This window comes from Tachysurus vachellii, chromosome 4 (assembly GCF_030014155.1).
Source record: "Tachysurus vachellii isolate PV-2020 chromosome 4, HZAU_Pvac_v1, whole genome shotgun sequence".
In the NCBI taxonomy this organism is placed as follows: domain Eukaryota; kingdom Metazoa; phylum Chordata; class Actinopteri; order Siluriformes; family Bagridae; genus Tachysurus; species Tachysurus vachellii.
In genome coordinates this window covers 26,643,856-26,788,034 of record NC_083463.1, presented here as the reverse complement: position 1 = coordinate 26,788,034, position 144,179 = coordinate 26,643,856, and the positions used below count along the sequence as shown (strand labels likewise).

Here is a 144,179-nt window from a genome sequence, read left to right as displayed (position 1 = left end):
AGCAGAGTATCTAGAGGAACTCCCAAGGAAGGGAGAGAGCATTCAAACACAGTGCAGAGGAAGGAATCAAACCCCCAGTGCAATAGGTGTTAATTGTCAAAATTATTGTGAAAACCTTCACCAAAACGTTATTCATATTACATTACATTATTCTTCTGGAGAGTCGTTCTTGCTTTGATAACTCCTCTTTGAAATAACTTTGATATTAGAAGTGCTGTTGATTACATTCTTTTATCACATCTCGTCACTGCTAAAGCAAGAGCCTGACATTAACCCGGTTGATGATTTAGACTATGCAATACTGCCATCTTTTGGATTAATACTGTTATTATATGAGGACTAAATTTTTCAAGGAGTGTTCAGGGAGTGTAAGAAATTGAAAATATCTCATTGCTAATGTTTGCTGAGTAAATTAGATGATGTAATTTTTTTGTGTGTGTACGATATTTGCATTAAACTGTGTTTTATTGGTATTGAAAAAAAAACTAAGGTATTGTTACAGATCAGGGAGGCATAGACTTTATTTTGTAACGTTTATGATAAGGTTTATAATCAACATTCAAAAAATTCAAGGCTTATTTTTTATAGAGCTGAAAGACAAATTTGCTGCTGTCGGTTATATACTTTGTGCCATTGTGTTGAATCACTGACTTTGACTTCACAAGAGATGTCCACTCCTTAGGCCAGTGGTCTCAAACATATCTTATGGAACTGTCCACGTTTGACTTAGTCCAATGTCAGGAGTCAATGTAAAAAAAAAAAAAAATTGAAAAAATTGAAAAACGAATAATGCATCACTCCCTAAATGTGTTTATTTTTTGGCATCTATGTGAAAAGTGAACATTCTGAAATAAAAGTATCTATAACTACAAAAAAAACAGACATGCATTATCAAGAAAATGGTTTAGCAAATTATTGTATGTCTTGCATAAGTATTCACCCCCTCTTGAAATTTTCCACATTTTGTAGTGTTGAAATGTGGAATTCTGGACTAAGCTGAGATTATATACGGCTAATGCCATGCTATTAATTGTGTAATAGAATTCATGTCGATTTCTTTTTCCTTTTAGAATTATTTTCTTTAATCCTGCTATAATTGCTATTATTTCATATAGTCCTACTTAGTGGGTTAACAGGGACTAGCTGTCCAGTTGTGAAGCCGTTCTCTCTCAGACTGTTAATGACCACTAGAGGGTGGAATTGGCTGTGTGAATTTTGGCCCTGCTCCTGCTTTGAGAACAGTTACATTGCCTCACACCTGGCCATGGACTAGCAGGTGAATTTATATTATATAAGGTCTTCGTGATATATCACAGTATTTTTTGACTCTACAACATGACTATATTTTCTTCTTTTATATTTCTTCTTCTTTTCTTCTGGTATATCTACCATAATTGTTTTACATGCAGATGCTAACATTGTTTTTTTAACCAGGTCTTTGTCTCTCAATCTCTACAAGTAGGCTTTTTTCTTTCTTTTTGCTTCCTTTCCGTTCCACAATGCCTGTGTCAATTCGGGCTCATAAATTAAAGTACATCAATGTAAATCAATGTACTTGGGTAAGGCCTAAATGTATGACATCATCCTGCATTTGGCCTGTATTGTACTATTTTTGCTGGTGTTGGATAAAAAATAAATAAATAAAAACTATAACCTGAAGCAAAAAATAGAAAACTGATACAGAAGGTCTAACCTATATGATGCCGCTGCGAAATAGGTAGACGCTACTTTTATCGCCCCTCCCGGATTGGTGGAATAATTGATCAATCATTGTGCATTGACCAGGGATTGGACGAGTGGGGAGGCTTATCCCGGCTTACGGGTCTTTGCCGTGTGTGTTTTTGCCCGGCTACACATCTCAGGTCCTGCCCATTCCTCGCGCTCGGTAAAGGCTGCGCGCGCAGCGGGATGCAGAAGGAGTGGCGGAGCGCGCGCACGGATGTTGCAGACTCACATATTTTATAGACACCGTAATCTCTTCGATTCAACAGCTGCCGTTATTTTACTTCTCACCCCTGTGCAATGGTCCGGTGAGTCGTAAATGGACGAGAATCTCTGACTCTGAAGTGTCACCTCCCCGGCGCAGTCTACGGGATATAAGGCGAGAGATATAGCATTCCAACAGGCCGGTGGGTGTTGGTCGTTAACCGCAACGATGGGCACGGTGCTCTCCATTTCCCCCACCTCCAGGAAAGGAGGGATTCTAGACGAAAAAACGGAGGCTGGACACGGTGCCAGTGGCAAGACGGAGAAAAGCCTAAAGCGTCATTCCGTTCTCATATCAGCACTGACGTGGAAGAGGTTAGTGGCCGCGTCGGCCAAGAAGAAGAGTGCCAAAAAAGTGAACCCCAATCCTCCAATTTCTCAAAACAGTAACCCTGTGGACCAGCTGAACACCGAAAATCTCAAGAAATCACAATCAGGCTCCGAGCGCAAAAAGCCTGGACCCCTAGCAGTGCCGGTTCCGACTGTTCCAGATAAAAGCCTTCGCAACAATCAAACCCAGAATGGCTCACAGAACGGAAAACAGCTTCTCCCGGTCCAGAGGCAAGCCAGCACACGCTCGATAATCTCCCCACGACGCGTGATTGTCCAAGCGTCTACTGGCGAACTCCTGCGATGCTTGAGCGAGTTCATGTGCCGCAGGTGCTACAAGCTGAAAGAGCTGAGCCCTAACGAGATCATACTGTGGTTTCGAAATGTAGACCGTTCGCTGCTTATTCAAGGCTGGCAGGACCAAGGTTTCATCACACCTGCCAACCTTGTGTTCGTCTACCTGCTGTGTCGGGAAGCCGTGACCGAGGACATCAGCAGCGAGTACGAGCTGCAGGCCACGTTCCTCACCTGCTTGTACCTGGCCTACTCCTACATGGGCAACGAGATATCGTATCCTCTCAAGCCTTTTCTGGTCGAGACCAACAAGGAGGTGTTCTGGGAGCGCTCGTTGCGCATAATTGACAAAATGAGTGCCAAAATGCTGCAGATCAACGCCGATCCGCATTTCTTCACTGAGGTTTTCCAGGACCTAAAGAACGAAGGAGGCTCGAAGGACACTAATGCTAAATGGACAAACACCTTGGATCGCTAGCTTTATTTTAACGCGTGAGAGAAGCTCTCTGTTAAGCTCCCCATACACCCCGTCCATAAAGGGTGAATTGAATGTAAGGCCCTGAACGGGAAAATGCGTGAAGTCTGTTTCACGCTATGTACTGCCGGTGAATTAAAAAAAGGCTGCGCCTCCAAGACAGGGGTTTCATGTTATTATATGTGTATAATAACCACCACACTGACCCCGTGAATGTCATCCGGGGGTTTCTGGGGTCTACTTCTAGTTTACTTATAATGCATGCTTAAAGTATTCTAAGTGTATTGTCGTTGTGGCTTTTAAAGAAAAAGAAAACAGAAAGGGGGGAAATGCTACCTGATGCCGGGCGACAGTAAGAGGTGTATAAAATGTTAGCTTGTGCGTCAGTGTTCAGATATTTTATTTCTCTATCAATTTGAAACTATTTTTGGCGCTAGAGGCTAGACGCGATGTTATCACCGATTCCGAGTGGTCCGTGGTGCTGGCCTTCGACACACACACACACACACACACACACACACACACACACACACACACACACACACACACACTGCTCACGTGTTCCCTGATGCTATCTATTTAAACGTTGAATGTACCTATTTTGCAACAAAACAATTCTCTACCGTCCAATGTGCCAATTGTTATAGTATAAAACGTATGTTTTATATTGTATATTTGGAAAATATATGAATAACAAATATGATCGGGGTCCTTTTTATTTCTTTAATATTTAAAATGGTAATTTGCCTTTTCTTAAAACATGAATTTTTTTCACTATTGACGTGTTTAACCAGACTGCAAAAAACTGGAAAAAAAGGAAGAGAGATTTGACTGGTGTACTTCACCATTTCGTTTGATTTTGTTGACACCACGCATAAACAAGTAACAGTTTAGTTACATATGCCTGTCATTCCTTGGCATGCAGAGGACGGCCTTGTCATGATCGAGAGATAATCATACGGATAAAGACTATTAAAGCACCCTGACACTAATCTTAAATATAATCCTTTGATGATATAACAGTATTTTGGTGGCTAGCTTATTTTTGCACATGTTGCACTAGCTAAATCTAATCAAGAGGATGGTATTATTTTCTAAACTATTTGTTTATTTATAAACCAGAGCAGGCCCCAGTTTTTGAACGGTTGTCTTGGCCGCTGACCGTGGTGCTGAAATAGTGAACCTTCACTCCATATAAAATTACCCTTGACACTTTTTCCGCGCTATATATATATGATTATTTGAAGCTAATCTGGTCCCATAACAGCTAATACTAGCTCTATGGTCTATTTAACTCAAAACAGAAGGGTTGGTTTTGCACTTGAGAGGTCACCTTTCCCAGACACGACACAATGTGGTCTGTGAGATTGTGGGTAGTTAGAAAATCAATAACCTGCATTGTTAACAACAGGATGAATAGCAGGTTGAATTTCTAAAGCATCCTGAATAGCAGGGCTTTTTAAAAGTAAGATCAATGCTTGCATGCATCCTAGAAGTAAAATGTATCATTACTGAAATTTCTGAAAGACATATTGCGGCCTCTTTGCTCCATCAGGTCTTTTGCAACAGATGTACCTAGGCAGTGTAAGACTGATGGTGGGGGTTCGCGTGACTCATTGCGAGAGTAAGATAAAGCAGTAAGGTTCTGAATCCCCCAGAATTTGTGAATAGAGCACGTGGGTCGGGAGCTCATCCCACTGATTGGTTAGAATTTGGTGCAGTCTGACAGAGGTGTCACTGTGACGAAGGAGCTGCGGAACCGGCCACAGGAATTCTGCATTCCCGCGCGTCACTATGGCAACGCGCGCGGATACCGGGCGAACCTTTTAGGGGTTATGCGCTGCAGAAAGCTAGCCACGATTTAAAGGATAAACCTAGTAAGTTCTGCAAACATTGTACCCCATGCATGACAAGACACAACACAACAACCTTCGTGCCATTTCACCTATAGGCACGTTCCCCTAAAGCGCTCCACAAAACTATAAAAAGGTTGCGTGCATTCATGTCTGGCTCATAATCCAAAGACGTGCCTCAGTATAGCACGGTGCCGGGGTGGATTTGCCCGTGCAGTGTTCTACTTTCTTATTAAGTGTGTCAGTTATATAAGTTTAGTGTGAAGTCATCCTAAGAGATACAGCCGAGGAAACGCGGCTTCCTTGGATATATATATATATATCAGCACGAATCATGTCATAGAACAGAAAACATAGAACATATATAGGCAACTAAATAATAAGATCCACTTAAGAAGTACTTGAAACCCCTCTCAGAATCGTTTAGAAACGATTAATCTCTAAACAATGTATTGATGTCAGTGCGATTATATTACTCAGCGCGTAATCATTGTTATCACAGGGCATCTTTTCAAAACATTGCAACTACGCAGTGATGATTTTCTGAAACGAATCTTTATGTCCCGAAATACACACGGTATCAATTTATATCATAGGATTGTGAAGGATTTTATTGACCTCTGTTTATATATATATATATATATATATATATATATATATATATATATATATATATATAAATTGGACTCGAATGTAAAGGACGTAAGTGTAATATTTTGTTATTTTATCTTATGAATGTTATTTACTAAATGTTTCCTTTTCAAAAACTTTTTTTCTGAATCAAAGTGATTCGTACACTAGTGCATAAATGTACACCTACAACAACAAACGATGAATAAAATTAGCACAAAACGCATAGAATTTGCATAAAAATAATGCATTTAATATTTAATGATTTACAATTTAACAGTTTATTATTATTATTATAATTATTATTAATAATAATAACAACAAAAACAAATAATAATTAATACAAGTTCTAATATTATTAATTAAGTAATTAATTAAGTATTATTATTAAATGTATTATTATAGTATTATTATAAAAACTATTATTATTAAATAGTAGTAATAATGAATGGCAGGTTTTTGTTTACATAATGTTGTGGAACATCCACAGGACTATTGGGTTTCTGTTAACCCTGATATTATAGCAGCTACAGTATTGCCTAATTAGAAATTACATCATTAGCCTCTCTTTCTTTGCTTCTTTGACATTATTAAGATTAAAAAGCACACAGCTGTGCCAGGTTACTTAGAAATTGAAATTCAATCAATTCAATTCAATTCAATTCAATTCAATTCAATTCAATTCAATTCAATTCAATTCAAGTTTATTTGTATATAACTTTTTACAATTGACATTGTCTCAAAGCGGCTTTACAGAACATAAACATAGAACAAAAGGTTAATATAAAGAATAATATAAAGATTAATAGAATACAAAATTCAAGATTAATATTAGATATATTTAGTTCACAGTGTTTATGTATTTATCCCCAATGAGCAAGTCTGAGGTGACTCAGGCAGCAGTGGCAAAGAAAAACTCCCCTAGATGGTAAAGGAAGAAACCTTGAGAGGAACCAGACTCAAAGGGGAACCCATCTTCATATGGGTGACACTGGATGGTGTGATTATAAATATACAGACTGACAAATCTTGTATTGATGCAAAAGATCACATGGAGTTCACATCTCCTCTATAGTATCCCAGAGTCCAACTGGGGCTGGTAGATCTCTAGATGCCTCAGGATTTTTAGAGTCGGCTTCATTTCAGAGGAGATCCAAATCTTCATTGCACAGAAGACGATCAGAGCTGGTACAATTTCTGGATGCCTTGGGATGGGTAGAAAGAGAGAAGCAGTGGAGAGGGATTATCGTATCTGCTGTTCATAATATTTGCCAGTCTGATGTAATAACGCACAATATTATGGGATGTATTATGTGTACGCCTGACTAAAGAGATGAGTTTTTAATCTACATTTAAAATGGGAAAGTGTGACTGAGCCCCGAACACTATCACAGAGACTATTCCAAAGGTTGGGAGCTAAATAAGAAAACGCTCTACCACCTTTAGTAGACTTAGATATTCTGGGAACTACCGGGAGTCCTGAGTTTTTGATCTCATAGTGCGTGAAGGATTGTAATGTGTTAGAAGACTAGTTAGATACATGGGAGCTAAACCATTAAGAGCCTTTACGTTTGTAGCAGTTTGTAATCAATTCTAAACTTAACAGGTAGCCAGTGTAGAGATGATAAAATTGGGGTTATATGATCATACTTTCTTGTCCTAGTGAGAACTCTGGCGGCTGCATTTTGGACTAACTGTAGCCTATTTATTAAAGATGCAGGACAACCACCTAGTAATGCATTACAATAGTCCAGTCTAGAGGTCATGAATGCATGAACTAGCTTCTCATCATCAGATACAGATACAGTAGGATGTTTTTCAGCTTGGCAATATTTCTAAGGTGGAAGAAGGCTGTTTTTGTAGTATGGGTGATATGATTTTCAAAAGACAGGTTGCAGTCTAATATAACACCCAGGTCTTTCACTGTTGAGCTACTAGTAACAGTACATCCTTCTAAATGGAAGTTTTGTTTGAACTGTGAGAGTTTCAGTGTACTGGTTTTTGGACCGATAAGTAGTATTTTTGTCTTATCAGAGTTTAACAACAGAAAATTACATCTCATCGTTTATATCTCTAACGCAGTTAGTTAATTTGGACAATTTAGCTATTTCATCTGGTTTTGATGAGATATATAACTGTGTATCATCAGTATAACAGTGGAAAGTAATCCCATGTCTTCTGATGATGTTCCCTAATGGAAGCATGTATATCAAGAAAAGCAGAGGTCCTAGGACTGATCCTTGAGGGACCCCATAATTAACTGACAATAAACTGGAGGATTCACCATTTAATTCTACAAAATTGTATCGCTCAGACAGGTAGGAGCTAAACCAACTTAAAGCCTGTCCATGAATACCTTTGTAATTTTGTAAGCGATCTAGGAGAATGTTGTGATCTATAGTGTCGAATGCAGCACTAAGGTCAAGTAATAGGGACATACAGTCTTGGTCCGAAGCTAGGAACAAGTCATTTGTAACTTTCACAAGTGCAGTTTCTGTGCTATGATGGTGCCTGAAACCTGACTGAAACTCTTCAAAGATATTGTTCTCCTGTAAGAAGGAGCTCAGAACAGAACAGACACAACATTTTCTAGTATTTTAGACATAAACGGAAGATGTGAAATAGGTCTGTAATTTGATAGTTCATTAGTTAATTAGAATTAAATCTATACCGTGTTCTCCGAGTAACAGTAAGGAAATCACTAAAGATAGTGGCAACATTGAAATAAATGTCTAAAAACATTACTGAAGTAGAAGTGTTTCTCTGTGTTACATTGTCTTTAGATGTGAATTTATATAGAGTTTTTCACATACAGTAGCTGCTTATGGTTAAAAAAGTGTCCTCCTTAGACTAGCACAAGGACAGTTTGGAAAAGGAATACCACAGAAAGTTTGCTCTTATTCTTATGTATCAGTTATCACGTTAGTTTGAAGACTGTGGTGGAGGATGTGCAATGTTAGCGTACACCAGTGAACACCAGCCATTTGGAAGATGCACTTTCAGGACCTACACACTGTGTTGACATGAATGTGGATGGTGTCAATGGTGTCAAACCCATCTCATCAATCTCACTGACCTAGGTGTCTGAAAGCTCTCCAATCAATCACAGAACATTATTCATGTAGCTTTTTATGTACCTGTTTTAATCCCTTTAAATTGCAGACCTTTCTTCAGCACGAAAGGAGCTATTCATCAGGAAGGATTGTAACACATTCTGATGGTGCATAGTGATAGCAAAGACATACATCACTGGTAAATAGTGCCAATACCAATACTGCGACTGTGAATCACTCAAACATTTAACACCTACTTCCTGCTTGCTTTCTCCTGAGAATGACAATTACTCAGTTATAAAAGTGTTGATACAGTTCATACAGTAGGCTTTTGAGTATGGCTATAAGTCAAATGCTGATATTTAAGAGAATAAAAAATACTGAAAATAAGCAACTCCTCAGACCAATAATGCATACAATTCAGTTTGTCTGTCTGTTATAATGATTACTAGTCTTAATCAAAAGTTGCTTAAAATCTCCATCATGGATTAGATAGAAAGTTTTTTAAATTGGCTGAACACGATGTCCAGATCCAGTGCTATCACTGTTATGCATGAAGGTGGGTGATATTTCAGGAGAATTCTGGTTTGGTGTATGGATGACACTTTAAATCTGGATCCGGTGCCCAAACAATGCTGCTAAATACACTTTTGGGTTGCATCCAGAAAGGCGCTTCCCCTCAACTCTGAAAAAACATAATTTAGAGTAATTTACAAAGGATTTTATGCCCAGTGTTTTACACATTCCTGCCTACAACTAGCATAAATATAGTTTGTCAAAGAAATTGGTCTCTGTTCTTCTGTGACTCTCTTTCTTCTGAGACAAGAGGTTTGTTTAAATGGGTAAAGGGCAGTAGAAGCAGGAGTGCCATTAAGCAATGCCATCATCAGAAGGTACCAGGATGGGGCTTTGAGCATGAGTTGCATAGTCCATCAGTGCTGTCATCCACAGAGTGACAGAGACAATGGGAAGGAATATCGCTGTACATTTTGTCATTCATACACCAATTCATCCTGTTTCTGCCCAAATGATACATAATCGTTGGGGCTTGCTGTTTGTACAATTATGTGTTTTGTTCATATTTTTTAGACAAAAAGTGACCATCACATGCCCCATGAGCCTGTGCACTATAGATTTATAGACAGTTACCATGTTTTACCAGGCTTTAACAAAGACATTTGTTTCAACCAAACATGCCTCCACATTTGTGCTATCAGCTTGTGTACATTTGCAACACCCATTTGTTACGCAATTTCTTTAAATAAATTGTGTATCTTTGTGGCCATTGCAACTTCTTTTGTGGCATTATTTCACTGACAGTCAGGAGAACATATGCCATGGTATTAGAGATATAAATTACACTCATCAATGTATCATATGTTTTGCAAACCAGGATGTAAGCTATTTTTATTTGAGCTGTACGTGGTGCACCTTTACAGGCAAGGATATAATTTGTATCTTAGTTCACAGTAACTATGGCTTTTATTGTCATTTCAATCATATATAGCTGCAAACAGTGCAAGACAAAAAGACAGTGCAAACAAACAATACAAGACATTACACAAAATACAATATACAAAAGCAGCAACGACCAGTGTACATACTGTATATTCTACAGTATAGTACACATGCAGAAATACAGGAATGAATAATTAATGTAATAGCAACAGTTATATAAGGTATTGTAATGAAATGTGCAAAACAGCATGTGTTTTCATTCCTAATATTGTATTTGCAGTTTTGATAACATGCAATTTACACCTTAGTGCTACTGCACCATTCTCTCTTTGATAACATTGTTTTGTATTAGGTGTATGGAAACTTTTGTCCTTAATTATACCACATACTATTGATTAATTAACACTTCTGTCCACTAAAGCCTGGTTCAAAAGCGTTTTATGACTAAGTACGTTTTCAATCGTTGTATGAAAATAGCCAGTGACTCAGCTATCCGGACCCCTAGGGGAAGTTCATTCTACCACCTTGGTGCCAGAACAGAAAAGAGTCTAGTAGTATACTTGCTGGTCTGTTTTTGGCTTTGTAGGCGAATCTGATGCGTGCAGCTACCGGAAGCTAGGAGGTATTTGAGAACGTAGGCAGGTTGAAAACAAGCCGTGCAGCTGCGTCTAGTACTCACAGATCCATGATCTCTCCATATCATGCTTGTCTTGTTGTGCTTTTTGGCTGTAGAAACATGAATGCTGAAGACACCTATCGCTGAGAGTCAATAATTTAAACCTCTGGAAGTGTTGACTGGAGGTATGACTGACACTCAAGGGAAGCTAATGAAATACCAACTTTGACTGTCATTCTGCAGAACCATCTTAATCTTGGTGACATATGGTGTTTGGGGTGACTACAGATGACTTGGTGTTGATCTTGGAGTCTGGTGATGGACTTGATGATCTCAGCATAGAGCAGGAGTTCCATTTTGATGTAATAATTTTCACCCCAGGTTTCCTCTTACTCCAATATTGTGTGTTTGTTTGTTTGGTTAGCAAGTTGGTCTAATTATTCAGATAAATTATTTTAAGCCGTATGTATCAGAAGCATGCAACTGAGAAGTGTTTAAGTAAATGCTTGATTCTCTTTATAGTGAGCTTGTTGAGTGTAGCAAAGAAGTGTGCATGTGGCAACGCAATTGCTTTTCTTTTTCAATTTGTTACACAATGAATATACAAGAAGCAATTAAGTGCAATGTTTATGTGGTCTTGTTATGTTTCTAATCTCATGAAAATCTTCAATCTCTTTCTCATGAAATGGTATGTGATACTGCAGTAACTAGCCCTGTGTATCTGAGTGTTTAATGAATGAACAATGATCCATGTCTGTTATGACGAATAATTATTTTAGCTTATTTGTTTTGTAATAGTAGACAACAATGCCAGCCACTGTTGCATCCTGAATTTGTGTTCTTTTCTTGGTGGACCAGGTGGACCAGTCAAAATAAACCTTATGGTAAGAAGAGTAGGAAACACTTCTGAACCAGTGTATAGAATTTAAGCATTGCCAAGGGCAAAACTATCTGTTCATTACATAAAAACGTTCCCCACCTGTAAAAGACCTTCTGCTTGAAGAAGACACTTGCAGAGCCAGAGACAATAGATTATGTGGCCAAAATTTGTCTTAATGTCAGTGAAGATGAGAACACTATTTTAATAGGATCTATATGAACCTCCAAACCCAGAGAATAATTAACAGACCAAAACTGTGGGCAAATGTCTTTCCGTCATTGCAGACCTGATATAAATACTCTGTTGATTCATCTGTTTAACTATTCACGATGTTTAAAAAAAGATTAATATAGTTGCATTATTCAGTCTGTTATATGATTCATTTAAATTCATTCAGTGTCTTATAGCTAATGAGCCATTGTTCCATCCCAGAAGGTGTGGCACTTATATTTTTGTTACAGTGAAACTAGCATGAAAAGGTCTGAATAAATTCATAATTTCTCTGTCCATTTCCTGGTCATTGTACATAAAGAAAGAACACAGCATTCAGGATTGTGCATGCTCCATGTTCCCTTAGCCCTAGGCTTGCAACCCACTCTCAAGGGTATATATTTTACACATTATTCTAGTACATAATTGAATTTTACAGAGCATTGCTGTACATTTGAGCAATGATTTGCATAACAGGATAACAGGGTAACAGGAGTGGTCATGGATTAGCAGAACCAGGTGTGTTGGAGAATTTGAGCTAATGATTGATGGATGATAGAAGTCACTGGTGCTTCATGTCCAGTGCCATATTTATGTTTTATTTTTGCTTCTCTGAGAATTTAAGTCAGTTTACACAATTAACTGAGTAAAGTAGGATGAGTGAAAAGCTAGCTGAAAAGCTGCACTTTGTTTAATGTTCTTGCCCAGTGTCCATGCCGAGGGGCCCAAGCATTAATAAATAAATGCTCATGCTCGTATGTGGTCTTGCCTTGGGTCTGCTGTGTTATATGAGTAGTGTGCTAGATAGATAGATAGATAGATAGATAGATAGATAGATAGATAGATAGATAGATAGATAGATAGATAGATAGATAGATAGATAGATCACAATATGTTCCTCTCTTTCAGGCAGTTCCTACATCACATGTATCATTCAATTCACTGGGCAGAGACTTGTCTCTGTAGATAAAGCTTTAAAATTCTGGTACCAGGAGAAAGCCTGACTAGAAAAGCAACAGAGAGGAGGCCGGTTTGGAACTAAGACCTCTCACACATTTCAGTCTTCCTTAAAACAAGAGAACAATAAAAGGACAAGATAGATTTCCTAGCCCTGTTCACAAGCGGTGCATATTGGCAAGAATTCCTGTTGGTGTGGAGTAGCTTTGCTATTCGTTTTATTAAGTAGTCCTAATTTAAAGACACAACAACCAGCACACAAACCAAGAGAAAAAACAAAATGCAAAAATGATAATCATTATATCTAATACCAGAGGACAATGACACATTACAATAAAATGACTGGTTAAAAAGCACAAATGAATCTAATACATATCAGCAGTCTGTGATTCAGGTGGTTAACAGCATATTTAAATTTAGTTATTGAATTTCAAATTACAAAACCAGAATTTCAGAATTTGCACACAATTCGCACTAATCAATTGAGTTTAACAAACACATCCCTGTTCGGTTAGATATTTAAGGGTCAAAAGTCTTTTTATTGTCATTTTAGCCATATATTAAGTAGCTGGTGTTGTACATAGTGAAATGAAACAATGTTCCTTCAGGACCCTGGTGCTATACAGAAAGAACTAAGAACTAAGTACATTAACATAATTTTAGATAAAATGCATTCATGCATTTCTAGAAAATCTTTTCCTAATTATAATGATGAAACCTTGTTCAGTTCTGCATTCAGCCATGCAATAAGCAGACTCATGCAGTAGTCATTAGCATTCATAGTAATAAATAAACATTTGAATATCACCATAATTCAAATACACTCACTCACTTTAATAGGAACACCTGGTCATTCATCAGCCAATCATATAAAAGCAATACATAAAATCATGTAGCTAAAAATAAAGTGAATGTTCAGTTAATGTTTTTATGCTGTTGTAGTACATAACATCAAGGTTTAGTGTGTTGTGCATTCTGATATGCTTTTTTTATTTATGCTACCCTTCCTACACCCTTCCTGTCTCTCATTAACAAAGCTTTTCCACCCACAGAGCTGCCACTCACTGAATGTCATTTTGTTTTCTGAGATCACATTTTTCCTCTTTTCTGATGTTGGGTCTGAATTTTAAATGAAGCTCTACATGATTTTATGCATTGCACTGCTGCCACATATTTGGTTAATTGCATAAATGTTTTTTTTTAAATATTTTTATTAAAGTGATTGATGAGTTTATTTTTAATTAGGATTCTCTAGCTTGTCAAAAAGGAGAAATATTTAATAATTATATTTAATAAATTAGTTATTGAAAAGCCAGATTCAGAGATTTTATACTGTTTTTTATATTGATTTTTATACTGTTAAGTCTAGTTCTAATTTTTGACATAACACCTAACTCCCAGTTCAGGAAGTATGACTGTGCTCTAAACAAAAACTGAATGAACTGAACAAAAACTTGAAACAAAGAATGATTGAATAAAAATCATTATCTCATTGCAGTCATCAAATCAAAGCCATACTACACATTGCATGTGATTTGTATTTAAAGTATTTGTATTTAAATTTTGTGGTTAAGATGCAATAATAATTGTTTCTCTAAGGAGCAATAGTTTCTGAAATTATTATTATTATGTGAAATATTATATTATATATATATATATATAATTTATTATTATGTGAAATATTATATTATATATATATATATAATTATATAATATAATAATAATATTGTTATAATAATATAACAATAATAATGTTATTATTTTTATATAATTATATATTATATAAAAGATTCACGCCAGTTTCCTTGGCACTCCTTCTATTTGCCGAAGTCAACAACATTGATTAAAGATGTAACGTGTAATAGATTTAAACCCTTTGCTTTGATTGTTAATAAAACATGGTTCATTGGCTACTGATACAATTTGACATGCCCAGATGTGCCCAGCTGCATCCCCTTCCTAGTAATCAGCACAAAATGGTCTGATTCAAAAGTCCTGTACATATAAGCATTTTTGACCTCATCATTAATGCTCTGAAACAATATAGAATAGCTTTGATTGTGTTTCTTTCCCCACATTCATAAATCTCAGCCACTGATTCGAGATCCATGCAGTATTCTGACAAAAACATCTCACCCACACACACTGGTTAGGTAACATGAGCGAGGGGGAGTCATGCTCTGAGTTCTGATAATCCTTGAATAACCCTGAAGACATTGAGCACGATTATAAAAAAGAAGAAGACAAGGAAGAAAACAATAGATGACTATGACCAGTCTCTGGAGTTCCTTTGCTCTTTAAAATGACTTAATAAAGCTGTTGAAACATACTAGCATGGATATCAGTAATTTACGTGTGCATTTTATTGATTTATTTTTTCAAGGTTTCCTTGGAACACATTGCACATTGAATTTCTGTCACTCTCCTGTGTGTATTTATTAAATGTCTTCTTCAGATCTGCCTGGTTCCAATGCGCAACACCCTTCATGCTTTCATGGAGACTGACTGAAAGAGGATGAGCATCTCAGTGAGAGATATTTTCATATACTGTAAGCCATGCTTTCAATCCCCTCTCAGCATCTGTATGAAAGAATACATCCAGAGCATGTCTGTGCTATTGTTCTGTTTGTTACTTAGTAACTAAGAGTCAATTTTATATCTCCCATTCAAGTTTATATTAACGTGCTGACTCCAATATGTTATTGTTACTATAGTAACAGCTTATTTAATGGGACTTAAAGCACACTATCTACAGAATTCAAGTTTATATTAACGTGCTGACTCCAATATGTTATTGTTACTATAGTAACAGCTTATTTAATGGGACTTAAAGCACACTATCTACAGAATACAGATATTCTGTTGATTGAACTGTTGATTGAACAAAGAGAAATAATAGTATAACCGTTATAAGTGGGCATTTATTTCATATTCCGGGATGGAGACTTCAGTGTCAGAGGTAAATCAGAAACATTCAATTATCCACCAGGACAATTATCCATTCAGAACAAAGGACTTTGTTAGCATGGCAGTCAAAAGAGTAAAAAATAAAAGAGGTTAGTTGGTTAATTCCAAGCTCATTTAACATAATGTTAACAGGAACTGACTTTCCACAGTGTTAAATGTAACTATAGGCTGTAAAAACTAATGCAACCATAAGTGTATTGTTCATTAATAATTATAGTACTATTTTAAATTGTAATCATTAGCATATCACTGAGGTATAAAAGGATATGTTCATGGTATTCTGTTAGTAGTCATTTCAAAGTGATTATATTCCTGTAACACTACATCTTGTTGTGTTTTACTCCTTGTTAGCTAAGGATTCCCTGTAAACCCAAAATACAGGAAACACACTGCCTCGAAGAAAGAACATGTGCTCCTTCAGGTTCAGACAAAACAGTAGTCGTCCCTTGGTGTTTAATTTTCCCTGTTTAGATTTTGATTCACATAATCACAGTGAAGAAAGATTCATACCATTGCCCCCTCCTTCCCTAGCCTTCTGGGGAATTGTTGGCAGAGCGTTGCCACGGCAGCAAGCAATGGCACAAGGAGCAGACTGAGAAAGAGGGTGAGATACACACTGGCAGTGGGAAGAGAGGAAGCAAGGATGTGATGAGGAGGGGGAGGAAAGGAAGGGGGGAGACGTCTGGCTCAGAACACAGACAAAAAAAGGAACAGAACAGAACATGGAGCTACTCTGAGACTCTGAATAAAAATACAGGAACAAACAGAAGGAATGAGAAAACATTAGACCTGAATTGTATGTGACGGTGGTCAATGAAGTGGCTGTCATTTTGTTTGCTCGCTTTTTTGTTTGTTTGTTTTGTTCTAGATAAAATTCTTCTATTAAACAGGATTGCACCATATTTTACATAATTAACTTATACGCCATGGACTTATCATTGTCCATTTTTTCTGTCTTTATCACACTGATAATCTGCTTATTGCATATCTAAAAATAATAAATAAACATATCACACACATATACCAGGCTACTCCAGAACTAAAATCACACAGTAATGCTCAGAATTATTGACACCCTCTGAGAACTTTAAAAAGAATATATATATATATATATATATATATATATATATATATATATATATATATATATAACAACACAATTTACCAGCCATTTAAATGTGCAAATACTATGAGATTAGAAAGAATAAAGAATATTAGCTTTTTAATGAATGAATGTGAGTGTGTGTGTATGTGTGTGTGTGTGTGTAATTAAGCACAGACTAAAAGCATTGCTATACTAAGCACTAATTGTGTTAACCTATATATATGCAGCATCCACGTATGTCTAAGCTCATAATATTACCCACTGACTCAAATCTATTGTGCTTTTTATAAAACTGAGTGTTTACCTCTCAGAAAGGCTTCTCAACAAAACCATATCCAGAGAGCTTCATGGAGAAGCAGTGAGGCCTCATTTTTACATGAAAGTGCAGGTTACACACCTTAGGCTTTGGCGACATCTTGTGGTCAAATTCACATGTACATGCTTCTTAGGTCAACTTTTTTACTCTTAAAGTTTATGATTAATAATATTACTAAACAACTAAAATTAAATATATTTTATTTGGTGGTAAACCATGAGGCGTAAATTCGGTTAGTCAGGTTGAAAATCTGAACTGTTGTTACTAATATTGTCCAGCAGAGTGCGCTGTAGAGCACGCGACGCTCCTTAAAACCTCAGCAACATGCTGTTTTTTCTTTACTTATTAACGTGGAGCGCATATAGTTAAAACAGTCCGGTGTGAATATAATTTTTGATCTTTTTTATTTGATCATTTAAATGTTCATGAGATTATATTGGTTATAAGCGCAGAAAAAGACATGAAAATTAGCTCAATTTAAGTATATTCTCAAGATACCTCCAGTAGAACCTTTTTTTTCTTATTTGTACAAAAATAAATTGCATTTTAATCTTAAGTGCTAAACTTCGCGAATATATATATATATATATATATATATATATATATATATATATATATATATATATATATATATATATATATAACAGAGCAAAACAGTGGAGCAAAACAGTGAAAAACAGCAAAACAGTGAAAAAACCCAGTATAATATATATATATATATTATACTGGGTTTTTTCACTGTTTTGCTGTTTTTCACTGTTTTGCTCCACTGTTTTGCTCTACTATATATATATTATACTGGGTTTTTTCACTGTTTTGCTCCGCACCCGTTTTCTGACACTCTAAGCTCCGCCCACGTTACCATGGCACCATGTAATTTATCCACGAGTATCCTCTTGTTTCTTGATATACAGTTTTAACTACTAAATTGTATACTGCTATTACTGCTGCTGCTACAAATATAATAATAATAATAATAATAATAATAATAATAATAATAAGAAGAAGAAGAAGAAGAAGAAGAAGAAGAAGAAGAAGAAGAAGAATTTTAAAAATCTGAATAATTATAATAATAAAAACAAAGAATAATAATAATAATAATAATAATAATAATAATAATAATAATAATAATAATAATGTGAGGGGGGCACGGTGGCTTAGTGGTTAGCACGTTTGCCTCACACCTCCAGGGTTGGGGGTTTGATTCCCGCCTTCGCCTTGTGTGTGTGGAGTTTTTCCTCCGGGTACTCCGGTTTCCTCCCCCAGTCCAAAGACATGCATGGTAGGTTGATTGGCATCTCTGGAAAATTGTCCGTAGTGTGTGATTGCGTGAATGAATGAGAGTGTGTGTGTGTGCCCTGCGATGGGTTGGCACTCCGTCCAGGGTGTATCCTGCCTTGATGCCCGATGACGCCTGAGATAGGCACAGGCTCCCCGTGACCCGAGGTAGTTCGGATAAGCGGTAGAAAATGAGTGAGCATCATTTTCTGATTTTGCCTTAGATAAATTGTTTGTTGCAGGATTCACATACATTTCATATGTAACATTTTGGAAATGCAAAATAGAACATTTACCTTTTTCTAAAGTTAGAAAAACGTTTTTCTATGAGTTAGAAAAATAAACTGTTACAATTCCAGGTTTTTGTCATGTTAAAAAAAAAAACTCAGTTCTTTTTCCACCTTAAATGTGAAATCACAACTGACCAAATTCAAGAAAGAAAATGAATATTTTTATGAGGAAAAACTCACAATAGCCAGTTGCTTGGATGTAGATGCTTGAAAAGTCAAGAAATTAAGAAGATTACTCTGCCACTTATACTACATATTCATCTGTACATCTCCCCAGTCCAATTCTGCATCCAAAATGTCGCTGCAGTATTGTGGGTTATGGGTCCAAAGTGTTCATGCATTTTGTCTCTGTACAACAAAAAAACAACTGCTGTTAATGCTCATATCAATTTAAAATGCATTTGTGTTTTCATACCAAAAAGAGCTACACAGAGAGAAAACTCCTGTGTACAGTTGAATATTAGTGGCATAATTTACATTTTAGACATTTAGCAAATGCCCTTATTCAGATTAATTTAGGGTTAAGGGCCTTGCTCATAAGCCTAGCAGCAGCAGCTCAGTGGTCACCTGAACTGTAGACCAACATCTAAACCACTGAGCCAACATCTCTGAAACAGATGATGATTTTACAAAGAAGAGTGTAAAAAGCATCTTTGATCAATCTTGTACAGTATGTGTTCCTTCATCATAACAGAACATGAAGCAACAGAGATGTTCTGAGATGTTATGCCTCTACTGACATCTAGTGGATACTGTGAAGGAGAAAATGTAATTGTTTTCAATTTGCTCACACCTTTACCAATCATATTCAGTTCATAGTGCTTTGCTTTATAAATGTATTGAAAAAGTGATAACATGATAGTAATACAATTGATGTATAAGATCTGGACAGCAGAAGGAACAGAAACCTGTGGGAATATGTATGAAATAAATGTGTCTAAGGGAAGCAGTAAGTATGTGTAAACGCAGTAACAGGGTTTTTTTGAAGTGGAGAGTGAAGTCTGTAACAAACAAGAGCTTTTGCTGAGCAAGAGGTTGAGCATGATGATCATCTTCCTGGATCACTTCAGTGCTCATTTTATAAGGAAATCAGTGCATTTACATAACACACACACACACACACACACACACACACACACACACACACACACACACACACTAACAAGATAAGCATTCAAAGTAGTCAAAGTGACATGCCAAGTAGAGGAGTTACTGATGTTTTTGTCTCTTTTTGAAGCTCTACCGTGTACATACAGAACATTCATATAAAATAGTATGACTTAATCTGCTTTTTTGTCATTCACTCAGATGCATCAGTGGCAAAGCTTAACTGTGCTAGAGAAGTCAACACCTTTACGCTTGTCTTTCTGTTCAATCCAGTATGCACGAACAGCTGCTTGATGAGGAAGACAGAGAAGAGAGAGCAGCTACTATTCATCACCTGTCCCCTACTGCTCAGGCCATTCAGAGCATACGCAAAGCAAACAGCTCTATTTACACATCTGCGCCCTCTCCTGCTGCCTTCTGCCTCTGTGCATGCATGAATGCATGTATGCATGTGGGTGTGTTGGGGTGGTATTTAAGGAACTCCATCTCCACCATGGTGACAGATCTCACTTTGGCAGCACATCATTGTCTGTCTATATGTTGGTCCAAAGACACACACACACACACACACACACACACACACACACACACACACACACACACACACACACACACACACACACACACACACACACACAAACACACACACTTTTTTGCTGTTTCTTTCTGGGAGCTCCATGTTGTCAGGAAGACTCCATAAAACACATCCATCTCTGTATGACGCACATCTAAAGTGCTGATCACCAATCTACTGTCCTTGGGTTTGAACATGTTGCTCTGAAACGGAGGGGAGGGTAAACACATCCACTCACCCCCACCCCCCAGCCCCAACTCACACAGAGACACACACACAAGCTGGCACACACACACACACACACACACACACACACACACATATACACACAAAAAACAGTTACACATATTTCACTGCCAAATTACCAATTTGCATATTTCTGACATTCATACTCCAAAAGTAAAAGGGTTGCCATGTAAAAGTAATCATAAAGCACATAATGCCCCCGGTATAGAAGTGTATGGTGTTGCTTTACACTTTATGTATTTAAATATATGTATTACTACAGAATTTCAAATTGTACAATATATCCTATGTATTTTTAATATTTGCATATCTCACTTCCATTGCATAGGATATTTTCTGCAATGTGAACTTTGATTATATTTGGAGATCTTCTCAATCAGCCATGTATCTCCATATCACTGCATGCACCACATTGTATTTAATATATCCTGAAAATACAGTGTAGGACAATAAAACTGACTGGACCTGAATAGCTAATATTATTTGCTAACTTTACTGATAGTACTGTTTACCTTAAATTCTGTACTCTTATTATATGTAATGTAATTGCACATCATATTTTTTGTATTACTCTTATTTCTTATTATTTATATTCATTCCTTTTTTAGTGAAAGTTTCTTAAATTTTGTTTATTTATATGTAAAAAGACTAGGCCAGGTTTCCATTTAACTGCAAGTTGCATACTGTATATAATTGTGTACATGGCAAATTAACACATTTTTTGTTAATAACTGATTCTCCTGATTCACAATCTCTCTTTTGCTGGTATTTTAAGCAAGAACTGTTGTTTTCTGGCTTTAAACATATCAAATGATCCCCAGATGTTGTAGGATTTTCAGCCTTGTCCATCATGGCCATCAGTTTGAATAGTGAGTGTACCTGCACCATATGTTCACCATTTCTATGGCAACTTATCCCAGACTGAGCATGTGCTCAAAAAAAGGACAGTTCACAAGCCAGGCAGACAGCATCTGTCTCAACAACACTCTGTATACTCGTGTGCTACTTAGGGCTTACATGGTTTCTTAAACTAAACATCCTATTTATTTACCCCCATAAACAGAACTGAACTGAATATCTCAACCATAGTCTGCCCTAATGATAACACACAGTTAATTGCTGCTGGGTGTGAGGTAGTTGAACACGGTTTGCATATTTTATTAGCTACATTGGAAAGGTCTTTGCTGAAACACATGGCCCCCAGAGCCACTTTAGTGATGGAGGAAAATCAATGGCCTAAAGCAAAAGGCGTCACTGAGAAAAAACAACCCTCTGATCTAATAAACAGCCATAAATTAAACATCTGCTTTGAACAGTGACATTTCTGCTTTGGGTTAAAACGAATTTTAGATTATTTATGAGGCTCTGTCTGTGTTCACAATAAATTGAGTTGTGTTGTTGCAAAAATGACTGACAAAGCTGCTTGTTGATGTTAACAATCATGTGAGTGTGTTATTCTGCTTTGTAACTGACATATAATATTTAAAGAACGGCAGAAGCATGAGCATGGCTAGATTGAGAAAGCGGACAGGTGTGTTTGTGTGTACTGTGCAATGAATGGTGATTTATTTGAATCAACATGACTTCTGAGATATGGACTCCATGACTACAGAGCACTTAATCCTGCACTGGGTCTGGTCTAAGTGCCCTGGGCAGATGGTCTGTCAGGTGGGAAAGTGGAGAGGCTGAGCTCCACTAGTTAATAGTTTACCTTCTATTAGTGCCGTTTACACATTACTCTCACTTTGCCAACAAATGCTGCTCTGACTCTCCAGTTCCCATGGAAACGCTAGGCCTTTGCACGTACTGACCCTGATGTGTGAAGTCAGCATGCAAACATCTGGAGATTAACAGTGATGATGCATTTCAATTATAATAATCATAAACTTTCCAGCAGGCTCTATTACATCTTATGTAGTTAAGCACAGGTGTCCAAGGGCTTTGATGTAAAGGCGAAGCAATGGAAATCGTCTGGTTTGACATTATCCTATTAATTCACAGCAAAAGTACTGAAACTTATCATTACCACACAAGGCTGAGCTCAGCTACTTATTAGAAATGGAAATACTGAACTGCAGGCTACAGATAACACTCGTTATAGACATACTAAGGTTTTTTTTTTTAATAAATCATACACGTTGTCATATTGGACATAACCATTAATGCGATTATAAATAGAAGATTAAATTATTATAAATTTTGTGCATGTCATTTTCCCCTAATGTAGGAAAACCACCACAATCCAAAGCAATTATCTGTGACAGAAACATTCAATGTGTTTTTTATCCGTCACGCCATGAAAACATGTTTTCCAACAGCATCCAATGTTTTTTTTCGGCTCTGACGTGAATCTGCACTTGCGTAACGCGAGCCGAACGAACAAAACTGAATGGTCACGTATTGTACGCGTGGCTCAACGTGAAGCAAGTACAGGTGAACGCGCTGGCACGTTTCCGACGTTTCCAGGTGTTGAGATGACGCAGTGCGCTCTTCAAGTGCACTTTCAAAGTGCGCCATTTAGCCGGACGCAAAGTGCGTGTTTTCTTCTTAAAGTGCACTTTTTCAGCACTGCTTTCCCCATCATGACCTACAATAAAAAAAAAAAAACACTTTTAAAATGGCAGTGAACAGTCTATGAGCAATATATTTTCATTACCTTAAAGTCCACTTAAAGTAGTAAAGCAAAGTAGGAAAAGTTGGTTAGTTGGTCTCAGATGTCGCGCCTGCTGGGATCCATCCATACCGGTGAAAAGTGAACCAAAGCGGCAAACACCGGATTTTTATAGACGGTCATCATCCCCCACCCACCTTCCCATACTTCCGTTAAGTGGGTGATGAAGACTGGGTACGTCCTAAATCACACGCAACTAAACTGTAGGCCTAATACTTAGTCACCTGTGCCATAATAGGTGGCAGTACTCTATGCCTGCTAGTGTTTGGACAGAGCTCTTTGGGACCACCTGGGGCGGAGCCAGTACCTGTATGGGTGGGGCTTTGGGGTCCTGTTTGGTGTTTAGATGCTGAGACTTCCGGTACTCACCTCACCGATCGATGCAAAGCAGTTTCCGTACAATGCGGCTTATCGACGTGATAACGCTAATAGTACTACTTGTAAGTGCTTGGGGATAAGTGAAAGGGCGTAAGATGGAATGACCTCATTTCTTTGCGTAGACATAATTTGCAGATGATTTGCATGAAGCTTGCAGGTGTTTCACTTACCTTCCCTGAGGGAGAGACAGAGAGACAGCGCCCGCGCTACTAAAGCGCCACCTTGTGATCACTAACTGCAAAGTACAATCTATATTACTGTGCGCTTCCAATTTATTCAGACCTCTGTTACTACACTGCCTCTTGCTATTCCTCCACAGCTTTCACTGCAAACCTACGTGTAGCTTATCATACATATGCTTATCTGTCAAAAACAATTAAAAAGATTATTCATTCATTCATTAATCCATTCATAAATGTAAACGTCAATTAAGGTTCTTCATGCCTTCATGTCTTCCTTTACTTCACATTACATTATTTCTTGCTAAGTAGTTAGTAGTTTTAATCCCATAATCCTCTCACATTACTTTCAAACACTAGGTGGTAGCAGTAGTCTAATAATTTCATCATGTATATAATAAACTCTACAAGGCATAATGTGTTTGTAACCACTTTCAAAAACTACACCTGCCTTGGACTTCTACACAATGACCATTGTATTTACTTTAATTTTGCTTTATATAGATACCATTGATTGGTCTACATTTTCACATTGTAGCCTATTTGAAGCTCTGCACATTCAAAGCCTCCCTCTAGTTTGTTTATACGTGGATAGTAACCACATACAAAAACCACGGTAGTTTGATTTTGCAGCATATTTCAGGTTCAGCATTTGTTGCTGTGGTTTTAATTAGCTACTGTGCATCCATATGGTGCATCAACAAGGTGGCAGTAAGGGTACACAGTGTTTAAAACCCTCAGCAACACTGCTGTGCCTGAAACAAACTGTTCCTACACTCACTACTGGGTCAGCATGACTGCCTTGCACCTGATACACTACACAAATAATATCTTGTCAGTGGTGGTCCATTGTCCGTCCCTTCCTACTGATGTACAAAGTGACAAATTGTGCTTGCCAACAGATGGACTATTCACACACCCTTTTTTCCAGGCCCAGCTTTCAGGTAGGTGTTTCATTGCACATGAGTAAAACACTGCTATATTAATACTTTACTATCAAAACTAACCAATATTCTTAGACATGTTTTAATGTAACTTAATCTAAAATGAGAATATTTTGTCATTGCCCTTTATTTTGTTACCATATTTAGTGTAAACAGTAGTTTTGGCATATCCATCACACTGAAAGTTTTTGTTCAGACAAGCCCATTTAACCTGTTAGTGGATCCACTGAACCACTTGGTCCATGAATGTTGAATGTTGGACATTCCCAAGTCTTACTACATTATGAAACAATAGCTCAAGAACAAACATTACAGGTGCTAACTTCATACCTACCAAAAATCAGGCAACCTATGTATGCTTCTTTTATCAGATGACTTCGCACTAACAATAAGATTTCTTTACCGTTTTGATCACAGTCTTTTCATTTTTTTGTTCATTCTCCTTCTGCATTTCTTACTGGGGTGGTAGGAGGTTGAGAAGTTCAGCCTAGGCATTTCTTGTGTGCCTAAACCTCCTCAAGTGACTGTTCACGGCTCTGAAATGCTCCCAGAATGCCAAGAACTCACCCGATCATGAACAGCCCAGCTACACTCCACAAGGCACCACTCCAGTCGTGGAAGTATGGTGCAATTCTTCAAATTAAAAACACACTCAACTGGAGTTGAGACAAAACACTGTTGAGGAAGTCCAATACCCACCTTAAACATCTTGGCTTAATGTCAATAATGCAACATGACAAGTGCAGAAGCATGATAGGTCTTTTCAAAATACACTAAACACATGGAGACTGGATTAACTGCTTACACGGCTTGGGAGGAATCTTCACTGTTCCTCTTGGATCCTAGGTTCAACCACTAGTGACTCCTCCCCAAGAACCTGATACACATGTCTCCTGGGATGCTAATAACTGTGATTCCCCTCATAATTGTAAAACACCCTTAATTACCCCCTTTAAAAAAAATAAGAAACCTCAGCTTGAAGAGGTAGGTCGTGGTAATCTTACTCGAATTTTGAGTACTATATCTTGCTTATTTTTATTAGGGTCTTGATCATCCCTGATTGTCAGAAGTCTTTCCTAAGGTCTTAATTCACTACCAAAGTTTTCATGCAACAGACAGACCTCTTCCTTTTCGTCATTCGCATTGACGATTATAATGTTTTATTGGCTGCCAAACTTTTCCAGTCCAGCCCGTTTAGCATAGACTATTTGGCAAACGTATTCATCTACTTGAAAAGCACGGTACTGTTCATCACACCGAATAACTTACAAAGTGACGTCAGACTACACGTCCTTCCTATATACTAGGTCATGACTGGCGAAGGTCGTTTCAACCATAGTGTAAGAGGTATAAACTTAGCAGATTCGAATCATTAGCAATGTAATACCAATGTCAGTATGTAATGTACTTCTGACTAATTTCCCTAGTCGATTACGTTAACACACAATCTGTCAGTAGTCTAGTGCCTGGCACTGCCCTACATCTCTCAGTGCCCCCCGTGCGTTTGAGTAAAATGGTACGTTCCAAACCAGCTACTGTAGGTAAAGAGCATAGTTATGTGTGCAGGGGACCACAGAAGTGAGAATATATTATTAGTCTTGAGGGTTATTTAACTAATAGAGCTCCCTTTTCAGACTATGAAGTCAGTTTAAGTGTGTAGAATGCACACTGTCTGTAAACCCGCAACTGCTCCGGTGCTGTAAATGCGCTGTCGACTGCTCCGGTGCTGTAAATGCGCTGTCGAGGTAACTGGAGCGGAGAGTGACAACAGTGGAGAAGGCGGATAGTGAGAAAGAAGTGATTAAGCCATTAATCTATTATATTATCGTTCATCGTCAGCTCTTACTGACATAACTGAGGAGTAGGATTGGAAAGGCGAGGCTCGTCAGAAATGATGCGGAATTTGCCGGTTGCGCAAAGCCGCAACGAAGAACACAGGCCGAGCGAAGGGAAGCGCAGGAGGATGTTTATTCCATACCAGGGTGAGTGATCAGCCTACATTATGTGTTTCACATTACTTCAAATGTACACTGTGTGCATGCTGACACCCATGTCTGAGAGTCTTCTCAGAATTTATTATATGAATGTGTATTATTAAATGCTGTTAAACCAGTGGCACTGGAGTGGTGATAACGATGTCGTTTAATAAATGTCCAAAAAGAACGATTTTCTTTAAAGCGTCAAGCTTCATATGTCAAGCGCATGTGGGAGAAGACTTCCGGTCAAAAGGTAGCGCGCATACCTGTGCTTAACAATTAGTCCTGACGTCCGTTTATGTGCCGGGACAAAGACCAATAGTGTTACTGTCTGAAAGAAAGTGACTATTTTTATACGTGCATTACATAGAATGTATACATCTAATACGGAATGCAGCTATGTGCATCCCAGCTACAATGAAAGTTACAGTTTAGCACCCTTTATGTGACAGAGCATTGTGTAGAAACTTGTAGAACAACCCTGTGTTTTTTGTGTTGTTTCCTAGACATGCAATTTTTTGTCATATATGATTAAAATGTTATTTTCTGAATTGCTGTAAATGCTTTATGCATTGACAGACCTCATGCATGCCATGAAGTTATTTGAAATATTTTTTTACAGTTAAAGGTAAAGTCTACCTTTATGAATCTCTCTGGGTTCTCTCTGGTAAGAGAAATTAATGTAGCTACATGAAACACAATTTTTGGCACCCCTAGAAATGTATTATCTTTTATGAACTTGGGGGAAATTAAAGAACTCAAAGATGAAATGAAATTGAAATATATCAGGCAATAGCTATAGAAATTGTGACAGAAAAAATACCTTTTTCATCCAGCCAAAAATGTAAGCACCTGGAGTCCTCACTCTTAAAAATGGTGGATGACCCGTGTAATGGGGCTGTTTCCTATAAAAAGACCATGGGGACCATTTTATGGTACATTGTGTCATGGACTTAATCATAAAAAGTAGATTTTAAATGAAAATCTGACTTCTTCTTCTGGGAGGATACATATAGGTCATGGTTGGATCTTATAACATACCTTAGTGAAAACATTGGAGCTAAAGTGGAAATGACTCTGTTTTCTTAGTAAAAGCACACAGGGGAGATTATGTACTGAGAAATAGTCTCAGATTCCATGATCTATATTCATCTTTCTCATCAAGCATTATTGGAGACTCAATGATGTCATGTTGCACTAAAGGTTGTACTAAATATACTAATTACTCAATGTAGGGCTGTTAATAATTGAGACATGTTTATGTTGAAAAATATTTTTAGAAGGTGTCTTAAAATAAATGTATTAATTAATGTTTTCACATGTTTTCAATGTGAGATTACACTAATTATCTGACAACTATAAAAAAAAAAAAAAAAAAAAAAAAACTTTTTACCCTAACCATTAAATTAGTAAAGTGCTGTTTGAAACATATCCTTAGGGATCCAGTCCTCCTCATCCTGACTAACTATCTCCTCATATACTGCTGCAGTTGCATGGCTTGTTCCCCTTCTTTGATGATTCCAAAACAATCTGAACGGCTTACGAAGGCTCCATGCTTAAGAAGGAGCCTGTTGAAACATGTAAATCGTGAGAAGCATGAAAAACTAAGCAAAACAAACAGAAATATTATGTCACCATCACAGCAGACAACTTCCTTTGATCTCTCTGATTCTCACATGTGATTTGATGTAGGTGTGAGATAAAGTAAGCACTCAGCACAACACATTTTATAAATAAAACAATTTGTTATACTCTTATTCAAAATTATTCAACACCTTCTGACCAATTGAAGTCGAGAATTCAACCACTATAATTTAAATCTAATTTATGGTATACATTTTATTTCTTTATTTCTTTATTTTTTCCTCCCCTGAGTCTGGTTAGGGAACAGCTAATACATCATAAGTGCTAATGAGTACTAGTTCTGTAGCACATTAAATGTAACTACGAAAAGGGTAAAATCCTGACTTGAACAATTAATAATAGTTGAAACTTGCAATAGTTGGAATAAATTATTCTATACTATATTCTATACTATATTTACTGTTTTTTGAAAATAATCTTCAGTGTGGTAACCACCTCACAGAGATGTATACCTTACATAATCTGCATGGGTATAGATATGTCTTCTTAGTGTTTTTTTTTGTTGTTTTTGGTCAGGAAGAGGGCAGCTGGTGAGCTGTCTGACTGGTTGCACACACTCACGCTGCACACTTTGGAGTTTGGCCAGACTCCATGCTCGTGATGAATGGCTGCTGTTAGTACATGGCACCCTTCGACCACATCAAGCCCAGTACTGATCATGTCCACAGGCAAAATTTAACAATCCTGCTCCAAATGTACATTCCAACACATGTCTCACCACCCTGCCGAAGTAGCCCAACATCTCTTTGATTGAAATCATGTCATGTCAACAAGATCCTTGGCTAGATAGATAGATCTGTCCTAGATAGATAGATTGATTTATAGATAGATAGATAGTGTTTTGTGTTTCTCATCAGTTTTGACGTGTGATCGGCTCCAATTGATTAATGTGCTCAGTTAATGGATTGAATTAAAGGGTCAAATCAGAGTACAGGGGGTCATTAAAACACTTGCTGATCAGAGCGTTAGAGGTCATTGAGTGAGATCGATCTACTTAAACTGAGAGAAAAATATAACACAGTTCTATAAATTTCAGTAAGCAGTCACACGTTGTGGGTTAAAACAAGATGAAATCAAGCTGCAAACTGTAATCAGAGTGCATTTGTGCAGTGTAATTAAAATGATTGTCTTATAAAAAGTGAGTTTTTGTGGACTGGCGAGCAAAGTAAACTAAATGCACACTTGTGAATGAAAGGAATAACTTACTCAAAAAAAGGGCTCATTTATTTGACTTAATTCATATGTGTTCATCAAGTTACACCGGATATAACTAAATAACGGGGGGGCACGGTGGCTTAGTGGTTAGCACGTTCGTCTCACACCTCCAGGGTCAGGGTTCGATTCCCGCCTCCACCTTGTGTGTGTGGAGTTTGCATGTTCTCCTCGTGCCTCGGGGGTTTCCTCCGGGTACTCCGGTTTCCTCCCCCGGTCCAAAGACATGCATGCTAGGTTGATTAGCATCTCTGGAAAAATTGTCCCTAGTGTGTGAGTGCGTGAGTGAATGAGAGTGTGTGTGTGCCCTGCGATGGGTTGGCACTCCGTCCAGGGTATATCCTGCCTTGATGCCCAATGACGCCTGAGAAAGGCACAGGCTCCCCGTGACCCGAGGTAGTTCGGATAAGCGGTAGAAAATGAATGAATGAATAACTAAATAACATTAACATAAATAGTTTTTGTAAATCTGTCCTGATTAGAGAGTGTATTTTCAAAGCCATGAATAAAATCAAGCAGTTCAAATATGAAATGAGATTCAAATCCATGACTCTGGTTGTTTACAATGCATGAACTAAGGCCTAAATGTAATACTATAGATCAAGTTTTCGTCAGTGCCATCATCCTCATGAGATTTCACAATGTAACTAGTTTACATTGATGCTACATTTTTCAGATAATTCCCAAGCCTGAAGTTAAAGCACAAAAAGCTCGTAATGTTCCAGATCCTCTATGACATCTCCTAAACAGATCTCTACGGACGTCTTTGCTAATTTTCGCTAATGATGGAGACTTTTTTTATTCCCCCACGCCCTTCACCCATGCCACAGTCCCAGCTGGCTTCACAGCTAACACAAAGGTAGATGATACACATACATAAAGCCTGGATCTCTTTAATCCCTCCAGGTGCCCACACAGTGCTCCAGAAACCGACTTATGCTTTTAGAAAAGGTCACAAACGTGTTGTGTAAAAGAACATCTAATCTTCATCTCTGTCACCTGCCATGAGGTTATCAAACAGACTGGTTCAGATTTGTTTAGGTTTGTGTGTGTCTGTCTATGTGTGTGTGTGTGAGAGAGAGAGAAAGAGAGAGAGAGACGTGGAGATGTGAAGATGTGGAGGTGTTGGGCGGAAAACTTTTTGCAATTTCAAACTTATGTAATAATAGCTGTGAGCTAAAGACTCACTAAAGCACTTAAAGCTAAACAGGGAAATGGGTCTGAAGAGATGAGGAAGAATTGATAAGTTCCACAAAGCCAGAGAAGTGCACGCAACATTTAGGGAGAGCTATAAAGTAAGCAAGAGAGCAAGTATATTTTGGTACTTTATTTTAAAAATACAAACATGCAACGTTCTTGAAACTACACTATATTAGCTCCAGTGCAGTGGAAAAACCTCAATATAGATAGGGTTACAAGTTAGTCTGAGCGTAAGTGGGTGAAAGACAGAGATAGATCATAATGCCATTAATCTACCCTTCTGCTGCCCACAGCGTAAGCCACAGATACTGCAGAATCTTGTTATCTGAACACACATATTCACTAGAGCTGAGACTGCAGTGCTGAAATCACGTGCTAACTTTAGCACTTGAAACCCTACTGTACGTTCAGGATGGGAGCAGCACTACAGTGCTTTCTGTTTCAGAATGCAGACAGTAAAAAAAAAAAACAATTGACCTGGATAATTAAGTTTTTTTTAAATGATTCATGCTGCCATTTTCTGAGGTTCATTTATCAGTGTCTTACAGAAACTCCTGGGTGTGTCTAAATGCACGCTGTATTGTTACCCACCATTTAGTCCTGAACCCGTATTGCAATATTTTATTAGAATTATATAAAATAAAATTTTGTGAAACAGCATACATACTTATATTTATCACCTGAAATCTTTTGTTTTAGTTATTTATTATACTTGAAGGGTAGTGGTGTCTTAAGGCTCGGGGTTGAATTGGTGTAAGTGGTTGAGGTAAAGCTCTGGGTTATTAAACAGTAGGCCAAGCTGTCACTGTTGGGCCCTTGTGCAAGGTCCTTAACCCTCTCTGCTCCTGGGGCACTGTGTCGTGGTTGATCCTATGCTTTGTCTCCAATTTCCTACCAAGTTGGCATCTGCCAAAAAAAGAATGGCTGTAGAGTCATACGTGCCATATAAAGGGGCTTCAGCTTCTTCTTCTTCATCTGCTCCAGACTCTTTACAAGTAATTCACCTTTGTCCTTGTAAATATGAATAAAAATGTACCTATTCGAAGCTGTTTGGAAACATAATTGTTAGGGAAAAGGTATTCTAACGTTATATTAAACATATTTCTGTAAAGGTTTTGTAAGGTAACTGGTTTTAAGTACAGCAACTAGTGACTTGTAGAGATAAAATCACTGAATGTGTGAGCACAGCATTAGAATACACTGTTTACACAAAGTACAAACATTGATACACAGCTTTATTAAAGAATTCCTAAATGAAGCTCATCATTAATACTAATATTATATGTAAAATATATAGACATAGTAAAATTAGGCCTAGTAGTCATTCATGTTATCCAACATAAAAATTATTACATGAACTAGTTAAAGTTGTTTATTGTTCCTCACTTATGTTATTAGTTTTCAGTGATCAGAGCAGATGATGTTGGTTTGTGGAAGCGAGTGTCTGTGATCAGCACCTGGTCTGAGCTCGGTCTTGTACAAAATCTCTTGTAATCTCAGTAAAGCCTCTTTGCCGTTCAAGTCATGTCAGGAGAAATTCCCAGCTGCCCTATCAGACACTCCATCTGCACCCTTTAATCATCTATTTATCATTTACTAGTCAATTCAACACATCTGTCACACTGAGATTCTAGTATTGTTTCTAATACTCAAGTAGTTTTTGGTGCTTTTTAAGTGGTACTCCCAGTGAAGAAAAGTAAAAAAGCAGGAAAGTATTCAACACGTCAACTTTTTTTTTTATTAAACACAGTTCAAATGCAGCAACAGCCAAAGAGAATGGCCTCCACCGCCATGGCCTATATGCATGCTCACCCCAGAAGGCTCCATTATCACAGTAATTCACAGGCTTTTTCAAATGTTGTGTAGCAAAATTTGGTCTGTCCAGCTCTCTCAACTCTGTACACTCTGCTCAAGCAAATAAGGTTCCGAAGTTATAATCTTTATGCTTACATATCACCATCATGCCGTCTCATAGGTCATTAAATATCCAAGTTTAGCCTCTGACCCATGTGGTTGTATTGCTTCCTTGGACTTTGTTCTTCATTCTGTTTGCTACCTCCACTACTTCTATGGTGAACTTTTCATTAACATGACACTGAGAAAAGAAGCTGTTTCTCTTTAGCTCTTAGATGCTAAAAGCAAAACCTGACTATTATGTCATTATTATGATGTAAGTGATTGTTGACTCCATTGTAACTGCATTAGCTGCTGACATCTCACAGAAGTAAGATACAGAATATGTCAATGGATCACAGTCCATCCATCCATCTATCCATCTATTTTCTTATTTTCTGTACCACTTTTTTGTACACAGGTTTGTGTGCAGCCCAGAGACAATCACACCAGATTTGGTGGACAAAATTGGGGACAGTCTGTTGCCAACCCAGCAAAGGGCACAACTGCACACACATTCACACACTGGCATCTCTAAATTTACCACAATCTGCCAACTAAGCATGTCTCTGGACTGGGGGAAGAAACCGGAGTACCCAGAGGAAACCCTCAAAACATGGGGAGAATATGTAACCTCTGTGCACACAGGGTACAGGAATCAATACCCCCAAACCACCCACCACATACAGTAGGTATGAGGCAAATGTACTAACCACTAAACCATTGTGCACCCCTGAATCACAAATCCAGTTTTTAAACATTTAAATATTATAACAAAATCTAAAATTATTAGTCAAATTTAAATACTTCACAAGCGACATGTTTATCTACTTTTTGAAATCTACAACATTTGTTCCCAAAGCAATCAGCTAAATATCAAACGCTGAGAAAAGTTGAGCAAGGATAGACTGCGATTGTAGAGCCAAGTTCTAAACATAATCGCAGTATCCTCAGTAGTGCAGAAGATTTAGAGCCATTAAAGGCAGTGAACAAACTGTTCCTAATGACTCAGTAAATCCCTGACGATGTGAAAGTGCATGTTTAAAATGTCATCTCTGTATAAGCCCTGTATGTTCTGATTAGCCCTGTTGGCAAATAGGAAAGAGACAGTCAGAGACATTTTATAGATGAGTAATGATGCATGCATATGAAGGAGTTGCGTAATCTAAAGCCCTCTGATTCTCTCCATCTAGTCATTAGCATTTAAAAAAATCCTTTTAGATTCAAGAAGTCATTTTATTTTCTCTTAGATATAATATTTTTCATTTTTGCTCGCTCTCTCTCTCTCTCTCTCTCTCTCTCTCTCTCTCTCTCTCTCTCTCTCTCTCTCTCTCTCTCACTTTCATTCATGTTCTTAGTCCATTTTTATCCCACACAGATTTTCCACCCACCTCTTCACCACCAGGGATTCTTCTGCTTGGCAGTGTTTCTAGTTTGCCCACACACACTTACACACAGAGTAGCAAATTCTGCTGTTCACAGTAGGACAGATGAAGAGACTAGCTTCATCACGCCACATTTGGCTATTTTAAGAGTGCTTGGAACGGAAAAGATGTTCTGATGTCATGAAAGGAAAATTTGCTAACCTTTACTGTTCTGAACCTGTTGAAATTGGCGTCCATTTTAAAAGATAAAATATATACAATAAAACAGTAAATAAAATTTACTGTACTCTTTAGTTTGCACTGGTTTGGTGGCTGAGATTATAGAGTGATGGTATAGTATCAGTTTAACTCAGGGTGAGAGAAATACCAAGAGAAAATCAGCACAAATAAATTTCTAAATAATAATAATTTGTTTAGATTTTTGGTGTGGATTTAAACTTTTATTGACTTTTTTTGTCAATCCTTTTTTTGGCTTGTTATAGACTTATAAGTCGCAAGTTGCTGTTCTATGAATTCCACATTCCTTTCTGGAGGGACAGGGTTTGTATATATGCATCATATCATATAAGATGAAGGAGAAGCTGTGTGTTCTCTGTCATGGTTTAAATGCGCTTTTCTGTTTTCACTTCCATTTGTTATCACTGCACCATATATATTTATATAAAGTTAAACTTTGTCGCTAAGATTTAAGAAATTTTATTATTATTATTATTATTATTATTATGCTGTAATCTTGTAATAGGAAATACTAGATACATTTGACTATATTCAATATTTTTAAACTTGCTAAGATGCTATTTTATGCTATGATTCATCTCCAGAGTATGACGATGCCAACACCATGTTTTACTGAAAAAATGGTGTTAATTGAGGTCTGTGATAGTTTGCACCACACATATTGCTTCGAAACTTGCCCAAATACAGTATCTCGCTGTTGGTGTCATCACACCAAAAAAAATCACATCTTCACTGGGTCACATTTGTGCTTTTATATGGCTTTTCTTAAGCAATAGTTTTTAAATATAGCCACCATCCCAGGATCCCACAATCCCAGTCCTCAAGCATGTAGAGCTCTTGAATGGTTCACCTGCCCCTGTACTCTGTAACTCCTTTAAAGTGTCTGTTGGGCTCAGTATGGCTTCCTTCTCCTGTCTATATCTTGTTTTGTTATCTAGGCAGTGCTTGGGTAGTTTGATGCAGCTTTTACTTCCTCACTATAGGTCTAGCAGTGCTTGGGTGTTTAGAAATAATTTAACAGCTTATTCCTTATTTATGAAGTCTATTAACTTGTCTTTAACTTCCACTGAATGCTTTATTTTCCTTTTCTTCACTGACATTTAAACTGGTTTTTGCTCAGAAAATCTGTGCTATTTTACTAAGTCAGGTCCATTTTTCAGTTGTGGATTTTCTTTGAAATATTTGGACCTTGACCTTTTTTCCCTTAGGAGTATATGTAAAAATACACATAAATCATTAGATAAACTCTTTGATATTGGACTGAGGTAATGCCATAGGCCGGAACAATACACTATGACACACACTCTCTGCTCACTTTACAGCCAAATTAGTCAGGAAATTGACCTCTTTCCAGACACGACCATGCATGCTGACAAACATAAAAACCCACCCTGTTATGATCTGAGCCAACACATAACTCAGAAAGACGTTCTGTACTGTAGGTGGTTTATTTCATGGCCTGTTCATGCTGAGGGAGTATGAGTAAGGCAGTCGTGAGTGTGAAGAACCCACAGATAGCCTGGTAGGAGGAAACAGCTTGCCGGGGTGGAGCAGGTGGCCCGGATTGCACAATGTACATCACACCCTGCGCAAATGGCGCACATGTCACACATCAAAGATGACTGAAAAGCACACACATGCAGCACAGCAAAGATTTTCTTCACTTTGACCTTTTTTTCTGAATGAATTTAGCCTTGTTTACTGACACGTGGCGCATTTAGTGGTATGGTAAGCTCATAGATACAGAAGAACTGACAGCGAAGAAGATGCCACGATGGAGGCAAGGGCAAAATAAATGGACATGAATCTGATGGTAAAGGGATACTTAGAGGAAAAAGTGTCCGAAGTTGCTAAAAAGCTGGAGAACTAGACTGTGTTTGAGAGAAATCTCTTATAGACCATAGCAATTGTAGACTAACTCATCGATTTCTGAAAGTTAGTGGGTGTAAATGGAGCAAAAGCTGAACCAAAATCCACTTAATATTCACTGCTTTTGCTTTCAGCCTTATTGATCTGGGTTTCTGTGCCTGTGCATGTCTACACATTTCTGCTTAAAAATCTGGGAAATACATTTAAATAAGTAAAGAAATAAACAAGATCTATGTTATGCTCTCCTATGTCTCACCTCAGAGGTAAGGGTTATTCTTTGATAGTACAGAAAATGTCTCAAAATCAAACCCGGTTAAAAGAGATAGTAAGTGACTTGCAACTTTTTAAATGTATTCATGTTCTTATATAAAATGGTGTGAGTGTGTCTCTGTGTGTGTGTCTCTGTGTGTGTCTGTGTGTGTGTGAGAGACAATGGGTTCTGCACTGTTAGGGTCTGATTTGGTTACAGTGTCTAATTTGGATACAGGGTCATGTGTGATGCAATAATCACTCTGTCAATGAGGCCTAAAGTGCCTCATTTGATCCACAATGAAAAATTTACAATACACACCATGTTTCAGTGTACCACCTTTTTCATGACTTCTCCATTTTTTAATGATTGGCTTTGCACTTGGCTGTGATGGATCACTGGAGTTAAATCCACCCAAAACACACTTTGAGTCATGAAGAAGTAAGCTGTAAAAAATGTGACGCCTGGATGCCTGGAAACACATCCTTGCAATGAAACAGCCTCAGTCTGAAGTGCATCTCTTTTCCTAAACCTGAACAGAATTGAGTGAAACTACAATCATTTGATATCTAACACTACTGCTAATATTATATTGTTCTTCCTGTTTAAAATAACAGTACATAATTGCATACACTTCTGTATTATGAACACCTAATTTCTTGTATAAAATATAAAACGAATTCTATTAAATATAAACCTTATCTAATTATATCTAGGGTTCGGGTCAGTCCAGTCAGTGAGGGGTTAACACTGGTGTAAAACTTGTGCCAAGACCACAAATGCAGATTGGATGATCTGCTGTGTCAACCCCGAACAGGAAACAGCTGAATAACAACGACAGCATAAATGGATCTTTTTTTTTTTGATCCCCATCAAACATATTCATGAGACCACCCTTAAAATTTCTGTAGGAAGTTCCAGACCCTGTAAATCACATGAAATTTATGGGTGTGCATGCATGTGTGACATGCTTTTGGGAGAGTATTTTCCATTATTTAAGCATTCAAACAACTTACAAGTTTCCTTTTCCTAGTAGAATATGACATACAGTAAATGTATTAACTCAATTTCCTTGTTGTTTTCTTTACTGTCCACTTAAGGAGTGGACATTTTTAATAAAAATACATTTATTATAACAGCCAGACAGGTAGAAAGGCATCAGAAAAGGGCTTAGTGGATATTCAAGAAAGTTGTTGATATGATTAGTATACTGCCAGCAGATCTTTTGTGTTACTTAAAAGCAAAAAAGGGAGTATGATTATTATTCTGCCAGGATCTTTATCCTGACTAAACCAGATCATCACTTGTTATCCTGAAATGTGATAGAAAGCACTGGAATGACATGGTTTGTGTCCACTACCTCATGTGTGCATGATCACTTTGTTTGTCCTTTTCAGAAATTGTGAAAAGAACTAAATGTTAAATTTGATATTAGCGGACAATCCCTTGTTCTGTTTAGTAGTTATCCCTGAAATTTGGCCCCTTTGCCCTGTCTGTCTGCACATTTGTGTGCATTTTAATCAAGTATATTCAAATTAGAGTGGAATTTATACTGTCACACACACATTTATATTTCTTCCTTAGCAGTTTTTCATGTTGAACACCAGACAGAGTGACCAGGTGATGATGAACTAGAACAAACCATGAACATGTGAGGATTTATGAGTGTGACTCTTTCAATGTAGGTGTACTGTATGTAGGCTGGTGAATCACAGCATTGCTTTTGTCTCCCTTCCCGAGTGTTAGTCGGAAACACCAAAACGAGACACACAAACCACAGGGAGATGGCACCCTTCGGATTGGCTGTCAGGCTGTTGCTATGGGAGGTTAGACTACCCTCCCATTGGTCACTTCAAGCATCGAGGACAGTGCTGTGTGGTTGTTATGGCAATAGACAGGAAGTTGGAGATTGTTATCATTGGGCTATTGAATGTACAGGATGTGCTACAGCACTGAGGATCAAACTGCAACACTGTGCTTTGGAGAGCAACAATAAGTAATTCCACTGGTCTGCCCCAACAGACCAGTGATACAATACTATAATCTCCATAGGAGAGATATGTATGTTCAGGGATGTTTAGAGAGATGAGCAAAAACAAGGAAACAGAGAAGGATTGAGAGAGTGTTATGGTGGGACTGAATAAATAAATAAATGAATAAATTATATATATATATATATATATATATATATATATATATATATATATATATATATATATATATATATATATTTGATGGATGGATTCACAGAGATGGATGGATGGACATACATGAATGTGAGATTTTGGGAAACATGATTAAATTGATGGATGGATAGCTGGAAACATGAATGTACGGGCATATACAGGTGGAATAGGTGGAAAGATGGATATAGAGATGGAAGGTATAGATATAAATGGATTTAACATAGCGATAGGATAAAAAGAGAAGGAAGATGCTGAGAAATTAAATGACAGGAGAAGGAAGTACTGTAGAAGGTAAGCGTCAGAAAATGACATGAATAGATAAATAGTACATTTTCTTCTGAGCTGCCTGTAAGTTAGAATTAAAAAGGAAATTGGATGGATGGACAGATAGACAGACAGGAGAACCATGGATGAGTTGACAAACATACTTAAAAAGAGAGTTTGTAACAAAACTTTGTTCTTAGTTTTGCAGTCGGTGGTAAATTCACCACAGACACTAACTTGAATAAGCTAATTATTAAATGTAGTTGACAGTGCCTAAAGTATTAGAGCCTGGTAATAACAGTTAATGCAGAAAGGATTGTACAGTCTGTTCTATTTTTAACACAATATAGCAAGGCTTAATGCATTGAAAACTCACAGTGTCTTGAGTTTGATTTATATTTCTGGGCTGACTCACTCTTTATGTGGTGCCACACCGATCTGCTTGAAGCTCTCACTGATATATGAGAGTATGAAGAGATGATTACATCATGTCTGAACATGCAGAATTGGGAATTTGGGGGGGACGGAACAGCATGAGATCCGCACCTCTCTTCTTGAATGAGGTCTCATGATCCTTAAGAGCGTGTGAGGAAAGACTGAAAGGAGGGAAGCTCTGAGACAGACTATCTGGTGTGTCACTGCTGCACATATTATTTATCCTCACATTCTTTTTTTTTTTCTTTTTATTTCCAGGTAGATCTATGTGGACAGGAGGTGTTCCTTAATCTGAAAGCCTTCCGTCCCTTCCCTGATCCATTCCCCTCCTTGGATCCTGCTATTTGTGGTTCTTTTCACCCGTCACACCTCAGTCACCATGACGTCCACTCTGCAGACGTTGGCCTTCAAACTGGCTCTGCCTCCACAAGAAGTTGGTCCTGAGCCACTGGATACTTGCGATTTTGGAACGGATCGCCAGTATGAAGTGGTTCCCTCCGTGGTCTGCTCCATGTGCTGCCTATTCGGCATCATCTACTGCTTCTTTGGTACGTGTGACAACCGTGTTTGTTTATATATTTACTGATTACTGTCAATTAACTTGAGCTTAAAACTTTTTTCTGTACCACAAAGACAATTTTACATGATATACAAAGATAAAACGTCAACAAAGTCAACAGAGTAAATCAAAATTACAATTGGTTTCCAAGTTTAATCAGTGTGGATTTTAACGCAGTAGCTAAACTAGTAGTCAGTTATTATTCAATCAGACGTTAAAAATCCCAGTGGTTAAAAATATGCAGATATACAATTGTTTAGGAATTACAAATTCAGTGTTGATTGGCATAAGATAAGGAAGGGATGGATGGATGGATGGATGGATGGATGGATGGGTGGTTGGATGAATGGAATGGATAGATATAGAAATATGATAGATAAACATGAATAGGAGAAGTTTGGATAGATAATGGATGGGGAAATAAATAGATAGCTGGAAACATGGATGGATATAGAGAGGGACAAAGAGATCTAGAGCGCTAAGACTTCATTTAGGCTAATTCAAAACCCAAATGCTGTGTTCTGAACTTTACAAACTTCACGTCCACCAGGGAAGTGCGTATTTAAGAGTTGGGAAGTCTTAATTACAATATGAAATGCCTTCAAGTCACTGTGGTCAGACAAAGATGGAGGTGTAATTTCTCTTATTAACTACGATACAACAGTTTTTAACTCCACTTCCGGGAAATAAAAATAAAAGAACGCACATCAGGTGTGTTTTTTTCCCTGTGTTTAATCAATTTATGAAGCCACAATAATCCTACCATAGTGCAACCCAACTTCAGACCAATTGATTCCAACCTATGAATGCATTCTCAACTTGAAAACTTGGAGCTCATGAAGTTTTTCATTCGTAATCAGGAGCTTGTTGTGCCGTTCATGTACATTCCTCTTGCAATACGATCTTTCCGTCATGAACGCACGAGAAAAGTGTGGTATGTAAACTGTGTGATTACATAAATAATGGCCACTTATGCTTTTGGTCAAAGACTATATTGTTGGTCCAAAAAGCATTGAGTGACATTTGTTTTTCTCCAAAAAATGGTTTTCTTAATGATGATATTAAAAATAGAATTTGTTACTCTCACTATCTAATTATGTTCATGGTAAATAAATGGTTGGCTCATTTCATTGTATGTACCAAGACACCAGATAGGAAAATGTTTGAGCAGACCATTGCTCATGCAAGGAAGTCTTCTTTTTTTAATTACCGTAAGCTACTTTTGCTCAATGGAAGATGGCAGTTTAATTATTATTATTTTTATAATCTTTGTATAGTAATTTCAGTGATTATGTTACTGTTCTCGCTGAGCCAAACTTTTCTAATTATTTTTGTGCAGCTAATCAGCATTCTGCACAGACAGAAGGCCCAAACAGAGTTCTCCATAAATCTTACCTAAGATTCATGCATAGTACCATTTTTACACCAGCCTCTGTTTGCCCATGAAAGGCCACAGTGTAGTATCCTTTTGTTTCTGTAGAGATAAAGCTCAGTCTGTCTCTTATTTGCGTAAAGATGGGCGGGTGATGAAAGCGTTGACATGCTAATGAGATCTGAAGAGTCACAAGATCACACTACTTAGCCATTTTTGAACTGTGAAGTTAGCACAGCAGATAGATGTTCATATTACCACCAAGTCCCGTCCTCTCATTTTGTTGGACTTACTGTAATTATGTCTCTCGTTTAGCCAAAAACGAGCACACAATCTCTCTCTCTCTCTCTCTCTCTCTCTCTCTCTCTCTCTCTCTCTCGCGCGCCCTGTCTCTCTCTCTCGCGCCCTGTCTCTCTTTCGCCCTGTCTCTCGCCCTGTCTGTCTATATTTCACTATTTAGTCTGACAGAATTTGGTTGGTCTTTGCCCAGTTTAAAGTAGTTTTAGTTTTTTAGCTCTCAGCAGCTATTAGCATAACATGTGGCTATGATGAAGTGGTGCAGCTGTTTAAACGCTTCCCACTTTTCAAGATATTGTAAATTCAAATCCCATAAACAAGCATAATTAGAATTTTAGGGAAAGATGGATTTCTTCTCTTTGCTGTTGATCCTAGAGATTCAAATGGTGGTTGTCTCACTTGTTCGTGTTTACAGAACAGGCAGTTAGGGTGTCTTAGCATGTTCAGGGACTGGTAGTTCAAAGAGAGAATAATTGGAAAAATTCAAGAAAAAAATACTACAATTGCAATAGTACATGCATTTATACACTATGCACTAGTTCACAGTAACTTTTAAAAGATCCACAAAGAAATGGTTTGCCAAGTTTGGAGTTTAAGAACTCAACAGAGCCCTGACTTCAACCCCATTGAACACCTTTGGGATAAACTGGAATGCCAAATGACCCCCAGGCCTCCTGACCCTGCATCAGTGTATCATAGACTGAGTATCATTTTAAGCTTGACTATACCTTAGGTTCAATGCTGTCAGGTCATAATTATATTTAATATTATTTTAGCTAGTAATTTAGCCTGAGGTATGGTCATTACAGCGCTAATAGTTAAGTGAACTAATCATTTAAACTGTCTCTCTCACAGGCTACCGCTGTTTCAAGGCCGTGCTCTTCTTGACAGGCCTGATGTTTGGCTCAGTGGTGGTCTTCCTGCTGTGCTACAAGGAGCGAGTGCTGGACACACAGCTTAGTGCTGAGGCGAGCGCAGGCATCGGGCTGGGCATCGGGACCCTGTGTGGTCTGGTCACCATGCTGGTGCGCAGTGTTGGTCTCTTCATGGTGGGTCTGCTTCTGGGGCTGTTGGCAGGAATTGGCACACTGGTGGGCATGGAGGAGTTGTCATCAGCACCACCACGCTCAGTGTGGGTGCCTCTTGGGGTACTGTTAGGCCTGGGAATGCTGTTTGCTGTTCTCACATTGCAGTGGCAGCGCTTCTTTACCACTCTTTCTACAGCAGCATTCGGAGCAGCAGTCATTGCTGTGGCGGCCGATTACTTTGTGGAGCTGTTTGGGTTGGTGCGCTACATCTACGAGCGAGTGAAGGCTGTACCGGCACGCTCTCAGTGTTGGGTGACCTGGGCCGTGCTTGGAGCATGGCCTGCCCTCGCCTTGCTTGGAGCATTTGTGCAGTGGCGGGTGACAGCTGAAGGATACTCGCACACTAAAGGTGAGGATAATGAGAACTGGAACAAAAAAAATGTTTTGGGGGTATACAACTACAAAAAGGACCAAAGTCATACAGTTCACATAAACAGTGGTATTAATATATTTTAGCTACCTGACACACAATTAGCAGTCATTGCACATCTAGTGACAAAGTATTAGGTAAAATTTCCACTTGTCAGTGCTAGTATGAATACATGTTTGTTGAGTTAAGTGCATTTTTTAGATTCTGGAATTTTGCCCTAGGGTTAATAAAACATGCCAACTACCGGAATTGTGTTGCATCCTTCTCTAATATGCAGATTAATCTTTCAGCTTAACCTGCTGAATTCTACTAAAACACATTGGGGAATAAATAGAAAGATATCTTCCAAAATGACACCAAAGCAGTCATCTTGATTTTTGGTGTTTTCACACTTCGTCTGTTTCATTTCTCCGTGTGATCTCAGATTCGCTTTGTGTGCATACCCGAACACAACAAATGAACTTGGACTGAGAAAAAAACTGTACATGATCACCTTTGTGCTTGCTTGATTTGTGCATTGTGAAAACATAGTGGTCTCAGTCCACTTCACAATTTACTTTATATAGATAATGCTTAGAAATGCTGTACACACAGCTCCAGTGTTCTGTTAGCTTTCCTTGGGGTCATGTGATCAGCAAGGTCAGCAGTGACGTTAACTGTTAAATTATTTTAAAGGACTTGTGGAAACAAGTGGTCTAAGATCATATGCTAAAACCTTCAGAAAATATCCACTTCAACAGCGCAGAGTATAGTTTATGTCTATATGTGTAAGTATTCTTAAAGGATCAGACTATCACACACTTACTTTCTCCTGATTGGCTGCAGGTCCTGCTAATCACATTGAAGATGGACATGTACAGTATCCAATAATATTTTGTTTAATAAATAAAGAAAGAAAGAAAGAAATAAGGAGATGTGTTTTTATCTTGGTACCCTATCTTTGAATCCAAACTTCATGTAGATTCTCCACAACAGTAGGAGATAACATCAGGTTCAACTCGTGTCTGCCAAGAAAAGGAATCTGAGGCTTACTAAAACTGGACTGACTCACCTTGTCTATTGACTCTTGATTTCTGCAAAACCTTATACCATGTGGTGAAAAGATCATGAATCCTTGGACCCAACCTGCCTTGTGTGTAAAGCTCTGGCTGATGGTGGTGGTGTAATGGTGTGTGGAGTGTTTTCTTACCACACATTATTCACACTGAGTCATCTTCTAACAGCATCTTCCAGCATGATAATGCAGCATGACTAAAAGCACACATCATCTCAGACTGCTTCCGTGAACATGACAGTGAGATCAGTGTATTTCTTTGGCCTTACCAGATCCTTAAATCTAATAGTGCACCTTTGGGATGCAGTAGAGCAGGAGATTCACAGCATGACCGTGCAGCTGGTAAATCGGCAGCAACAACGTCACACGCTGATGTCAACACGGATCAGCGTTTCAAAGCAATGCTTCCAACACCTCCTGAAGAACTGCGGCTGGTCTGAGGGAATAATGGTTTCCTATTGAGTATTAGTATAGTCTGCATAGTACACAAGTACAGACAGCATACAGACATTAATTTTATACTGGCATAAGCAAATTTGAAACACATGCAGAGAATGGTCATAAAATATTGAAGTCCACATTGATTCTCCCACAAGCTTGATGGTACATGTCTGCCAGGACAACCAGCTATCTATAGAACTCAGCATCATTATCAGCTCCTAATGTGTTTTCCACAAAAGCAGCATGCATTCATCCTTCTTGCCTGATGAAATGAATTGCTTTTTTTTAACAAAAGATGATTTGTGCTTGTTTGTGCATTACAGCTGTCTTTCCAATTAATTCTAATTAAGTGTTTCTGTATTCTTTTGTGTGTGTCTGTGTGTGTGTGCATTTTTAAGAATGCCTGATTGAGGCTGTCTGGGTGAATGAGTGTATTGGAGTGTGTGTATGTGTGGGCAGTGTGGCAGATGGCTCGGTCTGTCAGTGTGCTCTGAAACACATCTCCAGCAGGGATCTCTAAATGTGTGTGTGTTGTAATTCATGTTCAACACATCGTAACCACTGAAACAAAACTTTATTTAGCGTGTGTGTGTACTTATTTTTAGGGTACTTATTATTTTTTTTTCATTTAATAGTAAATGATAAAATGAAGTCACACTATATGTGCAAGTTAAACCCTGTGGTCTGTCTTTACCGCTTATTTTCCATGTGTCAGTGATGATAAGCCGTCAGCAGCGGCGAGTGCAGCTCATGCGGATCCGACAGAAGGAGGAGAGGAGAGAGTGCAGCAGGAAGAAGAGGAGGAAGCAGCAGTCTCAACACCATACGCACTCAGGCAAAGCTATGCATCCAGAACCGCCGTACCGCAGGAAACCCCAGCCTGTCCGCCGCTATGATGGAGACGTCCTCTCTCCGGTAAGAAACAACCACATGTACACAAACACATGCACAAACAAACACACACGGTTATTCATACTCATGCACACTTATCATACTGTCACTGGTGAAGTGTTAGAGGACAGTTAAACCAAATAGTGCTTGCAAGTTGTGTCCCAAATGATGTAATATACTCTATGCACTTACACTATGCACTACTCTACTGTCTAGTATATGGATTTTAGAAGGCTAGTGTCTTCTCAAATGGAACATTAACAGCTATTTACAAACCCAGAAGTATAAGCCGTTTCTCAGTCAGTGGCAAATGATGTTAAGTGCACTTAATGTGACGCAGCAAGCTTCAGCAGAATACGGTGTATATTTAATACATATTACACAAACAAAGAACATTTGTAAGATGTCTTGTCTACAAGAATGCCTTTGCCCATCCTGAACAGTTTTTCAAGGGGCTTGAACTACAGTTTTTCTGGAATTTTCAGTGTCAACACATCCTCACCCTATGTATACTACACAATGGCATAGAATAATGCACAAGTATGTAATTTGGTATGCACATTTAATCTCTACCACTCTTGTGGCTTGCAACTGTGTAGTAACCAATCTTGTCGCTTGTGAGATTTGAAAAGCTAGTTAACGACAGTCTTCTCTGCTAATTTCTTCCAAGGTCAGTTTTTTATTCCTAATATTTTATACACATTTAATATGAGGCAAAATGTGTTTCAGAGCTACATCCAGAGTTTCCGAGAGCGGCAAGGGGAAGGGTGTGCGTATCCTGGTGCCCGGCTCTCTGGTGCACACACTGCCGTGGACATAGACTACGACTGTGGCTCGACTGTCCCCCTCACCTCTGGTGCTGTACCTAATCCTCGAGTGTGACCTCACACATGGTTACACACTCTCATCTCACTGTCCTGGTGCTGTCCATGACCTGACCTGTGTATACACAGTTGTACAAACTGTATTGACAGTGAGTGTATGGATTGGGGGAGCTACAGGCATGAGCATGTTGCTTAAAGAGTGTATTCAAGACTTCTACACAAATCCATACACAAATCCATATGCACACTCATTCACGCATATGCACACTCCTGCTGAACATGTGCCTGAGCCACAGCACACTTACAGTTATGAGGTGAACATCTGTAAAAGAAGAAATCGAGGCCTGGCTCATCACACTTTATTGTTTTATTTTGTTTTATTACTTTATGTCAATGTGATAAAGCAGCGCAGTGACCCCCCGTAAATATTTCCTGTCTGTCGTACATTATTGCAGTGAGGAAATTCTCTCTTGGTGCTGAATCTTGTAATATAAAGATCCTTCTTCTCATTGCAAATCTGTGGATTCTAACATTTACATCTCCACTGTCATATTTTTACATTTATTTTCTCTTGAACTGTACCAAATAGCTGTGCAGGAGGGGGATTGCCTTTAGGCTCCAGTGGGAGGCTGTCTCAGGAGAATCTGCTCCTTGGCTTTAACGAGGCTGCAGGGGAAATAGCCATATTACAGCAGAATCTCTGGTGCAGTCTGAGTGCAATTTGAAAAAAAGCGAAACTCAGGGACGGCTAGAACACTGCAAACTGCTGAAACAGATGGAACTAGACCTAGTGACACTAGCACCAGCTGGTGGAGTTGAAAGAAAGAAAGATGGAGTTTATTTTTCGTTGTTGTTTTTTTGGACTTCCACCCAGAGTCGCCTGGCATCAGCGGCTCTCTTTCCTGTGAAATCCTGTCACTCATTCCTGTGCTTTTGCTGTGCCGTCCTAAAGTGTAGTGATGATGCTGATGCCATCAACTAACATCTGTGGTGTCCTCAAGAACAAAACAGGTTTTCTCAATTCTGATGATCTGTGTGTTTGATAAGACCTTTGATAAGGTCTTTTTTTTTTTTTTTGTCTTTCTTTCTTTTTAATTCTGTTCTCCTAGCTGTATGTTTCAGTGTTTCAGTCAAGTCGCTGCACTTCTGTTTTGTACATAGAATGCACTAGAATGCACATTTACTGTTTTATTTGCCTTTTCTATTTATTTGACTTAATTGTAAACTGATTTGCTTTTTTTTCTTTATTAATAGAACGATGGGCATATAGATGTGTATTTATTTGATTGCTTATTTATTTGCATTTGAGACATGCTTACAGACCATTTACCCTCTGACTGCAGAGTTTAGTCACAAAGAACTGAGAGAAAGATTTTCATCAGGACATGCACCTTACAATCTAATGTTATTCTTCTTATTATAAAGCATGTGTTTGTATGAACCTGGATATTATGATAAAGTATGTGATTCCAACATGTGGGTTGTGATATGTTTTTATTGGGTAGTTCTTTATTTGCATACTTAACACATGCACACACAAAGAGTAGAGTGCTTGATGCATATTTTCTTTATTCTGATTTCCTCATCATACATGTCATGGCTGCTAGTTAATTCCTCATCATTTGCCCTTCCTCCTGTCCTCTCTTGCTCTCTTTATCACCTACATGTAAGCCCCTCCCTTTGTTTTCACCTTTTGTCCTTTCTTCTTCCCAAGTTCCTCTCTTATGGTTTGGCTTTGCATGAATACAAAAGGATCTTCAGCGTAGATTCAATTAACTTTTTTCTTTTAAATTTCCAAAAAAGCAAAATGTTAAAGTTCCTTTCTCTCTATTTGGAAGCAGTGCTCATGTTTCAAATAAGCTGTGTTTGGAGTAATGAAAAAAAGCACAGGATATAAGGCTGGACTATATGGTTTTATTGAAGCCTCTTGTGGCTTTTGTGGTTCAGCTCCTTGTTTGAAGCTCTACATGATGTCCTGCTGGTGCTGTGTAGATTCACTCACCACCTATAAAGTGACAAAAAGAATTGCAGGGACATGAACATATGAACCCATGCCTTTGAAAAAAAAAATCCATCACGCAATGCAAAAATGTGTAAAAAATACTTATAAGGGTCCAAATAGCATACATTTTCTATTAATTTCAGTCATTATGCACTTACAAGGCGCTAAGCAAGGTTTAAGGGCTTTACACAAAAGCTCAGCAGTGGGATTTGAACACACAACTATGTCTAACAAATTCTGTTAGATTTTGTTAAAAACTAACTGCATATCACCTGGACTTTGTATCATAACTTTTCATATACACTGACTGGGCGAATTTCTAGGAATTTTCAGTCATGAGAGCATGTTGTGATTGTTAAATACAGAATATGCTGGAGAAGTACACACTCTTCCTGTATTTCTCTGGTATAATGTGAAAGTAAGAGTGAAGCTGCACTGCTGCTGTGAGTAAGCCGTAGTAGTGTGTGTGAGTGTCGAGTGTGTTTGCGTTAAAGGAAAAATCGTGATTCTATTCTGAGAAGTTGAGACATGTTGTATGACAGTGTCTTTACAGGAGCATGTTTGGCAGTGAGGTTGTGTACACACATTTGTGCAGTTATCTAATCAGCCAGTAATGTTGCAGCCATGAAATGCATAAAATCCTGATCAACTGCATGAATTTGCAGGTGGTCCTAATAAAGTGGACGGTGAGTGTGTGTGTGTGCATGTGTGTTATACCTCGCCATCACGGGTCTCGATCGTTTTGATTAGCACTGTTTTTTTTGAATGCATTTCAGAAGCTCGTTGTTGGTGCTCTGGGCTGGTCTCTGTGTAACAGACAAATATCACAACAATAAGCACGATAATTTGCTTTTGATACCATTTTTGTCTACTTACAAATTTTGTAATAACACACAAATGTGTTATGTTTTACTCTCTACAGTCAATGAAACATTAAACATTCATTGCAAATATCTCTGAAAAAAGTGAGCTCAAGAGGACGAAACGTGCGTTAGGGATGGCAGCTAAAATGTCTGTACAGATATAATTATCTGTACAGACATTTTAGCTGCCATCCCTAACGCACGTTTCGTCCTCTTGAGCTCACTTTTTTTGTTTGCTCACATCACAATAGACAAAAGTTGCTCCAGATGAACTCTTTTTAGTTTTCATTTCTTCCTGTTTTTTCCTCTTACCTCTATAGCTAATCGTGGAGTAGGCCTGCATGGGCAGTGTAATCCTGTTGGAGGAATTTCAGAGATATTGAAAACACAAATTGTTATAATGCGTAAAATTGATCAATATAAAATATAAAGAGCTCATTACATTGGATGACTACAAACTTAAAGAGGGTCATGGTGACCATTATAATAAAACAATATATAAAATAAATATTTCCATGTTTATTTTTCATGTACTGACTGCAAAAGCGTTTTATATAGAGTCTACTTTCTTGGTGTTAGTGAATTGCCTGAAATCTTCTTCAACACCTTTTCAAGGATATTATAAGAATAATATCTTATATTATCTATAAGATATCTATATCTTATAGATAATATCTATAAGATATAGATATAGATAAGATCGTTATCTATAAGAAGAACCTGCTTTCAGACAACCCCGGCTCCTACCTGCTCTCTTCTCCCTCCAGCAGCTTCCTGTAGGTGGCAATCTCTACATCCAGAGCCATCTTAACATTGAGCAGGTCCTGGTATTCGCGCAGGTGTCGTGCCATTTCATCCTTCATGTTAGCGATCTCAGCCTCCAGTCGAGTAATTGTGTCCTGAAAGCCAGCAGCCTCATGTCCATGTCTGTCCTCCATGTCTTGCATCTGCCTCATCAGAGACTCATTCTGTTGAACAGAAACAGCAGTGACATTTACCAATACAACGGTGTTGTGGATGTTATTAATGAGCCATGTTATAAACGCACCGTGCCCTTCAGTGAGTCAATCTCACAGGTGTAGGACTGAATCTGGTGTCGGTACTCCATGGTCTCCAGCTTGGCCTGCTTCAGGGCTTCGTTGTTCTTGGATACTGCTTGGTTCAAGTCTGACACCTGGAGGTTAAAACATTCATTTATGTTTATTAGTGGGTGAAATTTGTTTGTACTTTATTGTACTAAATAAGGAGTTTTTCCATGTAATTTACCATGCTCAGGATTTGCTAGTTATTATTTCCATCCATACTGTGTAATGCTAATCCTACATAGGGGCACAGGGAGCCTGGAGTCTTTCCCATTGGACTCGGGGCACAAGGTAGGGCACACCCTGGACTGAGTATCAACCCACTCAGGGCACAACTGCACACACACTCACACCCATTCACACACTACAGCCAATTTAGAAATGCCACTCAACCCAAAATGTATGCCTATGGACTGAGAGAGGAAACCCCGAAGCACTGGGTGAACTAGGAGGCTGGAATCAAACTCCCAATACTAATATGATTCATGAATCAACATGTAACATTTCATTATACTGTACACTCACCAGGAAGGATAACAGGAACACCTGTAAACCTGCACATTCATATAGTTTGCAATCATCTCATAATTTGGCAGTAGGGCAATGCATAACGCATAACACCAGGTAGTGGGAAAAAATGGATCTGGGCATGGTTGTTGGCTCCCAGACTGGTTGGTTTAAGTATTTCAGAAACTGCTGATCTCCTGGGATTTTTATGCACAATGGTCTCAACATATGTGATCTGTTTTGACAATTGTTTATATTACAATTATCTGAGATAAATGATTCAAATTTCTATTTTGTTCTTTACTTTGCCTTACCTTGGACTTGTACCAGTCTTCAGCCTCTGCAATGTTCTTGGCGGCGATGGACTCATACTGAGAACGAATGTCTCTCAGAGCACCAGTCAGATCAGGCTTGGACATATCCATCTGTATCTGCACCTGAGTCTCTTGCATCTGAGCCTGCAGCTCACGAATCTCCTAAATGAAGAACATTAAAGAGATGAGTGTGTTAAAAAGCTTGGTGGCATCGCACACACACACACACACCTTTTTTGTTGCATATCTACATTTATTACTTCTTATATACAAATAGACTGCTCTTTAAAGTTGCACTGCAATTTCCATGAACAACCACAGATTCAGAATGACATCCAGTATGAAAGCACAGTCATATTTTAAAGGTCTGGCAAGTTGGCTCATTTGTCTAATTGTAGCTATTATAGAGCAACATTATTTCTGTTTTCTAATAAACATCTATATGTGTTTGTGTGTCTATGCCTAGATTGATCTGACCTCCTCGTGGATCCTCTTGAGGAAGGCGATTTCCTCTTGCAGAGTTTCGATACGTCTCTCCAGGTCTAGACGGGCAAGGGTGGCTGCATCCACATCCTGATTTTTTAGAACATTCAATGTCATTTTCACTGAATAAATAATCTCATATTAATATGTTATACAATATACACTGTACTAACAATACTAAGGATTGAAGTTACTCAATTAGTGTTTGTGAGCCAGACTTACAGCTCTGAATGCTGCAAGGTTGTTCTCTGCCTCCTCTTTCTGTGCAATCTCCTCCTGAAGCCTGCAGTCAGAGACAATACACAGACTTTAAAAGCCACTTCCTTCTTTTCCTTTTATAGCAAGAGGAGTCTTGTTGCTGTCTCACAACATACACAGATTACACCATCCAACTGGAAGTGGGAAAAACATGTCTTGATATTTAGTCCTGAATAGGAAAAAAAGACTGTGGTGATAAACTCTATGTCAACAACTGCCTTTAATAAAACAGACCTTAAGCCAGCTAAGTAGTGTGCTGTGTTATATTGAGGAAAGAAAATCAAGAGCAAACGCAATTTGCCTAAGAATGCGAATACACCTACGCTAAGAGATCAGTGCAAGCAGGTCTTCTGTGAGCTGCTCTTGTCTCTCACCAAACAGAACTGCCAAATAAACCAGCAGAAGCTCAAGGCCATATGAATATAAATGTTTTCTGACACAGACCTCACCACTGGGGGCATTCATGTGACCATTTTCCAGACAAAAATAACCAAGTTTCGATAAGCTTATGACTTTTCTGACCTCTCAGCCTCTCTGGCTCTGCTAAAAATAAATTTCAGTGTACTATTGTCATTATCTGAGTGGTAGAGAAAGCGTCAGTCAAACACGTAATGTGATGCTCTTCATTCATATCCTCTTTGTCTGCTCTAACAGTATCGATAAGTTGATCTATCTATTCTAATATACCTATTTTATCTTCTGTAATGACGTGGCTTTTAAGACTATTTCTCACCTGAGTTTGAGTTTCTGTAAGTCATCAGCCAGGTTGTCTCGCTCCACTTCAACTCGGGACCTCTGATTGGTCACAACCTCTATCTGGCGCCTCAGCTCCCTCATTTCTTCCTCATAGAGGTCAGCAATGCGTGTTGGCTCTCGGCCCCGCAGTCGTTCCACTTCAACCGTCAAAACCTGGTTCTGCTGCTCAAGAAAGCGCACCTTCTCAATGTAGCTGGCAAAACGGTCGTTCAGGTGCTGCAGTTCAACCTTCTCATTGGTGCGTGTTTGCAGGAACTCCTGGTTGAGGGCATCAGCCAGGCTGAAGTCCAATGTCTCACCCATGCCGCCATAAGAGCGAGAGATACCTGTTGACAGAGCAGGGATGCCATAGGAAGATGCACGGTAACTGCTATAGCCTGGTGGCGATGAAGTTGATGTTTTGGTGACCTCGTAGACCCGTGAGCTGACTTTTGAGCCCCCTGAGCCACGGCCAAGCATAGAGGAGCGGGTAATGGGGGCTGTGGTGAAGCTGGGCCCACCGAAGGCACGGCGGTATGAGGAGGATTGGGAGGAGGCATAAGAGGCGCGGCTCATTTTGGAAGGACGGAGTAGCCACACACACTTACACAGAATAAGAGAGGAAAGAGGACAGGAGTGAGGGGACGTTCAACAGCTGTGGCTATTTGTAGAAGTCAGGCCCTCATTGTGGATCCCCGCCCTACAGTCTTTTAGACAGTCCCATCTCACCCCCTCCCATCCCATAGCTTTCAACCTTTTCTCTCATTTTTCCTTTCTCCAGTCTAAACCTATCTATTTAATACTTCTCTCTCTTCCATGCTTTAATTTGTTTTGTGTTCTCTGCTTTTCTTGTTTTTTACAGCTTGTCAGGCATGTAACCATCCAATTGTGTGTGATTGGTTTAGGTTTGAGATTCGCCATCAAAGTGAGAAAAAAGATGCATCATAAGAGCCCAAGATGAATCATTTTATAATTTCTTAGTAATTCTTATTCTATTAGACAGAATTGTATGATTCAGATTGCCAGCTCTTATCTCCATGTATTTCTCATTCCCTTAAAAGGATTACACAATTTCATGTGACAAACCACTGTTTGTCAGCTGCAAGAACATCAACATCCCACATTATGCTATTCTGATGTTCTGACATCACAGCCTGTAGATGCACCAGTTGCATCTTAGACAGCCTCGTTCTTGCATTGTTAAGGCAGAGCTACTGAATACTACACTACACAAGGCTGATGGTGAGGTCTGTTTGACCCTGCCTTAAAAAGGAAAGGCATGAGGCTGAAAAGGAATGTGATGCGTGTATCCTAGATGAGCGAGATTCATGCTCCTCAGCTTCAGCTATTGTAAACACAGGGCGCCACAAATGATGTCAGTTGTCACGATGCATCTATGGTTGATGACCTCACCTGAGTGGGAGCAAAGATGTGCAACAGTGCTGGACTCAAACAAGGACAAATAAGATACTAGCAGCAGTTCAAAACCGATGCTTGGGTATTCAAAGCAAGTCATGCAACTCAGGCGACAATGCATTTAATCCAAATTTAATGCCATTGCCAGGTCTAATGTAATGATCATGTAAAGTTGGACCAGCCAATAGGAATAGTTCACCACAAGAATAGTCTATTTATAGGCATTCAGGGATAGCACATTGGAATTACATTTCTGGAAGTCTTCAGGCAGAGACAGCGATCAGAGGTGACAGAGGATATAAACTGGCTTTCTGTCTTTCCCTCCCTCAAACTTTCTCTCACCCCCTTCCCTTCAATCGCTTACTTGTGCGCTCACCTCTATATAAGGTAGAGCTGTAGAACTTTCACAGTAATAGAGGAGGTCCCTGTGAGAAACATAACGGGCTTGATGAATTTTTCAGTGTTAAAATGCTTAATGACGTACATCAGTGAAGTAAACCATTCAGAATTAATTTCCTAAATATTCATACTTAAAAACCAGGCTGCATGCACATAACCTTAAATTGTAACTATGCACGTATGCTTACCTTTCAAACAAGCCACAACCGACCTTAGCTGATAATAAATCACTATAAGTTACTGTACTATAACCGACAATAAGTAAGTCTGCAAGCACATTCTGGACCTAGTCACATTCCAGAAAGCAACATTAATGAAACAGTGACATTACTGTCTATATGATTGTGTTTTCCACTTAACAGATTTATAAAGTCAGAAATGCTCTATATTATAAAAATACTAGAACTATGTATGCAATCTGTTAAATTAGTGAATGATTTCAAATACAGATTTATGTATAGATCTATAGACAGACCTGGGTAGAAAAATAACATCCCTTCATCAACCCTGTTACATCCTGGGGAGTGAAGTGAACAGAAACAGCTTGTGAGCATAGCTTTTGTTGGGGCAGGTTGATATTAACAATGACATAACCTCAAACAAAATTAAGACAAGATGCTATCATGTATGATTTGATTTAGATTTATTCTCTAACTTAATATCTAACTTTTATCTAGTGAGGGCAGTTGGGAGATCACAGCACATCCAGTCATCCAGCATACAGTCATGCAGCTTGTTTTGTGCATTTTCATACGTTGTTAAATTGTGCACCATACAGCAGGTGTGTTTCCTTGAAACCAGCAAGAGAGATTCTTGAGAGTGAAAGAGAGAGATTCTAAGTATCTAAATCATGTTTCCAGTAGTCTAATGCAGCCAGGCAACAGCATGCAAATTCAAATATTAAAAACTTAGAAAATAAATAAATTAGCTCCCTGTTGTTAACCTTATCTACTAAGTGAATTCTGTGTGTGTGTGTGTGTGTGTGTGTGTGTGTGTGTGTGTGTGTGTATAAGGGAGGTCATGTTTCTAAATATTCTATTGCAGCCAGGCAACAGAGTGCAAACAGACTTTCACATCCTAATCTACTGCAGACTGCTTTATTAAAGTGGCCATGTCATGGGCAACATGCTGTTTACAACAGGGTTACACTAGCTCCTGTAATTAAGAATACACTATTTATCTATTTTTATAGGCTTGTAGACAGACTGTAGTGACAGCATTTTCTGCTCTTTTACCCCATCAACATTACATCATTAGATTAAGTCATGCATAAATGTTCAAGCATGCTCTCTGAATTTAAAATCATACTTAGTTCTGGTATTTTTTACACACATTTATACCATAACGCTGTTGAATTCTCGATTGGCCAGAAGGCAATTATTAAATTGTTTCAATGGCTTTGACAATAATACTAATAAAAATTTAAAAAAAAGTTTTCATAGCATCAGCTTACAAAGGGATGTGTATAGTTTTAATAAATACAGTACTTTGTAACTCTTTTATACAAAGGGAAAGTGTCTTGGTTACATGATCATCTGCAGTTCTTGTTTTATGAATTTCCAGGAGGAAAAAATTTCAGGCAGGGGGACAAGGGAACAACTATTTATACCTGCTATAATACAAAGTTAGAACTGGAACTAACTTGTTTGCTGATGTTCTACAACATTAAACAGAAGTATGATCAAGTGTCATTCAGAATCAGAATCAGGTTTATTGACACACACAAGGAATTTGGTTCCAGCTGTTTGTGACTCTCAAAAGTACAGACATTAACACTCTAAAATTGTAATGGTATTTATAGAATAAGAATAAAACACTTTGGAACATGCTAATACTGAAAAATAATGCAAAATGTAACATTGGCCTTTATCATTCCATCTTGTAATGTTTTATTCTTTTATTCTACAATATTATGTCTTACCAAACCATACGTGACTGAGACACGACATTTGGCTGATTATGGCTTAGGAAATGTAGTATGGTCCAAGTTATCCATGTGTTTATTTATAAGTGGATTTTAAATGATGGCCCAATTACTTCAATGGCACTAAAACGTCAGCCAATCAGCTCTCAGCTGGCATTTGTCAAGCTAGGGAGTTTTGTATATTAGCTGTTCTAGAACTAATAGAATTAGAATTCGGTGCGAACGATGGTTAGAACGCGCTCGCAAAGCAACACAGCATTAACCTCCAGCTCATCCACCATGATCGCCCTTCGTGCACAGATAAGTGTTATCTTAAACCAAAAATCTATAGAAATTTCTTCTAAACTAAAGAAACTTACAGTCGCTCGCGCAGGTGGAGTATTTATACATGCAGGTCACGTGAGAACTAGATGCGCCGTCGCGTGACCCACACAGCCGTTACAGCGAGGGAAAACTGAAAAAAAAAAAAATAACGGGAGTTACAATGAGGTATGATACACAACAGTCCACTGACTTAAATTAAGTCATATCATGTATTGATTAGCAGATTAACTTGTTCATTCATTCATTCATAGGCCATTCAGTCTTTGGACCGGGGGAGGAAACCGGAGTACCCGGAGGAAACCCCCGAGGCACGGGGAGAACATGCAAACTCCACACACACAAGGTGGAGGCGGGAATCGAACACCGACCCTGGAGGTGTGAGGCGAATGTGCTAACCACTAAGCCTGATAGAGCATCGTATTTTCTATAATATTTTAGTATTAACCCAATATCGTGATAGTAATTACGATAAAGTCTACAAAATTATACTATATGCAGTTACTGTGGGAGAGGGTTCTATAGTAGATGTGAGACATTTTTAGACACCGAGCTGAGAAATTCTGTACTGAAATATTTTAGTTGTTTTTTTTTAAATCATTGTTGTCGCGAGCGGTTTTAAAATTTTAACGGTCCACATTTGCTATCTCGAAGTTCCGGATACAAGCAGGGGAAATGTTATTGTTTGCACTTTATTGTTCAGTACATTTACTGTTTGCACTTCAGATATAACTGAGGGTAATACAGCTTAAAGTATATCAGTGGCCTGATCTCTACTTTTGCTTTATGTACAGTAATGTTAGTACATTTATTTCTGACAGTCAGAACACCGTGTAATGTCTTCTCCACTGCCTTTCATAATTCCTGAACCAATCTTTCACAATTTCTGCCTGCTATATTTTATTTGCCTTTAAAATTATACTTTAAATTAACTTAATATTTAACGCTCTGCTCGGCTGTGGACGTCGCTCTGCGCCCTTCTGCTCGGCTGTGGACGTCGCTCTGCGCCCTTCTGCTCGGCTGTGGACATCGCTCTGCGCCCTTTTGCTCGGCTTTGAACGTCGCTCTGCCTTTTTGCTCGGCTGTGGATGTTGCCTGGCCCTTTCTGATTGGCTGTGGACGTCGCTCTGCCTTTCTGCTAAAATATTGTGTATAGATAATTAAAAAAAAATTTTGTATAAAAACTTTAGAAATTTGTGTATAGGTAGTGTAAAATGCCCGCCCTTTCTGATCGTCGCTCGGCTGAGGTAATCGCTCTGCTTTTTCCTATCGGCTGTGGACGTCGCTCTGCTCGGCTGTGGACGTCGCTCTGCGCTTCTGCTCAGCTTGGGTCATCGCTCGACTCTTTCTGATCGGCTGTGTACGTCGCTTGGCTCACTTTTCTCTCATTCTCCCTCTGGTTATGCCAAGGGCCTTGTCGTGTGCCTCCCTCCACCACCTGCCTCGTTGTGTGCTTTGCTCCGCCACCTGGCCTTTTTTTTTCCCTCCTTTTAGGGACATGTGTCGGTCGTGACTTTGTTTGGCTGTGGACGTCGCCCGGCCCCTCTGCTCAGCTTTGGACGTCGATCTGTGCCCCTCTGGTCAGCTTTGGACATCGCTCTGAGCTTTTATGATCGGATGTGGACATCGCTTGGCATTTCTGCTAAAATATTGTGTATAGATAATTTGGAATGTTGTTTTGTTTAAAAATTTTAGGAATTTGTATGTATAGGCAGCGTAAAACATCGGCCCTTCTGCTCGGCCGTGGTCGTCGCTCTGCGCCCTTCTGCTCGGCCGTGGTCGTCGCTCTGCGCCCTTCTGCTCGGCCGTGGTCGTCGCTCTGCGCCCTTTCTGATTGGCTGTGGACGTTATTCGGCTCTTCTGTTTGGCTGTGGACGGTAAACCTGCCTCGCCGTGTACTTTGCTCTGCCACCTGCCTTCCCGTGTGGTTTTTTTCCCTGCCTTTAGGGACATGCGTCGCTCAGCTCTGGACGTCGCTTGGCCATTCTGCTCAGCTGTAGATGTCGCTTGGGTCGTCACTCTGCGCCCTTCTAATCGGCCGTGGTCATCGCTCTGCGCCCTTTTGTTTGGCCGTGGTCGTCGCTCTGCGCCCTTCTGCTCGGCCGTGGTCGTCGCTCTGCGCCCTTCTGCTCGGCCGTGGTCGTCGCTCTGCGCCCTTCTGCTCGGCCGTGTTCGTCGCTCTGCGCCCTTCTGCTCGGCCGTGGTCGTCGCTCTGCGGCCTTTCTGCTCAGCTCTGGACGTCGCTTGGCCATTCTGCTCAGCTGTAGATGTCGCTTGGGTCGTCACTCTGCGCCCTTCTAATCGGCCGTGGTCATCGCTCTGCGGCCTTTTGTTTGGCCGTGGTCGTCGCTCTGCGCCCTTCTGCTCGGCCGTGGTCGTCGCTCTGTGCTCTTTCTGCTCGGCCGTGGTCGTCGCTCTGCGCCCTTCTGCTCGGCTGTGGATGTCACTCTGCGCCCCTCTGGTCGGCTTTGGACGTCGTTCTGTGCTTTTATGATCGGATATGGACATTGCTCTGCCTTTCTGCTAAAATATTGTGTATAGATCATTTATAATGTTTTTTTGTATAAAAATTGCTCTTTCTTATCGTCTCTGGACGTTGCTCGCCATTCTGCCCAGCTGTGGACGTCACTCGGCCTGTCTGCTCGGCTGTGGACATCACTCGGCCCTTCTGCTCATCTGTAGATGTCACTCGGCCCTTTCTGATTGGCTGTGATCGTCCCTCTGCCCTTCCGATCGGCTGTGGACGTCGCTCGGCCCGTCCGCTTGGCTGTGGACGTCGCTTGGCCCATCTGCTCGGCTGTGGACGTCGCTCGGCCCTTCTGCTCGGCTGTAGATGTTGCTCTGCTCATTCTGATCGGCTGTGGATGTCACTTCACGCCCTTCTGCTCGGCTTGGGTCGTCTCTCGGCCATTTCTGATCGGTTGTCATCGTCCCTCTGCCCTTCTGTTTGGCTGTGGACGGTACACCTGCCTCGCCATGTACTTTGCTCTGCCACCTGCCTTCCTGTGTGTTCTTTTTTCCCTCACTTTAGGGACATGCGTCGCTCAGCTCTGGACATCGTTAGGCCATTCTGCTCAGTTGTAGATGTCTTTTGGGTCGTCCCTCTGCGCCCTTCTGTTCGGCCGTGGTCGTCGCTCTGCGCCCTTCTGCTCGACCGTGGTCGTTGCTCTGCGCCCTTCTGCTCGGCCTTGGTCGTTGCTCTGCGCCCTTCTGCTCGGCCTTGGTCGTCGCTCTGCGCCCTTCTGCTCGGCCGTGGTTGTCGCTCTGCGCCCATCTGCTCGGCCGTGGTCGTCGCTTGGCCATTGGCTCGGCTGTAGATGTCGCTTGGTTCGTCACTCTGCACCCTTCTGCTCGGCCTTGGTCGTCGCTCTGCGCCCTTCTGCTCGCCCATGGTCGTCGCTCTGCGCCCGTCTGCTCGGTCGTGGTCGTCGCTCTGCGCCCTTCTACTCGGCCGTGGTCGTCGCTTGGCCATTGGCTCGGCTGTAGATGTCGCTTGGTTCGTCACTCTGCGCCCTTCTGCTCGGCCGTGGTCGTCGCTCTGCGCCCTTTTGTTTGGCCGTGGTCGTCGCTCTGCGCCCTTCTGCTCGGCTGTAGATGTCGCTTGGTTCGTCACTCTGCGCCCTTCTGCTCGGCCGTGGTCGTCGCTCTGCGCCCTTTTGTTTGGCCGTGGTCGTCGCTCTGCGCCCTTCTGCCCGGCTGTGGATGTCACTCCACGCCCTTCTGCTCCAGCTTGGGTCGTCTCTCGGCCATTTCTGATCGGTTGTCATCGTCCCTCGGCCCTTCTGTTTGGCTGTGGACGGTCCACCTGCCTTCCTGTGTGTTCTTTTTTCCCTCCCTTTAGGGACATGCGTCGCTCAGCTCTGGACATCGTTAGGCCATTCTGCTCAGCTGTAGATGTCGTTTGGGTCGTCCCTCTACGCCCTTCTGCTCGGCCGTGGTCGTCGCTCTGCGCCCTTCTGCTCGGCCGTGGTCGTCGCTCTGCGCCCTTCTGCTAGGCCGTGGTCGTCGCTCTTCGCCCTTTCTGATCAGCTGTGGACGTTATTCGGCTCTTCTCTTTGGCTGTGGACGGTACACCTGCCTCGCCGTGTACTTTGCTCTGCCACCTGCCTTCCCGTGTGGTTTTTTTCCCTGCCTTTAGGGACATGCGTCGCTCAGCTCTGGACGTTGCTTGGCCATTCTGCTCAGCTGTAAATGTTGCTTGGGTCGTCACTCTGCGCCCTTCTGCTCGGCCGTGGTCGTCGCTCTTCGCCCTTTCTGATCGGCTGTGGACGTTATTCGGCTCTTCTGTTTGGCTGTGGACGGTACACCTGCCTCGCCGTTTTTTTTTTTTTTTTCCTCCATGCGTCGCTCAGCTCTGGACGTCGCTTGGCCATTCTGCTCAGCTGTAGATGTCGTTTGGGTCGTCACGCTGCGCAGTTCTGCGCCCTTCTGCTCGGCCGTGGTCGTCGCTCTGCGCCCTTCTGGTCGGCCGTGGTTGTCGCTCTGCGCCTCTCTGGTCGGCTGTGGATGTTGCTCGGCTTTTTCTGATCGGCTCTGGACGTTGCTCGCCCTTCTGCCCATCTGTGGACGTCGCTCGGCCATTCTGCTCAGCTGTAGATGGGTGGGTCATCGCTCTGCGCCCTTCTGCTCGGCTGTGGACGTTGCTCGTCCCGTCTGCTCGGCTGTGTGCGTTGCTCGGCCCGTTTGCTCGGCTGTGGACGTCACTCGGCCCTTCTGCTCGACTGTGATCGTCCCATGGCCCTTCTGATCGGCTGTGGACGTTATTTGGCTCTTCTGTTTGGCTATGGACGGTACACCTGCCTCGCCATGTACTTTGTACTGGCACCTGCTTTCCCGTGTGTTTTTTCCCCTCCCGTCATCGCTCTATGCCCTTCTGCTCGGCCGTGGTTTTTGCTCTGCACTTTTATCACTCTGTGCCCGTCTGCTCGGCTGTGGACGTCGCTCGGCCCGTCTGCTCGGCTGTGGACGTCGCTCGGGCATTCTGCTCAGCTGTAGATGTCGCGTGGGTCATTGCTCTGCGCCTTTGTGCTCGGCTGTGGACGTCGCTCGGCCATTCTGCTCAGCTGTTGATGTCGCTTGGGTCATCGCTCTGCGCCCTTCTGCTCGGCTGTGGACGTCGCTCGGCCCGTCTACTCAGCTGTGGACGTCGCTTGGCCGGTCTGCTCGGTGTGGACGTCACTCGGCCCGTCTGCTCGGCTGTGGACGTCGCTCGGACCTTCTGCTCGGCTGTAGATATTGCTCTGCTCTTTCTGATCGGCTGTGGACGTCGCTCCGCGCCCTTCTGCTCTGCTTGGGTCATCTCTCGGCTGTAATCATGTAATCAGGGCTGTAATCATCCCTCGGCCCTTCTGATCATCCCTCGGCCCCCTCTGGTTGGCTTTGGACGTCGCTCTGACGGACGGCCATTCTGCTGAGCTGTAGATGTCGCGTGGGTCATCGCTCTGCGCCCTTCTGCTCGGCTGTGGATGTCGCTCGGCCATTCTGCTCAGCTGTAGATGTCGCGTGGGTCATCGCTCTGCGCCCTTCTGCTCGGCTGTGGATGTCGCTCGGCCATTCTGCTCAGCTGTAGATGTAGCGTGGGTCATCGCTCTGCGCCCTTCTGCTCGGCTGTGGACATCGCTCGGCCATTCTGCTCAGCTGTGGACATTGCTATGCCTTTTCTGCTCGGTTGTGGACGTCGCTCGGCCCGTCTGCTCGGCTCGTCTGCTCGGCTGTGGACGTCGTTCTGCGCTTATATGATCGGGTATGAACATCGCTTGGCCTTTCTGCTAAAATATTGCAGAATTTAAAATGTGTTTTTTGTATAAAAATTTTTGAAATTTGTATGTTTAGGCTGTGTCAAACTTTGGCCCTTCTGCTTGGCTGTGGACTTTGCTCGGCTTTTTCTGATCGGCTTTGGACGTTGCTCGCCCTTCTGCCCAGCTGTGGACGTCGCTCGGCCATTCTGCTCAGCTGTAGATGTCACGTGGGTCATCGCTCTGCACCCTTCTGCTCGGCTGTGGGCGTCGCTCATCCCGTCTGCTCAGCTGTGGACATCGCTCTGCGCTTTTATGATCGGGTATGGACATCGCTTGGCCTTTCTGCTAAAATATTGCAGAATTTTAAATGTTTTTTGTATAAAAATATTAGAAATTTGTATGTCTAGGCTGTGTAAAACATCAGCCCTTCTGCTCGCCTGTGGATGTTGCTCGGCTTTTTCTGATTGGCTGTGGACGTTGCTCGCACTTCTGCCCAGCTGTGGACGTCGCTCGGCCCGTCTGCTCGGCTGTGGACGTCGCTCGGCCCGTCTGCTCGGCTGTGGACGTCGCTCGGCTCTTTCTGATCAGCTGTGGACGTCGCTCGGCCATTCTGCTCAGCTGAAGATGTCGCGTGGGTCATCGCTCTGCTCCCTTCTGCTCGGCTGTGGACGTCGCTCGGGCATTCTGCTCAGCTGTAGATGTCGCGTGGGTCATCGCTCTGCTCCCTTCTGCTCGGCTGTGGACGTCGCTCGGGCATTCTGCTCAGCTGTAGATGTCGCGTGGGTCATCGCTCTGCGCCTTTCTGCTCGGCTGTGGACGTTGCTCGGCCATTCTGCTCAGCTGTTGATGTCGCTTGGGTCATCGCTCTGCGCCCTTCTGCTCGGCTGTGGACGTCGCTCGGCCCGTCTGCTCGGCTGTGGACGTCGCTCGGCCCGTCTACTCGGCTGTGGACGTCGCTCGGCCGGTCTGCTCGGTGTGGACGTCACTCGGCCCGTCTGCTCGGCTGTGGACGTCGCTCGGACCTTCTGCTCGGCTGTAGATATTGCTCTGCTCTTTCTGATTGGCTGTGGACGTCGCTCCGCGCCCTTCTGCTCTGCTTGGGTCATCTCTCGGTCCTTTCTGATCGGCTGTAATCATCCCTCGGCCCTTCTGATCATCCCTCGGCCCCCTCTGGTCGGCTTTGGACGTCGCTCTGCGCTTTTATGATCGGCTGTGGACGTTGCTCGCACTTCTGCCCAGCTGTGGACGTCGCTCGGCCATTCTGCTCAGCTGTAGATGTAGCGTGGGTCATCGCTCTGCGCCCTTCTGCTCGGCTGTGGACGTCGCTCGGCCATTCTGCTCAGCTGTGGACATTGCTCTGCCTTTTCTGCTCGGTTGTGGACGTCGCTCGGCCCGTCTGCTCGGCTCGTCTGCTCGGCTGTGGACGTCGTTCTGCGCTTATATGATCGGGTATGAACATCGCTTGGCCTTTCTGCTAAAATATTGCAGAATTTAAAATGTGTTTTTTGTATAAAAATTTTAGAAATTTGTATGTTTAGGCTGTGTAAAACTTTGGCCCTTCTGCTCGGCTGTGGACGTTGCTCGGCTTTTTCTGATCGGCTGTGGACGTTGCTCGCCCTTCTGCCCAGCTGTGGACGTCGCTCGGCCATTCTGCTCAGCTGTAGATGTCACGTGGGTCATCGCTCTGCACCCTTCTGCTCGGCTGTGGACGTCGCTCATCCCGTCTGCTCGGCTGTGGACATCGCTCTGCGCTTTTATGATCGGGTATGGACATCGTTTGGCCTTTCTGCTAAAATATTGCAGAATTTTAAATGTTTTTTGTATAAAAATATTAGAAATTTGTATGTTTAGGCTGTGTAAAACATCGGCCCTTCTGCTCGGCTGTGGACGTCGCTCGGGCATTCTGCTCAGCTGTAGATGTCGCGTGGGTCATCGCTCTGCGCCTTTCTGCTCGGCTGTGGACGTCGCTCGGCCATTCTGCTCAGCTGTTGATGTCGCTTGGGTCATCGATCTGCGCCCTTCTGCTCGGCTGTGGACGTCGCTCGGACCGTCTACTCGGCTGTGGACGTCGCTCGGCCGGTCTGCTCGGTGTGGACTTCACTCGGCCCGTCTGCTCGGCTGTGGACGTCGCTCGGACCTTCTGCCGGCCCTTTCTGATCGGCTGTAATCATCCCTCGGCCCTTCTGATCATCCCTCGGCCCCCTCTGGTCGGCTTTGGACGTCGCTCTGCGCTTTTATGATCGGCTGTGGACATTGCTCGCACTTCTGCCCAGCTGTGGACGTCGCTCGGCCATTCTGCTCAGCTGTAGATGTCGCTTGGGTCATCACTCTGTGCCCTTCTGCTCGGCTGTGGACGTTGCTCGGCCATTCTGCTCAGCTGTTGATGTCGCTTGGGTCATCGCTCTGCGCCCTTCTGCTCGGCTGTGGACGTCGCTCGGCCCGTCTACTCGGCTGTGGACGTCGCTCGGCCGGTCTGCTCGGTGTGGACGTCACTCGGCCCGTCTGCTCGGCTGTGGACGTCGCTCGGACCTTCTGCTCGGCTGTAGATATTGCTCTGCTCTTTCTGATTGGCTGTGGACGTCGCTCCGCGCCCTTCTGCTCTGCTTGGGTCATCTCTCGGTCCTTTCTGATCGGCTGTAATCATCCCTCGGCCCTTCTGATCATCCCTCGGCCCCCTCTGGTCGGCTTTGGACGTCGCTCTGCGCTTTTATGATCGGCTGTGGACGTTGCTCGCACTTCTGCCCAGCTGTGGACGTCGCTCGGCCATTCTGCTCAGCTGTAGATGTAGCGTGGGTCATCGCTCTTCTGCCCAGCTGTGGACGTCGCTCGGCCATTCTGCTCAGCTGTGGACATTGCTCTGCCTTTTCTGCTCGGTTGTGGACGTCGCTCGGCCCGTCTGCTCGGCTCGTCTGCTCGGCTGTGGACGTCGTTCTGCGCTTATATGATCGGGTATGAACATCGCTTGGCCTTTCTGCTAAAATATTGCAGAATTTAAAATGTGTTTTTTGTATAAAAATTTTAGAAATTTGTATGTTTAGGCTGTGTAAAACTTTGGCCCTTCTGCTCGGCTGTGGACGTTGCTCGGCTTTTTCTGATCGGCTGTGGACGTTGCTCGCCCTTCTGCCCAGCTGTGGACGTCGCTCGGCCATTCTGCTCAGCTGTAGATGTCACGTGGGTCATCGCTCTGCACCCTTCTGCTCGGCTGTGGACGTCGCTCATCCCGTCTGCTCGGCTGTGGACATCGCTCTGCGCTTTTATGATCGGGTATGGACATCGTTTGGCCTTTCTGCTAAAATATTGCAGAATTTTAAATGTTTTTTGTATAAAAATATTAGAAATTTGTATGTTTAGGCTGTGTAAAACATCGGCCCTTCTGCTCGGCTGTGGACGTCGCTCGGGCATTCTGCTCAGCTGTAGATGTCGCGTGGGTCATCGCTCTGCGCCTTTCTGCTCGGCTGTGGACGTCGCTCGGCCATTCTGCTCAGCTGTTGATGTCGCTTGGGTCATCGATCTGCGCCCTTCTGCTCGGCTGTGGACGTCGCTCGGACCGTCTACTCGGCTGTGGACGTCGCTCGGCCGGTCTGCTCGGTGTGGACTTCACTCGGCCCGTCTGCTCGGCTGTGGACGTCGCTCGGACCTTCTGCCGGCCCTTTCTGATCGGCTGTAATCATCCCTCGGCCCTTCTGATCATCCCTCGGCCCCCTCTGGTCGGCTTTGGACGTCGCTCTGCGCTTTTATGATCGGCTGTGGACATTGCTCGCACTTCTGCCCAGCTGTGGACGTCGCTCGGCCATTCTGCTCAGCTGTAGATGTCGCTTGGGTCATCACTCTGTGCCCTTCTGCTCGGCTGTGGACGTTGCTCGGCCATTCTGCTCAGCTGTTGATGTCGCTTGGGTCATCGCTCTGCGCCCTTCTGCTCGGCTGTGGACGTCGCTCGGCCCGTCTACTCGGCTGTGGACGTCGCTCGGCCGGTCTGCTCGGTGTGGACGTCACTCGGCCCGTCTGCTCGGCTGTGGACGTCGCTCGGACCTTCTGCTCGGCTGTAGATATTGCTCTGCTCTTTCTGATTGGCTGTGGACGTCGCTCCGCGCCCTTCTGCTCTGCTTGGGTCATCTCTCGGTCCTTTCTGATCGGCTGTAATCATCCCTCGGCCCTTCTGATCATCCCTCGGCCCCCTCTGGTCGGCTTTGGACGTCGCTCTGCGCTTTTATGATCGGCTGTGGACGTTGCTCGCACTTCTGCCCAGCTGTGGACGTCGCTCGGCCATTCTGCTCAGCTGTAGATGTAGCGTGGGTCATCGCTCTTCTGCCCAGCTGTGGACGTCGCTCGGCCATTCTGCTCAGCTGTGGACATTGCTCTGCCTTTTCTGCTCGGTTGTGGACGTCGCTCGGCCCGTCTGCTCGGCTCGTCTGCTCGGCTGTGGACGTCGTTCTGCGCTTATATGATCGGGTATGAACATCGCTTGGCCTTTCTGCTAAAATATTGCAGAATTTAAAATGTGTTTTTTGTATAAAAATTTTAGAAATTTGTATGTTTAGGCTGTGTAAAACTTTGGCCCTTCTGCTCGGCTGTGGACGTTGCTCGGCTTTTTCTGATCGGCTGTGGACGTTGCTCGCCCTTCTGCCCAGCTGTGGACGTCGCTCGGCCATTCTGCTCAGCTGTAGATGTCACGTGGGTCATCGCTCTGCACCCTTCTGCTCGGCTGTGGACGTCGCTCATCCCGTCTGCTCGGCTGTGGACATCGCTCTGCGCTTTTATGATCGGGTATGGACATCGTTTGGCCTTTCTGCTAAAATATTGCAGAATTTTAAATGTTTTTTGTATAAAAATATTAGAAATTTGTATGTTTAGGCTGTGTAAAACATCGGCCCTTCTGCTCGGCTGTGGACGTCGCTCGGGCATTCTGCTCAGCTGTAGATGTCGCGTGGGTCATCGCTCTGCGCCTTTCTGCTCGGCTGTGGACGTCGCTCGGCCATTCTGCTCAGCTGTTGATGTCGCTTGGGTCATCGATCTGCGCCCTTCTGCTCGGCTGTGGACGTCGCTCGGACCGTCTACTCGGCTGTGGACGTCGCTCGGCCGGTCTGCTCGGTGTGGACTTCACTCGGCCCGTCTGCTCGGCTGTGGACGTCGCTCGGACCTTCTGCCGGCCCTTTCTGATCGGCTGTAATCATCCCTCGGCCCTTCTGATTTACATTTACATTTACATTTACAGCATTTGGCAGACGCCCTTATCCAGAGCGACGTACATAAGTGCTTAAATCTCTAACATTGAATACATTAATGCTGGATCACTAAGTTACATACTTAAGATACCATGAGTTTAAAACATTTGTTCAAAGTTACAATGAAAGTGTCAAAGGTGTGTTTTTTTTTTTTGTTTTTTTTTAAAAATGCAAAAGATAATGAAAGAAGTGCTAGTTGAAGTGTTTCCTGAATAAGTAGGTCTTCAACCGCCGCTTGAAAATAGCCAGTGACTCAGCTGTCCGGACCTCTAGGGGAAGTTCGTTCCACCACCTTGGTGCCAGTACAGAGAAGAGTCTTGTAGTATACTTGCCTCTTACCCTGAGAGATGGTGGAACCAGTCGAGCAGTGCTGGTAGATCGGAGGGTGCGGGGTGCAGTGCGAGGAGTGATGAGGGCTTTGAGGTAAGAGGGAGCTGGTCCATTTTTGGCTTTGTAGGCCAGCATCAGTGTTTTGAATCTGATGCGTGCAGCTACCGGAAGCCAGTGGAGGGATCGCAGCAGCGGGGTGGTATGAGAGAACTTTGGCAGGTTGAAAACAAGCCGGGCAGCTGCATTTTGGATCATTTGCAGAGGACGGATTGCGTTCATATGTAGACCTGCCAGCAGTGCATTGCAGTAATCCAGTCTAGAAATGACAAGAGACTGAACAAGTACCTGAGCAGCCTGTGTGGACAGAAATGGTCGAATCCTTCTAATGTTGTAGAGAAGAAACCGACATGAGCGAGTCACATTAGCAACATGAGAGGAAAAGGACAGTTGATTGTCCATGGTTACCCCAAGGTTGCGAGCTGTGGCTGACGGGGAGATCAGATCGTTGTGTAAGGATATAGCAAGATCATGACCTGGGGATGAATCACCTGGGATGAAGAGCAGCTCAGTTTTGCTAGGATTAAGCTTTAACTGATGAGCAGTCATCCATGATGAAATTTCTGCCAGACATGCAGAGATCCGGTCAGAAGCTGTGGCATCTGCGGGTGGGAAAGAGAAGATAAGTTGTGTATCATCAGCATAGCAGTGGTAAGAGAACCCATGTGAGGAAATAACTTCACCGAGAGAGTGAGTATACAGGGAGAAAAGAAGAGGACCAAGTACTGAGCCTTGTGGGACGCCAGTGGAGAGTCTGCGTGGAGCAGATGTCACTCCCCTCCATGTTACCTGATATGAGCGTCCTTCCAGGTAGGAAGCGAACCATTCCCAAGCTGATCCGCATATCCCAAGACTCCTGAGGGTGGCTAAGAGAGTCTTATGGTTGACCGTATCAAACGCTGCTGAAAGGTCAAGGAGGATAAGGACGGATGAGAGATTGGCTGATCTAGCAGCATGTAGTTTCTCAGAGACATCTAAAAGGGCTGTCTCTGTGGAATGAGCTGCTTTAAAGCCAGACTGGTTGGGGTCTTGGAGGTTGTTCTGTGAGAGATAGACAGACAGTTGATTAAAGACAATGCGTTCAAGAATTTTTGAAAGAAACGAGAGAAGTGATACCGGTCTGTAGTTACTGATGTCTGATGGATCCAGAGCAGGTTTCTTCAGGATGGGAATAACCCTTGCTCTCTTGAAGGTAGTTGGTACCTGACCAGATGCTATGGATCTATTGGTGATAGTTGTAATGAAGGGCAGAAGGTCTTGCGAGATGGTCTGCAGCAAAGTGGAAGGGAGTGGATCCAATGGGCAGGTGGTAGGATTGCAAGACTGGATGAGTTTTAGAATCTCTTCTGCTGTTACAGTTGAGAAATGTGACAACAAAGGTGTAGGGGAGTCCATACTCTGAGATGTAAGTGCAGTCGGGGCTGAAGTGAAGGTCCGGCAGATTTCCTCAATCTTCTCCTGGTAGAAAGAAGCAAAGTCTTCTGCAGTCAGGGAGGATGAAGAAGGTGGAGCCGGGGGGTTGAGCAGAGAAGAGATGATGTTGTGGAATTTCCGAGGGTCATGTGAGGAAGCTTCAAGCTTTTCCTTGTAGAAGGAAGTCTTGGCAGAAGTCACATCTGAGGAGAACTTGGCCATGAGTGTTCGGTAAGAATCAAGATCTGCATCAAGTTGTGATTTCTTCCACTTTCTCTCTGATGATCTTAGCTCTCTTCGATTGTTGCGCAGCATATCTGAAAGCCAAGGAGCAGAACAAGAAGTTTTCTTGGGTTTAGTGGACATAGGGCAGAGGAAGTCCATAGTTGAGGAAAGAGATGAGAGGAAAGTATCTGTGGCCGAGTCCAAGGGCAGTGAGGAGAAAGACTCAGGATCAGGAAGGGAAGAAAGAGTGCCAGAAGCTACAGAAGAAGGGGAGACAGAGTAAAGGTTGCGGCGGGTAAGAGCGAGGGGGTGAGAGGTAGTTTTAGGTAGGGTAGGGAGAGTGATGGTAAAGGATACCAGGTGATGATCAGAGACGTGTAGTGGGGGAGCAGTCACGTCTGTAGCTGGAGAAGGACGGGTGAAAACCAGGTCCAGCACATTGCCTCCTTTGTGTGTGGGGATGTAGCTGTTGAGTGTGAGTGTGAATGAGTCAAGAAGAGACAGGAGGGAAGAAGAATGTAGCTTGTCAGAGGGGAGGTTGAAGTCACCAAGCACTGTCAGGGGGGAGCTATCAGAAGGGAAAGCACTAAGCAGTGTGTCCATTTCTTCCAAGAAGTCACCTAGGGGACCAGGATGGCGGTAAACAACAATGATAACAAGGTTAATTGGAGAGGTAACTGAAATGGCATGGAATTCAAAAGAGGAGATGGTTAAATGAGACAAGAGGAGAGGTGTAAAGCACCATTTCTTTGACAGCAATAAACCTGTACCACCACCCCTGCCTGTTTCTCGTGGTGAGTGAGAGAAAGCATGGGCAGAGGATAAAGCAGCTGGTGTAGCAGTGTTCTGTGGGGATATCCAGGTCTCTGTTAGCGCAAGAAAATCAAAGGAGTAATGGGAAGTTAAAGCAGAGATAAAATCAGCTTTTTTCACAGCAGACTGGCAATTCCAGAGCCCACCTACCACCACTGTTTGAGACTTACACAACAGAGGGGGGTAGATGAGGTTACTGGGATTGTGACCTCTGCTCTGTGGACGAGAGTGTCTGCGAGTGTAGGAATTGAGTACAGAGATGGGTTTAAGGCACATATTTGCAGTCAAGAGTGAGAATTAAGGTATGGTAGAATATAGCAAAACAGTATTAGACACAAAGTTTACAATGAGAGAGAGAGAGAGAGAGAGAGAGAGAGAGAGAGAGACTTACAAACCTTCAATTTAAATAGGTAAGCCCTGCCCCCAATTCACACCTTAAGGTAGACTGAAACTACTCCTGATTAATCAGCTGAGAGAACAACAAGGACCAACACTATAAAAATCAACAATGGTATAGAATATAACAATTCAAATCACACTACTCTAGAACAAAGTGAGTTAAGCAGATAGTATACAAAAGTCAGGAACCTACTTTACCAGAAGACAATATATTCAAATGAAGAGAGTTAAAGCACACTGAGCTTTGTGATCATCCCTCGGCCCCCTCTGGTCGGCTTTGGACGTCGCTCTGCGCTTTTATGATCGGCTGTGGACATTGCTCGCACTTCTGCCCAGCTGTGGACGTCGCTCGGCCATTCTGCTCAGCTGTAGATGTCGCTTGGGTCATCACTCTGTGCCCTTCTGCTCGGCTGTGGACGTCGCTCGGCCCGTCTGCTCGGCTGTGGACGTCGCTCGGCCCGTCTGCTCGGCTGTGGACGTCGCTCGGTTCTTTCTGATCAGCTGTGGACGTCGCTCGGCCATTCTGCTCTGCTGTGGACGTTACTCAGCCTTTCTGCTAAAATATCATATATGGACAATTTGAAATGTTTTTTGGTATACGTCGCTTGGCCCTTCTGCTCGGCTGTGGATGCCGCTCACCCTTTCTGCTAGGCTGTGGACGTCGCTCGTCCCTTCTGCTTGGCTATGCACATCTTTCTGCTTTTCTGCTAAAATACCGTGTATTGATAATTTGAAATTTTTTTTTGTATAAAAATCTTTGGATTTTATATGTATAGGCAGCGTAAAACATCGGCCCTTCTGCTCAGCTTTGGACATCGCTCTGCCTTTCTGCTAAAATATTGTGTATAGATAATTTGAAATGTTTTTACGTGTACAATTTTTTTGGAATTTATAGGCATCGTAAATCATCTGCCCTTTCTGCTTGGCTATGGACGTCGGCCCCTCGGCCCTTCTGCTCGGCTTTTTTTTTTTTTTTTTTTTTTTTTTAATAAAAAATTTTGGATTTAGTATGTATAGGCAGTGTAAAACATTGGCCTTTCTGCTCGGCTGTGGACGTCACTCGGCTTTTTCTGATCGGCTGTGGACGTCGTTCGCACTTCTGCTCGGCTGTGGACGTCGTTCGCCCTTTCTGCTCGGCTGTGGACGTTGCTCGCCCTTTCTGCTCGGCTGTGGACGTCGCTCGGTCCTTCTGTTCGGCTGTAGATGTTGCTCGGCTCTTTCTGATTGGCTGTGGACGTCGCTCGGCCCTTCTGTTCGGCTGTAGATGTTGCTCGGCTCTTTCTGATCGGCTGTGGACGTCGCTCGGCCCTTCTGTTCGGCTGTAGATGTTGCTCGGCCCTTCTGATCGGCTGTGGACGTTGTTCGGCCCGTTTGGCTGTGGATGGCACTCCACCATTTGCCTTGCTGTGTGCCTCGCTGCGCCACCTGCTTTGAAGTGTGATTTGCTCTGCCACCTGCCTTGCCGTGTGTTCTTTTTTTCCCCTCCCTTTAGGGATATGCGTCGCTCAGTTGTGGACGTCGCTCGGCCATTCTGCTCAGCTGTAGATGTCACTTGGGTCATTGCTCTGCAACCTTCTGCTCGGCCGTGGTCGTCCCTCTGCCCCCTTCTGCTCGGCCGTGGTCGTAGCTCTGCGCCCTTCTGCTCGGCCGTAGTCGTCGCTCTGCGCCCTTCTGCTCGGCCGTGGTCGTCGCTCTGCCCTTTTTGCTCGGCTGTGGTCGTTGCTCTGCCCTTTCTGCTTGGCTGTGGTCATCACTCTGCTCTTTCTGATCGGCTGTGGACGTTGCTCTGCGCCCTTCTGCTCAGCTTGGGTCATCTGGATTTCTGGAGGCTCAATCAGGTATTGGAGTTTGACAGCTATCCCCTCTCCCGAGTAGACACCTGGGAAGGCCCGGTTCATCTCCACCGTCCTCTCGCACAGGAGGCTTGGGCGAAGACTGCGTTCAGCACCGCCAATGGCCACTGGCAGTACTGGGTTCTTCCTTTTGGCCTACATGGGGTATAAGTGCCCGGTAAGGTTTCGATGTCTCTTATTTTGAAATTGCCACTTTTTGTTTGTTACGTCACTTGGTGTATCCACAGGTGCATATAATCTGTGAGTTTGCGTGTGGATGCAGGTTGGAAGGGGGTGAGCAGCTGGGATGTTTCTTTTATATACGTTTCTTTTGATATACGTTTCCTTTTGATTTACAGTTTTTTTTCTTTTTCATTTAGTAAATTTATTGATGATCTCAATGTCTTCGTTCACTAAGAGCCCTCGGGAAGGGGGACTAACATCCAACCCCCACAAATACCATCTGGGGCTGTCCGAGGCACAGTACCTGGGCTATTGCATCGGGCGGGAGCTACTAAGACCCCAGGAGTAGAAAATTGAGACTGTCAAGGGGTACCCCACCTCATGAGCAAAAGACAGGTACATGCCTTCTTGGGCTTTGTGGGTTATTATCATTGCTTCGTTTCTAACTTCTATAGCTTCCTGCCTTTCAGATTTGACTGTCAGGACTGGGTGCTGTGGTCTGAGGATACTGAGCAGGTGTTTCTCCACCTCCAGGAGGACCTCACCTTCCATCCTGTGTTGAGGAATACTGACTTTGGCCTCCCCTTCATCTTACAGACCGATGCTTTGGACACCGGGCTAGGTGGAGTCCTTTCACAGGAATTTGCGGGGGAGGAGCACCCAATCCTCTTCATTTTCCAGAAAGCGCACCCACACCGAGAAGAACTATGCCGCAGTGGAATGGGAAGCTCTTGCGATAAAGTGGGCCATCGAGGACCTGCGCTACTACCTGGAAGGGAGGCACTTCACCCTGGTGACCGATCACGCCCCCCTCCTGTGGATGGCAAAGGAAACGTATGCCCGGGTAGCTAAATGTTTTCTCTCATTGTAAGACTTCTTGTATCAGGTCCAGCACAGAGCCAGGAGCCTACACGGTAATGCCGATGGCCTCTCACGGCGCTACACTTTTTGCGGGCGATCACGACCAGGCGGGGGATCAGAGCTAAGGAGGGTGCCTGTGGCGTTTTTTTGCTCATATCTCTTGACTGTGCTATTATTCCGTGTTCTGCTTTCAAAGATCTTACAGTATATCATCGCTGTCTGGCGGAAACCTCCTATGTCCAAATTTTGTCAATTTCGTATTTTTTCACATATCGATGCTATTGGTCAGTCCCCACATGGGTATGTTATTTTTACAAGTTATTAACCAATCTAATGTCTTGAAAATAGCTTGAACACTAATCTCTTAACTCCATTGGACACTTCAACTGTCTGAGAAATCTCGTAACTCCACCTCTTCGATAAGGGAGAGCTTATCGTGTTTTGTATTGCATCACTTATAGCTCTTAAACCTTTAAAATAGAGTTTAGGAAGGTGTATGTAACTACAGTCATTAGCTTTGTTTAACTATTTAAGCCTTGTCTCTTGTCAAAGGGCTCAACGTGACCGCAGACTTTATTGAACACTGCTGGCAGCAGCGACGTCTGTGTCCGTACCATTCTTATCAATGACATCATAATCTCGTATCTCCCTGCTTCCAAGTCATAAAGCTTGTATCGCCTATAAAACGTGACTTTGGGAAAATGTTGTGTTAATGTTGGTACACAACAGTATGATAGCAATTGCAAAATGCAAATAGCAAAATGTTTAATAACTCAAAAAAATACGGCGGTTTTTTCATTTCCTGAAAAATTATTGTTTTTTGAGATTTTTTGAGGATTCCGCCCGACAGCGACGATATATAATTTAAATTTTGTTATAAATAGAACATGCATAGTGTATAGATATTTAAGAATATTGTGTATATGAATTTTGTAAAATATATCTATAGAAAGTTTAGAAAAATGTTTATATAGATACTTTGTTTAAAAAGTGTAAAAAAAAATGTGTGCATAGTTAGTTTAAAATATTGCATGTTTAGAAAATGTAAAATATTGTGTATATAGATAATTGTAACTATTTTTGTGTATTGAAAGTGTAAAATATTGTACAATATTATTTGTATAGGGTCTTGATTGATTAAAAATTGCAAAGCATTCTTTGTATAGGTAATGTAAAAATAGTATGTATATATAACTTACAGTTCTTTATGTATAGAAAATGCATAGTGTATATATATTTTATAATATTGTGTGTATGAATATTGTAAAGTGTATATATATACAATTTTAGCTGTAGACAATTGTAACTATGTAAATTGTAACTATGTATTCTTTAAGTGTAAAATGTATGTCTAAATATGTCCAAATATTGTAAAATTGTGAATATAGAAAGTGTAAACAATTTTTTGGATAGATAGTCTTAAGTCTTCTTTCTTTAAAATTGCAGAATGTGTATAGGTAGTGTAAAATATTGTGTTTATTGATTCTTTAAAATATGTTTGTGCATAGAAAGTGTAAAAAAAACAAAAATTTGTGTGTACAGGAAATTTAAAATACTGTAAAATCAATATTTATGTATCTTTACCAAGCTTGAATGTATACTAAAAAATAGTAATAGTAACCTCCTCTCTGAGCTGGTGGGAGCTATAGAGTGTCCTCTTTACCCTTTTATCACAGACAAGCATCTGATACATCTGGGAGTGCATATCTGTGTGAGTGGGGCTACACCTCTGGTATATACACCTCAATATGGACCAACTTGGAATATACTCTGGAGTGGTGCAAACAGCACAATAATCCACCCCCATGTTTCAGACTCGAGGAGTCTGCTTCACTGTGATTATTTGGAATTGGCTCCTGGATTCTGTATCCTGGTTTTTGGAAATAAATTGTGACATAAAAATCTGTTTTGTTTTTATTTTGTTGTAACTTAAAGTTATTTGTTTGCTTATAGAAGTTGGTGAGGTGACCATAGTTGTTCATTAGATCATGATAGAAAAAAAAACATGCAAATGATATAAGGTGTACTTTTCTATTCCTTGTGATTGCAAACAGATGTATTGGGATCAATTTTTGATTTTCAATGTAATTGGTTTCATTTTCATTCATAAAACACCAAAGTTAGGGTTAGGGTTAGTGAAGAAAAAATATTTACTTCATATTATGAAGAAAAATGGTTTACCCTTTTTTTCAAGACTGACTGTAAACTATTTAATGACTTATCTGGAAAGCATGTTTGGTGATTTGGGACATGTTTTCATTGGTTTAGGATTTAACTAAGGATTACTCCACAATTACATTTTTATTTATTCATGGCATTAATCAATCACATTTAAACGAAGTAAAAATGTAAAATGTTTATCATGTTTTAATATCGTATAAACATAGAGATAAACCATCTATTAAAACATGTATGATCAAACCTGAGTACCATTCACTAATTTATTTATTTAAGAAAATCAAAGTACAAAACAAAGCTAAAATGGTAAATAACTTTTCATCAAACATTTCTTTCAGTGGCAGTAACAGTATTAAAAAGAGAGTAGACAAGCCTAGTTTTGTTCAACCTCCATCAGTTAAATAGCCATTTGTCACACACGTATTTGGGGCATTTCAACAACAGATTAATATCAGGGACTAAAAGATATATATTTCCTATTATAAGACACTGAGATGTAATTTAGTCAACGAATTCAAAGCCAACTTGAGATTATAGTAGCCTCAGCTTGTTCTAGGTTTATTTAAATGAAAAAACCTACAAGCTGTTTCAAAGAAGAAGAAGCAGAAGAAAGTAGAGGCAGCGGCTTTGGTCCACAATTATTTATTGGGGCACTTGAAAAATGGGTGTTCAAACAAAAAGTGACATGTTCTAAGTAGTTTAATACATCCAGTTATAAATATCATTATAAATTATCATCTCATATTCATCTTTCAAACTCAAATTTAGATCTTTTCAGTGTACAACAAAAACATAAGCATTAGTCTTGCTGTTCCAGTACCTTCAAAATGGTCGGTATAAGACAGGGAAATATTTCATTTTTATTTGACAGCAGCATCTAGTGTTCAGAAATTTTCATTATCATTTTGCTTTCCCAAAGCTATCAACAATAAACAGCCCTAAGCAACAAAAACAAAATTAGTGGCTAATTATTTTTTAAAAAACGAGAAGTAAATAATTAAAAAAACTGCATGACAAACATGCCAATAACCAAGAAAAACAGATCACCTTTGTACAAGAATCATTATATCATTTAAGAAAAAAACATTTATGTTTAATGCAGCTATATACAGTGGTGTGAAAACGTGTTTGCCCCTTCCTGATTTTTTTTTTTTTTGCACATTTGTAAATACACAAATAATTCAATAATATATCATTATGTTGGGGGGGCACGGTGGCTTAGTGGTTAGCACGTTCGCCTCACACCTCCAGGGTTGGGGGTTCGATTCCCGCCTCCGCCTTGTGTGTGTGGAGTTTGCATGTTCTCCCCGTGCCTCGGGGGTTTCCTCCGGGTACTCCGGTTTCCTCCCCCGGTCCAAAGACCTGCGTGGTAGGTTGATTGGCATCTCTGGAAAAATTGCCCGTAGTGTGTGATTGTGTTAGTGAATGAGAGAGTGTGTGTGTGTGTGTGTGCCCTGCGATGGGTTGGCACTCCGTCCAGGGTATCCTGCCTTGATGCCCGATGACGCCTGAGATAGGCACAGGCTCCCCGTGACCCGAGGTAGTTCGGATAAGCGGTAGAAAATGAGAGAGTGAGAGTGACATCATTATGCTGGCTTTGTAGAAGCCAACATTCTGTTTTCCTACTGGAGTTATTTTTCTTAGCAGACTTTTTTAGATTAAAATGTGGCCTAGGGCTTTCGAGCCACATGCACCAAATTCGGATATGTCGTAGACCCTGGTTTGAAGTTTGTTGCTATTACTTTTCTAAGCGATCGGAATGCCGGAATTCCAGGTACGGAAGCTCAACTTGGCCTTTTTTCTCATTGGCTTCCATTATAAACTTTGGAGGTTTATAACTCGGCAAGTTTTCGAGCGATTTACACCAAACTCGGACAGGGTCTTTAGGACGTTACTCTGGACGAAATTTTATTTCGGCGTTCCGACAGAACTTTCGGTTTTCCCGTAGTCGACGATGGAACATCCCATAGACTTGAATGGGGAATTCCTAAAATTCCTCTAAGCTTTCACACATGCAGCGTGCGCAGAGCTCAGGCACGGCTTCTCTCCTGTGTTCTATGCAGTATAATAATAAGTAGAATCCCATAATGACTGCAGTATTGACATGAAATGTCCAAACCCTCAGTAGCCACTTTTCACCAAAAGTATTGGCACCCCAACGGGTATTCGGGTGACATCACGTCTAGCCCCGCCCCCAAAATAAGCGAAATCAAAAATTAGCACAACATGGATATGTCATATATCAAAACACTCAGCCCAATGAGAGGAAGTGCCTCACGTGTATTCTGGTCACGTCACGTGACGTCACGTGATTGTCACGTGAAAATCAAAAATTTGCACAACATGGACATGTGACATATCAAAACACTCAGCACAATGTGGGGAACTGCCTTACGTGTATTCTGGTGACGTCACGTGACGTCACGTGGTGTCACGTGAAAATAAAACATTTGCACAACATGGACATGTGACATATCAAAACACTCAGCACAATGAGGGGAACTGCCTTACGTGTATTCTGGTGACGTCACGTGACATCACGTGGTGTCACGTGAAAATAAAACATTTGCACAACATGGACATGTGACATATCAAAACACTCAGCACAATGAGGGGAACTGCCTCACGTGTATTCTGCTCACGTCGCGTGACGTCACGTGAAAATAAAAAATTTGCATAACATGGACATGTGACATATCAAAACACTCAGCACAATGAGGGGAACTGCCTCACGGGTATTCGGATCACGTCACATGCTCATGTCTGCTCGCCTCCAAAAGTTTTGGCACCCTAGCAGTCCAGTAGCTTTCACAATCTTTCTGTCCACTTGCCTCCAAAAGTAACACTGACCCTTATGTCCACTCGCCTCCAAAAAGCACTGGCCTTTGCAAATACTTGCACCGTCAAAGCCAACATCAAAGTTTGTTGCGACGAACTTTACAAATCTAGTTTTAAAATGTGATACATACCTGTCACATTTTAAAAACAAGTTGTCTTCCTGATGAGTACAATGTATTTGTTGTATCTCTTACAACTGCCTATTGTTAAAACACTGCGAAAACTAAGGGATTAACAGTCTTTTAACACAACATTTAACTGCTCGAGAGTTTACGCAGAATAAGTAACTATAGACTTCCTTTCAGTTTAGACCAGTCTGGTCTTTTTCCCTTGGTCTTTCTCATCAGAAAAGTGTTTCAGCCATCAGACCCACCAGTTTTTTTTTTGTTTTTGTTTTGAGACTTCATACCGTTCTGTATAAACTCTAGAGAATGTGTGGGTGTAAAAATCCCAGCAGTTTCTGAAACACTCAAACCAGCCCATCAGGCACAGTCACAGATATTACACTGTCCTGCCATTGTAAACAGTACCTGAAGCTCTTAATTGAACAGCTGTATCAGAAGGATTTTTATGCTTTGTTCTAATGGCTGATTGGAGAAAAGCAAAACTGAGCATGGTTACAGGTGTTCCTTTTAAATGATACAGTGTGTGTAGACCTGGGTGTGAATTACAGCCTGAAGAACTGCCAGAAACACTGCAATAGAAATTGAATCAACACCTTTTGACCAAATAGACTCAATATTTTACTCAATATTAAACTCAATATTAAACTAGATTTGTAAAGTTCGTCGAGACAAACTTTGATGTTGGCTTTGACGGTGCAAGTATTCGCAAAGGCCAGTGCTTTTTGGAGGCGAGTGGACATAAGGGTTAGTGTTACTTTTTGAGGCAAGTGGACAGAAAGATTGTGAAAGCTACTGGACTGCTAGGGTGCCAATACTTTTGGAGGCAAGCAGACATGAGCATGTGACGTGATCCGAATACCCGTGAGGCAGTTCCCCTCATTGTGCTGAGTGTTTTGATATGTCACATGTCCATGTTGTGCAAATTTTTTATTTTCACGTGACGTCACGTGACGACACGTGACGTGACGTGACCATAACACACGTGAGGCACTTCCCCTCATTGGGCTGAGTGTTTTGATATATGACATGTCCATGTTGTGCTAATTTTTGATTTCGCTTATTTTGGGGGCGGGGCTATACACGTGACGACACGTGACGTGACCAAAATACACGTGAGGCAGTTCCCCTCATTGTGCAGAGTGTTTTGATATGTCACATGTCCATGTTGTGCTAATTTTTTATTTTCACGTGACGACACGTGACGACACGTGACGTGACGTGACCATAACACACGTGAGGCACTTCCCCTCATTGGGCTGAGTGTTTTGATATATAACATGTCCATGTTGTGCTAATTTTTGATTTCGCTTATTTTGGGGGCGGGGCTATACACGTGACGACACGTGACGTGACCAAAATACACGTGAGGCAGTTCCCCTCATTGTGCCGAGTGTTTTGATATGTCACATGTCCATGTTGTGCTAATTTTTTATTTTCACGTGACGACACGTGACGACACGTGACGACACGTGACGTGACGTGACCATAACACACGTGAGGCACTTCCCCTCATTGGGCTGAGTGTTTTGATATATGACATGTCCATGTTGTGCTAATTTTTGATTTTGCTTATTTTGGGGGCGGGGCTATACACGTGACGACACGTGACGTGACCAAAATACACGTGGGGCACTTCCCCTCATTGTGCTGAGTGTTTTGATATGTCACATGTCCATGTTGTGCAAATTTTTGATTTCGCTTATTTTGGGGGCGGGGCTATACACGTGACGACACGTGACGTGACCAAAATACACGTGAGGCACTTCCCCTCATTGGGCTGAGTGTTTTGATATGTCACATGTCCATGTTGTGCAAATGTTTGATTTTGCTTATTTTGGGGGCGGGGCTATACACGTGACGTCACGTGACGTGACCAAAATACACGTGAGGCACTTCCCCTCATTGGGCTGAGTGTTTTGATATGTGACACGTCCATATTGTGCTCATTTTTGATTTCGCTTATTCTGGGGGCGGGGCGTGACGTCACGTGATGTCACCAGTATACCCGGTGGGGTGCCAATACTTTTGGCAAAAAGTGGCTACTGAGGGTTTGGACATTTCATGTCAATACTGCAGTCATTATGGGATTCTACTTATTATTATACTGCATAGAACACAGGAGAGAAGCCGTGCCTGAGCTCTGCGCACGCTGCGTGTGTGAAAGCTTAGAGGAATTTTAGGAATTCCCCATTCAAGTCTATGGGACGTTCCATCGTCGACTACGGGAAAACCGAAAGTTCTGTCGGAACGCCGAGTCCGGAACTTTGTCCTAAAGAACCTGTCCGAGTTTGGTGTAAATCGCTCGAAAACTTGCCGAGTTATAAACCTCCAAAGTTTATAATGGAAGTGGATACGAAAAAAGGCCAATTTGAGCTTCCGTACCGGGAATGCCGGAATTCCGATCGCTTAGAAAAGTAATAGCAACAAACTTCAGACCAGGGTCTACGACATATCCGAATTTGGTGCCTGTGGCTCGAAAGCCCTAGGAGGAGTTACTCTTGATAAATTTGTGGCTCAGAAGAAAATATGATAACTAGATTTGTAAAGTTCGTCGAGACAAACTTTGATGTTGGCTTTGACGGTGCAAGTATTCGCAAAGGCCGGTGCTTTTTGGAGGCGAGTGGACATAAGGGTTAGTGTTACTTTTGGAGGCAAGTGGACAAAAAAATTGTGAAAGCTACTGGACCGCTAGGGTGCCAATACTTTTGGAGGCGAGCGGACATGAGCATGTGACATGATCCGAATACCCATGAGGCAGTTCCCCTCATTGTGCTGAGTGTTTTGATATGTCACATGTCCATGTTGTGCAAATTTTTTATTTTCACGTGATGACACGTGACGACACGTGACGTGACGTGACCATAACACACGTGAGGCACTTCCCCTCATTGGGCTGAGTGTTTTGATATGTCACATGTCCGTGTTGTGCAAATATTTTATTTTCACGTGATGACACGTGACGACACGTGACGTGACGTGACCATAACACACGTGAGGCACTTCCCTTCATTGGGCTGAGTGTTTTGATATATGACATGTCCATGTTGTGCTAATTTTTGATTTCGCTTATTTTGGGGGCGGGGTTACACGTGACGTCACGTGACGTGACCAAAATACACGTGGGGCAGTTCCCCTCATTGTGCTGAGTGTTTTGATATGTCACATGTCCATGTTGTGCAAATTTTTGATTTCGCTTATTTTGGGGGCGGGGCTACACGTGACGTCACGTGACGTTACCAAAATACACGTGGGGCAGTTCCCCTCATTGTGTTGAGTGTTTTGATATGTCACATGTCCATGTTGTGCAAATTTTTTATTTTCACGTGATGACACGTGACGACACGTGACGTGACGTGACCATAACACACGTGAGGCACTTCCCCTCATTGGGCTGAGTGTTTTGATATGTCACATGTCCATGTTGTGCAAATTTTTGATTTCGCTTATTTTGGGGGCGGGGCTATACACGTGACGTCACGTGACGTGACCAAAATACACGTGGGGCAGTTCCCCTCATTGGGCTGAGTGTTTTGATATATGACATGTCCATATTGTGCTCATTTTTGATTTCGCTTATTCTGGGGGCGGGGCTACACGTGACGTCACGTGATGTCACCAGTATACCCGGTGGGGTGCCAATACTTTTGGCAAAAAGTGGCTACTGAGGGTTTGGACATTTCATGTCAATACTGCAGTCATTATGGGATTCTACTTATTATTATACTGCATAGAACACAGGAGAGAAGCCGTGCCTGAGCTCTGCGCACGCTGCGTGTGTGAAAGCTTAGAGGAATTTTAGGAATTCCCATTCAAGTCTATGGGACGTTCCATCGTCGACTACGGGAAAACCGAAAGTTCCGTCGGAACGCCGAGTCCGGAACTTTGTCCGGAGTAACGTCCTAAAGAACCTGTCCGAGTTTGGTGTAAATCGCTCGAAAACTTGCCGAGTTATAAACCTCCAAAATTTATAATGGAAGTCGATACGAAAAAAGGCCACTTTGAGCTTCCGTACCGGGAATGCCGGAATTCCGATCGCTTAGAAAAGTAGTAGCAACAAACTTCAGACCAGGGTCTACGACATATCCGAATTTGGTGCATGTGGCTCGAAAGCCCTAGGACGAGTTACTCTTGATAAATTTGTGGCTAATAATAATAATAATAATAATAATAATAATAATAATAATAATAATAATAATAATAATAAGCTTATAAAGGAAATCAGAATGTTGGCTTCTACAAAGCCAACATAATAACTAGATTTGTAAAGTTCGTCGTGACAAACTTTTATGTTGGCTTTGACGATGCAAGTATTCGCAAAGGCCGATGCTTTTTGGAAGCGAGTGGACATAAGGGTCAGTGTTACTTTTGGAAGCAAGTAAACAGAAATCTAGGGTGCCAAAACATTTGGAGGTAAGTGGAGACAAGCATGTGACGTCATCAGAACACACGTGAGGAAGTTCCCCTCATTGTTCTGAGTGTTTTGATATGTCACATTTAATATGTCACATTGCAGGACAACCAGAAGGCCAGTTGTTACACCAATTTAAAACTTTGTTCAGAGTCTCACCCTAAAGGAGCTGGCTGAGTTTGGTGTAGATAGTTCGAAAGCTTGCCGAGTTATAAACCTCCAAGGTTTATAATGGGAGTCTATGGGAAAAAAGGCCAATTTGAGACCTGGTACCGGAAGTACCGGTACTTGGATCGCTTAGAAAAGTAATAGCAACAAACTACAGACCAGGGTCTAGGACATATCCAAATTTGGTGCATGTGGCTCGAAAGCCCTAGGAGGAGTTACTCGTGATATATTTTTGTATAAGCTTAAATAGGAAAACAGAATGTTGGCTTCTACAAAGCCAACATAATAATAATAATAATAATAATAATAATAATAATAATAATAATAAGCTTATAACGGATTCTACAAAGCCAACATAACGAGTCTACTCAAATAGACTCAATAATATTTTACTAAGGGAACTTCCAAAACACTAGGTGGCAGTGGAGAGCAAGAGAGGCGTTGAAGCTGTTTTATTTGTCCCACAGATTGAGTCCCGGTGTCTAACCGATCTATTGCCGTTGTATCAGCTGCATATTTGTTCTGAACCTTTATGCAGGTGAGTTCAGGTGTGAAATCCTCATACGTGCTGTTCGTCACAATTGAAGATATTTAACATGTGTCCAGAGGTTTGATTTGTGCATCACGTGTGTGCTTTACTCATTCCCGGCTTATATTTGACTTGCAAAATAATTTTTTTGCATATTTCAGTCTATCATGAAAACCTCGAAGGAAGCTGTTCAGACCGTCGCAAAGGAGTTTCTTAATTTTGTTAATCGTGGAGTTTCACCATATCATGGTAAGGAAGCATCACAATATGAGCTAGTTTAAGATTATGTTCATGTATTATTGCATTGTACAACCTGCTTCTAAAGTAAATGTACATTTATCTATTCTATTCGATTATTCTTGAAGATATTTTTAAGCTCGATTGGACAGTGAGTCTCTGTCTCTCATAAACCTAGAGAATTATCTCATGGGCAATAAGCAAAAGTTGATCTTTGTACTTTTTGCACCTTGTTCATGAGCAAATCTATGATGAACTCAAATTCATCAAGTACAAAGTCCTAGTATTTGCAGAGTCTCAACCATAATGTTTATTGGATTTTATTAACACTCCTCTGTCTGTCTGTCTGTCTGTCTGTCTGTCTCTCTCTCTCTCTCTCTCTCTCTCTCTCTCTCTCTCTCTCTCTCTCTCTCATTATTTTACAGTGGTTGAAGAGTGCAAGACTCGTCTTTTAAAAGCTGGCTTTACAGAGCTGAAGGAATCTGAACATTGGGATATCAAACCAGCAAATCTGGTGTGTATCCATCTGTAATTTTTACAATCTACGTTTGGCCACTGACAGTTGTTTTAGTGACGCGTTCTTTGAGCAAACGTATCGAAGCGTACATGGCACCTGTCAACAGAAAAAGCTGTAGCCCAGGGGCGCGAGGATTTCTTCCTCGTTTTTCTTGCTGTGTCGGTTTATTTTGTAGGACAGATTTAAATTGTAAATGTTCATCCCTTAAGTAAATTTACAAATCATTGCCTGCAGTGAAACTACAAAATAAATACTGCAATCAGAGCTCTTCTGGAGTCAGGGACAGAATGTTATTTAAAAAGCCAAAATGCTGGTTTATGATGTCATATGTCACATGTTGGGGCATGTGGTAGCCTAGTGATGGGGTAAGTCTTAGCCTAGTGGTTAAGGTGTTGGGCTACCAATTGGAAGGTTGTCAGTTCAATCCCAGGTCCACAAAGCTGCCACTGTTGGGCCCCTGAGAAAGGCCCTTAACCCTCAATTGCTCAGTTGTATAAAGTTGTATGCAGTCACTGCTTACTGGTTGATGAAAGGATGCGCCCATTATCCAATCAACGCAAATTACGCAACCAACCTCCGTAAATAGTAATTCTGGTTTTATTTATGTTTGTTATTTACTAGTGTATTACTATTATCTGCAAACCTAAAAATCAATTAAAAATATGTATAAAAATATTTAAATGTTTAAATAAATGTTTAATAAAAAAATATTAAGTGAAAGATTTTTCGTGCATTTAGTAGGACCCTCCCCAGTGCAGGCCCCTGGGCTCTATGCCCATTTATTAACAATGCCATAAATTTTTATAAACATTAAATGACAATCCAATTTTTTTCAAATCATTTACATCTGTAGATAGCATTGAAAACAAAATGAGCAAAATGATGCTGATGATGAGAATTTAGATTCTAAAACTCTGATACAATGGACGTTCCAGCCACATTGGACAAAGTTGTGTGATTTTATCCACAGGAATAAGATTATTTTCGGAAAGCTTAAGGCTTCCTTTTGAGATTATTGCAGAAAGTGAGTCAAAAGTGCAACAGTTCCAAGTAGAAGTATTAAGATGAATCAGGCAGATTCAGAGGGTGAATGGTGTGTGAGGATCAGGCACTGCCATCATGGGTAGTAAATCACTTTTTTTTAATCTAGCAGAATGTGCAAAAAATGCAGAATTTGGCCCGTCATGTTTTATGACTATTTTTCCCCCACAGTACTTTGTGACCCGGAACTACTCCACCATCATTGCCTTTGCTGTGGGTGGCCTGTACAAACCAGGCAATGGATTCTCCATCATAGGAGCTCACACGGATAGTCCCTGTCTGAGGGTAAGAGATTGCCACCTGACCTTTGAAAAAACTGGCAAAACTGTATAGCGATTCTAAAATGCTGCTTACTCATGGCTGTATTTAAAGCCACAAATTGTGCAGGTATTAAAAAACATGAATATGACCACATAAACGAATTGACATTTTTTTATTTATTCTGATGTGTAGATGAGTAAAAGATAGAAACATGCCTGCGTGTGCATCTTTGTGTACAGGTAAAGCCCCGCTCCAAGAAGACAAGGTCAGGCTGCTTACAGGTAGGTGTAGAGTGCTACGGTGGAGGAATTTGGAACACATGGTTTGACCGGGATCTGACTGTTGCAGGCCGTGTCATGGTCAGGGTATGTTATCTGAGTTTATATATAAATAGTTTATATATCTCACTCTGCCAGTGTCTGAAGTAAACGCTCTTGAATTTTTGTATTTGTGAGTGCAGAGTGGAGATAAGCTGGTGCATCGTCTCGTTCATGTCCCTCGGCCTATCTTGAGGATCCCTCATTTGGCTATTCACCTACAGAGAGACATCAATGACTCATTTGGCCCTAACAAGGAGAACCACCTGTGAGTCTGCAGGATGGGTAGCTGAGTACAACACAATGCTGTGTTGTGTATTTGGATCTTTTTTAATTTAGCATGATTTTGTGTTATTCAGTGTGCCTTTCCTGGCCACGGCCATTCAGGAAGAGCTTGAGACAGGTGTTTCTGCTGCTTCTTCCAGTGATGCCTGCAATGCAGTTTCCACAGTAAGACACCAGTCTTCTTTTGTTGCCCTCACTTTGTGTGTTTTGAGGAATAGTAAATTAGGATTACATTATAATTATAATTCTCATGTTTTTCTCAGATGTGGGGATGGGGTAACCTAGTGATTATGGTGTTGGATTACTAATCAGAAAGTTGTTAGTTCGAATCCTACATCCACCAAGCTGCCAGTGCTGGGTCCCTGAGCAAGGCCTTTAACCCTCATTTTCTCAGTTGTATAAAATGAAATAAAAATGGATAAGGGTGTCTGCCAAATGCTGTAAATGTTCATTTTCAGTCAGACTACAGTTAAGACACTAATTAAACTGAATAGAATTCATGAGTGATATAAAAGTAAGAAATGCCAAAGTTTGGCTTGTACCAGAGCAGTCAAATTCCATTAAGTTTTTTTGGTCTTCAAGCTGTTGCAATAGTTCATTCAACTCTTAAAAAATATTTAATAATACCTAGTCCACATTTTGCATCCCTGTTCTTAAATTTTAATTTTATACATTATTTTCTATAATTGTTTACTGTGGATAATTCATCTAATCCTAATTCATCTGTGCAACTGAAGTCTGACCACCTCCTACATGTAGTTTGATGTTTGGTACTGCGGTGCTCTTTACAATCCACACTAAGGTTTCACATGATCAATTTTCTTATGTCTATCGTCCTCTGTTTCACACTAAACTGCCAGTGTGAAAGCTTCTTGAGAAAATGCTTATCTTATAAACCTTCAAATATGAATTCTGCATTGCTTTCTTAAGCAACGACAATCACACAATTATACCACTTTACTCTGTTTTTCTTTAAGCTTATTGAACACAGTTTTCTATTTACTGATTATAAAAGATACAACATAAGAGTTGCAGAACCTACACAGTGAATAGATTGTGAAATTATATCATTTGTTTATGGGTTTTGCCTTTGAATATGCAAATATAATAAAAAATAAGTATACATCGAACAGCAAGGCTTTTTTTTTTTGTTTTGTTTTTGTTTAATTTTTAATCAGGTACAATAGACATTTTAGAACACTGTCTCTTTGTGTGCGCTTATCAGGCAGAGAAACACCATCCAGCTCTGGTCCAGCTGCTGTGTAATGAGCTGAAGGTCAAGCCTGATGTTCTGCTGGATTTTGAGCTGTGTCTGGCAGACACGCAGCCAGCGGTGAGTCCTCTAAGGAAAATCTGACAGCATTGTTTTGCTTCTCACATCAAATCTGAGGGCATCCGTGCCACGTTTGCAGCAGCTCAGCGCCTGTCAGGACTGTCTGGGGAGGATAAAGTAGACTGTTGTCGAGGATTCATTTGTACAACTCTATCTGATCTTGTCTCTCTGCATTCATCAGTGTAATGGATTCATGCCTGGCTTGAATCCATCTGTGCTGTACTTTTTCTGACTGGTTAATATAGTATAATTGTGTTTATTCTGTTGAGATGAGACCAAACAGATTACTATTTAAATTAAGGTTTGAATGGTTTTAACTGTGGAAGAAACTCATTGTGTTATTCAGATTAACCTTTTTATTGGTTAACATTATTGTTCAATTTATTACTGACAAAAGAACAATAGTACACACCCCTACTAAACAATGTCTTAACAGCACTGCACTACAAGTTTATGCAACATTAATAGTCTTTATTAGACATAGTATACTGTATGTGGTCCATGAAATTTACATAGGGATATTGATCTTGTTGCAGCATGGCATAAATATTGGCATATTATGACCTCTAGCAGTGACGGTGGTCATAATAGTTACTGGCATTGTCTATCAGTAATGTTGCTATTATGAAACCATTATAGGGTCTGTAGAGATAAAACTATTACAGCTATAAAAATGGCTGTATGTGTGAATTTAGCTTTAGTGTAAGTTGCCTGGAGGCGTTCTTACTATTTGCTGTTTATTCTTGCCCTTAATAAGACTACTTGGGTGCAGATTTCCATACTGATTCAGTCTGAACCACGTCCAATTCCATTTGTTTAATCAGTTGATCTTGGATTTCAGTAGACTATCAGTTGTAGCTTCTGCTCGGTTCAAATAAAATCCTGCATCCACACCAGCTCTTTCTGGATATGATTGGACACCCTAAATGTACAGCATTCCTTACTTTGTATTTTTACTCACAACAACTGGTGGTGCTGTGACAATTTAAGACATTTGATAACACACAACATAAGACAATTTGGATGCCAAAAAAAGAGCCAGGCTGCCCCATTTTTATACCAGCTGGAACTGCTATTTGAAAAAGAAAAAAATCTTTATATCTTATTGTACTTTTTTGTGTTAACAGCTCATACACACAATTTTAGAATCACATTCCACATCTGTAAACTGGGATGTTCCAAACCTAATAAAGAGAGAAAGGATATTTAAAAAGGCTATATCTCTTTACAGGCACTAGGAGGTGTGTATGAAGAGTTCATTTTTTCTCCTCGTCTGGACAATCTTCACAGTTGCTTCTGTGCTTTGACCGTAAGTTTCTGTGTGTTTTTATTACCCCAGTAATTAATCCTGTCAGGTTTCTACACACAACCCAACAAATGCTGCTTTTATAGTGTCATGTGTCCCAATCCGCTTCAGGCTCTGATAGACACGAGTACTCCTGCCTCTCTCTCGGGAGACCCAAATATCCGCATGGTCACTCTGTATGACAACGAAGAGGTGAGCAAAATATTTTATTTATTTACTCTACCTAAACGTAGCCATTTTAGATATGCGCCTCAGTAATTGACTTATTAGCAGAAAAAATAACAGGCTTAATGCTTAATTCTCCAATTATGCCTAACTTTAGTTTTTGTAGACAAAATAATGCATCATTGTACATCTGTTTTGTAATTTTTGTTTAAGAAAATAAGTCAAAACTCTGACTTTTGTCCTGCAGGTAGGGTCAGAAAGTGCTCAGGGTGCCATGTCGAACCTGACCGAGCTTATTCTGCGTCGCCTGGCAATCACCAAGGAAAATCTGACTGCCTTTCAGGAGGCCATGCCTATGTCCTTCATGATCAGTGCTGACATGGCTCATGCTCTGCACCCAAACTACCAGTCAGTTACTTTGCCAATCACTGCATTTTTAGGAATCGTATGTTATAGCATCAAAGCAGCAGAACAATAAAAGTACTAGTGCAAAACCATAAACTAATAGCTTTAATAAAGTGTCTCAGGTCAATGCCCTGACTGCTGTAGACATATTTATAGTTTCATGTAGGCGAAGGTATTGATTTGGAATTTTTTTATTTTTTTTATTTCATTGTCAGAGATAAGCATGACGAGAATCACAGACCAGCTTTCCATAAGGTATTCTAATCTTTTAGATGCACTATTACACACATTTTGTATCCTCTCTCGATCCTCTCTCTGTGTGCTGAACGGTTCTGTATTCTGGTTTAGGGTCCAGTCATAAAATTTAACAGCAACCAGCGATACGCCACTACTGCTGTAACTGCCTCCATGTTACGAGAGATTGCAGCGAGGATGGATGTGCCTCTTCAGGTATAACGATACTCAATATTGATGTGCATTTTATTCTGCTAATTTTAATGTCGGTGAACTAACTTATTTAACTCTGGTGACATTTATGAGCTCAGGTCAGGTAAAACCCACCAGTTCACAATCCCACCACAGGTACTAATTTGTGCGTGTATGCATGCGTGCGTGTGTGTGTTATTTACCAGGATGTGATGGTGCGGAATGACAGTCCCTGTGGAACAACTATTGGACCTATTCTGGCTGCTCGGCTGGGAATGCCGGTGCTGGATATCGGTGCTCCACAGCTGGCCATGCACTCCATCAGAGAGATGTGCTGCACCTCTGGTGTCCTCCAGACCACAACTCTATTCAAGGTGCTTCCACTTCTCATCAAATCCTCTTCTAAGCTGCAGTGTTGGTGTCTTTGTCTTCTTTATGATAGAACCTCATCTTTTACTAATTGTACTGTTCTTTTATTACACCTATATAACTTTTTTCTGTGGGTATTTTAGTTAATAAAATCAGATTGTCGATAACACTATTACTCTTGTAAAATGCAATAATGCATAATTCTTCTCAAATTAAAGGAAACAAGCTCTTTTAGGCATACCAGATTCAGGCTAATGTCAGCAGGTGATTCTGCATTTTCTGGACTTTTCTATAAGAATTTACATCAGACTAATTCTCCTGTATTTGCTTTTTCTGCAGGGCTTCTTTGAGCACTTCCCATCCGTGAGAAACATGGTTGTGGTGGACTAGTGTGCTGCTGGGACACAGCATAACTAGACAGATGGCCAGATGTGTATCCAAATAAGGAAAATCTAAATCTCAATCTTAATGATGTATTTGGATAATTCATTTTTACATTTGTAAAATTTGTCCTAATCCAGAGAAAAATCCCAAAGTAACCTCCTGGCTGCTAAGTAGAACCCTTATTTGAAGAACACCATTCTGTATTTACTCCATGCATAGTTGTATGAACTAGATGGACTTGTTGTAAATGTTTCTGGTTTCTAAATCTTTGGCAGTTTTCTACTTCAGGAAGAGTGGAATTGTTAAAGACAATAAAAAATAATGTCTATCTAATTTGTCTTTGAATTAGATTTGTTTTTGGGGACTCTCTGCCCTATACTTTTACAGACTAAAGTTAGATGCATTGACTGGTGTTGCCTGTTTGCTGGTATTTTGATACAAGCTAAAAACATAGACATAATTACAGGTCTGTCTACCCGATATGCAGTAGATATATATTGTAGGTATGCAATCACTGACTGTCAACAATCTGATGCTAAGCCATCACTCGTATGAATGGAACATTTAATAGGACTACTGCTGACCATATATTTAGAGAGAGGACCATTTCCTTTGTCAGCAGTGATGCTGACCTGGCAGTTTTTAACCAATAATCTATTCCATAGTTAATGCAAAATCAAATTTATAACATGACTGCATATATGCAATATTCTTAGTGCAGTTAAATGCTCGTCCTGAATGCTTGCCTGAAATAGATGCTTTCATAACTGACAGCGCACAGCATGGAAGTACAATGAAGTCCTTCCATCTTTTTTCTTATGACTAGTCTTTGTTGCATGGAGGGTGTCTGGGATGTTAAAACAACTTGTTTTTTTTTTTAGAAAGTATTTTTGGATTAACATTTCTTTACCATTTGTGTGGCCCTGGTATACAGAGAACTGGTGCATTCACAACTGCAGTTCTGCTTCATACTCATTTTATAAAGACATAAAGCCTACACAAGAGCCAAGAGAGTGGATCATATTTAGAATTCTCTAAAAATGTTGGCAAATGAAAGGCAATTTTTTAATTTAAGCCGGGGAGCACTTCATCAGATTGCTTTATTTGGCCAAGGGTTCATGATGTGCCAATTCTATGACCATGGTTACCCCACACCATTTTCAGTTCTGTATAGGAGAAATAACATGCCTGGTTTGAGTATGTTAGAAACTGATGATGTCTTGCGAATTTCACACACAACAATCTCTAGCCTAAAGCTTATACAGAATGGTGCTGGGGGAAATTATAGTGAGTGGTAGCACTGGAGCTGGAAAATGTTTGGTTTATGAGAAAGGTCAGAGAACGCTTGCCAGACTGGTTTTAAGCTGACAGGAACTCAAATAAGCCCTGTTTACATCTGCTCTGAGCAGAAAAGAATCTCAAAATGAACAACATGACAAACCTTGTGGTGGATGCACTACAACAGCAGAAGACTGCATTGGGTTCCACTGCAACTAGCCAACAACAGGAATCTGAAGCTACAGTGGGCACAGACTCACCAAAACTGGACAGATGAAGATTTTTCCATCCTTTCCATTTTCCAATCTACAGCTATTCAGTGTATACACAAAATGATGACCTGATTAAAATCCATTACGTGTTTTATTAAGTACTATTTTAAAAAGTGCAATGCTGCATCCCTAGGTGTTTTTGCTAGATTGAGAAGACTTCCTGATGTGTGGAAGTCACTTTTTACATCATTTCATTTTCTTATCAAGACAGGTCATTTTTTTGAGGAATTTTCAAGATAACTTTCCCGAGGTTCCTTTCTGCCCGCCTCTCTCTCCCTCCCTTCCTCACTCCCTCCATCCCTTCTTTTCGCGCTTTCTCGCAGTCACTCGTTCTCGGTGCGCTTTCGTAGAGCTTTGGGTTGTGTGTGTGTGTTTTGCTGGAATCTATTGCCTACACGGCGGCTTCGCTTCGCTTCATTAGCAGCCGTCTAGTAACGAGTCGGTATGTCTGCGTGAACATAAGAAAGACCGAAGGGCGCGTTGCTTGAAGTGAACATGAAGTCGCTGCGCCTCTGGATCCTCCTCGCTGTAATGACCGCGTGTCAGCAGCTCGCCACTTCGGCCACATACGGTACGTCATGCAACACGCACTCTGCTGTTTTTGTGGAGGGGCTGCGGGATTGCGTTAAAGCCAGTGGGCACAAACATCCCGCTTACATCCATGGAGCTCGCACCATCTTTAGGCTGAAGTTGGAAAAACGTGATAATTCATGCTACTAGTTATTTGTTTATTAGTTCAATTTTATATACACGAGTCTATATTTCAGTCAAATCGTTCGTGATGTTTTGTGCTACTGCAGCAGTATCCATGCGTTTATCGTGACTGCATCTGTAAAGAAAGCTTACAACTTACAGTTTAACTACACTGTCAATTCTACCATTTTTTTTTCTAAACCAGTGCAACAGAATTGACGTCAGTAAGCTATAAAATACTGCTTGGTGTTCACATATACACGCCAAATACAAACTCTATTATTATTATTATTATTATTATTATTATTATTATTATTATTATTATTTCTGTATCTCGTGAGCATCTACCCTGTAAACATAACGAAAATCCAAATCTAAGCAGGATCACTGTGTCATTTCCTGTATGGCCAGAACTTGGCAAAGACTTTGTAAACAACTGTTGCAAGGAAAGCTATTCAGACAGCTTACCCTGCATTTTCTGTCGGCACAAGAAAAGAGAGATGAGTTTCTGCAATAAAGATGGCATCCCTTCTTCCTTACACAGGCCCTTCAGCATGCACTATGACTCATCCGTGAAGCAAAGCTGATCCAGTCACTGATGTGTTCAGTCTATCAATGTAGAGTGCATTCTTATATATAGATCCAGTCACTGATGTCTTCAGTCTATATATATGGTCATATATACATATGTGTGTTTTTAAATACAGCTGTAAAACGCATGTTATACGGAAGACATTAAGTCAATAGTGCAGATCAGTGATGTTCTGATCACTAATGTGTTCAGCTTGTCAGTGCATTTATGAACGCATGTGAAGAACATATACATTTTTTCACATTTACCAAAAAGCAATATTATTCTTCAAATCTTCGATCATGGTCAGTGTTACACTGTGCTGTTTTCAGCCTGATTTTGCTTTTTTAGACAAAAGTTGCATATTTGAAAATAATTATTTGGTCGAGAGTCAAGATTCTCAGAGCAGGATGATGCAACAACCATTAAAATCCATTTTTAGGATGGAATAGGTTTATCTGAGTCACCAAACTGCTACAAATAATGCAATGGCAAGAAGTTAAATTATAAATGAAACATTCTAGAAAGACATTCTTGCTGCCTCAAGTTTGAATGTTTCTATTTATGCATCCCTATTTTCTGCACGAGTCTGTACTGAAAGCATAAAGTGATTGAGGTCATTTTCTTTAAATCTGACATTATGACATCTGTATTAGAACTGAGACAAAATTTCATTACATTAGCAAATCTCACTCAACAAAGTGTCTTAAGTAATAATTTTAAAAGACTGCTGACATAACATAGTCTAAGCTCCCTTTAAAACATTCAGTAGTATCTGAGTGTTAGATCAATAGCACTGTTGTAGAGATATTATTTGATTTTTATGATTGAATTGCTAGATATTTTTGGATTTTCAAGATTGAGCTTGAAACTATTCTTTGAAGTGGAACAAACATACAGTCCAGAATCATTTAGCTGGTATTTAAGAAGTTGGTATCTAAACAGGGATACAAAATGTGGGGTGCTGACAGTGCTACAGTACCACAGATTTTCAGGAGTCTTTTGAAATTCAACTGCATCTGCTACAATAAAAATATAACATTGATAACACACATCACATGTATGCTGCTTAAAATTCTAACATTCCCAGTGTAAATGTAAAACCCCCAATTCCCATGAGTCTCGATTGAGAGCGAGTTTGTTTTAGCTCAATTCACCTTGCCAAGGATAACTATGCAGCTGTGTGCAGATGCATTTCAGCACCATGGATAGTGACTGCAATACTATTGGTCCCACATACACAGGGCTGGCCTACAAGAGGTGTGTGTGTGTGTGTGTGTGTGTGTGTGTGTGTGTGTGTGTGTGTGTGTGTGTGTGTGTGTGTGTGTGTGCATTCTGTTTGTGTAAATCCCTTGTGAAACATGCCTTGCATTCCCAAAGCATATGTTGTACCAGTTAGTTATTTTCAGTATTTATATTCTGAGAGGGAACAACCCTCAGATTCTGGCATGCGTTTGCACTCTGCATCTGCAATCTGGCCTCTTCTGCTGGCTGACTCACCTCTGACGAGTTGCCTCCTATCACACCATCAGTGTAGGAATGTCGGCTTACGTGTTTGTTCAGAGCAAAACAGAAGTTGCTGAAAAATGAATCTGGTTACATCTGAAGACAGGACATTACTGTTTGTGTATCAGTGCAAAAAAATCAAGGAAGAATAAGTTCCTTGATTGTACAATTGTTCATCCAGCTGTCTTGGTTGTGTGATTGAATTGTGGAAGCTGAGGAGATAAAGGTGATGGGGCAGAGCATTTAGAGCTGTAGTTAATTACGTTCAAGAGATGTTGATTTGTTGAGTGCTCACCTCATTACAGCCCCATTGTACAAAATGCAAACATTACCTATTATACCGCAAGATATTCAGATGGAAGACAGAATATGAATTCAGAAGTAACACAGAATAGAGGACAAATCCAGTCAGTTTGACCAATAGTAAATAAACAGCTCCTCCTGTTGTTTATGAGGAAACATTTCCATCCTTACAGAAGTAGTCTTTCCAGAATGACTTTTTCCCCATCCAAGAGGTCACAACAACTCACAGACTTGTTTGCAGAGTACTGTTTGTAAATTATATGCTATAACATTCAAAGTCACTATATCGCAACCCAGTAGGACACCAATGGGAGATTTTAGAATTCACTCTACATTACCATCAGCCAAGAAGAATCAACTGGAAAAAAGTCAAGTATTCAGTATTCAATACAGTTCCAGGGAATTCAACGAATCCCTGACACAACTCATAACTATATGATTCTGGCCCACCACATATTAATGAAACAAATGGGATTTTATTTTCATACAATGCAAGAGGATATTCACTATGAATCAGTGTAACTCAAACATCTACTGTCATTTTCTGCCCCTCCATTCACTTTTGTCCTGTCTATCATTCTTGCCTATCTGTCTCTCGTACACACTGGTTCAAGAGGCTCCAAATAAGCAGAGATAAAGTAGAAAGGAGGTGCCCACTGCTGGCACTAACAACAGAACACAGAGAAAAATTTCAGGGAACTCCCACTCCATGACTAAGTTTAGAAATAATTATACATGGAGTGTGTGCATTGAATAGGGATACAGGTACAGGATGTCCATGCGTTTGAGATTTTGATCTCACATTTCATTTTTATATTAACAAGGTCTGGTTGTGTTTGTTCTTTCCAGGATGGTGACCATGCACTTTGTAAACACTGTTTGTCTGTTGCTATGGTACCAGATGACTGACAGTACCTGATAAGCCTGCCACTGGCAAATGAGTTTAGGCTGTTGAGGTTAAGACTTAAGTTACTTTATGGAAATTTACAATTGATATGGACAGCTGGTCAGTCACGTGCTGTTTTCAACACTTAACTGCATTGTATAAAACAGCAAAGGTCAATCTTGCTTATCAACTAGGAAACACACACTCACACACAGAATTTAAACCCCAATATTTTGTCTCCACAGCCAATGGAGTCTACCTTCTCACTAACAGTTACTTAGTCTTCTGTCATCTGTTTTTCATCACTCTGTTTGTTCTTTCTCCTGCACAGTCTACATGTCTTTTCTTCACTTGCACTCACCCCCTCCACCTCTCTCTCTCTCTCTCTCTCTCTCTCTCTCTCTCTCTCTCTCTCTCTCTCTCTCTCACTCACTCAGGCTGTTTGTTTGATGGGGGGCTTTGCTCCAGTGGACAGATCTGTTGGGATGGTAAGTATGCAAGCAGACAACATTTTACTTTTCCCACTCTGAATATATATTTACATATCTAAACTGATTTCTGGCCCTTTTTAATGTGAGAAAAGAACTTTCAGGGCATTTAACATTATGTTTGTCATTTTTTAAATGGCTCACATCTAAGAATCTGCCAAACATTTCTTATCATTCCTTTTCGTTTTTATGCATTTGTTTGCACTTATTTGGATTAACGGACCAGAAGCATACGTTTATCCATATGTTTGTTTGTCCAGATAATATTTTATACTCCATTACTTCAATTTGGGTTCATATGGTGTTTGGGAGAAGCCCCTTCATATGTGTAAAATACTTTAAACAGTACAGACAAATTATTCCATAAGCACTGCCTTTTATGATCACCTGGTTTTACCCAGTGACAAGGACCTAAACGTTTCTATGGCAACTGCGACATCACTAAGGAAAACGCAACATATTTCTTTCAAGGTTCTGTGTAAGGGAGGGATAAAAGTGAGAAAGAGGGAAAATGAGTCATAGTCACATTTCTACAGTTAGTTCAAAAATAATATCAACCACAAACATACAGTGTATTAAACAGTGAAAAAGGCTTAGTAGACTTCTTAGGGTGTGTATTTGGTTTATTTCTGATTCTTCTTACTTTTGTTCTTTATGAAATAATTAGCCTGTAAATACCTGTAAAGAAATGTATGCATGTGCTAGCCCGGACTGGTCTAAATAATGGTAAATATATATATTGTTACGACCCCAAATGGTGTTTAGGGGTATGGTTGGGATGTAACAATATGAAATGATTATAAAGTTAGATTTCTGGTGTGTGTGTGGCAATCAACGACAAGGACAACAAATAGTAGGCAAAACCTGTCTCTATTATCATACAAATGGTGGTGACAAAAGTGGTAATATGCATGATATCTACAGAAACAAGATAACAAAAAGCACAAAGGGGAAAAGAGCCATGAGCGGTGCCAAAACAAAGAAATTAGCAAAACAAAACTGTGCTAGCTTGAACATAACCCTCTAACCTGAACTACAAAGAAAAGTAATAAAAACAAATCTTCAGCGTCGATGACGCCCTAACTAACCTATACTTCCTATAAAAACAAAAGATACAGAGGGTGGCACGCGCTCCTAACCTAGTGTGTCTAATACAGAAAAGCTTACCTACGTGTTGCACAATGTATGTCACGTGACGTACTCACCTGTCCAGTTTTCCCCAAAATAAACAAAGTTATATCCACAAAGCGAAGAACACAGTCACAAGTCACATACACAAAGTGACCCTCAAGTCGCATACACAAAGTGACCCTCAAGTCACGTACACAAAGTGACCCTCAAGTCGCATACACAAAGTGACCCTCAAGTCACGTACACAAAGTGACCCTCAAGTCACATACACAAAGTGACCCTCAAGTCACATACACAAAAAAAAACCTAACAAATTGGGATACATGAACAGTCTGACATACTAAAACCGAATGAACAACAATAGAGCCCTCTAACAAATTAGCACACATCTTCTTTCTCCTTCTGTTTCTGTCTCTGTTTCTGATTCTAATCCTGATTCTGATTCTGGTTGATTGGTGGATCGACGGTTGATGTCACACAGGATAATGAAGATTGACAGGAGATGCCCAATGGTAGGATCTGAAAAGATAGATAGTGGAGAAAAGAGAGAGAGAGAACAAGAACAAGCAAAACAGCGAACCCACAAACATAGTTCGTAACAATATATATATATGTATATATATATATATATATATATATATATATATATATATATATATATATAATATATATATATGTATATATGGTAAATATGGTAAAAAAATGGAAAAAAAATATATATCACATATATATATCACAGTTATTGTTGCTTATACATAAACAATTAATATTGCTGCATATATGTGATATGATTTGACCTTCAGTACTAAACATAAAATTATGAAACATTATTTTGTTTGAGCATGAGTACTTTATTAATCATACACCAATGGTTATTCAAAGCCTTGTAAATGCTGTTTGAGTCAGCACGACTGATGACTTGTATTCAGTCAGTCTGCTTTCTTGTGAGTGTAAAAGTAAACATATCATGCTCTTGGCAACCTTACAGCAATATGACTGTGTAAAAATGTCTCAGAAGGTAATAACCAAGTAAATGTTCTCTGTAGATAAAGATATTCTCTGTTCCAAAGGAGATAGATAGAACTAATAGCTGTAGGCAACCAGTTTTGCAGCATTATTGGTATGTGTCAGATGTGCATGTATTCTTATATGCTGTCTCTGTCATTCCAGATGAGTTATTTGGGCAGTGCCTTACACAGCAGCAAGAGAGATTTCGCTACAGGGTGACTGCTGGCTTACTGGACAGACTACAATCTTTACTGCAAATGCTCATGAAAAAAGGTCTATTACACATGTTTTCCTAATGGTTATATGATCTTGTATCTTTAATACTGATTTACCACAGAGACTCCTTTAGGCTTATATGTGTATACAATGGCATAGGCATAGTGCACAGTATAAACACCACAATGAAATGTTATGTTCCATCTGCTAGCATAAAAAAAGAAAAATATGTTATCGTGGCTAGGAAGGCCGAGTGTATTACTGATATTGAGGCATATTTTGTCCAATGTTTTTTGTAGGCCTGACCTGGCAGGATGAAGCCACCCAATCAATTGTAGATAAGGAGCTTAGCATGGTTGAGAAGATCCCACTGTCAATTGTGAAGAATACTCCCTCCTCCAAGTAAGGAATTACACAATTTAAAGTATGTATTTTTTTATTTACAAAAGCATGCATATTGCTTATTTAAAGCATATACAATTTTAAGTGCCCTACTTATTGTAAAAATATACTGTATGTCCAGTGGCATTTCAGAATACAGTGTTACACATAACAACAATTAAAACATCTTGGTGTTATTTCATGTTCAGGGCTCATATGTAAAAATAAAAAAAAAAATTAAGAAAAAATACCCTAAATATTTGTATGCTTTTTTAAAATTCATACATCTATGCCAAGAAGAAGATGCAGTGCCTGGGTTCCCCTACATAATAAGTTATTGAGCAGCACAAAGGCATGCAGTAAATCAAGTGAATTACCTCAAGAAATCAATCCTAAACCTCAGCTCCTATTACACTCTCCCTGAAATGTGTGAATGCAGTTCACACAGAAAAGCATAATGCAACACTCCACCCAGACCTGAAAGCACTCTCATACAGACAATACAAATACACAGTCTCTTTTCCTACCAACAGTGCTGTTACTCTGGACTGACCTCCCTAATAGGCCAATTAATTAAAAAATAAATAAAAAATCAGCCCGTACCAGTCATTCTTGTCCTCTCAGAAGTCTGCGTATCTAGGGAAGTATCCAGTGCCATCCTTATCCATTTACCGTGATCTTTCCCTCCTGTCTTCTTTCGCCTCAGCTAAAGCAAACAGGAGGATGACTAGCTGAATAACAGGTAAAGGCAAGTACGTTCCCTAAAATTTGCAAACATGGAAGATTTCATTCTGGGACATCCTTATGGCTATGAGCACCACAGGTACAAAGCTCCCAGGAAGGATCTTCGGTCTCCTTTAAGAATTTCTCAACTCTTAATCTCATAACTTTCTACTTCCTGTTATTCCAAAAATCAACCTAACATCCACAGCACTATAGAATGCATGTCCAGTCTCCCGCTTCCAGGGTGAATATGCTGGTCCTCATTAACACCCCCCACCTCATCAATAAAATACAGATGTCATTAAATAACGAGTACATATAGATTTATCCATGACAAGCATTATTAGGTATTAAGAGTATTGACTTTAGATGTGAATTTTACTTAAAAGAAGATTGATCTCAATCTCAGAACCCATTCTCGTCCTTCGACATGCATTCATCTTAATTAAAATGATCACTCGCTTCTTATCTAGTTTTCATTCTCTTTCAGCTAAAGATTCACTGGTAACTTTTTTTTTTAGAACAAGTACAAATACATGTTTTTTGTTAATGTTTGATACTGATACCAAAATGATATCTACTTACAGTGGATGAAAAAAAGTCTACACACCCCTGTTTAAATGTAATATTTTTGTGATAAAAAATAAAGATAAATCATACCACAATTTTTTATATGATTTATATTGATGTTACATTTAATGTGAAATTGCAACCTAAAAATTAAGTGAAAAATAAGTATGCACAACCCAAAAATCTAATGCTTTGTTGAGGAACTTTTTGATTTTATTACACCACTTTTATTTCCTTAATGTTCTTTCACAGTCTAGAATATGGAGTCTGCGGTGCACAGCCATTTTCAGGTCAATTCACAGGGCTTTGTGCAAAATGTTGATCTTTTGGTGACGCCATTCCTATTCCGATCTATGCTTTATGTCACTGTTGTGCTGATATTCTTCTTGTGCCAGGAATGAGAAGGATAGAGATATGGATCTTACATGCAGGAAGTCTCCAATACTTGTCAGATATTCCTGCAACTCCTTTAAAGTTGCTGTATGTCTCCTCACAGCTTCCCTGTTAAATATTCAGCTTGATATTTTGAACATATTAGAGGGATGTCCTGTTCTAGATATTACTGTGGTGTTTTATTTTCTTTACTTGATGAAGATGGCCTTCTCTATATTCTATGGTATGTTTGAAATTCTTTTTACCCCACTCATCAAAAATTGGGGTATGTTATAGTACAACCAGGTTTTCTTCCCAAAAATCTTTCAATTCATATTTTTTACTTTATTTGTATAGGTTGCTATTCATATTAAAGTCTTTAAAAATGTCTAAAATTATTTTTCTTGGTTTCAGTTTTTTAAATAAAAGAAAAATGCAATTTGAACAGGGGTGACTTTATATCCATTGTAATTTTAATCAATCAGGGTTGTCATGAAAGCTTTTATTTAGCCTTATTTTCTTTGGTTTCTGCACATTTAGAAATCCACTCCTATGTTTATGTTGTTTAAACAATATCTGTAATAGAGAGTGTGAGAGTGGCCGATCTGATTGTGCAAAGCAGTTTCAGCGAACCTCGTCTTTGAAAATGAGCACAATGTGCAATTGCATCTTGACTCATGAGTTTAGACAGTATTTCTTCCAATCTCCTTTTCACCCAGATCTAATGGAGGGCCAGCAGACCAGCTAAACCCCAAACTCCAGCGGTACATGGACTACATGATTGTTGATCCTCCTCAGTCTTCCCTTCACATGCAAAGCCTGGAACCTTATACCTATCAAAAGGTTAGGACATGTGTGCATAGACACACACATACACAATGGCAATGAAATTTTTAAATCTGTTCTTTTTTAAATACATTTGCATTCATTCTGACTGTTCATATTCTCACCATGCAGTATGGTTACCAAGATGAAGAGGAGCGCTCTCTAAACCTGGTGGATGGGAACATGTACCACTCATCCTCCTCTAGAGTGCCAAGGCCTCGTCCTAATGCTCTGGATAAGGACACACAGCTGCTTCAGGATCTGATGTCTCTCCTACTCTCCTCTCCTGAACAGACCAACACCGGCCACCGGGTGGCGACACCCCTCTCAACTTCACCTTTCTTCGAGGACCTGGACTTCCCACTGGAGTACAGCAAAAACTATGTTTCCAAAGGCATGGGGGCCAGTAGCCAGGAACAGAAGAAGAAGTCCTCCAAGCAGTCTAGGCCTGATGATGAGGGTGAGTCCTGGGAAGTGGGAGAACTGCAGATTTTCTTTGGTGTTGTCACAGAAAATCCAAGAGATGCATTAGTACCCATAGACTACAACATAAGTACAAGGCAATCCATAATTTGATATAATTCTTGTTCTGTAAAATTCTAATATTTGTTGAAAATGTGAGAGCCCCTTTATATATAATCTGCACACACATACTACAAGATTTGCCCAGAATAAAACATCACATTCTTTCAGATTATGCACACAATTACAGCCCTGATCATTAGAATTTTAAGAACCTGGGCTCTTGTTGATTTTTCATGAACAAATTTGACAATTTTTTTGTTGGTTATTGTTAAAACTGTGTTTTCCCATGAGACAAACAGCGTTCCCCCACATTACAGGAGTCATAAATATTAAACAATTTTCATATGTATGATTTTAAATCTGTTTAGATGCAACTGGGAGCCTAAATGACTTAGCAGTTAACATTTCACCTTCCTTCTTCTACCGTATGTATAGAGTTTGGATGTTCTTACCCTGCTTTGGGGGTTTCCTCCAAGGATGTCCATGATCTCCTACCAAGTCGAAAGATGTAGGATGTAGGATGGTTGACATCTCTGAATACTCTGTAGTGTGTGAATAGGGGTGTGTACATAATTGTTCTGTGTGAATCTCATCCAGGGTTACCCCTGCCGTTTACTCTATCCCCTGGGATAGATTACAGGTTCCCTGTGTATGTCAAGTGGTACAAAAAAGGCATGGATGGATGGATAAATGCAGCTTAGAGTGTGCGTCAATACTGCATTTTACACATCCTGGGGCCCAAGTATAAGAAACTGTTTAGGGACTGAATTTTAAATGATGTTAACACCTAAATATACTGTATAAACAAGCACAAAACATCTTAAATAATCTGAAAGTTTTGAGCAAATGCACAAAGCAAAGGTCTTGTAAAAGAAGGCAAATTGCTGACTTTCTAACTGCTGGCTTTATGTGCTGGCATTTTGTGCAGATCCCACTCAGCAGAATCTGAATGAGCTGCTATTGCAACATGGCTTTGACCTGACTCATGTGAACCCTGCAGACCTGGAACGTCTCTTTACTGTCCTGGATCTCCTGCAGAGTGAACCTTCAATCCCACACAGTCAGGGTGATGCTCTACTGTCAAATACTGTTCCTTTAATAAAAAAGCTTATGATATGGGCCATTTTTGTAAGCACAATATTAACAGCTTATACTTTCTTTTTTCCATAGATCATACTATTGATTCATCTGCCCCACAAAAACTGGTAAAACTGTTTATCCAAGAATTACTCAAGCTAGATCTGTATTTGCACTGTTGTTCATATATATTGGAGGTTATATCTATTAATTTGACATTTCCAACAGAAGGAAGTGTATTTCTGAATTACAGGACATTACTGACCACTATCATATTAACAAACTGATTTTTAATTGGGTGTTTGCTTTTTACAGAAGATCACTGAGGGAGAAATGACACACATGGGGGAAAAAGCTTCAGCACCAGCCATCTCCTCATCTTCTATGGAGGGTCCCAACTCCGGTGGATCTCCACAGTCCAATGATATTAAAGAGGAAGCAAGTTTAGAGGCTCCTCCAGCTTTGATGAAACAAGACAAAGGGTGGAAGGTAGAGGAAAAAGGTTGGAAAGGAGTCCTCAATACAACACCAGCAAAGAATCAATCCCAATACAAAGAGGAGTATGGATATATTGTAACAAACAAGAGGTACAACCATTGCCACATGTATTCATCTGCAAAGTGTTTGAGTAACTCACTGCACAGTTCCCATTTATCCATCCATCCATTCATCCATCCATCCATCGATTCTTAATGGCATCAAAACCCTTCATTTTGGATGGATTATTTGTCTGTGTTTGTGGGATGTTTATGTAATTTGTGGTACCTGTGTTTGTATGTGGCACATCAATGTGTGTCTCTACAGTCCCCTCTCTCTGTTTGATGGCATTCGTCTTTTGGTGGCCCTGACTAAGAGGATCCATCTCACCATTGGCTCTTTTATCAACATCAGGTAATATCAGTCACTATGGCAGGAAATCCCAAGCATACAAAATAGTCTTGATCCTTAAGACATTTTCACTGACTGTCTGTATTGCAATAGTTATTTTTTAGTACCTGGTATGTATCGGCTTAATTTGATTGTCAGCAGAATAAACTATATTAATATAAACTGCCACACAACAGCTCAGCACTTGCAAACGTGTGTGCAAATACAAGATAGCCCTCATTTATAATTTGTTTATCATTTATCATTTGTTTCATATTTCTCATAGTCCACATGTTACACATGAACATTTATGTTGCTTTTTTTACTTAATGTTACTTTCAGGTCAGAAATATGTGAGCATTGTCAGTGTAATATTAAACATAAAACATTTGCAAATGGATGTATGTATGTTCAGTAGAACATCTTATCCATGCACATGAATTTTTATGTAGGGAAAAATCACTTGTGTTAGTAAAAATGTTAAATGAGCCATTTTGGTCTGAACAGAACATTAGAGCAAAACATATTTGCACACGAGGCTTATTTATATTTCAAATTCTTTAGTTCTTGACTCAATGCCCCAATCATGATTCTCTAAACCTTTTGTATCCTGAGTCCAAGTTGTGGTGAGGTGGAGACCTAACCTGGGGTCCCAAGTGTGGTGAAGAACCATGTGGTGGCAAGGAATGAATGGCATGCTCATCTCTGAGGCACCCTGACCCCTTGATCGTCAACTCAGCCACTAACCTCCGCCCTCATATCCCCTGTGTTCCTGTAGCTTGTACTTGTTTTGTGTGCATGACTGTTAAGTTCTGTTTGCAGCGTGGTAGGTCCGGCTCTCACATTCCAAGTTCGCCCGAACAGCCAGAACCTGTCAAATGCTGAAGTGGCGGAGAAGGCCGGTGAGTGTAGAAGAACATGACGGCAATTATCTGTCAAACAACTAAGCACACATTAGATCTGTACCAATCTCAATAAACATTATTTGCTACTTTGTGAAGTAAATCTTTTAATTTCTTTACTGTTATTTTGAGCAGTGGCTGAGACGAACTTTCTAGAGTCTGAAACTGGGCTGAATGTGCTTCAGGCAGGTGTTGGAGAGGTACGTTTTTTTTTTTGTCTACATCTATAGTGTTTGCACGTAGTGTTTGCAGTTTAATCGAAACACATTTTAGGTTGTCTTCACAAGGATCCTGATATGTGAAATGTGTAACAGAGTAATACTGGCCCATTATTACCATATCGTCTGATCACCAATACCTAGAAAGATGATGCGCTCATCCAAATCTGGCTGCCAGATCACAGGCATAGCTCAAGCTTCATAAAATGTACCTGGCATGACATAGATAAAGCATAGTTTACAAACGTGTTACTTTGTACTCAAAGCCTAAATACTACACGTGCATTAGATATGGATATTTGATTTGATCAGTTTGGTCCAGATACCAAACATTTCCTTTAGCAATCTTTATCTTCAGCTATCTGTAGAAGTGAATGTGTAGAAAACACACATGCTTAATCCGACCGTTAATCCACACGCGTACAGCTTCGTTTGTTCTTTATTCCTCTCTCATTTCGTATCACTCAAAACCTGACAGAGCTTCTCTGAAGAGCCATTAACACCCCCCACCCTTTTCATCCTGCCTCGTCACCGTTCGCTCTGTTGCCATGACGACGACTTCATAAGTGTCAAACTGACAGGCGCGCGCGGGATTTCGTTCGCGCGCGGCCGAGCTGAGGCGTCCGACAAGCTCGTCTGTTCCAGCCTGGTGTTCCGTTTCGCTGATTTATTAAGATCCCTAGTGTCGAGCTCGTCTTGTCTCAAGTCTCAGTTTGGGTTTCTGCAACTAAAAACCGACGAATAAGGCTTAAAGAATATATATATATCGCTCGAGGGCATCACGTTTGTCCGCCGGTTTTGCACCTCAGACGCCGTCAGTCAACCGTCTCGAGTCTGTGTTTGTATCTGAGGTGAGTTAAAAACTTCCCCACTGCTTTAATTGTTGATATAAATGGCCCATTTTCATAAACACTTTCAGCTGTTGCAAACTATCCATATTTCATTGGCTGAATTAATGTTTTGTTTTTAACCTAAAATTAAGTCATTAAGCTTGTTTTTTTTTTTTACTTAATTGTTGCTTGTATAATTTCTATCAAATCTTTATGGAAAATAAAGGGTTCGATGGTTCCAGGTGTTTTCATTAAATCTAAAATAAACCTTAAATACAACTATATATAAATCCTTATACACCTATATTTTAATTTATCCTATTACATCATAATTATATAATGATTATGATCTATTATATAATACGAATTATTAGAATTATTGCAAAACTGGGTCACATCTACATATACATCACAAATTAGAGAGAGGTATATGTAAATGTGACCCAGTTTTGCAGTCATTTTAATAATTCTGGGTAATTGTATTTATCCATGCATTTTTTTTTTATTTAATTGTAATTGAATTATTGAATCAAACCATAAATATATAAGCGAATCAAAATTTCTAAAAGAGAATAAAATAAGCATGTTCTTGCATGTAGGTAAGGGAATCCTGTAGTGCACTCACCTCACTTCGCTGCAATGTCTTCACAGACAGTGATGTCAGGTGAGGCGGTTGCTGTGGCGACAAGGTCAGCGCAGTTGCCACGAACATGATGATGTAATGCCCTTACTCCTGTGTGGTCTGCCTCATATCAATAGAGAGGCAGAAATAGAAAACAAGAGCATATCTCGAGCTAAGGCTTCAGGAGGAGTCTCAGATCAGGATTCAGATGAGGAATAATGAGTTGCAGTTTGTATAACTGTAGCTGAACTACAAAATAGACCTGTCACTCTATCTGTCCGTTTCGCCTCTATATTTTTCACTTTTTCTTATTCTTTTTTGTCACTTTTGATGGCCAAAGGGTTTACATCAGGTTACCATGGCAACTGCTGCCCCTACTGAGGCTTATGGTAACCCAGACAACAGGGTGGGAGGTGCAACCTCCTTTTGAGATGCTTGGTCTGTCTTGTGTGTTCCTGTTCCCGCTTTCCCGCTCATCTAATTCAGTTTCCTTTGAAAAAGGTCTAGCAGAATAGAGTTGCCTGGGTGGTCTCTTGATAGAACGAGGATTTAACTCATTCCACCACAAAAAAGAAGTTCAAGGAGTCTTGTCTGTTGCTAAAGCTGTAATTTGCATGGATTAGTTTCACTAAATTAGTTATTTCTTCACAAAAATAATACATACCGAAGGAGCATGCATTTGTCAGAAATCATAATAGACCTGACATACTATAACATTCATACACAAACCTTAAATGTACAGTGCAGCGTTGTTCAACCTAATCTCTGCCCACTGCTTCTGTAGCTTAAACGTGATTACACAGATAAAGAATTTTGAGATGAAATGAAAACATATTGACTTGAAACATACTCCATCAAAATATGCCTGAAAAACATGAAAGGTGCATTTGTGGAAAAAAATAAATAAAGGACAGGGTTTTTTACCACCCCAAAGTTGATTATTTCATAACGATATTTGAAAGTGACTTATTCCTCTAATAGAACAGCAGTTAGCTGTATTAATTAATGTTGAATCATACTTATCTACATGTACATATCTACATGTATATCATTGAATTTCATGTTGCGAAATGTCCACAAATCTAGGAAAAATCTCACAAAATTAGTTGCTGTTCTAACAGCTATAAACACATTTCCTCAGTTTTTCTCTTTCCTCAAGGTAATATTTTACAGAAAAACTGTAAAATCCTCTGTGCTGAAGACTCCTGTGCAAAATTACATTGCACTGACACTGATGGCTTGTTCCAAAAATACTTAATAATTAAGTCTCCTCACAGAAATCTTCACCATATCAACAATTTCACATGTTTTATTCAGTTTATTTATATATTTATATTTTTTCCCCTTACAGAATAAAGATGGGGTGCCGGTGGCAATGCGTGTGCGCAACAGCAGCCAGTGGGTGTTTCTTATGTTTGTGGGCGTGGCTTGTGTGGGTGGGCTCTTAGTGGGCTCACTAACTATAGCATGTTTGCATAGTCATGCTCAGCAGCTGGCTTCCAGGAAGTTAGGCTTGGGTCCAGAGGCAGGCAGTGGCACACACTATGCCTACCAGGTTAGTTGAAATCTTAACTCCATCAGACAGAACTATATTTCATGATCAAATACTTTGGATATCATTAAAATTTTTAAGTTTGCTGTTTTTAGTTATTTTGTTTGTCCCACTTTTAGGATCTCTGTAGGCAGCACATGGCTGCTAAATCCTCCTCAGGAAGGCAAGAGAGTGGTGTTTCTACAGGAGGGAGTGGGACCGGAGGTGCAGTAGGAGGAGCTGGAACAGATACTTCGAGGATCAGTAGTGTATCGTCTCAGTACAGCGATGCCCCTCAAGCCAGCCCCAGTTCACACAGCAGCACTCCTTCCTGGTGTGAGGAGCCAGCACAGTCAAACATGGACATCTCCACTGGCCACATGATACTGGTAAAGACAAAGATGCTATCACCATGTTTTGCAATGTTGAAGTCTCCAAATGCATCAGTGGTACACACTCATACACACTCTCTCTTCTGACTGTCTCTCTCTGTAGGCATATATGGAGGACCATGTAAAGAATAAGGACCGCTTGATGAAGGAGTGGGAGGCATTGTGCTCCTACCAAGCAGAACCCAGCACTGTGTCCGTTGCTCAGAACGAATCAAACATTAAGAAGAACCGCTGTCCTGACGCTGTGCCATGTGAGCCTTCTGAACCAAATAAATTTCCCCCATTAAAATGAAGCCCCATCAGAGCAAATTCCCCTCCTCTTTCATGTTTTTGCATTACCACTGTGTGTAGGCAAGCACATTGTTCCCTGACTATTTAACATGTAAACAAAGCCCAGAAGACAGCATTTTCTATTCTTTTGTATATATACGTTCACACCCTCCGCTGTTTTGCAGGTGTTAATTGTGTGTAATTCTGTGCTGTACAGATGATCACTCCCGGGTGAAACTGAAGGCTGAGGTTAACCCCTCAAGAGCTGACTACATTAACGCCAGCACCATAGTAGGTTGAAGTATTTAATTATAATCAGCTACTTATGATTATGCAGGTCTTGTATTAATTAAAAAAAGGAGTGGTTTTCTGCCTTTGAGCAGTCATAAACCCACTCTTAGTTGTGTGTGCTCAGACCTTTCTGACTAGAAAAATGTTTTGCCTGTAAATGATCAAACATTGCACCTTGTTCTTCCTCTGCCTTCTCCAACCAGAAAATTCCCACTTTCCCACCCCTCTCCTTTTGGTTGCCAAGGTGACAAAATCCATTTATTCCTCAGCAGTGTGTCTTGGGTTTTGGAATCCCTATTTTGCCGTTGCCATGGCTGAAATGTATTGATCTAGCTCTGGGCGGAGGTGGTACGGAAACCCCGCTGTTCTGTTGAAGCACGTTTGGATCATCTATTAAGCCTTCTTGTGCACTGATCACATGAATAGCTTGTTGCCATGGTGATAGGCACAATCTAGGGTCGGAAGAAGCCGAAGGCGCTGACCAACAAACTTTTGTCTTTTAGATTGAGCATGACCCCAGAATGCCAGCATACATCGCCACTCAAGGACCACTCTCGCATACCATTTCTGACTTCTGGCAGGTCAGTGTGTGTGTCTGTATGTGTCTGTATGTGTCTGTATGTGTCTGTATGTGTGTCTGTGTGTCTGTGTGTGTGTGTGTGTGTGTGTGTGTGTGTGTGTGTGTGTGTGTGTCTGTATGTGTCTGTATGTGTCTGTATGTGTCTGTATGTGTCTGTATGTGTCTGTGTGTGTCTGTGTGTGTCTGTGTCTGTGTGTGTGTCTGTGTGTGTGTCTGTGTGTGTGTCTGTGTGTGTGTCTGTGTGTGTGTCTGTGTGTGTGTCTGTGTGTGTGTCTGTGTGTGTGTTTGTGTGTTTTAGCATATAAAATTAAAACTACCATGATATAACTTTAGGTACCAATTGTGATTTTTAACTCATTCCCTATATGTTTTTGTGCTTTACACCTCTCAGCTTAGACACAAGCATAACTTAAAAGTGACACATACTTGTGACATGGTATACTTCTAATTTTGTAGAGTAATTTTCCCCTTTATTTTTCCCCTGTTCAACCATCAAAGGAAAATGTGAATGTACCTTCACTAATATGGAACATTTGGACACACTTTGGACCAAAATTGCACTAATATTACAGTTTTAGAGCCAGTCGGTGTCTACCACTAAGCAAAATCATTTAGAAAATATAATTTCACTGAGACACAAACATACACATGAGTTGTGCTCCAAATGACATACTACAGACTATGCACTATGTACTTTACTGTCTTGTGTAAGAATTTTAGAGGGTCATCTCTAATGGAACTGTTTCTTCTAATCAGAATTAAAACTGCTACCCAGTTGGTGGCAAATTACATGAAATGCACATAACATGGTTTCACTAGCTTACAACAAGAGCTTTAAATTTTTAAAAATAAATGACAAAATGTGGGCTAATTTAAATCTCTAAGATGTCTTTTCCACCAAAGCAATGTCAGCCATCCTGGAACATTTTTCTCATCTAGATTTAGTGCAAGGTTGCTCAGCCCCTCTATGTAAGCAAGGCTGAAAGATTTGAGTGGAGAAATTGTCCAAACTTCCACAATTAAGTAGCAGTTCAAAAAGACTGTTGTGTGGCAGGGGAGATTTTCATGCTCTCCAGTTAGTCGCTGTCGTGTGACAGGGGAAAGCTGACTGGTAGAGGGCACTTGGCAGGTGAAAATCATGGGGAGAAAAATAGGGAAAAATGGACACTTCTATCACTGCAAGGGAGTTAAATAATTCCAACATTTTGCAAATCCCTCTATTATCAAGAATTTACTCTGAAACATCTATTCATTTGGAGCATCTACAATACAAGTCTCTGTGAAGAAGCTGTTACACTACAATGATAACGTATTAGAACAAGCAAATGCACATCAAACTGTCCTAGGCGCTGAAATGGAGCACAGAGTGATTGCTACTGAGCAGCATCAAGCTGTTCGTTGTGGCAGTGAATATATGAATATATAATGTGTTATGAAGTATAAAGGGAAGAGAGGGTTACCTAACAGGGATACTAAGACATGTGAGAAATAGAGCTGCAAATTATGTATATTCTTCAGCACTTAAAAAGGAACACGACAAAGATGCAGCTCCAAACCCAAACACATTGTCAACGGATTTAGCAAGACAGAGAATATCTGGAGAGTAAATGTGATTGGTATAGGATTATGCTATTTTTTTTTTTTTTTGGTCTGTATAACATAACACAAATTCTAATAGTAATAGTAAGTATTATGCAATAGCTTTTGATTCTAATTTTTATGCTTTGCACTTACTTAATTAAACAAACCAGAACCAATTAGTGCCCGATTTCCATTCGCTGATAAAACAGCCGATTTCCAGAATGCCATTAATTCTCACTTTTCTCTTCACCCTGTTAGCGTCTGTGCTATAGTACTGATGTATGCTTAGTGTTATTCCCAGCAGAATGGCTGAGAGATGGGTTTTTGTGTGTATGTGTGCGTTGTTTCCGGTAGATGGTCTGGGAGAACGGATGCACTGTGATCGTGATGATGTCTGCGCTTGTTGAGGATGGAGAGAAGCAGTGTGATCGTTACTGGCCTGATGAGGGCTCATCCCTCTACCACATCTATGAGGTACATGTGTTCCTGTTATGTATTATGGGTTTTGAAATCTGGGTAAATATCTTGATTTTTATACTTTTATTTTTTCATATAATTGTAAGCTGACTGTAAATGTCACATCATGCACAGGTGAACCTGGTGTCGGAACACATCTGGTGCAATGACTTCCTGGTACGGAGCTTCTATCTGAAAAATGTGCAGACGCAGGAGACACGCACTCTCACCCAGTTCCACTTTCTGAGTTGGCCTGCGCAGGGTATACCAACCTCCACACGCCCTCTGCTGGACTTCCGCAGGTACTGCACATACATTTATTCCAAACTTACAGCACACATTGTTCCCCTATGCTGTTAGCCATCATATTCTTTCTTTATTTTTTTTTGTTGTTGTTGTCACGTGTATCATTTAGACATCTTTCTTTCTATGTCCTCATTTGTCTTGTACTCTCTCTTCTCTTTTACATCTGTCTTTTACCTTCTCACTTATTTGTATCTCTCTCTCTCTCTGTCTCTCTCTCTCGCTCTCTCTCTCTCCCTCTCTCTATCTCGCTTTCTCTCTCTCAATCTTTTTCTCTCTATGCGCGATGGAGCGCAGCGGGGCCCGTGGTATTGCACAGCTGTCTGTGTCATTTTTGTGGTTTGCAGCTAGTAATCTGACTCCAGTTGCATAGTCACAAAAATGAGCACGGACAGGTGTGGCTGCAGCAAGAGCAACGCTGATGGTACGCTCCATCGCCTCAAAGCCTCCTCCTTTCCTCCTTCTCTTCCCATCTCTATGTATTACACCCTTTCTCTTCCTTTCTCATTCTGAATTATATATCTGTCGATTTGTGTATATCTTTCTGTTAAAGTGTCCTTGCATGCAATAATAGCATTTTTAACAGTGAACCACATTTATATGGATTCTGATTACATACATTGGTAGATGGGTCAGTTTATAAACATAGCACTAAATCAACTTTTTTTTTTGGTACTTCTGTTGAAAGTTTCATGTGACATAATTTCAGTCTCATGAACTTGGTAGTGGATAAATACTTTCCATATATATTATATTCCACTCATATATTCCACACATATACATGCTGGTACTAATATTGATATATGTCCATGTAAACAGAGACTCAGATACTAAAATCTAAGATATGTGAACTAGTTTATGAAAAGCTTACTGGCTTCAGCTAAACAATATCAGCAAACAGTTATCAAGCTGGATATTAACAGATTTGATTGAAAATATAAGCGTTTAGGGGGCACGGTGGCTTAGTGGTTAGCACGTTCGCCTCACACCTCCAGGGTTGGGGGTTTGATTCCCGCCTCCGCCTTGTGTGTGTGGAGTTTGCATGTGCTCCCCGTGTCTCAGGGGTTTCCTCCAGGTACTCCGGTTTCCTCCCCCAGTCCAAAGACATGCATGGTAGGTTATTACGCCCCGAGTCTAGGGGAAATCGGAACCTCCGAGAGGCGTAATAAGGGAACAGAGTTTGAAATAGTGGGATCCCAGTTTTAAATCACTCCGGCCGATAATCAAACACATTCACCAAACCAATCAAGGGATAGGATTAAATTTATTAAGAATAAATGTGACAGGTGAAAAGTTGCATCTCTTCGGGGTGACCAAAGGCCAAAACAACAAACAAAACAACTCTCAAAAGCAAAAGGAGAAAGGGGCTAAGTGACCTAAATGAACACAAAATAAAATACATTTATCTTCCCTAACTCCCTAACGAAAAACAGAGTACAAACCAAGATATCTAAATAAATAGGCTGGACACCCCTACGCTCCACGTGCTTGAGAAGTCACTTTAAGGACAAAAGTACAGGATCAACAAGTTGTTCAAAAGGCACATTTTCACTGGGGGAATAGCAAGTTTGATCATCGCCCGGAGGAGGGATCCCGGAGCTCTCTACCCAAACGCGGCCGAACCAAAAATGAGCTCCATGTTGAACGCCGGAAGCGCCCTTATAAGGAACACGCCTCTTCTGAACCGCCAATAGAGAGAGAGAGGAAATCATCGGGCGACCTATTAGAGCACGACAGAAGAAAAAAAAGAGAAAAGAAAACAAACACATACCAAATACAAAAACGTAGGTCGTAACATAGGTTGATTGGCATCTCTGGAAAATTGTCCGTAGTGTGTGATTGCGTGAGTGAATGAGCGTGTGTGTGCCCTGCGATGGGTTGGCACTCTGTCCAGGGTGTATCCTGCCTTGATGCCCATGATGCCTGAGATAGGCACAGGCTCCCCGTGACCTGAGGTAGTTCGGATAAGCGGTAGAAGATGAGTGAGAGTGAGTGAGTGAGATATAAGCGTTTATACAAGATATTCGGTATTCATGAAAATCCAGTATATTTTCATGAAAAATGTTTGTATCCTACTTGTGAATGTGTTAAAATATGTGTAACACACTGACTAACTAACTAACTCAATTTTAAAATTGGGTGATATTATTGGTATGAATTAAAAAACATACAATACAAAGAAATCGAGCAAACACACTCAATGAATAAATAAAACATTTAAAAAAAAAATTCAATTCAGTGTACACGAATTAAGGCAAATAATTTGTTCAGCTATGATGAAAATGATTGCTTTGGCTTTAGTTAAAATTCTGATGCCTCACACATTTTCTGACATTTTAATCTCCGCATTTCACATGCAATTGTAGGAATTGTAGCAATACAACAGTAATATAAAATAAAATTAATAACAGTTATATATTGTACAGCATATAACTGATACGGTAATATACATTGTTACAAATTTTTATTATTTTTATTATTATTAGTAGTAGTATTAGTATTAGTATTATTAGTATTATTATTATTCAGTGTAATGATGTTTCCTGGTTATTTAATAATTCTTTTTGCTCACTGAGAAAAGAACAAAGTAAGTAATTTTTTAGTCATTTTTTGGCCAAATGACTATGTTAATGACAGTCTCTCTGGTGTTTATATGAATTTCCCCAGTCTTTGATCACGGGCCTTGTTTAACTTCTGGACCTCTACTGAATTGAAGTGTGACATGGATATGAACACTGCATGATTAATGCTCTTTAATGGATGGGCATTTTTCCCCTCTATTTTGTGTCCCTCTCCTCTTTCCCCACAGGAAGGTTAATAAATGCTACCGAGGACGCTCCTGCCCAATTATTGTCCACTGCAGGTACACTGTTTCAAAGCAAATGCTTACATATGACTGCTACAAAACATTTTTCCTTCATTAGCTGTCAGTCTATTAGGTGCACCTAGCTTTTATGTGCATTTGTTTGTTAGCTTTTATCATCCATATATTTCCTAACAGTATCTGTTTCCATCTATGAACAATTTGTTTTACCTTGAAAGGACAACAAAAAGGTCTCAGTTGATTAGGTATTATTTGGGTTGTATCTTAGTATGCATCTGGCATCTTAGTTCAGATTCAGAATACAATTTTGTCACATACACAACCATAAATATTGTGACATTTAGTAAAATGCTTCATTTCTAATTAAGATATTATTTTGGATATGAGATATTGGATTTCACTACACGTTGTACTGTAAATGGTGTTGCTGATAAGAGTGTAATAGGTACAACAATGATGCACACTTACTGTCCACTTTATTACACCCAAGGCTGACTACCACTTAAATGGGCCACTTAGTCCATGGTGTACAGTTAATTACAAATCATCTTTCCCTATCCGCAATTATCCAGGTACATTAACCCAGCCTAAGACTATTCTCAATCCTTTAGTGAAATCAAGGTGTTCTTGCATTCCAGCAACACCACTGCACATATTTGTAGCACATTAGTGGTTGGTGTACCTGATAAAAGATCCTGTGCACATACATTATATTGCCAAAAGGTTTTGGGACATCCCTCCAAATCATTAAATTCAGGTGTTCCAATCACGTCCATGGCCACAGGTGTATAAAATCAAGCACCTAGGCATGCAGACTGTTTCTACAATCATTTGTAAAAGGATGGGTCGCTCTCAGGAGCTCAGTGAATTCAAGCATGGTACTGTGAAAGGTTGCCATCTGTGCAAAAAGTCAGTTTGTGCAAAAGTCACCAGCTTTCTGCAGTCAATAGCTACCGAACTCCAAACTTCGTGTGGCCTTGAGATTAGCTCAAGAACAGTGTGTAGAGAGCTTCATAAAATGGTTTTCCTTGGCCGAGCCACTGCATTCTGCCTTACATCACCAAGTGCCATGCAAAGTGTCGGAAGGAATGGTGTAATGCATGCCACCACTGGACTCTAGAGCAGTGGAGATGGGTTCTCTGGAGTGACAAATCACGCTTCTCTATCTGGCAATCTGATGGAGGAGTCTGGGTTTGGTAGTTGCCGGAACAGTACTTGAATGACTGCATTATGACAAGTGTAATGTTTGATGAAGGGGAATTATGGTGTGGGGTTATTTTTCACGGGTTGGGCTTGTCTGCTTAGTTCCAGTGAAAGGAACTCTTAATGCTTCAGCATACCGAGACATTTTGGACAATTTTCTGCTCCCAACTTTGTGGGAACAGTTTGGGGATGGCCCCTTCCTGTTCCAACATGACTGTGCACCAGTGCAAGGTCCATAAAGACATGGAGGAGCAGGTTTGGTGTGGAGGAACCGTGAGACTGTGAGCCAGGCCTTCTCGTCCAGCATCAGTGCCTGACCTCACAAATGCGCTTCTAAAGAAATGGTCAAAAATACCCACAAACACACTCCTAAACCTTGTGGAAAGCCTTCCCAGTAGAGTTGAAGCGGTTATAGCTGCAAAGTGTGGGCCAACTCCATATTAAACCCTACTGATTAAGAATAGGATGTCATTAAAGTTCATGTGCATGTAAAGGCAGAGGTCCCAAAACTTTTGCCAATATAGTGTAGGTATAAGCTAGGTGTACCTTATAAAATGACAACTGAGTGCATGTAGAAAATCTATACAACAGGGCATGCTCTTATAGAAAACTAATCAATGACAGAATGTTGTGATGTTTCACAAAAGAACTTTGATATATTAGGAAAAGCTAACAAACTTTCACATTCTGATCGATCAGTGCATTGAAACATTGAACAGTATACGGGCATAATTTTATTTTAAACTTCTTTGTAGTTGTTCTGTTTAATAAATTGGTTTAGGCTGACATTCCTTTTTAATCGCCCCTTATTTCTATAGTGATGGCACAGGCCGGACTGGAACATACATCTTGATCGACATGGTTTTGAACCGCATGGCAAAAGGTGGGTTCTAAGGCTACTAAAATTTTCCATTCAGACATACAATTTAATCCATACTATACTCGTTTACTTTTTTCTAAAAAAAAATCACAGTCCTGTGCTATTAACCTTAAATATTAGTAAAGGTAAACTAAAATATTAGTTTTAGTAAGGCACCATGGTCAGTAATGTAAACGAGTCTTTTCTAATTAACAATTGAAAATTACAGTATAGTGTTGCTTTGAGTCATCCCCATCTTCCTTTATTGTAGAGGATAACCTTTTTAGGTCTATGTTTTTTTTCTTTCTGGGAAATGCTGTGACTGAACTATCTTTGTTTTTTATGACATAGGTGTGAAGGAAATAGATATCGCTGCGACCCTGGAGCACATTCGTGACCAGAGACCAGGAATGGTGCGCACAAAGGTAACACAAACTCAAAACAAGCAGGCTTGTGATAATGATACCTGTGGCAATTATGAGTACATCAGAAAGTATATAAATATTATGCTATGCAAGTGTAGATCAAGTCTCACAAATATTCTTTCTAGGTTCTTAATATGTGCCTTTTATAATATGTCAAAAATATGTGAGGAGACTATATGGCTAAAATGATACTGGCTTTGCTGTTGAGTTGATGCATGTGCCCTTGTCTATTCACAGGACCAGTTTGAGTTTGCTCTTACTGCTGTGGCTGAAGAAGTAAATGCTATCCTTAAAGCTCTGCCCCAGTGAGCCCTAATCATATGCCTGAAAACCACATACACATACAATCCATACAGAATACATTGATGCATGAGCAACTACTACATGGACCTCATGTGTCTAAACCTGCCTCCATCCCACTCCAGCATGTATGCACACACACACACACACACGTCCAACCAGCACTCAGACTGTTTTGTTTCCTACAGTACAGACACACCTTACATCATCTCATCTTCAGTTCATCGTGCATACCGAATCTCTAACACACAGACAGCTTATTTCATTAACTCCAACTTGTACCTTAAGGATCACTCCTTATTATTTAGTATTAAAAACAGAAGAAGTTGATTAACCCTCTGTCCCTCCCAATTTGTCCTGCCTCCATTTCTCTCTTGTAATCATAGTGATGGCTTTATCCTGATTTTACCTCAGCAGTGCTGTGAGTGTTTTTTTCCCAGGATTCTCTTGTCTCCAGTTGCATTAATGGATGACTGAGGGTGAGTGGTTTAGAGACCTTAGGCCAAGATCCAATCTGCCCATGCTCCATTTGATGGGTTTATGTGGTTTGATGGAAATTCTGAACGTGACTGAATGATTGTCTTCTGTCTTCTCTATACCACCTCATTTCCCTCCTGCCTCTTGCACACTTTGACACTCTTAATTGTAATTGTTCTTTTCTTCTTGGATTCCAGCATTAAAAAAAGTATAAAAATATATATGTATTTAAGCAAGAAATATATATTAATTTTGTATTTTGTGGTGAGTAATAAAACAGTTTTGTGACGTCATGCAGCAGCATCATGCCTACATGTCGTTTTTGCTTTATTCCACTTGTAATTGACAGTGACAAAGAAATTAAACAAGTCAGTGTATAAAACATATGTGCACGGTATACATATGTATGCCCATAATGGGTATGTTGTAATTTCATTTTCAAATATATTTGTTACTACAATGGTCATTAAACTGAAGTCAATGTTTTAAACTTGATTTAGAAATGTTCCATTATAGCCCATTTTTCCAGGCTCATTTTCCCACAAGTAATAATGAAGTATTGAGTAACAGATAGACTATAGTCAGTAATTACCAAGCCATCTACACTTATATTACCAAAGGTTTTGGGACACCCCTCCAAATCATTGAATTTAGGTGTTTCAATCACTTCCACAGTCACAGGTGTATAAAATCAAGCACATAGGCATTCAGACTGCTTCTACAAACATTTGTGAAAGAATGGGTCGCTCTCAGGAGCTTGGTGAATTCAAGGGTGGTACTGTAGCATGGTACTGTAACTGTTGCACAGGTTGCCACCTGTGCAATAAGTCCATTCGCAAAATATCCTAACTACTAAATATTCCACAGTCAACTGTTAGTGGTATTATAACAAAGTAGAAGCAATTGGGAACAACAACCATTCAGGTGTTACAAACTCCATATTAAAAATGGGATGTTGTTAAAGTTCATGTGCATATAGAAAGGCAGACGTCCCAAAACCTTTGCCAATATAGTGTAAATGCTAGGTGGAGCTGATAAAATGGCCAATCAGTGTAGGTAGTGGATGGTGTATGTAATTAACTGGCAACCTGGTGTGTGTAGCTAAGTACACTAAATGAATAATCTGTTTCATAATACAATTATAAGAAAAGGATGTTCCAAATTATGTATTTCTTTTCATATACCCATAGATATTATTTCAGCAGATCTTCACTAACTGCATTCATTTTTTTTTTAAAGTAAGTTAAGCCCATTATTAAAACAATACACGAGTTTAAAATGTAAATTTATTTAAAACAAAAACTACACAAGTAGTGACCATTGGCATCAAACTAGTTAACAAGTTAAGCAAATACGTTGGCACAAAATAAAAAAGGCTGATGTGGTTTGTCCCGTTATAAAGAAGCGGCAAATGGCTTTACATCAGAAAAATGCTTTGCACTGACCAGTCAACAGATCTCCTAATCCATTAAAAATGTGGCACATTTTACAATATTGTACTAGCCGGAGGCTTCATATATTATAGGTTATATACACACTATTATACTTCTATTCCCCCAGAAATCAGGAACTCTCTCCAATTGTCCTCAGACAGACATGGTGCACAAGATGAACTGCAAGAAGAAACAAATTTAACATGCATAAATTAAAGTCTGTTAAATATTTCATATAAAACCTGCAGGACATGTGGTACATTGGTGTTATTAGTTATACAGTGTCTGCTATTTTATTTTTCTATTTTTGTATTTGTAAACCTGACAGTTTCTTGACTATTTTTAATGAATTGAAAAGAATATTCTCACGATTATTCCTCTTATACCACAGAGATTTGACAACAATTGATATTTTAAAAATATAAAAAATATTAATGAATGACACTTTAGGATTTATTTAACTATCTATGCTTATAATTAAAACTGTGAAAGATTCATAAGACAAGTTTACTTTTGCCAGCACTTATAATCTTATGCCAGCAACCAACATCTGTTCCCTTACCATGCTCCCTTTCATTCTCTACACATTTCAAATGTATTTATTCACAAACACATATCTGTACAGAAGACTTTGAATGTGCAAAACCTTAATATTGTTTAAACTTGTTTTGTTGTGCAATATCTCATCTGTCTGCTACCTCAGTTAAATAGTATTTTATTGGATCACTGATGTTAATGTTTATATTCTTATATATTTATGTGTATACTTTTGGTTTTACCTTTTTATGTACCATTAGGACGGACACAATTTTGTTGTACCCTGACAATAAAGAATCCATCCATCCATCCATCCATCATCTATCATCTATCTATCTGTCCAACTGTCCGTCCATTCATCCATCCATCCATCCCTATTATAATTAGGGTTAAATTCTATACTATAATTTAATTACATTACATTTTCTGCTGTTACTGATGAAACAATAAGGACGAGTGTATTAATATAACCTGTCCATATAAATTACAGGCAGAACTACTGTCTAGAGCTGTGCCATGCCTTTTCAGAAAATTAACCGCCTTCGGATTTCAGAATCAGTGCACTGTGGTGTAACTACAAGTCATTTATAAATGGCCTCTTGATTCGTTAAAAGACAAAAAAGAAATCCCACTTTTCTGCAACATAAGAGTTGGAAATGTATTAGTATTACAAAATTAGTTTTGCTCGCAGCACTGAAATCAACAGTATGGGTTACTTACGTCATCATAAGCGATGTTCACAGTTCCCTGTTGCATAACATCCCTCATTCTGAAATTGTCTGTAGAAAAACACAGTGTGTAAAAACGGCTTGCACTTCCTGCATTTAATGACTAGATCTTGGGTTAAGGGTAAATTATTATATTATTTTACCAATCGTATATAAAAAAATAGTAAGTCGCTCTGGATAAGGGCATCTGCCATATGTAGAAATGTACATATCATACTAATAGTCAGCAAAGTAATATTGGCGCACTGTAAATTAGCTGAATAATAACACACTCAATGAAGAGAGAAGTATGTGTACATACTTATAGAAGATATTTACATGTTTGCCAAAAGACACAAAAAAAATCACCTCTGGCATATAGCGCAATAACAACCAATATGCAGAAAACAGACGAAACCCATAGTTTCCTGCATTTTAAAATGTTTAAGACGATTAATGGAAATAACCTACACAGGTTATCATTTGATATAATAAACATACATTACTTATATATTTCCCACTCTCTTTATATACTGTTCTTGATTCCTTCAGCTTGTTTATAGTAGGACTGATTAGAGGCTAACTAGACATTACAAAGCAGTATGAAGTACAACCATGGGTGGATCTTTATGAAACTGGAAAGGACCAAAAACTAAAGCATACATGGAAACACATTTAAACATTCACACAATCTGTGACAGAACTCAAAAGACCAAAAAACAACAAAAAACTCAAGTCCCTTTTTTCACTAGATTAGCCAGTTGTTTCACAACAATCTTTCCACTCACCTGTCAGAGCCCTGAGTTTCACACAGCAGGCCACATAGTCATCAAAATAGATCCTGCCTCCTCGACTGAAGCGCTTGATGATGCACCCCAAAGCCTGAGGGCTCACTCTATACCCTGGAAAAAAGGTCACAAAAATTCAATAGCGCGTTTTTTCCTTTGTCCTGTGATTAGTTTAACTGATTGTGTTAACCTACTGTATACGGTGTAATTAGTTAGATCTTAATTAGTTTGTCTACGTTGGTCACATTGTGTTTACTGAAAATCTGACTCTTCTCTGTGTACTTTGATTACATGTAACACTTATTTGTTGTTGTCATGGACTTCCATTATTACAATTGTTGAATTTAATTCAAAAAGAAAACGTTTAGGCTGAATGTCCTGCCGCTTATTCCAGGTAACAGCAACCTATTAATTACTAATACTGCTAATACTTATAATTCTTGTTAGATTTATTATATAACTATTCATTTAGCTACGTTTTACAAAATTGTGATAGATTAACTAAGCTTTAACCCTGAGCAATGTTAGTAAACTCACCCATATTAGTTATACCCTGAGACAACTCGTGAGGCTCCACACTGCCGCTGTTGTCTCGGTCCACCATCATGAAGTTCTGCTTCCAGCCATTCAGTGCAGTAAACAGCTCCTTAAACTCAGTGAAGCCCATCTTACCTGAATAATCCCGCTACATTGGCACCATAAAGGAAATCAACCAGATACTGACCTAACATTAAAAGGTTCAAATTCTGCAAAGATCTTCCAATTTGGGATTGGGTACTTCAGAATACCAAATACTGCTGAACTCACAGACAACAAAAATCCAGTGAGAAAAAACCATGATGAGCAGAAAAGCATCTCAGAAAGGACAACATGCTGACCCTTGAGACAGTCAAGAGCAGGACACCACATCAGGTTCCAGCTCTGTCAACCAAGAAAGGACGCGTAGCCTGAGGTGCCCACATGTTCACCAAAATTAGTCATGTGAAAATTATGAAAAATGTAGCCATCATGGTTCTACATGTTATGTATATCGAGATGCTTTTCTGCTCATCGTGGTTGTAGAGAGTGATTCTTTGAGTTTAGTCTTTCTTGAGCACTAACCATAACAAAGCACTTAAGCTGTTACTGGAAACTAATAAATTTCGGTGTGTTGACACCAACTGCACATCGCAGTTTTTTTATTAACACCATGCTCTACGGTCATAGATAAAATCACTGTGACTGTGGCATTGAAAAAAAAAAAAAAACTGAGGTCCACTTTAAAAATAAAAAAAACTAGGTTGTACAAATATGACTATAATTTATAGATTTGTAGGATGTAGGCTCACTCCAGAAATCAAACTACAGGTTTTGATGCAGAAGATCAATCATTAATTGAAGACATTTCTGTAAAGGATACATCCAGCATAGCAATCATAATCCTGCAGGTCTCCAAACTGAAGGCTGTTAACAGATGAAATAAGTTTATTAAATAGAACAGTCTAATATCGTCGCTGTCGGGCGGAATCCTCGTATCTCCAAAACCATTATTTTTCAGGGGAAAAAAACGCTGTATTTTTTTTAGTTATTAAACATTGTATCGTTAAAGTTGTTATTATACCTTATATTGCTATCATACTGTTGTGTACCAACATTAACACAACATTTTCCCAAAGTCACGTTTTATCGGAGATACAAGCTTTATGACTTGGGAGCAGGGAGATACGAGATTATGCTGTCGCGAAGCTCTCCCACGGAGTGAAGAAGAGGTGGAGTTACGAGATTTCTCAGACAGTTGAAGTGTCTAATGGAGTTAAGAGATTTGCGCTCAAGCTATTTTCAAGACTTTAGATTGGTTAATAACTTAAAAATAACAGACCCATGTGGGAACTGACCAATAGCATCGATATGTGAAAAAATATGAAATTGACAAAATTTGGACATACAAGGTTTCCGCCCGACAGCGACGATATACTGAAATGCATTTCCTGATCATTATGCATTTTTATTAACAATGAAGAACTTAATGAAGGTTGTGGTTAATGAAGATTAATGAAGTGACTCCTATAAGCCTAACTTTACTAAAATGACTTCTTTGTAAAACAAGTGAAATAAGTAAATCTATTCATAGCTCATGGATCAGTGACTGATGCTGATGCAAACAAATTAAAGACATCACGTTTGACAGCTTTTTTTTTTTTTTTTAACCCACTTTGCTGTATGAACCCTGAGGAGAAATGATCCTCATCCATGGACAGCTCATAGTACACAATACACAGAGGAAAGTCACTTCAAAATGTTCACACTTTTCTGTTTTCAGACTGCAACTGTCCCAAATAAAAAGTCCTCACTCTACTTGTCTGGTCACAAAGTCAATCTTGTACACATAGTTTGGATTTTAAAAGGTACATAGATAAGGAAAATGTGTATTTCCCATGTTGTGTAAACTTTGTTTTGTTTTATGAAAGTTCCACCAATTTCCTGTTAAAATGTTATGTAATCTTGTGGACTGCACAGCAGTACTACCACTGAATTCGTCAGTGCCATAACCCAAAATGTCTCTTGTACCCAGTCAAATATGGTTGATATTTTGCCCCTGCATTGCCTCTTAATTTCTAGTTAAAATCAAAAGTTTTCATACCCCTTGCTGAATCTGCTAAATTTTGAACAGGGTGATTAGTGAAATTATTATTTTTTGTTTAAATTGCTGCCCTTTGAAAGCTGCATAAGATATTTACATGTTTACCAAAAGACACAAAAAAAATGGCCTCTGGCTCTTAATGTATTGCATTGCCTTCTTGAACATCATGTGAATGGGGTTAATGTTTGCATCTTTAGTGCTATTTGTGTATGAGATACTCAGTTGCCCTCAGTGTGAAAAGACGTATCTGAAAATATGCAAATATGCACTAGATGTTGGAAAAGCAAAGAATGCGCAGAACCTAATGGATTTATCTGAAGAACTGTGGGCAGTTTAACTGATCAGGACAAACAATGGACTCATAAAGAACTATCCCAAAACATAAAAAGAGTCGTTGATCATCCAGGCAACAACACACAGTATTAAGATTTAAGCTCAAGTTCCTTTATATAATTACCATATTATATGCATTTTGACCAATTCTTAAAACATTACAATGTCAAACCATTGAGCTACCTACATATTCACGACTAATAAGTTGGTTACGCCACTGCTCACTGTCACTGAGATGTTTTAAAGGGTTCATATTTGATCACACCACAGCATCAGGGCCAACAACTCCACTTAATGCACTCCACTGCTGGTACGTCATCATCATCATCTGTATAATGGAACCAAATGGACTAGACACTGGCCTAATAATGAGAGGTAATTATTTACGTTAACTGAAGAGTTAATTATTAATGACAAAAATGGATCACACTACTTTTCCTTTTAGTACTGATGGTGTGTGATGAGCTATGAAGGCTATGAAGGTGAATTATTGTACTAATGTACAATAATTCACATTTTTTTTGGCTACTTATGGCAGTTTATAATTTAAATACATCAAAAAAATGTTCACTCATTCCAGAAAATGCAACTCTAAATTATTTATAATAGGTTATGGGTTTTTGTTTTTTTAACAATTAAATTTTTTTTTCTTTCAACTTACGAGCATACGTGCCACTGATGCCAGTCTGTGTTAAACACCTTTGGAGCTCCTCAGCATCCACTTCACCATCCTGACAACAAAAATCGTGTGATTATTCAGCACATAGGCCTGGGCTTCCTGTAAACTTTACTTACACACTTAGCTAGTATTTATTCATAAAATTGCAGATGGGTCCTTAAAGAAATATGAATATCTGGCTTTGCATAGATCAGTTCAGTGTAAATTACACAGAATAATTCAGAATAATAAGCTGTGTTTAATCTCACCTGGCCGGCTATGGCAGTGAAGTAACCCCACATGGGGTCTTGGGCAGGAGGTGCACCAAAGCTGCCTGGATAAGCGCCATACTGGGGAGGGTAAGATCCTGGGTGAGGGCCACCCATCGGGCCCCCCGGCATCTGACCACCATACTGAGAGATAAACAGAGGAAAAGGCAGCGCGTCAGGGTAAATACAAAAACAAAAACAAAAACAAAAAAAAAAACAGCAGTAATGTTTACTGCAGTCTTCTGCAGTATTTGTACTCCAAACAGGGTTTGGCTTGTTCTCCTGCACTGCTCATCAGTGATCTTTTTTTTTTAACCCACTTTGCTGTATGAACCCTGAGGAGAAATGATCCTCATCTATGGACAGCTCATAGTACACAATACACAGAGGAAAGTCACTTCAAAATGTTCACACTTCTGTTTTCAGACTGCAACTGTCCCAAATAAAAAGTCCTCACTCTACTTGTCTGGTCACAAAGTCAATCTTGTACACATAGTTTGGATTTTAAAGGTACATATATAAGGAAAACGTGTATTTCCCATGTTGTGTAAACTTTGTTTTGTTTTATGAAAGTTCCACCAATTTCCTGTTAAAATGTTATGTAATCTTGTGGACTGCACATCAGTACTACCACTGAATTCGTCAGTGCCATAACCCAAAATGTCTCTTGTACCCAGTCAAATATGGTTGATATTTTGCCCCTGCATTGCCTCTTAATTTCTAGTTAAAATCAAAAGTTTGCATACCCCTTGCTGAATCTGCTAAATTTTGAACAGGGTGATTAGTGAAATTATTATTTTTTGTTTAAATTGCTGCCCTTTGAAAGCTGCATAAGATATTTACATGTTTACCAAAAGACACAAAAAAATGGCCTCTGGCTCTTAATGTATTGCATTGCCTTCTTGAACATCATGTGAATGGGGTTAATGTTTGCATCTTTAGTGATATTTGTGTATGAGTTACTTAGTTGCCCTCAGTGTGAAAAGACGTATCTGAAAATATGCAAATATGCACTAGATGTTGGAAAAGCAAAGAATGTGCAGAACCTAATGGATTTATCTGAAGAACTGTGGGCCTCCTGTACTGCTCATCAGTGACTGATATAAGCAGCACAAACAACTTTCCTGACAGCAGAATTTCCCACTGTGCAAGACATGACAGATAAATATTCTTTTGGATTTATAGATATATTTCATGTCCATTAAATTACACTTATATGGTTATATGAACAGCTTGACTACATCATTATCAGAAAGTTAATACACACAAAAAAAAACAATTAAGTACAAATAAATCTGGCAGCTGGCAGAAACCAAAATGAACTTGGGCTGATGTTAAATGTTACAAATGGGTAAATTCACAGAGCTGGTTTAATGCTGCGTTGTAAAATGTCCACAATGTAAATGATCTAAATCATTTCATGTTTGAACCTGCTATACGTGCCATTATACCTTCTGTGTTTGCATAATCCTGACATTTAAATGACATTTACAAAACCCCTTCCTTTGTGTTTCTAAATAAAAGAAAGGTTTAATGAGGGAAAAAACTAAAAATCTGTGCAGTAGAAGCTGTAACCAATGCAGAGACATCAGAGAACACACGTTTCAGAACAGACTACGGAAGTAAATTATTTTGGAATTTATTCTGAAATTACATTTCGCATTTATCTTTAAATTAATTCCATTCATAATTGTTCCAAAATGAAAAAAGGTAGAGATGTGCACTGGGAATGAGATTCCATAAGAACCAGGAAATATGATGCAGCACCAGGTGGATTTTACTTTCAAAACTACATTCATTAACATGAGTGTGTACAGGGTTCTTAAGGAACACCACGTGACTCATTTACCCGCTAGCATTTGTCTTCAATGATTGATTTGTCCTGATCACTGTGATTTAATTTGCTCATTTGTAGCAAGGCACAAATAATAACTATGGCATCTTACAGGATTGGGTAGAGTTCCTTCAGGAGTGAACAGGTTACTCCCACACACTTCTTGAAATGAATCTGTTTTACTAAAAACATGCTTCATTTTTCAAGCTGTCAAGCTAAAAAGACAACTTCTACAAATAACCATTTAAATTCTGAAAAGTCAGCTGAAAGTAATCTGCACAAAAATTGCCTCTTATTTCTTTATAATCCCAAAACATAATCCAACTCCTTTGTGACTCATTTGACATAATTCATGTCAGTAAACAAAAAAACCCCACTGGGCCCGTACCTATTTCTGTGGTTTAAATCTAACTCACCAGTTAGGATTGTGTAATACAGTGAGATATTGCCACAGTATTCAGTGACATGTATCACCAGTTCTATTATATTACCAGACATGACAACTTTTTTACATTTTGAGTAGAAGCTCCGCAAAAAAACGTCAAAGTACGATGACTCGTTTGTACATGTTATTCCTGAAAATGAAGTCATCTTTTTCCGCCTAATCAAAAAGATTAGAAAGTCGATATGTAAATTCTGGAGTATTTCAAACAACAGCTTCAGGTACTTATCATGCAGGCACCATTTCTGTCTGGTAAGTTAAGTTTAAATGAAGACTATAATAATATTCATGTGTACAGCATAGTGAAGTTCTGAAGACACTAAAGCAACGATGACAACTTTGACCCTTGAGTCTATTTAACTTTATGATTATAGGCAAGGCTTTGATAGCTTTGCCTGCCTGTATTTTGACCCTTGCTGTAGATGATTATACTGGGCTGCCTTCAATAAAGAAATGCAACACACATTATTTTTCGTAATGGACATTCGCTTTTCACTAAAAATTTGAAATCAGACAGAGAGACAACTGTTCATGTAGAGAAATACAGAGTCATACAAAGTGCACATCTCTGAAAAAGATGAAAAACATAAGACTGTAAACGGCTGCAAAAAACTGTCACTTGCATTGGAATGGATTTCTCCAAACCAGCAGGTTTCTTGTTTCTAACAGCCTTCACAATCTTCTGAGACATACCCTACCCTCACAAATACCTCTTATACCTCGATTATTGATCCTCTAATGTTTTCAATGTCATTCTAGCAAATCCATAGCCGACAAATGTCTAAATATCTCTACAGCACAGTGTGGGTGTGTTCTAAATACAATCAAACAGTTATTTATTGTGAATAAGATCACACAGGCATGAGAAAATGGGATTTAATGGTTTTTTTGTATAATACAGTTTTTACAACAAGCTGAGATTATTCAGTTCCACGGTGAACGTGTATTGGTTACGTGTGTCTTAAACACACACACACACACACACACACACACACACACCCCCCAGTTGAACAGTGGTTGTCAACTTGGGTCCTGAAGCCCCCAGCCATCAACAGGTGATAAAAGAAGAAGAGAAGAAGAAGTACGGGCATAGAAGCCTTTATTATCGCCACATATACATTACAGCACAGTGGAATTCTTTTCTTCACATACTGTACCCCAACTGAGGAGGTTGGGGTCAGAGTGCAGGGGCAGCTATGATACAGCACCCCTGGAGCAGGGAGGGTTAAGGGCCTTGCTCAAGGGCCCAGCAGTGGCAGCTTGGCTGTGCTGGGCCTTGAACCCTGATCCTCCAATCAACAAACCAGAGCCTTAACCACTTGAGCCACCACTGCCCTAAAACAGCACTATTCTAATGAACATGCCATTCCTGAGGCAATGTGGGAAGGTATTATTTGAGCAACAATTCAACAAAGCACCTATGAGCGTGAAATTTGTAGCAGAAAATAGTAACACACGTGTATCAGCACATTTGAAGGCAATTTAAGAAAAATGCTTTTTAAGAGTTGCAAACTTTGTCTCGCCTTCAAACACAGCACAACAGTTTCCTTCTAACCTTCTCAAATTATTCTCATATTCTCACACTGCAGTTGAATAAGCCCAATATTACAAATCATAAATAGAGAAACTGACACTCAAATTTTTTGCAACGCGAAGTCATAAGTGAATGTGAGTTTGCAATGAGAATTTTTTTCTCTTAAATACATTGTTCTTTGGATATTTTTCTAGCACAAACACAACTCGATATCTATAACTGCTTGAAGCTCTACACACTCTCACTTTTGCACCATGTATCCCTGTGAAACGTGACGCTAAAGTGATTTTTGCATCTGTAGAGCCATGAGCACTGTTCAGAGATCAGAGAACTTTTGGCCAATCAAAACAGCTCATTTAGGTGTCTGGACAATGGTTTAAAGAAATCTCAGGGCAGCTTCCTCTTCCTGAGCTGGCACCTAATGTTGGTAAAGGAAACGTTAAACGTGCTTTTTACAACCACCACTATATGTTTGTTTATAGTTTAAATATGAACATTGGTCAGCTGCATACATAATCAACGTTACCTAGTTAGGCTAATTCCTCTTGCTTCAAGACTGCCAAGATATAGTTACACAAGATATTACGAAATGCTGATTACCAACATAGCTGAACAGTACGCATATTTAAACTAAAATATAAATATATATTTCAAAAAAATTACCATAAATATCAAGTGCCACCTCAGGAAGATGAAGCTGCCTGGAGTTTCAGGAGTTCATTTGGGCTCCAATAATAATGTAATTGTGAGGAAAATATTCCACAGGCAAGCAAACTCACATACACATAATCCACATGCTGATTTGTAGATGTGCAGAATGATTTGTACATGACCACATTTGTTGATACGGGTGTGCGAATATGTTTAGTACCATATTCACCATATTTTAGTACCATATTTGCAGCAGCAAAAAAGTGAACCTGTGAGTTCCTTCATTTGTGATTTGTAGAATAGGATTTGTGAAGATTGTGAGAATGTATAGCTTGTGTGTGTGTGAAAGAAAAAATATTCTACAAGTTTGTACAAGTATTTCTACAAGTATGACTGTTTTCTACAACTACTCATTCCACAGTCACAGGTGTTCAGTCATATTTACTCCAATAATACCTTCATACTATGTTTGTGTATTACAGAAGTGAAAACACTACAAATGTGTGTGGGGGAGGAATCTGTATACGAGAATGGCTTTAAACCACCTCTGATATCCCAAAGGCACGCCTATTTTCAGAGAAAGGGTTTATTTTTCCCAAAGAATTTTCAGTTTGATAGTCAGGTTTAGACCTGTTTGGATGCTGCAGATGGACCTATGCACATTCTCCACAACAGCGTGAAACAATTATAGCTTCCACCTCAAAAAGGTAGTAAACACGGTGGGGTGAATTGGTTAAAGAAATGCAGGCATTTCATAATTAATAAACAAACAAACAAACAAACAAACAAACAAACAAGCATACATTCCAAATTCTGTATGAATTTCTGAATAAAAGTTTATGCATGTGTCATACATACATAAAACCAGTTTCTCTCATTGTTATTATCCATAATATGTAACACATTCAGTAAAACTAAATTTCTGTGTTTAATGACTCCACAACTTGTACGTTGCTGTTCTCATTAATATGACACTGAATGGAGCTGGAAGATGACAGTCAACAAATCAAGTTCTTGCTTGTAACACAGAAACACTTTCTATTTTGTCTCCCATTGAAACTGCACTAATAATATCCCCTTGTGATGTCAGAGAGAGACACAACCTCGAGCTTCTTAGGAAATCATTCAAATACATCCATCAAATTAGCACCACTATCACTAATCCCATCACATACATCAGTGTAAACACATTTCATGCACTTTAGGGTTGAGATATCCTTTAAAAACCCAATATACTGAAGAAAACCATACGCACTTATATATGTGAAGAGCTGTTCCTACATTTAAGAGCAAGGTGACCAAATATTCAACACAGTTCTTGTCATCTTACTGAAGGTTTATTTTTCCGCCCAAACCGGTTCACTGCTTTTGACACTTCAATCTAGTGTAAAAACAGAACTTAAAAAGGAGCCTTAAAGTCCATTAAATACACCTCCAGTATAGAGTTTTCAGTTTCCTCCCCCTATACACACACTTCCTCTTTATTTAAGTATATACATTCGGTTAAAACAGAAAGATTACTTCATTCTTTCCCATGCAAAAAAAAACAAAACAAAACAAAAAAAACATTCAAATTGTAGATCCTATCTTGCATTCTTTAAACCACAGATAAGACGCATAATAAATAAATAAATAAATAAATAAATAAATAAAGACATACAGTGCAGGCCAAAGACAATAAACAGACTGAACCATGTTTAGGACAAAACGCTCGCGCACCTTCACACCCTGATCACATAGACATTTCATCACCATTTTTTATTCAAACCTGTTTAAATAAACCTTCTGAGCTTAATTAATTTTCCAATTCGTTTATTTACGACTATAACGTTAGTGTGCGCGTTTGGACAAATCTGCGATATCGTCTCATCTTTTTTCTAAACAATCCCCCTGTTAAATCTGGTCCGCTACATAAGGACATGCGCATTAGGCTATTAAAACAAAAACTACATATAAAACTCACTCCGCCATAAGGGTACGCCATGCCTCACGATCGCACTGCTGAGAATGTGTTATTTGAGAAAACCTCAGTCTGAAGTTGTGAAAAGTATTTCCACGGAAGGGTTATGATTACCCTAGCGATGTATACACAAGTCCCGCCTCCTGCTCGTTGATTGGCTAACTGGTTACACTGACAGGCTGTGATGTCACACTATGTATGATTCAAAAGAGTCGGTTCTTTTCTCAAGTGAACCTTAAGAACGACTCGCATTCGTTTTGTCTGAGTAGTGAACAGAGATGTCTCGTTCGAAAAAAAAAAAAAAATCAGCTCCTTTAGCTCATGTACACGAGCCGCTTTTGTCTGCAAGTAATAGCAACGCTTCGCTGTGGAATTATGCGGTTCTTTGAATCGACCGTTTTACGTGGACGTTGAGAGTCGATTCGACTATCTTAAAAGAACAATAAGAGTCGATTCTCATATTTGAGCCACTTTTGTTAGGGAACGTCGTGCTCTGATTAGCATGTATGAGCTGTTTAAAGGTGTCATTTAAATAAAACACCTCCTTGGAAATCTTGGTGATTTAATAACTATTTATTAACTATTAAGATTTTCTAACAAGCAACGCAATCTAATAATAACTCATAAATCAGAAGCGAGATATGTGTTACATGAAACAATATTACAAAAAGGAAGGAAAGAAACAGCAAACTTCTTGGATTCGTATGTGAGATTCGGTCAAATTTTCACAGCGTCAATTATTTTTGCTACACCGGAAGTTCTCCATTGATGAACAGGATATGATCCTTTAAGCAGCTGGAAAAAGCGGAAGTGCCTCGTTAGTTTGTTCTCAGTCGCTCTGCTTTCTGTTGAATTAAAAGTAATTAAAAACCTTTACATTGCCAAATAGATTATGAAAAAATATTTGTTTATTCTGTGCAATATAGAGCCGAACTCCGACCGTCCACTTTTGACCTTGGTTCCGGAAGTATTATTGTTTTTAAAAAATTAAAAGTAGAAGAAAAATAACTAAGCGCTAATTTCACAATAAAAATCATGAACGATACAATTACAGACTTGTCATAGTAATGTTTTATAAAGTAATTGTTTCATAAATAACGGCAGAACATTTCAACACAATTTTTATATAATTTTTGTAAACAGTTTTGTCTTTATTTTTGTTTTTATTCTGTAGTATTTTGTGTTTTTGTTGGTAATGCAAATCCCTAAATAATTTGCCATTATTTAATGGCAAATAAAGCCATATTCTAAAGACAAATAATTAATTTGGAATTATGCATTAATATGACACCAACCGTCTTATAAAACAATTATGAATTTATGTTAAAACAAAAAGAATAGTGGTGAACTGTTCTACGTTTATTTATAAAACAACTCGCATGAAGAATCGTATTTTTTAAATGCCTTTATACAAAGCAGTTACATCTGTAGCCACCAGAGGGCGACGTCTCCCCACACTAACCGTTCAGTGTGTCCTTGAAACACAAACCCTGACCTTTAACGTGTTAGCATATTGAGCGTAGACACTCTCTCACTCACTCATTTCCTACCGCTTATCCGAACTACCTCAGGTCATGGGGAGCCTGTGCCTATCTCGGGCGTCATCGGGCATCAAGGCAGGATACACCCTGGACGGAGTGCCAACCCATCGCAGGGCACACACACTCTCATTCACTCACGCACTACGGACAATTTTTGCAGAGATGCCAATCAACCTACCATGCATGTCTTTGGACCGGGGGAGGAAACCGGAGTACCCGGAGGAAACCCCCGAGGCACGGGGAGAACATACTCCATACACACAAGGCGGAGGCGGGAATCGAACCCCCAACCCTGGAGGTGTGAGGCAAACCACTAAGCCACCGTGCCCTAACCCCTCACCCCCCCACCCCCATCCCCACCCCCACCCCCAGGCAGCATATTAAAACAGAAAAATAAACTGAAAATATTGTTTTCTTATCACAAGCTATGCCATGTTTGTAAAAGCATCACTGTAAATGTGTGCACAACCAGTTAAACATCCCCTTAATATCCCCTTTTATATCCAATGGCATTATTTGGGTTCCATATGTAAATATATATGTGAAGAAAACAAAATATATATTAAACATGGGTAAAGTTTCATTTACTAATCTTCAACTGTCCGGTTTCAGTGAACCTGTGCTTACAGCTGTTGTAGCCCACCCACTGAAAACATGTTGCATTCCTGATATCCTTTTCTGCTCACCACGGTTGTAAAGAGTGGTGATTTTCAGTTACTGTAGGCTTCATACCTCACATTTGCCCCTCGTTGATGTTTGATGTGAACAATTACTGAAGCTCTCAAATGGTATCTACCTACATAGTAAGAAAGTATAAGCATTCCTAATAAAGTGCAGTGTTATTATATTTCAGAAGAACAACACTGCAAAAATTAAGTGAAGCAGAAAAAAGTTTATTGTACCCAGTACAGATTATAAAGCTTAACAATGTATGTAAAGGTTACCCATAAATCCAATGTTACAGACCTGATGGTTCACATACTACTGAGTAAGAGCCACTGCTAAATTATACCATTATAAGTCCAAAGTTCTGTAGCTCAACAGTTAGTGGAACATCTCTGTAACATGAGATTAAGCACAAAACCCATACACTGAGCTACCTTTAGACAACTACTGCCATGCTTATATTATTAGATTGTCCGATACAGATCTCTTAAATCCACGTTTGTCCATTTGGACAAGATTTTTTTTTACTGCAGGAATTCAAATCCCCCAGAGATTAAGTTTAAAAAAAAAGGGGAAAAAAAAAAAAAAAGAAAGAAAACCTGTCTGTTTAGACAGCCCAAGTTTCCACCATGTAAATTTAACAGATATTAGAGCAAGAAAGATCTGATATATAGCTTGTACAACAATGGAAACAAATACAGGCTTTGCAAAAATATACTTATATAATTATACATAGATTTTACTTTTTCAACATTCCTACAAAAGCAGAAACGCTTGCACTTTATTTCGGGCCATAGAAAAAGCATGTGTACTCGAGTGGCTGTAATAATATGCAAAACATTTGTTAAAACAAAGTTACATACTTTTTAAATTCTTTTAATAAATTCAGAATTTTGTATCATTAAAAGATGGCAGAGAATTTTAGAAATCTTATTTAAGCACAGAGCTGAAAAATCCACTGCAAGTTCTACACAAGAAACAGTGCACAAAAGCTTAGGATTATTCACTTAAGAGATTTATACATAGAAAACCTGAAGCTGGTTTAAAAATACTGTAGAGGCCATTTTACTGATTTAAAAAAAGCCCACAAGACCATTTAGCATGTGCATTACAGTAGAGAATGCACATGTTTGCTGAAAACAGCTCATGAATATGGAAGGACAGGAAAATTATGTCGAAAAAGAAAAGCAAGCATGTTTGTTTATATATTTATACATGGCAGTAATTCAGCTTCATGTGTAAGGAGGAAATCATTGAAATCAAGTGTGTAGATGTGGATTTGTTTGGTCCTTCTCAGTGGCCAGAGGGGCAGAGGGAGTCCAATGTGAGACGAAAGCAGTTCAGAAAGCGTAGCTGTCAGGGAAAGACAGCCCTGTCAAGCTCTGATCCCTGCCTTCTACATAAGAGGCTCTGCTGGCTTCATCGTAGTGGGAGAGAGGAACGGTGTCATCCTCAGGGACCTGCATACCATCAGGGTCTGCTTTTAGGCTCGGCCTCTGGTTATCGGGAAAGGCCATGGAGAAGAGAGCTTCTGGGTCACATACAAACTTGTACACGTACCTTTCACCTGCCACCTGTGTTTGAGAGAAAGACAGGAGTTGATCTAAATTCCTAAATGAAACTTGAAGATTAATTGAACGAGTTGTACAACATCAAGCTTTTGGTTGGTTTTGTTCTATAACCATAAGCCATACCATAAAGTCAAGTTCTACATGAATGTTCCTCAACTACTCAAAATTGCCTGGATGTTATTACTTAGAATAAGAAGAGAAAGGAAGAAAAAATTGGAACGGGAACGTGCCTTTACCTTCTGCATGATGCCCTTCTCGTAGTAGTAGCGGAGAGATCGACTCAGCTTATCATAGTTCATGGCAGGCCTGTTCTTCTGGATTCCCCAGCGCCTGGCCACCTAGTCAGACAGACAGATACACACACTCAGTTAGTTCACAACCTACATGAACAGCCATATTAATTAAATTATTTATACCACATCTTACAAACTGACCTCCTCAGGTTCAATGAGTTTAAACTCAAGCCCACGGCCAGTCCATGCAATAAAGTGGCTGTTGGATGGATCATCCAATAGCGTGACCAAAAATTGCCAGAGCTGTAGGGAGCCTCGTCTCTGGTATGGAGGCCCCTCCCTAAAACCCACTCCTTCCTGTTTGCTCTTTCCGTCAAGCCGCTCAGGCACCACACAAGCATCTTCGTAATAGAGGTGAGGCTCTCCATCATACATGAACCCTGCACATAGAGCAAACATGAGATTCAGATTAACCTTGAACATCTCTCAGGGATATGTTAAACAAACGGATCTCATGTTCTATGCGCCATTGTATGAATCTTTACCTTCATTGTTGGGTTGATAGAAATTTGATGACTTCCCAAAGGACGACTGGCAGTTCTGGATCTCTGCAATATGGAAGATTCAATTCAGTTGGCTCATGTTGTGCATGTTTAAGTGTTACAAATAGATTTTCTGAATGACATTGAGAGAGCGAGAGACAGAGCAACATGCATCCATACAATGCTTACCAGAGTCAATGCCAAATTCTCTGGGCTCTTGTTTGATGGACATCTGATGGAATGATGGGACGCAATTGCCTGCAATATTAGAGGCACCCTGTTCCGGGTACCGAGGATCCACCATTTCTTGCTTAAACCCCCGTGGAGGAAGTGGGATCACTGGCTCAGACATTTGGCGGTGGTATTGTGGCCGATTGTCCCGTGGAAAGTGGTTGGTGCTCTGTGGTGGGTATGAAGTCACAGAGTGGGCATCAGGTTGTGGGAAGGCCAGACATGGCTCTGACAGCTGCCTGTGGAATCTAGAGATGAGAAGAGTACAAAAAAATTAGAGTGAACCTTTAACCCTTGAGATAAACATAGCTGGTCCTTCTGGGTTAATGTGGAATCATTAGGAGGTTAATACCTGAAGACTGAGCAAGAGCTGATTAGAGGACTAACTGTTCCAACAGAAGACACAGAGTAGGGAATTACATTGGATAGCTGATATTAAAAAGGCATCATTGTGCATAATTAAGTCATTTATCATTAATAAATACACTGTGCTTATATGCATTTTCTTGAACTGATTAAATTGTTGGATAAGTGCTGAAATAAAAGTTCAAAATTGCAGTAGATGAATATTATATTTGGGTTCAGTCCTGATCATGAAGTACCTGCTTTTATACTACCCCAAGTGGTCTGATCCAACTAATCAGCAGCTAATTTCATTCAACATGTGACCGATATGGCAATATGGTTTATCTCTAGACTCGTACCTGTGATCTGCATTGTAGGAGGTATCTGGGTGACTGACAGGTGGGCGGGGCACAGCAAAAGAAGGACATTGGCTGGAAACTGTGCTCTGTATCCTCTGATGAGTGTGGCCGGTCAAGGCTGGTAGCCCCTGTGTTTGAGTATGAACTGGATGTTTTTTCTGCAGGGGATGTGTCCCTGTATTATGGGTGGAGCTGCAAGGTGATACCGGGGTAGGAGGCGAGGTCAGGGGTTTAGCGAATCCAAATGGCTTCCTTTCATAGGCACTGATGAGAAATAGACATGGTGAAATGTACAAATTTATACACACCATATTTCAGTGTAACTACAATACACTCATTTACAGAATTGTAAGACTTTACTCATTTTATACAACTGAGCAATTGAGGGTTAAGGGCCTTGCTCAGGGGCCCAGCATTGGCAGGTTGTTGGACCTGGGATTTGAACTAACAACCGTCCTGTCAGTAGCCTTAACCACTAAGCTACCACATCACATTACCACAGTAGTTTTATGTTTTTAGAAATAAGTCACATGAAGCCATACCTGTAATTATAAAGGCATTTCTCTCCATACGGTGAGAGTCTCTGATCTTGTCCACAGGGGGAGAAGTCTCTGCTCGGACTGGTTTCCCTCTTCACTTTGGTTTGAGGCGGGCCATGGAACATCACTAAAAAGGTGGCAGATAGTTTAACTTTGACACAGAGGATTAACACAAAAGTTGTTAGTTAAATAAAAAGAGTGTGAACGGTAACCAGGAACATTTCCACAGTTTGGAGTTACTGTTTACTTATAATACTTTTCCATCATTTTACAGAACTAGAAGGCACTATTTATTTTTTTTAGTACTTGATTAAAACAACATGACATAGTAGTTGAGATTTTCATTCATCCATAAAATGTCATGGAACCTATAGGTTGACCTCAGTGGAAACAGAGTCCTTCTTGCCCAGGCATGCTGAAAGAGGCTTCTGTAAGACTAATCGGCCTTCTGCCAAAGCTGTAGCACAGTGTCAAACTAACACACACACACCTATGCAAACTTATGCATGTGCATGGACTCACAAAGTCACATTATCACTATAGTACACACACATAATTGCACTTTAAAATCCAAAAGCCAAATGGGTGTTTAAAAAAAAAAGCTTATACAGAGGAAACAGAAGGACTAGTGTACTGAATATAATGAAGTGTGTGTGTATCCCGACCCATTAAAATGTCACTGTGCTGAAGGCCATGGTGATTTACGGCACTGCAGTCGGATGTTGGGCCCCTGCACAATATCCATCCTATTATGAACTCACACACTTTTTCAACCGCAAAAAAGAACATCAACTATCATGTAGATGGCTGTCAAATTTTCCTGTCTTACCAATACGATTATCAGGCAATATCAAGAAAGTACACAATGGCTGGGATCTATAGTCCATGAACTGTGGATTGTTACTCCACAGTCTGTCATTAATAATTGATGAATTACATGCAAAAAAGAAACAACTACTGGCAGCTCTACAATTTATCCTATACCCTGTCTACCCACATATTCTCAGATCAGATACTCACAGTTATCCTGGAAATCTGGAACAAACTGTTCATCGGGTACTTGAGCTGGAGAAAAGAAAAGAAAGTCTCATTGTCCATAAGTCATACGCGTACAATGATTTGAATTCATTTACTTGTTTAACATATGGAGTTTTTCTTAGTCAACTTTGAAAGCAAAGTATTTATCAGACATTATTATTAACATGAACATTGTGGAAGAAATAGGAAACTTACCTTCAGCTATCCATATTTCTTGTAGCTGACTCAGGTCCTGAAACAGCTCTGGAAAAGATGAAGGTTAAATCAGGATTAGGCTTGACAAAGTCTCATGCCTTCTTGTAGTTTTGCTTGGATAGTATATTTTTGTATTATATTATTAGGTCATATCTGCATGAGTAAAGTAACTATGGTTACCTTCAGTGTCCTGAGCGAGCTCACTGTCCATGAATTTCCTCTTCCTGTCACTTAGTGGCTTGCATGGTGTTTCCTTGGCGTGGCATTTCTACAAACACAGATGGCCATGATTAGAAACAGACGGCTTTGATAACTTCAACTATCCCACCTGCTCTGGTAAAATGGAAATACGGTCAGATTACATCCACAATCTGAGAAAAAAAAGGGGGTACTAAACAGCAAATTCAAAAATACAGTTTATCTTTCTGATGGAAACTTACATTGTGTGGCACCACAAAGGGGACCTGTTGATCGTAAAAGCTGTCCATGTTGTGGGATCAACAGTGTGGGTAGACAAATCAAATAAAGAAACAATGGAGGAAGACACGTCCTCTCTCTCGCTCGCTCTCACAGGGGAGATCTCCACACTTGTCAAGTCCTGATTAAGAAGAGCCGAGAAAAATGGCACTTAGAGAAGGAAAAGCACACAGGCAGCTGTCAGCAATCATCCCAAGCCATGACAGGACCAGAACAACTGTCCCTTTGATCAGTTGTGTGTCTTGCCAGTTTGTTTGTTTGTTTGTGCAACTATTCTCACTCCAGATGAAGAATGTAGAGACACTGACTCTAGTCTACACCATTTACATTTCACAGCACAGATGTGGACATGACTACACAAGGATTGTGATACATTTATGTACCACATTGAGGTCCTCCATAACACATCACTTGAAGTCTTCTTGTCCATTAGAGATGCATGTGTGTGAATGCGAGCGTGCAGCTTTGACAATGACAAGAACGTAGAGCAAATCTCTGAATATTGTAGGCTTTGAGCTAATTAAACCCACATGTACACCTTCTCAGGTAAAATGAATAATTATTATAATAATAAAAAGGTACAAAAAGGCAAAAAAATAATTAATAAAAATAAAAAATAAATAAAAAGTACCACTTGGTATACAAGTGCTCGAGCCCCTGACAGCACTATATTATCCTGCAACGAAGCCAAGAAAACACTGCAATCTTGGCAAGCAAGCTCTAAAATAGGATGTAACTGAACAACCATCATTTACTGTTATTGCTTCCTCTGATATAGATTATGAAACGCACGTGAACGTGAACACAGGCTACAAACAGCATGATCTGCCCTCTATATAAATATACAGCACCTAGCTGGAGCACTCGGTGTAAAGTTTTAAAGACCCTGTTAAAAATACGGCGAAGGAATGGGTTAATAACTCCACAAGTATCTTAAAGTTCAAGAAGTTCAGTGCCTCTCACCCCCCCCCCTTCTCCCCCACTCCTCCTCCCCCCTCCCCCTTGTTTTTCTCAATGAAGTGAAATTTGATCCTTCTGGCGCTGCGCGAGGAAAGAAAAAAAAAACCCGCTCCATTCATACAAATCCCGACACCCTCTGCAGAAGAAGCACAAGCGATTCAAGAAGGAATTTGATTTAAAACCACATGCATTACGAAATCCACATGTTACCCCACATATATAAACAAAAACAAAAGAAAACAAACTAGCGCGAGAAAACGCGTAGAAAATGGTGGCGCGAGACTCGCACAAAGAAAATGGCGGAATCACGAGCAGGGATAAACAAAATGTAGATTTAAACTACGTAAAAAATCTAACGGGGAAAAAACACTATTGCAAGTAGTGTTAAATATAGCGAACATACGGTAGAGTACATGCAAACATACTCACCCTTTTTATGCTTTAATCCTTTAGGTGTACTTTAAAAAAAGCAAAAACATATATAATAACAATGTTTTAACTCCCAAGAAAAACACACAACCCTCCTGTGCACGCTTTGCTGCGCGCTCAGTAAACTCTGCCAGACTGAAAAATTTTCTCAATGGAACCGTCTGCTTAGCCCAGGGCTGGTGCTTAACAACAGAGTGCGTGCTCATTGGCTGATCCAGCACGTCACTCATGACACAGACCAATCAGTGTTCGCAAGTCACTTACGTTCGCATGAGACCTCGGGCAGCCAATAGCAGCGAGTCCCTTTCCTGTTTTTATGAATGGCTGGATTTCATTCAACAACCAGATGTTTCTCCATGGTGAAAACTGATCTTAAAGGGATAGACACTCAGGAGTTTTTTTATTTGTTAAATCTCACATTTCGACTTGAGCAACTAATTTAATATAGAATACATTTTAGTTCCTTAATCTGTCTTTTTTTCCATAGTCAACGACCAAAAGTAATTTCCTTGACAACAATCTGTTGAAACACAAGCCCAAGCTTTTAAGAAACTGATTTAGTATCATTTAAAATCGCTCAACAATTACAATTAAAATCAATTATTAAAATCTCAATAATTAAACTTGTTCACTTCTGTAAAGATCAGATCAGATCTACACATGAATTCCGTACACAAGACAAAATAACCTGAAAAAAATAAGATCCTGCTCCTTATTGCATATCTTGACCATGCACATAATTAATAAGCTTGGACAGGTTATTCAGTGGAAATATCTCATAGTAGTAAGAGAAAACTAAACACTTCCATACATTAGACATACCTGTCTTGTTCTATCGTATGAAAGATTGTAAAAGTCATAGAAAAGGCTGTGGGGAAACTCCACCACAAGAAACCTCTGTTGCCTCTGATCTATTATTCATGTCTAGCCTTCAAAGGAATGGTATATCCCCAAGCCAGACAGCGCTGTCTGGTCTACATCTGCTCTCACTTTCCTGCATAAGAAATGATGGAGGTTTTTACTTTTGGGTGTTGGACTAGCACATGAGGAATCATGATCATCATAAATATAGCACACACAGTCACTGTATTTGCACTCTCTTGATTATGTTACCTGTGCATAGATGGGTTTGATATGACGAAGTGTTTAACTCTGTCTATTTTTATATCTTCCTAGAAGATTTTTCTTAATGTGTGTGTGTAAGTGACTCAACATAAAACATTACACTCCTGCTCAACTACATCATTAAATGCATGAATATTGCATTCGTCCTGGTAAATAAGGTAATGAGTCATCATTCTGTCATCTCTCTCTCTCTCTCTCTCTCTCTCTCTCTCTCTCTCTCTCTCTCTCTCTCTCTCTCTCTCTGCAAATTTGCAAAAGACACAGTGTATATATAATTCCCCCATTACTGCTTGTCTGCAACATCTCTAACTGAGAAATATTCTAACAAAATTCATTCATTTCCCATAAGAAAATTGTTTCTCTTTGTTGGTTTGACACAGACTATACTGGTTTGCTTGGTATTGAGAAAATGAAAAGGTTCCTTTTAATTATTTCCGACAATTTCTTTCTAGTCTAGTTCTAAACATAGAAGTCAAACATAGGGGGAAGTCGTGGCCTAATGGTTAGAGAGTTTGACTCCTAACCCTAAGGTTGTGGGTTCGAGTCTCGGGCCGGCAATACCACGACTGAGGTGCCCTTGAGCAAGGAACCCCCCCCCCCCCCCCAACTGCTCCCTGGGCACCGCAGCGTAAATGGCTGCCCACTGCTCCGGGTGTGTGTTCACGGTGTGTGTGTGTTTACTGCTGTGTGCACTTTAGATGGGTTAAATGCAGAGAACGAATTCTGAGTATGGGTCACTTAGCTTAGCTATGACTTAAACACCTCTATGATATGCATGGTTCGGATAGTATCCCAAATGCATTTAGACCCCAGAAATTCAGTTCCCTTGTGGAACAATTAGGAATAGAGTGCTGAAGTGTGCTGGACACTGAGTGTTAAAGGTTACTCGTAATTGATTCTTTAATGAAGACAATTACAATTTCACCATATCACCTTCAACTTTTTGTGGACTTTAATTTTGTAATCACAAAAACTTAATTAAAAAACTAGCCAATACATCAAATAAGTCAACCTCTGAGAAGTCAGACGATAAAATACAGTTTGATAAAACTAAAGCCCTGCTATGCCATTAAAACTTAACTGGTGGCTCAGTGGGGAATTTGTGGGAATGATATGTCAGGATGTTACATAATTGTCTACCATTTTCTTTACTTTCTGAACATCTTCATTTGCCCCAGGACTTTGAAGCATGGCAAAAAGAAAGTCACATGTACTTAAATGAACAAATCTTAAGCAATGGAAGACTCATTCCTGACGCTACATAATGTCACATCACATTTCACATTTAATCTAAATTCTTATTATTGAACTCAGTTGAATTATTTTTTCTATACACCTGGGTGCCAGTATCAAAATTCAATTCATTCATCTGCTGTCAGCTCCAGATAACACCTCACCCACACATCCTCTTTCTTCAACAACCTGAATGGCTGTGGTAGTCATGGATACACCTGAGAGAGAGAGAGATTCTGACTCATTGCAAAGCTGACTAA

The 144,179-nt window shown here is 40.1% G+C and overlaps 7 protein-coding genes across 11 annotated transcripts; 4 read left to right on the top strand and 3 right to left on the bottom strand.

Moving 5' to 3' along the window:
- The first annotated feature begins 1,852 nt into the window (after nucleotides 1-1,852).
- cdk5r2a (cyclin dependent kinase 5, regulatory subunit 2a (p39)) lies at nucleotides 1,853-3,788 on the top strand. Its single transcript, XM_060867177.1, has one exon. The coding sequence runs from the start codon at nucleotides 2,156-2,158 to the stop codon at nucleotides 3,086-3,088; it is 933 nt and encodes a 310-aa protein (XP_060723160.1). The 5' UTR covers nucleotides 1,853-2,155; the 3' UTR covers nucleotides 3,089-3,788.
- Nucleotides 3,789-26,309: 22,521 nt separating this feature from the next.
- On the top strand, nucleotides 26,310-47,717 carry tmem198b (transmembrane protein 198b). 2 transcript variants are annotated; one of them, XM_060868631.1, is made up of 5 exons: nucleotides 26,310-26,779; nucleotides 39,611-39,896; nucleotides 42,432-43,013; nucleotides 45,245-45,444; nucleotides 46,150-47,717. In XM_060868631.1, the coding sequence occupies exons 2-5, from the start codon at nucleotides 39,728-39,730 to the stop codon at nucleotides 46,300-46,302; spliced, it is 1,104 nt and encodes a 367-aa protein (XP_060724614.1). In that variant the 5' UTR covers nucleotides 26,310-26,779; nucleotides 39,611-39,727; the 3' UTR covers nucleotides 46,303-47,717. The 2 variants fall into 2 exon arrangements, with proteins under 2 accessions (XP_060724614.1, XP_060724613.1); XM_060868630.1 differs by having other exon boundaries at nucleotides 39,607-39,896.
- Nucleotides 47,718-47,796: 79 nt separating this feature from the next.
- desmb (desmin b) lies at nucleotides 47,797-53,141 on the bottom strand. The gene is made up of 9 exons (XM_060868629.1): nucleotides 52,487-53,141; nucleotides 51,718-51,778; nucleotides 51,490-51,585; nucleotides 51,013-51,174; nucleotides 50,158-50,283; nucleotides 49,857-50,077; nucleotides 49,422-49,465; nucleotides 48,964-49,052; nucleotides 47,797-48,249 (listed from the first exon to the last, which is right to left on the bottom strand). Exons 1-9 carry the CDS (start codon nucleotides 53,062-53,064, stop codon nucleotides 48,208-48,210), a joined length of 1,419 nt encoding a protein of 472 aa, XP_060724612.1. The 5' UTR covers nucleotides 53,065-53,141; the 3' UTR covers nucleotides 47,797-48,207.
- A 30,631-nt stretch (nucleotides 53,142-83,772) lies between these two features.
- Nucleotides 83,773-91,246, top strand: dnpep (aspartyl aminopeptidase). The gene is made up of 15 exons (XM_060868628.1): nucleotides 83,773-83,876; nucleotides 84,029-84,116; nucleotides 84,530-84,618; nucleotides 85,834-85,947; nucleotides 86,163-86,288; nucleotides 86,384-86,508; nucleotides 86,600-86,690; nucleotides 87,751-87,858; nucleotides 89,090-89,167; nucleotides 89,276-89,356; nucleotides 89,577-89,737; nucleotides 89,950-89,989; nucleotides 90,083-90,184; nucleotides 90,367-90,534; nucleotides 90,869-91,246. Exons 1-15 carry the CDS (start codon nucleotides 83,871-83,873, stop codon nucleotides 90,917-90,919), a joined length of 1,428 nt encoding a protein of 475 aa, XP_060724611.1. The 5' UTR covers nucleotides 83,773-83,870; the 3' UTR covers nucleotides 90,920-91,246.
- A 1,532-nt stretch (nucleotides 91,247-92,778) lies between these two features.
- ptprnb (protein tyrosine phosphatase receptor type Nb) lies at nucleotides 92,779-118,971 on the top strand. Of its 3 annotated transcripts, XM_060868624.1 has the most exons (23): nucleotides 92,779-93,034; nucleotides 96,860-96,910; nucleotides 99,212-99,322; nucleotides 99,565-99,667; nucleotides 102,031-102,154; nucleotides 102,269-102,596; nucleotides 103,590-103,727; nucleotides 103,832-103,866; nucleotides 104,054-104,325; nucleotides 104,543-104,629; nucleotides 105,428-105,507; nucleotides 105,643-105,707; nucleotides 108,529-108,732; nucleotides 108,849-109,097; nucleotides 109,204-109,351; nucleotides 109,588-109,661; nucleotides 110,165-110,242; nucleotides 112,177-112,296; nucleotides 112,414-112,580; nucleotides 115,391-115,444; nucleotides 117,427-117,491; nucleotides 117,819-117,892; nucleotides 118,130-118,970. In XM_060868624.1, the coding sequence occupies exons 1-23, from the start codon at nucleotides 92,959-92,961 to the stop codon at nucleotides 118,199-118,201; spliced, it is 2,775 nt and encodes a 924-aa protein (XP_060724607.1). In that variant the 5' UTR covers nucleotides 92,779-92,958; the 3' UTR covers nucleotides 118,202-118,970. The 3 variants fall into 3 exon arrangements, with proteins under 3 accessions (XP_060724607.1, XP_060724608.1, XP_060724609.1); XM_060868625.1 differs by lacking the exon at nucleotides 96,860-96,910 and having other exon boundaries at nucleotides 118,130-118,971; XM_060868626.1 differs by lacking the exon at nucleotides 104,543-104,629.
- Nucleotides 118,972-119,941: 970 nt separating this feature from the next.
- Nucleotides 119,942-132,598, bottom strand: gca (grancalcin). The gene is made up of 8 exons (XM_060868627.1): nucleotides 132,439-132,598; nucleotides 126,015-126,158; nucleotides 125,749-125,818; nucleotides 123,534-123,577; nucleotides 122,672-122,819; nucleotides 122,135-122,248; nucleotides 121,360-121,418; nucleotides 119,942-120,282 (listed from the first exon to the last, which is right to left on the bottom strand). The coding sequence occupies exons 1-8, from the start codon at nucleotides 132,457-132,459 to the stop codon at nucleotides 120,256-120,258; spliced, it is 627 nt and encodes a 208-aa protein (XP_060724610.1). The 5' UTR covers nucleotides 132,460-132,598; the 3' UTR covers nucleotides 119,942-120,255.
- Nucleotides 132,599-134,853: 2,255 nt separating this feature from the next.
- etv5b (ETS variant transcription factor 5b) lies at nucleotides 134,854-141,711 on the bottom strand. 2 transcript variants are annotated; one of them, XM_060868622.1, is made up of 12 exons: nucleotides 141,562-141,711; nucleotides 140,136-140,293; nucleotides 139,876-139,963; nucleotides 139,696-139,743; nucleotides 139,483-139,527; nucleotides 138,466-138,589; nucleotides 137,924-138,187; nucleotides 137,178-137,467; nucleotides 136,992-137,054; nucleotides 136,648-136,886; nucleotides 136,444-136,551; nucleotides 134,854-136,216 (listed from the first exon to the last, which is right to left on the bottom strand). In XM_060868622.1, exons 2-12 carry the CDS (start codon nucleotides 140,181-140,183, stop codon nucleotides 135,983-135,985), a joined length of 1,551 nt encoding a protein of 516 aa, XP_060724605.1. In that variant the 5' UTR covers nucleotides 140,184-140,293; nucleotides 141,562-141,711; the 3' UTR covers nucleotides 134,854-135,982. The 2 variants fall into 2 exon arrangements, with proteins under 2 accessions (XP_060724605.1, XP_060724606.1); XM_060868623.1 differs by having other exon boundaries at nucleotides 136,450-136,551.
- Nucleotides 141,712-144,179: the final 2,468 nt, after the last annotated feature.

Bases quoted from the DNA above. Each gene is read 5' to 3' on its own strand.
- tmem198b (XM_060868631.1), top strand. From the start codon at position 39,728: ATGACGTCCACTCTGCAGACGTTGGCCTTCAAACTGGCTCTGCCTCCA. The intron at 39,897-42,431 runs GTACGTGTGACA...TCTCTCTCACAG, and splicing joins CATCATCTACTGCTTCTTTG to GCTACCGCTGTTTCAAGGCC. The intron at 45,445-46,149 runs GTAAGAAACAAC...AATGTGTTTCAG, and splicing joins ATGGAGACGTCCTCTCTCCG to AGCTACATCCAGAGTTTCCG.
- cdk5r2a (XM_060867177.1), top strand. From the start codon at position 2,156: ATGGGCACGGTGCTCTCCATTTCCCCCACCTCCAGGAAAGGAGGGATT.
- ptprnb (XM_060868624.1), top strand. From the start codon at position 92,959: ATGAAGTCGCTGCGCCTCTGGATCCTCCTCGCTGTAATGACCGCGTGT. The intron at 93,035-96,859 runs GTACGTCATGCA...TCACTCACTCAG, and splicing joins CGCCACTTCGGCCACATACG to GCTGTTTGTTTGATGGGGGG. The intron at 96,911-99,211 runs GTAAGTATGCAA...CTGTCATTCCAG, and splicing joins TGGACAGATCTGTTGGGATG to ATGAGTTATTTGGGCAGTGC.
- etv5b (XM_060868622.1), bottom strand. From the start codon at position 140,183: ATGGACAGCTTTTACGATCAACAGGTCCCCTTTGTGGTGCCACACAAT. The intron at 137,055-137,177 runs GTAAGCATTGTA...TCCATATTGCAG, and splicing joins AGAATTTGGCATTGACTCTG to AGATCCAGAACTGCCAGTCG. The intron at 136,552-136,647 runs GTCAGTTTGTAA...CTGTCTGACTAG, and splicing joins AACTCATTGAACCTGAGGAG to GTGGCCAGGCGCTGGGGAAT.
- gca (XM_060868627.1), bottom strand. From the start codon at position 132,459: ATGGCGTACCCTTATGGCGGA. The intron at 125,819-126,014 runs GTGAGATTAAAC...TTTTGTTGTCAG, and splicing joins TCACTGCCATAGCCGGCCAG to GATGGTGAAGTGGATGCTGA. The intron at 120,283-121,359 runs GTAAGTAACCCA...TTCTTCTTGCAG, and splicing joins TGAACATCGCTTATGATGAC to TTCATCTTGTGCACCATGTC.
- desmb (XM_060868629.1), bottom strand. From the start codon at position 53,064: ATGAGCCGCGCCTCTTATGCCTCCTCCCAATCCTCCTCATACCGCCGT. The intron at 51,175-51,489 runs GTCAGATCAATC...TTCTTCATTTAG, and splicing joins TCAAGAGGATCCACGAGGAG to GAGATTCGTGAGCTGCAGGC. The intron at 49,053-49,421 runs GTAAGAGGAAAA...TCTGTTACACAG, and splicing joins CTCCACGATTAGCTATAGAG to AGACCAGCCCAGAGCACCAA.
- dnpep (XM_060868628.1), top strand. The intron at 84,619-85,833 runs GTGTGTATCCAT...TTTCCCCCACAG, and splicing joins ATATCAAACCAGCAAATCTG to TACTTTGTGACCCGGAACTA. The intron at 90,535-90,868 runs GTGCTTCCACTT...CTTTTTCTGCAG, and splicing joins AGACCACAACTCTATTCAAG to GGCTTCTTTGAGCACTTCCC.